The 144179-nt window shown below is 37.4% G+C and overlaps 1 protein-coding gene across 4 annotated transcripts; it reads left to right on the forward strand.

The window, feature by feature from the left end:
- Positions 1–3153: 3153 nt before the first annotated feature.
- TRIQK (triple QxxK/R motif containing) lies at positions 3154–108234 on the forward strand. 4 transcript variants are annotated; one of them, XM_043879814.1, is made up of 5 exons: positions 3154–3270; positions 26432–26586; positions 65673–65754; positions 99755–99840; positions 105112–108234. In XM_043879814.1, exons 3-5 carry the CDS (start codon positions 65694–65696, stop codon positions 105223–105225), a joined length of 261 nt encoding a protein of 86 aa, XP_043735749.1. In that variant the 5' UTR covers positions 3154–3270; positions 26432–26586; positions 65673–65693; the 3' UTR covers positions 105226–108234. The 4 variants fall into 4 exon arrangements, with proteins under 4 accessions (XP_043735749.1, XP_043735750.1, XP_043735751.1 ...); XM_043879815.1 differs by having other exon boundaries at positions 65676–65754; XM_043879816.1 differs by lacking the exon at positions 26432–26586 and having other exon boundaries at positions 3186–3270.
- The last annotated feature ends 35945 nt before the right edge of the window (positions 108235–144179 follow it).

A 144179-nucleotide genomic window follows, 5' to 3' on the forward strand; every position in this document is an offset into this window, starting at 1 on the left:
TTCAAGAGGAAGTAGAACAACTGAATTAAACCTTTAACCCTAAAATAAATTGAAGTTCTATCAGTACCAGATTTTTCCCTAGATAGAGTTGTGGTAAGACTTTACAAAGTAAACAACATCCTAACTTTCTGTAGTTTCCCAAAACAAAGAAAATAAGGTGAAGCTTCCCAAGTTGTTTTATTAACTTAATATACTGAACAGTTCCCAAAACTGAGCAATGATAGCAAACACACACATGTCCCACAATATGCTAATTATACTTCCAAAATAGATACAGAAAACATAAAAAGTATTAACCAGTAAAATTAGGCAGCGTATTTTTAAAGAAGCATGACCAATAGTGTTTCTCTAGGATAAAATACATTCCCACATGAGAATAGCTACTAATGTACCAACTGTAAAATGCTGTTGCTCATTTCAATGGGCAATAATAAACATTAAATAGAAACAAATATTCACTCATGATAAAAATATTTAACAAATCTAGATTAGATCCCCCTTAACTTAGTAAAGTACCAGAGATTTAAGTGATTATCATATCATAATGCTGAAACTTCAGAAATATTTCAAATTAGAAGTGATGCCAAGATGAAGATTCTCTTTATTGTTGCTATTTTTCAACATCATATCAACGGTCCAAGCTAAGGGAATAGTAAAAATAGAGCAGTATATACATTGGAAAGGGAGAAACAACTCTATCAGTTATATATAATTCTAAATTCCAAGACAGTTCATAATTATTTTTACATGAGTCTAAATTTCAAATCAATCAACAGACAAACATTTATAGCAGCTGAGAAATTAAACCAAGTTGAATGGCTAAAAACATAATCAGTTTGCAAAAAGCAATAGCTTCCCCACAAGCTAATAGTAAGCAATTAGAAAATATAATGCATATAGTAAATGCAATCCACAAAACAAAAAAACTAGAGTATTCCAAAAAGCAAACCTAAAAATAAATATGGATAAAATATGCATGACCTAAACATAAAAATTATGCAACTTAGGTTAATGAGATATAAAAAAGATGCACTATGTATATTCAAGAATAACACTTAATATTGCAAAGGTATCTAAAAATACACTTGCTCCTCAGAAGAAAAGCTATGACAAACCTAGATAGGATATTAAAAAGCAGAGACATTATTTTGCAGACAAAGGTCCATCTAGTCAAAGCTATGGTTTTTCCAGTAGTCATGTATGGATGTGAGAGTTGGACTATAAAGAAAGCTAAGCACCAAAGATTTGATGCTTTTGACCTGTGGTGTTGGAGGAGTCTTGAGAGTCCCATGGACTGCAAGGAGATCCAACCAGTCTATCCTAAAGGAGATCAGTCCTGGGTGTTCATTGGAAGGACTGATGCTGAAGCTGAAACTTCAATACTTTGGCCACCTGATGGAAAGAAATGACTCATTAAAAACGACTGTGATGCTGGGGAAAATGGAAGGCAGGAGGAGAAGGAGACAGCAGAGGATGAGATGATTGGAAGGCATCACTGACTCAATGGACATGAGCTTGAGCAAGTTCCAGGAGTCAGTGCTGGACCGGGAGGCCTGTTGTGCTCAGTCCACAGTCACAGAGTGGGACATGACTGAGCGATTTAACTGACAGAATCTCTTAAACATGTACGAATATTCAAATATTCATTTGCTGAGCTTTGAATATGCAATTGAAAAAGGATTCAAATAAATAATTCACCATTTTTATTTAAATCTTACAGTATTTATTTACACAACATACTTTCTAATTTAGAACCAGAACACATTTTAGTGTAAAACGAAATATTTTTAAAATATTAAAGTAACATAATAAAGATTATGAGTTATACAAAGGAAAACACTTTTCGTACAGAGGTATTCATAACTAGCAAGCTTTCAGAAGAATTTGGAAATTTCAATAGGACAAGAGGATAAAATCATTTGTATCTGAAATGTGTTTTCTCTACTCCCAACGGTTTTATCATAGTATGGTGGCCATTTTAATTGAATCTCAACACACTTATCCAGAGGCATTGATTTTGTTTGTTTTTATTTTATTTCTTACTACCATATCTGACAAGATTAAACAGTTCTGCGTATTGGTGTAATATAGGTATATATGATACTATGGTATAATATAGAAAAAGGATTTTACTGTTTTAAAACTGCACACATGCAAATCTGATTAAGAGTATTAAGATAATCTCATTTAACTCTATGGCTGTTTCTGGAAGAGGAACTGGAGACCAACAAAGGATTTAGAAGGACAGAAAATAAAATTACATTTTAGACTCAATTCCTGACCCCGATATCTTGGGACATCTCACAGAATTTTCTAGTTCGTCTGTTTATATTTGTCTCTTTTGTATGCTAATTCCTTTCTCAAGGTTTTCATGTGCTTGTTTGCTTTGAAAGATTTGATGAACTGGCCTAGAGGAAAGTGACTTGTACTTCAGTGAGAGAAAAATTAAAATGGAAGTCATGTAATGTTTTTAAAAAAGAAATTTAAGCTCATTTTTACCACAGCATAAAAAATAATGACTAAAGGCACTTTTACATTTGAATGAATGTTACTCTCCGACTTGGTTTCCTTGTCCATAGGTTGTGGATAAAACTTTCTTCGGATGTTGTGAGGATTGTATCAGGTATAAATCATTCAACTGTCAGATGCTGTGCAAAAAGCAGCTAGTAACAGTATTTCATTCCCATTTTGTATGGGTGAAAGGTGAAAACTGGGAATCTGGACATATCGTCAAACCTTAAATGTTAGGTTTCAGGAACCACTTTTCCTAAACTGATCAGTCTGTTAAAAGCTTGCATCTGCAAACATTTCTTTCCTAGACAGTTCATCCTTCCCTCCAGAGATGTCCCCCAAACAGTTTGGATGGGGATGTGTGTGTGTGAGAGAGAGGTGAGAAAAGTTCAACAATCAAAATAAAGTATTTCTGTGTTTTATATTTAAAAACAAGTGGCAGTCCTTATTTTCAATTTCTAGAGTCAGTTTGGAGATAGGGATGAGGGCTTGAGAATCGCATTAGACGTTGAGGAAAGGCCACATCGCCCGCGCATTTCCGTCGGGGGACCCTCGCGGAGGATAGACAGAGAGCCTGGCCAATCGGAGCGCAGGTTAGGGCTGCTCCCGCCCCCTTTCGTCGAGCCCGCCTCTTCCCCGTGCCGCCCTCTGGGAGTCCGGCAGGCTCGTCCCGCCCCCTCCCCTGAGTGACAGGACCGTGGACAGCAACATTTCCAGCCGGACACGTAGTTGGTCGGCCCTTGCGTTGGCTGAACTGAGGTGTGTGTGGTGTGTGTGTGTGTCAGGCAGGGGTGGCGAGGGGATTGGGGAGGCCCTGCCCGGGAAGCTCGGGGTCTGGGGGTGAAAGCGGTTCCTCAGTGGGCCCCAGTGCGTTTAGGGGACGTTCGGTCCACCCCTGGGAGCCGCACATGGGCGGGCTGGGCGGAGGTGGGCGGGGAGGGGGCTTTGGCAGTGGAGGACCCCAGAGCCCAGGAAACCCCGTAGGAACGGTCGTGGCGTGAGGAACCTTCCGGGCGCGTGGGGCGTGCGCGGTGGGGGTGGGGCGGCGGGCACGGGGCTCGCGGGGTGGGCGTGGCCGCCGCGGTTGCTAAGGAACGGCGGGCCCCGCCCTGCCAGCGTGTCTTGCTCTGGCCGCCCGGCCCTGCGAAGCGGGGCTCCGGCCGCCTCCCTGCGGCCTTCCTCTCGGGCTGGGGCCGGCCCCTCTTGTGGCCTCAGTGAAGTGGCGTCCCCTGATTTCGCTGGCCTGCTCTCCGGTATAGTGGGTGCAGAGCTCCCACTCAGGCCTCCCTCTCCCATGTTACTCCTCTCCACACTTTTCAGCTCCTCTCCTTCCAAAATGAGCAAGGATCTGCAGACCAGAACATGCTCAGAGAAGGGTTTCAGGCAGCCTGAAGTGGCTTTATTTGCTAGGATGGTGGGGCGGGAATGAGCCTTTTCCTGGGATTTGGTGAATGCTTGAAGCCACAAGGTACTGGTGCCCCTGTGGATGACTAGGACAAGGGAGATAGGAGATGTGATTTCTTCCACCTGGAAGTCATTTTGATTTGCTGCTTCTGTTTGAGCTCAAGGAGCTTCTCTGAAGTTGAGGCAAGTCATTTTTGGACAGGTCCTAATCATGTTTGATCCCCTTTGAGACCCGCTTATGGAGAAGGGTGGTTGGTACTAAGTGGCTGAAGCCCTCTTTGGCTCCACTGTCCTATTTAATGATTAACTGTGAGATAGTAACCATAGATATTCATTTCACATCTCTTCTTTGCCCCCATCAGCTGGCCCCAAATGATTCAGCAGAACAAACATTCCACAGAGAAAACGCAAAGGAACCAAAAGGCTGCTTTTACTTCCTTGTGCTAGGTTTACTGTATAAATCCCCAAGAAGGAAGCTTGTACTGCTTGTTCACTGGGAAGAAGATTGACCTAAAAATCAGGAATCTAGCTGTTAGGAAATATTTGCCATTGGGCAGTAACCTTCATAACTGTTCTCTCATCTGGGAAGTGAAGATACTTATGTGCCCTTTGGTTATAAAACGTAAGGAGGGCTAATTGTAAAGTGTTATTGATTACACTTTTAATCTTTTTTTTTTTTTTTTTGTCTATATGATCTCTGTTGTTGATTCAGTATTAGCTCTTTTTAACGTAGTTCCTGAAATGTCCTGCATACATTTTTCCCCATTGATATCACTAGATTTTTTTCAAGTATATGCATAGCCTGAAAAAATTGGGACAGATTACTTTTTGATTCAATGATGAATTACCTTTTTGGTGGTATATACCATTTTGAGAAGCCAAGGGAAACTACTGACTCTCCCCTTAGAAAAAGACACAATTCGAAACATAAGTGGATGTTGGATAAAGAACATCTGTTCTCGATCAACTTCTTGAGAGTTAAGAAAATTACTCTCCAATCTTGCCTCACTCCAAAGAGTGACTTGAGTAATTTATATCCAAAAGTACTGGGAGGAGACTTGGGTCTCTTCCGTGTCTTCCACAATGCATCTTACTGTAGCTAACCTCAGTTTATGGTCTTCAATGAATCCTTTTTCTTCTTCTTTTAAAAAAAATGTTTATTTTTTTAGTATTTAACAAGCATGAACTACCAATGATTAATAAATTAAAGGACTCAAAACCATGTAAATTGAATTTTTTTACAAATGTCATTTGATCATTCTTTCAGAGAATATTATATTTAAGCAAATGAAAAGAGAAATTATTGTCAACTTGTTTGGGGAAATGTTAAATTGTATTTTTTAGACAAACATTAAATACACAAACTTTCTCTTCTATCAAAGTCCATTTTTGACAAATAAAAACATTACTTTTAGTATATGCTACTAGAATTCTTAAATTCAAATGAATAACCTTTATAACATAATTTCCCATGGCTAAAAAATACTGTATTTGACTCCGGGTTGGCTCTTTTCCTGATTTCTGTATTAAAATGGAAGGTTATAAATAGAAATATTTTGGTTGCTAATATACCTTTATCTAACTTTATTAATAAAAGTGGGCATCAGTAGTAGATACTATCACTAGATAGGAAAAATGATGAAAAAGGAAAATATGTATCTTTTGTAATAAACATAAGAGTATTGCTTCTCTAGCACTTATAATTTTATTCAAACTGTTTAGTATTTGACTATTATTTTGTTAACTCACGTCATTTGTAGTAGAAAAACTAGTATAAAGACAAATTGATTACAGAGACAGTTCTAATGGAATTGAGTTTTCGGGGCTTGGTAAATAATAGCTATTGCATTTGTAAACAGACAGGTGGAGTTGGTAATATCCAGTTCATTACAACAGAGCTGACTGGATGCATTGCTTTCAGCGGGAGACCAAAACCGAGAACTAGTACTTCCTTCCCCTTTCTAGCTCCACTCCCTGTCTCAGAACCTAGACTTCAGTCCAGTGAGAGAAAACTTCAGTTTAAAGAACAGATAGATACACTTAGAATTGTTGGTCTCTATGATCTAGGGCAGAGAGGGAAGAAAAAGAAGATAAACTTCTAGTGTTTACAGGTTTGTAATAGGTTATCTCTACCCATTGAAATAATATGGACCACTGGATTTCAGCTTTGGATCAGATAACTTCCCTGTTGAGAAGCTGTGAATACTGAGTGGAATCTGAAATCAGGACTATTAATCTAGTCCTCTGGTTTTTCATCCTGGATAGTACCTCTGAGCCATTTGAAGTATGTAGGGATGTTGTTAAATTATTGTTGTTGTTCAGTCACTAAGTCGTGTCTAATGCTTTGCAACCCCATGGATTGCAGCAAGCCAGGCTCCCCTGTCCTTCACTATCTCCTAGAGTTTGCTCAAACTATTATGAGGATATCCTTAAAAGCGACTGGCTTTTAGGACCTTGAAGTTTAAGGATGTTGAATATTGTATAATGTACAGGTCCACCAGCTCAGTAAAAAGTTTCCTCCTTCTACTCCAATGCCAAAATCACCTCACAGCTATTCCAGTGGAGTTCCTCCATAAATAAACATGGAACTAGAGCAAATTTCCCCCTAGTCTTTGTTCCTATGTACCATATTTTTTCTTTCTTTTTATTTGTTTTCTTTTAAATTTAAGTGTAGTAGTTTTATAATACTGCATCAGTTTTAGAAGCTACTGGCCTTCCCTAGTAGTTCAGCTGGTAAAGAATCTGCCTGCAATGCAGGAGACCCCGGTTCTATTCCTGGGTCGGGAAGATCCCCTGGAGAAGGGATCGGCTACCCACTCTAGTATTCTTGGGCTTCCCTGGTGGCTCAGGCAGTAAAGAATCTGCCTGCAACGTGGGAGACCTGGGTTTGATCCCTTAGTTCAGTTCAGTTCAGTCGCTCAGTCATGTCCGACTCTTTGCGACCCCATGAACCGCAGCATGCCAGGCCTCCCTGTCCATCACCAACTCCCGGAGTTCACCCAAACCCGTCCATCGAGTTGGTGATGCCACTCAGCCATCTCATCCTCTGTCATCCCCTTCTCCTCCTGCCCCCAATCCTTCCCAGCATCAGGGTCTTTTCCAGTGAGTCAGCTCTTTGCATCAGGTGGCCAGAGTATTGGAGTTTCAGCTTCAACATCAGTCCTTCCAATGAACACCCAGGACTGATCTCCTTTAGGATGGACTGGTTGGATCTCCTTGAAGTCCAAGGGACTCTCAAGAGTCTTTTCCAACACCACAGTTCAAAAATATCAATTCCTCGGCACTCAGCTTTCTTCACAGTCCAACTCTCACAACCATACATGACCACTGGAAAAACCATAGCCTTGACTAGACGGACCTTTGTTGGCAAAGTAATGTCTCTGCTTTCTAATATGCTGTCTAGGTTGGTCATAACTTTCCTTCCAAGGAGTAAGCGTCTTTTAATTTCATGGCTGCAATCACTATCTGTAGGATTTTGAAGCCCAGAAAAATAAAGTCAGCCACTGTTTCCACTGTTTCCCCATCTATTTGCCACGAAGTGATGGGACCAGATGCCATGATCTTAGTTTTCTGAATGTTGAGTTTTAAGCCAAATTGTTCACTCTCCTCTTTCACTTTCATCAAGAGGCTCTTTAGTTCTTCTTCACTTTCTGCCATAAGGGTGGTGTTATCTGCATATCTGAGGTTATTGATTTTTCTCCCGGCAATCTTGATTCCAGCTTGTGCTTCCTCCAGCCCAGCATTTCTCATGATGTACTCTGCATATAAGTTAAATAAGCAGGGTGACAATATACAGCCTTGATGTACTCCTTCTCAGGAGGAGGGCATGGCAACCCATTCCAGTATTCTTGCCTGGAGAATTCCGTGGACAGAGGAACCTGGTGGGCTACAGTCCATGGGCTCACAAAGAGTTGGACTCGACTAAGTGACTAAGCACACATGCAACATAGTGATTCAGAATTTTTGTAGATTATACCCCCATTTAAATTTATCATAGAACATTAGGTATATTTCCTATACTCTACAGTATATCCTTGTGGTCTATTTATTTTATACATAGTAGTTTATGCCACTTAGTTCCCTACCCCTATCGTGCCCCTGCTCTCTTCCAGTCTCCCCACTGATAACCAGTAATTTGTTCTATGTGAGTCTGTTTCTGATTTGTTATTTTCATTCATTTTATTTTTTAGATTTCACATATAAGTGATAATATACAGTATTTGTCTTATTTCACTGAGAATAATACCTTCTAGGCCCATTGTATTATTGCAAATGGAAAGATTTTATTCTTTTTACGTCTAAATAGTATTCTGTTTTATATATACATATGTATATATATACTTGCACACAACATCTCTACAGCCCCATGGGCTGTAGTCCGGCAGGCTGCTCTGTCCATGGAATTTTCCAAGTAAGAATACTGGAGCAGGTTGCCATTTCCTACTTCAGGGGATCTTCCGACCCAGGAGTCAAACCAATATCTCTTGCATCTCCTGCATTGGCAGGCAGATTGTTTACCACAGTGCCACCTGGGAAGCTTCTGTGTTTACATATCACACCTTGTTTATCCATTCATCTGTTGAGTATGTACCATGTTTTTGATATCAATAGATTTGACTCTAATTGTGAAGGTTTTAAAAATTCTGCTTAGAATATGGTTACTTTTTGGTATTCTCTCAGAATGACTAAAATTATATTAGTGGAAAATAGCGATATATATTTAATTATATTTGATATTCTTAAGACTAAATATATCCTTATTGAACATAAAAGAATCATAGACTCCTAAGACCTAAGTTTTGGTCACACCTATTATGTACATTTAATCCTTTCTTATATGGTTCAAGTGTTAAGTATCTTTGCAACAATAGAGTGAGTATCTTTTCATGAAAAAGAAAAGGTGGCTTCTTAGCTTACTTCTTACTAATTCCCTTGTAGCTCAGTTGGTAAAGAGTCTGCCTGCAATGCAGGAGACCTGGGTTTGATTCCTGGGTCAGGGAGATCCCCTGAAGAAGGAAATGGCAATCCGCTCCAGTATTCTTGCCTGGAGAATCCCATGGACAGAGGAGCCTGGCAGGTCACAAGAGTGGGACATGACTTAGCCACTAAATCAACATAGCTTACTTTTTATTTTACAGTGTTAAAAAACAATGATAGAAAGGTAAATCCTCTGTACTTAGTGGTTTAACAAATTCTGTTGTGTTGAATCAGAAGGTGGAGACAGTTCCCTAAATGAGAGGATTGTATCAGTTTCATGATTTTTAAGCCATTAAACATGGAGAAAGACGCAGGAATAAAGTAGCTTAGTTTTTGTGTAGTGGTATTACACAGATCAAAGTTGCAAAAGCAGCAGACCAGTTAGACTGAACACCTTAAAATTTTGGCGAAGACGAAGATAGTTTAATCCCAAAGCATTTTTTACATACTTTGAATTTTAAAATATTCAAATATATATCTGAATAAAAAATTATATGGATACCTGTGACAGAATCCTAATTATGGATTGCAGTTTATAACCTCCATCAGGTAGAAAGTGCACTGGATTGAAAGCTTCAGACCTGGCTTCTTGCAGTAGATATATCATTGGTTAGATTTCATAATGTCTTCAGGCATCAAGTTCCTTATTTGAGAATAGAAAGAGTTGAAGATTTTTGTTGGTTTTCTACCATTTTTTTCTGAAGACTATGCTTGAATATTATGAAAATTCTCATTATTCACAGTGATTAACTATAGCACTGAATCTTTCTGGGCAGGGATATATTAGATTTTTTTAAGGTATAATTTAAACAATAATCTCCCAGTTCCTGATTTCATTTTGTCTGTTCATAGAGGTTTATTCTCTTCTCCTTTCTTCAGTGTCTCCCTCAACCTCCACACACGCACACATTTGGAAAACACTGGATTATGTAGAAATGATCTATATAGGCTCTTTCAATGCCAAATTTTTCTGGATAGATATAGCATTTGAAATGAATAAAGTGGAACAACAACAAAAAAATCCCACAAAGCCAAGAAAAAGGAAATTGGCAGAATAGTCATAGGCGTACCTATGAAAAATCTGAGAAGAATTTTAAGGTAAGGAAGAACATTTGATAGAATTCTTTGATATCTAACACATAGAGAGGAGAACTGTATGTAAAAAGAGTCATGATTAAGTGACGGTGGAAAGAAGATTAGGTAGAACAAAAAGAGGATGAAAAAACTGAATAAATGTGAGAATTGTATTAGTTTTATATTCCTGATGTAACAAACTACCACAAATTCAGGATGTTATAATTCTATATTTCAGAAGTCTGATATAGGTTTTACTGAACTACAATCAAAGTATGGGCAGGGATTCTTTCTTTTCAGGGGCCTCTGGGAGAGACGTTTCCTTGCCTTTTCCATCTTCTAGAGGCTGCACACATTCATTGATTTATGAAGATGGTTCCTCCATCTTCAGAGACAGCAACATTACATCTGACTCTTTTTCTGTAGTCAAATACACTTATGACCACAACTAGGAGAACTTAAAACATTTAGAGACTCAGTTAGATAGTCCAGGAGGTTATTCACTGAATCGCATCTGCAAAGTTCCTTTTGCAGTAGAAGGTAACACATTCGCAAGTTCTAAAAATTAGAACTTGGGCATCTTTGAGGGGGAATATTATCCTGCCTACCACAGTAACATACTAAATAAGTCCATATTTGAGGCAGTAAAGAGTAGAACTGATGTTATTATAGAAAATTTAATGTGTGAACAGACTTGAAAAGTTACCCTAGCTAAAATACTGAATGCATGAAAAGAAAACTGTGTTTGGAGAAAAAAGAATGAAGTCCATTATATGAGCGCTTGGAATTTCTGATATTTGTACCTGAAGAAGAGAACAGAACAATTCAGAAAAATGTAATAAGCAAAGAGATTGTTATTGTTTTTTGGTTGCTAAGTCACGTCTGACTCTGTGACCCAATGAACTGCAGCACGCCAGGCTTCCCTGTCCTTCTCTATCTCCTGGAGTTTGCTTAAACTCATGTCCACTTAGTCAGTAGTGCCATCCAATCATCTTATCATCTGTTGCCCTCTTCTTCTCTTACCTTCAATCTTTCCCATCATCAGGGGCTTTTCCAATAATTCAGCTCTTTGCATCAGGTGGCCAAAGTATTGGAACTTCAGCATCGGTCCTTCCAATGAAAATTCAGGGTTGATTTCCTTTTGGATTGACTAGTTTGATCTCCTTGCTGTCCAAGGGATTCACAAGAGCCTTCTCCAGCACCACAGTTTGAAAACATCAATTCTTCAGTGCTCAGCCTCCTTTATGGTCCAACTCTCACATCCATACCTGACTACTAGAAAAACCGTAGCTTTGACTATATGGACCTTTGTTAACAAAGTGATGTCTCTGCTTTTAAATACATTCTCTAGGTTTGTCATAACTAGTCTTCCAAGGAGCAAGTGTCTTTTAGTTTTGTGGCTGCAGTCACCGTCCACATTGATTTTTGAGTCTAAGTAAATAAAACTTGTCACTATTTCTACTTTTCCCCCAACTATTTGCCATGAAGTTGTAGGACTGGATGCCATGATCTTTGTTTTTTAAATGTTGAGTTTTAAGCCATCTTTTTCACTCTCCTCTTTGACTTTCATCGAGAAGCTCTTTAGTTCTTTACTTTCTGCCATTAAAGTGGTATCATCTGCATGTCTGAGGTTGTTGATATTTCTCTCAGCAATCTTGATTCCAGCTTGTGCTTCATCCAGTCCAGCATTCGCATGATGTACTCTGCATATAAGTTAAATAAGTAGGGTGACAGTATGCAGCCTTGATGTACTCTTCCCCAGTTTGGAACGAGTTCATCATTCCATGTTCACTTCTAACTTTTGCTTCTTGTCTTGCATACAGGTTTCTCTGGAGGCAGGTAAGGTAGTCTGGTATTCCCATCTCATTAAGAATATTCCACAGTTTGTTGTAATTCACATAGTCAAAGGTTTTAACATTGTCAATGAAACAGAAGTAGATGTTTTTCTGAAATTTCCTTGTTTTTTCTATGATCCAGCATATGTTGGCAATTTGATCTCTGGTTCTTCTTCCTTTTCTAAATCTAGCTTATACATCTGTAACTTCTCGGTTCATGTACTGCTGAAGCCTAGCTTGAAGGATTTTGAGCATAATCTCGCTGGTATGTGAAATGTGTGCAATTGTATAGTGATGTGAACATTTTTGGCATTGCCTTTTTTGAGATTGGAATGAAAACTGAACTTTTCCAGTCCTGAGGCCACTGCTGAGTTTTCCAAATTTACTGGCATAACGAGTGCAGCATGTTAACAGCATCATCTTTTAGGATTTGAAATAGCTCAGCTGGAATTCCATCACCTCCACTAGCTTTGTTCGTAGTAATACTTCTTAAGGCTCACTTGATTTCACACTCCAGGATGTCTAGCTCTAGGTGAGTGACCACACCATCATGGCTATCTGGTCATTAAGAGTTTTTTTTTGTACAGTTCTATGTATTCTTGCCACCTTTTGTTAATCTCTTCTGCTTCTGTTAGGTCCTTGCCATCTTTGTCCCTTATTGTGCCCATCTTTGCATGAAATGTTCCCTTGGTATCTCCAATTTCCTTAAAGAGATCTCTAGTCTTTCCCATTCTATTGTTTCCTCTATTTCTCTGCATTGTTCACTTAAGAAGACTTTCTTCTCTCTCCTTGCTGTTCTCTGGAACTCTCCATTCAGTTGGGTATATCTTTCCCTTTCCTCTTTTGCCTTTTACTTCTCCTCTTAGCTAGTTGTAAGTCCTCCTCAGAGAACCACTTTGCCTTCTTGCATTTCTTTTTCTTGGGGATGATTTTAGTATCCCCTTCCTGTACAGTGTTACAAGTCTCTGTCCATATTTCTTCAGGCACTCTGTCTACCAGATCTAGTCCCTTGAATCTATTCATAACAGTTTTGGTATATTCATAAGAGTTTTGATTTAGGTCATACCTGAATGATCTACTTTCTTCATTTGGAGCCTGATTTTCAATAAACAGAGATAGCAGGAAATAAAATTTTCTGAGCTAAAAAAGATCAATAGATGCAGAAAGGATATTTCTTATATAAGATATGACAACTCAGAGACACAATGTCAACAGTTTTTCATCTCATAATGATAAAGGAAAAAAATCCTTCCTATATATAGAAGGAGAGAGGAGAAGTTAGTGCATTATTATCAGGAAACCAAACTTAATGTGGTTGCAGACTTTTTTTCTGTAGTTTTAAATACTAGATGACAACAGAGAAATATTTTTAGAGTTAAAAACAAAATTCCATGCTATTTGTTTTGTTCACACACAGCAACAGAAAACCATTCTTAAGTATATAAAACCTCTAAACTACATACTTTTTACTTCTGGAGGAAAAAAGATAATAAGAAGATGATACAATATAAATGCAAAAGCAATGGTATATTAAAAATCAAAGCATGATATATCATAGCTTTCTAGGATATAGAGTGGCTTTAAATAATTAAGTCTAATTAAAACTTTAAATGAAAAAAACTGCATGAGAAGATGTATATTATAAAAATTTATTCAGCAACAATAGTCTAGATTTAAATAAAACATGTAATCTTCTGATTTATTTATACCAGAGATGAAACCTGGTAATTCAAGAGTATGAGTAAATTAAAAAAATACGTCCAGCAAATTGTGATGCAGGCCCACCCACATCTGGCTTGTTTTTATAGAACCCAGGAACCAAAAATATTCTTTTGTGTTTTAAGTGGTTGAGAAAAAATTGAAACAATAATTTTTACAAGGTGCAAGGAATATGAAATTCCAGTCTTATCGATTATAAATAAAGTTTTATTGAAACACAGTCACGCTCATTTGTTTGCGTGTTGTCTGTAGCGGCATTTGCGTTAAAACAGCAGCTGTGAGTCATTGCAGCAGCGATGTGAATGTGGCGCTGTCCTTGCTTTGCACTGCTTCTCAGAGCGCTGCAGATCAAATGGACAAAACTGAGTTATAATTTGATTTTGCCTCTTCACCTAAAGAGCCTAAGGTATTTTTGATCTGACCTTTTACAGAGAAACTTTGCAACTCCTAATCTAAGCTATGTATATGAACTTTGGTGTGTAAGACTGAGACTTTGATTTCAGTCCACAGTACCCAAATCTACTCAGCTATTGCCCTTCAATATGCTACTTACTATAGCATCTCTTTGGTCTTATATGGACTGAGGTTAAAACCAAGTATATTATTCTGTATATTTAATAATTTAGATTTTCTCTTTTTCATCTCCATGCTTTAAATGAAACAAAATTCATGTAAAGATTTAGAATATCACTTCCACAGGCAAAAGTCACTTAATACTGCTGTAAGAAGAAAAAATGAATACTTTACTATGGTATGCCAAAGTCATACGTGCTTTTAGAGATAAGCACATACCACATTTAATAAGTTGGTTGTGTGTCAATCATTTGATCAGCCTATATTTCTGGCAAGTATAGGTGATTATTTCAGAGGAAGTGGCATTGAAATGTAGTTTTGAAGGGTGCCTGTAAATTCAAGGTGAATGAGGCTGGCGCTAAGGTAACATGGAGAATAAGGTTTGTAAAGCCACTAGGCTGTCAGTAGGGTCGTGCGATTGGAAAATGAAAGAAATCCTGTAGCTGGAACAGAATTTGGAAAAATAGTGGCTGGAGTTGAGACAATAAAGACCTGCTAGCTCAGGCCAAGAAGCCTTGTATATGTCATGCAAAACAGTCTTCATCTTGTAGGCAATGAGGATCCATTTCAGATGTTTGAACTGTAGAGAAACATGATCAGATTAGTATTAATAATATTTAGATATTGGTTCTTAAAATTTTCAAATATAACCCTCCCCAAAATTCTCCTTAGAAAGCGTCACTACAAATAAAGCTAGTGGAGGTAATGGAATTCCAGTTGAGCTATTTCAAATCCTGAAAGATGATGCTGTGAAAGTGCTGCACTCAATATGCCAGCAAATTTGGAAAACTCAGCAGCGGCCACAGGACTGGAAAAGGTCAGTTTTCATTCCAATCCCAAAGAAAGGCAATACCAAAGAATGCTCAGACTACCTCACAATTGCACTCATCTCACATGCTAGTAAAGTAATGCTCAAAATTCTCCAAGCCAGGCTTCAGCAGTACGTGAACCGAGAACTTCCAGATATTCAAGCTGGTTTTAGAAAAGGCAGAGGAACCAGAGATCAAATTGCCAACATCTGCTGGATCATTGACAAAGCAAGAGGTTCCAGAAAAACATAGATTTCTGCTTTATTGACTATGCCAAAGCCTTTGATTGTGTGAACCACAATAAACTGTGGAAAATTCTGAAAGAGATGGGAATACCAGACCACCTGACCTGCCTCTTGAGAAACCTATATGCAGGTTAGGAAGCAACAGTTAGAACTGGACATGGAACAACTGACTGGTTCCGAATAGGAAAAGGAGTGCGTCAAGGCTGTATATTGTCACCCTGCTTATTTAACTTACTTATATGCAGAGTACATCATGAGAAACCCTGGGCTGGATGAAGCACAAGCTGGAATGAAGATTGCTGGGAGAAAAATCAATAACCTCAGATATGCAGATGGCACCACCCTTATGGCAGAAAGTGAAGAGGAACTAAAGAGCCTCTTGATGAAAGTGAAAGAGGAGAGTGAACAATTTGGCTTAAAGCTCAACATTCAGAAAACTAAGATCATGGCATCTGGTCCCATCACTTCATGGGAAATAGTTGGGGAGACAGTGGAAACAGTGTCAGACTTTATTTTTCTGGGTTTCAAAATCACTGCAGATGGTGATTGCAGCAATGAAATTAAAAGACGCTTACTCCTTGGAAGGAAAGTTATGACCAACCTAGACAGCGTATTAAAAAGCAGAGACATTCCTTGGCTAACAAAGGTCCGTCTGGTCAAGGCTATGGTTTTTCCAGTGGTCATGTATGGATGTGAGAGTTGGACTGTGAAGAAAGCTGAGTGCCGAAGAATTGATGCTTTTGAACTGTGGTGCTAGAGAAGACTCTTGAGAGTCCCTTGGACTGCAAGGAGATCCAACCAGTCCATCCTAAAGGAGATCAGTCCTGGGTGTTCCTTGGAAGGACTGATGCTGAAGCTGAAACTCCAATACTTTGGCCACCTCATGCGAAGAGTTGACTCATTGGAAAAGACCCTGATGCTGGGAGGAGTTGGGAGCAGGAGGAGAAGGGGATGACAGAAGATGAGATGGCTGGATGGCATCACTGACTCGATGGACATGAGTTTGAGTGAACTCCGGGAGTTGGTGATGGACAGGTAGGCCTGGCATGCTGCAATTCATGGGGTCGCAACGAGTTGGACACGACTGAGCCACTGAACTGAACTGAACTGAAAATTCTCCAATGTTATGACTTGTAATTTCATGCGGCATAAGTTGCCTTGAGATATACCCATTTATATTCTATTTATAACGGTTCTTCCTTGAGGGAGATATACAAACAATCCCCCAATGTCTTTTCTCCATTTTACAGATGTAAAATCTATATCTCAGATAAATGATCTGAACACAGCTGTTCCTTGTAAAGGAAAGTGAGTGAGTTCTTTGATTAGATAGATTTGAGTTCAGTTCTCTACCTTTTCTTTGTTAACTGTGCATGCTTGAAAAACTCACTTAATAATTAGAAACCCTGATTTTCCCAGTTGGGTTTTATTGTATTTATCCCACAGGAATATTCTGAGAATTTCTGATAATGTATGTGACATGATTAACACAATAAATGGAAACTGCTGATATTTTTATTATTATAATGTTCATCATCATCATTATAAGGGTTCAACACCCATTATTCACATTTTCAAAATCCAAAGTTTTGAAAAATTATTTTTCCCAAGATTTTCACAAATTCATTTGATGCAAACCAGCCTTGAAGTGACAGGGGATGACTTATGTAGTACTTATTTTTTTAGTCAGTGTCAGTATTGATAAGATTTTGCTGTGAAGTATTGCTATGCTGCCCCCATGCGTGTTATATAATTATAGTAGCTATGACACATAGTTCCTTTCTGTAGTCTCCAAGACACCTAGCCCAAGCATTTTAGATAAAGACTACAGATCTATATTATTATGATTTCTTTAATAACAGCTTCATTGAGATATAATTCACAGTCATAAAATTTATGATTTTAAGCTCTACCATTCAGTGGTTTTAGCATATTCAGAGTGAGGTGTATCATCATCACTATCTAATTTTAGAATATATTTATCACCTCGAAAAGTACCCTTTATTAGTCATTCCCCATTTCTTCTGCTGTCACCTTCAGCCATGAAAAGTGAAAGTGAAAGTCGCTCAGTTATGTTTGACTCTTTGCGACCTCATGGACTGTATAGTCTATTGAATTTTCCAGGCCAGACTACTGGATTGGGTAGCTGTTCCTTTCTCCAGGGGATCTTCTCAACCCAGAGGTTGAACCAAGGTCTGATGCTTTGCGGGCAGATTCTTTACTGGCTGAGTCACCAGGGAAGTCCAAAATACAGGATTGGGTAGCATATCCCTTCTCCAAAGGATCTTCTCTACCCAGGAATTGAACTGGGGTCTCCTGCATTGCAGGCGGATTCTTTACCAGCTGAGCTGCCAGCCTAAGTAACCATTTATCAATCTATTTTCTGTCCCTGTAGATTTTCTCATTCTGAATATTATATATAAAGAGAACAAACAGGAATGATGCATTAATTGGACTTTTTGTAAATGACTTCTTTCACTTAGCATAAAGTTTTCAAAGTTCATCCATGTTGTACCATGTATCAATATTTCATTACTTCTTTTTATGTTGAATTAATATTGAATTGTATGGTTATACCACATTTTGTTTACCTATTCATCATGGATTGTTTTCACTTTCTGGCTATAGGGATAATGCTTCTATTTACATTTGTGTACACATTTTTATGTGACCATATTTTCATTTCTGTCACATGTATACCTGGAAATGGAATTTCTAGGTCACATGGCCTTTCTGTTTAGGCTTTGAGGAGCTGCCAAACTGCTTTCCCAAATGGCTGCACCATTTTGCTTTCCTACCAGCAATATGTGAAGGTTCTAGTTTCTCCACATCCACATCAATATTCCTTATTGTTTGTCTTTTGGTATAGCCATCTTTCTTCTTGTTCAGTCTGTAAGTCGTGTTTGACTCTTTGCAGTTCTATGAACTGCAGCATGCCAGGCTTCCCTGTTCTTCACTGTCCCCCAGAGTTTGCTCAAATACATCTGTTGAGTCAATGATGCCAGCCCAACCATCTCATCCTCTGTTGCCCCCTTCTTCTCCTACCTTCAGTCTTTCCTGGCATCAGGATCTTTTCTGGTGAGTTGGGTCTTTGCATCAGGTGGCCAAGGTATTGGAGCTTGAGCTTCAGTAGCAGTCCTTCCAGTGAGTACTCAGGACTGATTTCCTTTAGGATTGACTGGTTTGATCTACTTGCTGTCCAAGGGACTCTCAAGAGTCTTCTCCAGCACAATACTGGAAAAACTATAGCCTTGACTACATGAAGCTTTGTCAGCAAAGTAATGTCTCTACTTTATAATATGCTGTCTAGGTTTGTCATTGCTTTCCTTCCAAGGAGCAAGCGTCTTTTAATTACATGGGTGCAGTTACTGTCCACAGTGATTTTGGAGACCCCCAAAATAAAATCTGTCACTATTTCTCCTTTTTTCCCACCTATTTGTCATGAAGTCCTGGGACCAGATGCCATGATCTTCATTTTCTGAATGTTGAGTTCTAAGCCAGCTTTTTCACTCTCCTCTTTCACCCTCGTCAAGAGGCTTTTTTTTTCTTCTTCACTGTCTGCACTTAGAGTGATATCATCTGTATATGTGAGGTTGTTGATATTTCTCCCAGCAATCTTAATTCCAACTTGTGAGTCATCCAGCCTGACATTTTGCATGATGTACACTGCATATAAGTTAAATAAGCAGGGTGACAATATATAGCCTTTACCTACTCTTTCCCAATTTTAAACCAGTTCATTGTTCCATTTCTGGTTCTAACTGTTGCTTCTTGCCCTGCATATAGGCTTCTTAGCAGACAAGTAAGGTGATCTAGAATTCCCATATGTTGAAGAATTTTCCATAGTTTGTTGTGATCCACACAGTCAAAGGCTTAAGCATAGTCAGTAGAAGTAGAAGTCATAGAAGTAGAAGATGTTTTTCTGAACTGTGATCCAATGTCTTTTTGAATTAGTGTTTATACCTTTCAGAAAAATACCAGGAAATAGAATTAATAGATTATATAGTAGTTCTATTTGTAATTCTTTTAGGAACCTCCATTCTGTTTTCATAGTGGCTATACCAACTTACATTCTCAGCAACAGTTCCCTATGTTCCTTTTTCTCTACATTCTTGCCAACCCTTGTTAATTTTTGTCTTTTTGATCATAACCATTCTGACAAGTATGAACTAATATCTCACCTCTCTGATGATTAATGATTTTGAGCATCTTTTAATATGCCTGTTGGCCATCTATATGTCATTGGAAAAATGTCTATTCAAGTCTTCTGTGCATTTTGTATTTGGGTGTTTTTTTGTTTTTTTTTGTTTTTGTAAAAGCTGAGTTGTATGCATCTTTGTTATATTTTGAGTATTGACTCTGTATCAGATCTGTCATTTGCAAATATCTTCTCCCATTCAGTGGGCAGCATTTTCATTTTGCCATAGTTTCTTTAGCTGTGCAAAAGCTTTCTCATTTAGTGTAGTCCTATTTGTTTATTTTTGCTTCTATTTTCCATGCCTGGGGCGGCAGATCCAAAAAAATATTGCTGAGACTAATGTTAAAGAGCATATTATGTTTTCTTCTAGGAGTTTTATGGTTTCATGGCTTACATTTAAGTCTTTAATCCATTTAGTTTATTTTTGTATATTATGTGAAAAAGTAGTGCAACGTGAGTCAGTCACATGTAACCGTCCAGTTTACCCAACACCATTTATTGAAGAGGTTGTCTTTTCCCTATTTCATAGTCTTACTTCCTTTTTTGTAGATTAATTGATCATGAAAGTGTACGTTTCTTTCTGTACTCACTTCTATTCCATTGTTTCCTGTCTTTTTGTGCCACTATCATACTGTTTTGATTACCATAGCTTTGTAGTGTAGTTTGAAGTAAGGGAGGTAGATGTCTCCATCTTTGCTCTTCTTTCTCAATATTGCTTTGACTCTTCAGGGTCTTTTTGTGTTTTCATACAAATTTTATAGTTATTTGTTCTGGTTTGGTAAATAACCCTTTAGGATTTGATGGGAATTGCTTAAGTCTATTGATTTCCTTGAATAATAGGAACATTTTAACGATAATCTTTCAGTCCATGAGTGCAGTATATTTTTCAATTATTTGTGTGGCTTCTGTTTCTTTCATCAGTGTCATAGTTTTCTGAGTACAGGTCTTTTGCATCCTTGGTTAGATTTATTTCTAGGTATTTTATTCTTTTTAATGCAGTTATAGATGGAATTGTTTTCTTAACTTCTCTGATAGTTCATTGCTAGTGTATAGAAATGCAATAATTTCTATATATTACCATTTTACATTCATTGAGGAGTCCTAACCATGGAGTCCTAACAGTTTTGTGGTTATATCTTTAGAATTTTCTATATATTTGTATATGTATATAAATTATATGGGTTTCCCTGGTAGCTCAGCTGGTAAAGAATCCACCTGCAATGCAAGAGACTCCTGTTCAAATCCTGGTTCAGGAAGATCCTTTGGAGAAGGGATACCCAATCCAGTATTCTTGGGCTTTCTTGGTGGTTTGGATGTAAAGAATCTGCCTGCAATGTGGGAGACCAGGGTTTGATCCCTTGGTTGGGAAGATCCACTGGAGGAGGACATGGCAATCCACTCCAGTTTTCTTGCCTGGAGAATCCCCATGGTCAGAGGAGCCTGGAGGGCTGCAGTCCATGGGGTTGCAAAGAGTCGGATGTGACTGAGCAACTAAGCGCAGCACAGCATAAATTATATAGTGTATACATATTTTACATATATATGTGTATATATAGTATGCACACACATGTATATATTCATGTCATCTCTAAATTGTGAATTTTGTCTCCTCTTTTCCAGTTTGGATTTCTCATTTCTTTTTCTTGTTCGATTGCTGTGTATATGACTTCTAATACTATGTTGAATAAAAGTGGCAAGTGTGGGTATCCTTATATTGTTACTGATCTTAGAGGAAATGCTTTCTACTTTTCACCATTGAGTGTAATGTTGTCTATGGGTTTGTTTTACATGGTCTTTATTATGTTGAGGTACATTCCATCTATACCCACTTTGTTGAGAGTTTTTATCATAAACAGATATTGAAATCTATTAAACTCTTTTTCTACATCTGTTGAGATGGGCATGTTTTTGCAATTTGACAATATAGTATATCAAATTGATTTATGAATATTGGATCATTTTATGTCACTGGGATGAATCTCACTTGAAAATGGTGTTTGATTGTATTAAATGTTTGATTTGATTTGTTAATATTTTGTTGAGGATTTTTGCGTATGTGTTTATTAGTGTTATTGGCCTATGATTTTCTTTGTGGTCTCTTTTTTTGGTTTGGTATTCAATGTGCTGTTGGCCTTATAGAATGAGTTTAGAAATGGTCCTTCCTCTTCAATTTTTGGATTAGTTTGAGAAGAATAGATGTTTACTCTTTAAATGTTTGGTAAAATTCTATGATGCCATCTATGCCTGGACTTTGTTGAGAGTATTTATTTTTTAATAACTACTGATTAAATTTTATTACTCTTAATTTTTCCTCTTCATATTTTCTAATGCTTCCTGAGTCAGTCTTGGGAAATGCTATATCTTTAGAAATTGATCCATTTCTTCTAGGTTTTCCATTTTGTTGGCACATAATGGCTTGTGGTAATCTCTTATGAGCCTTTTATTGGCACGTAATAGCTTATAGTAATCTCTTATGGGCCAACTGTGGTATCAGGTGTAATGTCTCATTTTTCATTTTGATTTAATGTTTTGAGCCCTCTCTGTCTTTCTTGATGTGTCTGGCTAGACAGTCATCTGTTTTGTGTGTCTTTTCCAAAAACCAACTCTCAGCTTGATTGAACTTTTCCCTCGCTCTCTCTCACGCCTTTTTTGTCTCTGTTTATTTCTGTTCTGGTATCTTTTATTTCTTTCCTTCTAGTAACTTTGGATTTTGTTAGTTCTTTATTTTCTATTCTTTTAGGTGTAAGATCAGATTGTTTATTTCATATTTTTTGTTTCCTGAAACAAAACAGGCTCTTATCACTGTAAATTTCCATCTTAGAACTAATTTTTCTGCATTTCAAAGATTTTGGGTTGTTGTGCTTTAATTTTCACTTATCTCCAGGTATTTTTTTTACTTCATTTAATTTTGGTCTGTTCCTCTTTTGGTTGTTTAACTAGCATATTGTTTAGCTTCCACGTGTTTGCATTTTCTGTAGTTTTTTTTTTTTTTTTTCTTTTTGTAATTGATTTATGGTCTCATAGCATTTTGGTAAGAAAAAACTGCTTGATATATTTTCAGTCTTCTTAAATTTATTAAGGTGTGTTTTGTGGCCTAGCATGTGATCTATCATGGAGAATGTCCCATGTGCACTTGAAAAAATTATGTATTGTGATATTTTGAGATGGAATATTTCATATGTATCTACTAATTCCATCTGCTCTAATATGCCATTTAAGGCCAGTGTTTGCTCATTAATTTTCTGTCTAGATGATTTGTCCATTGATGTAAATGTGGTGGTAAAATCCTTTACTACTATTGTATTACTGTGTTTCTCCTTTTATATTGGCTAATATTTGCTTCATTTAGGTACTCCCATACTGTATGCATTTATATTTACAGTTATTATATCCTCTTGTTGGATTGATCCCATTATCATTATGTCATGACACTCTTCATCTGTTGTTATAGTTTTTGTTCTAAAAATATTTCATCTGTCCATGCTATGCCAGCCTTTTTTGTTTCAATTTTCATGAGCACTTTTCTTCATTTCCTTACATTGAGTCTGTGTGTGTCTTTAGATATGTAATGAATCTTTTGTAAAAAGCACATATGTGGGTCTTAATTCTTTAATCCATTCAGTGACTGAATGCCTTTTCATTGGAACATTAAGTTCATTTAAGCTTAAAGTAATTATTTGATAGGTATATACTTATTGTCACTTGATTAGTTGCTTTTGGGTTTTTTCTGTAGCTCTTTTTTCTTTTGTTCTTTTCCTTCCACTTTGATTTGATGACTATTTTGGTGTTGTTTAGATTCTCTTTTTTTGCAGTTTTGTGTGTGTATTTTAGGTTTTTGATTTGTGGTTACTGTGTGGTTCATATATAACAACCTATGTATGTATGTATACACATATGTATATGTGTGTGTGTGTGATTATTTTAAGTTTATGATCTATTTAGTTTGAAGGCATTCTGACCACCTTATATTTCTATTCCCCCACTGCTACATTTGATGTTTATATTTTTGTGTTCCTTAACTATTTATTGTGGCTATAGATGATTTTACTACTTTTGTCTTTTAATATTCCTACTAGTTTTATAAGTAGGTGATTTATTACCTTTGCTGTATGTTTACCTTTATCAGTGAGATTTTTTTTTTTGCATTTCATAATTTTCATATTTCTAATGTGGCCTTTTCTTCTTAGAGGAGTCCCTTTAATATATCTTTTAGACTGAGTTTGATGGTGTTGAATTCAGCTTTTGCTTGTCTGTAAAACTTTTGGTTTTGCTAAGAAATCTGAATAAAAGCCGTGTCAGGGAAAGTATTTTTGGTTGTAGGTTTTTCCCTTTCATCATTATATATATTATGCCACTACTTTCTTATCTGCAGAGTTTCTGCTAAAAATCAGCTGATATGGGAGTTTCCTCAAACTTAACTTGCTGCTTTTAATAGCCTTAGCAAAGCTCCTTTGTATAACTTGTTGCTTTTAACTAACTGCTTTTAATATCCTCTTGTTATCTTTAATTTTTGCCATTTTATTTATAAAGTGTTTTGGAATGAACCTTTTTGTGTTCATCTTGTTTTGGAATCTCTGTGCTTCCTGGACTTGGATGTCTGCTTCCTTCCCCTGGTTAGAGACATTTTCAGCTATTATTTCTGTTCCTTCCTGTCTTTCTTCTGAGACTCCTATAATGTGGATGTTAGTTTCCTTGATATTGTCCAAGAGAACTGTTAAACTATCCTAATTTTTTTTAAATTCTTTTTTTTTCTTTTCCATTCAGCTTGGTTAATTTCCACTGGTCTATCTTCCAGATGGCTTATCTGTTCCTCTGTATCTAATTTACTATTGATTTCTGCTAGTAAATTTTTTATTGCAGTTATTGTAATTTTTTCTCCATTTGGGTCTTCTTTATATTTTCTAGTTCTTTGTTGAAATTCACACTGTATTCATCCAATCTCCTGAATTTGGTGAGCATCTTTATGATTATTACCTTGAACTCTTTATTGGGTAGATTGCTTATGTCACCTTTGTTTGGGTCTTTTTCTGCGATATGACCTGTTCCTTCATTTAAGACATATTTCTCTGTCACCTCACTTTGCCCAGTTCTCTGTGTTTATTTGTCTTTATTAGGTCGGTCAGTTACATTTCTTATTCTTGGAGTGGCCTTGTGTAATAGACCTCTTGGGTGGCCCAGTGGCGTCCTTGACTCTGGTCACCAGAACCACATGTTCTGAGAGCGTCCCCTACGTGGACTGCATGTGCTGTCTGTTGTGGCAGGGCCAACTGCCATGTTTGTGCTGGTAGGCGAGGCTGGCCCCAGCCTGGCTGACTGTGAAGTCATGTGTTGTATGTTAGCTGTAGACCTAGGGGTAGAATGAGCTTCCCGTGCAGTTGGTTGTATAGCCTGAGGAAACAGGACTGCTTCCCACCTGTTGTTGGGTGGGGCTGGGTCCTAACATGACTGTCTGCATGGTCCAGGGGGATACTCGGTTGGTACTTATTGCTAGACAGAGGAGCCAAGTCTTTGGGTGGGGAGCCTGGTGGTCTGCCATCTACGGGGTCGCACAGAGTCGGACATGACTGAAGCGACTTAGCAGCAGCAGCAGCAGCTACACATTCCAGGGAGGTATGGGCCTGTTGCTGTCCCACTAATGGCTTGAGGCAAGAATCCAAAATGAGAATTGACAATGCTGACGTTATTGCCATAGAATGAGCTCCCAGAAACGCTTGTTGCCAGATTCTCTGTCCCTTTGGGGAGCCCCAGTTGCTTCCTGCCTCTCTGGGAGGCTCTCTGAGGTCAGCAAGTGGATCTGACCAGGCTCCTCTCAGACTGTTGCCTCTGTGCTGGGAGGCAAAGCTTGTGAGGTTTTGGGCATGCCCTTTGAGAGCAGAGAGTCTATTTCCTGTAGCTCTCTGGTTTTCCCAAACACAAGACTTCCTGGTTTTCAAAGCCAATTGTTCTGAGGGTTTGTCTTCCTGGTGCAGGACCCCCAGGCTAGGGAGCTTAGTGTGGGGCTCAGACCGCTTAGTCCTTGGGGAGGAACTCTAAAGATTTTGATATTATTTTCATTTGTGGTTTGACAACTTGAGGAAGTGGATTCTGACTATATGGCATCTCTCCCTCTCATATTCATCTCCTTGTTTTCCCTTCTTTATGTGTTTAGTTGTAGAAGATTCTATATGCTAGTCTTAATGTTGTTTTCATGGAGAATTGTTCTGTAAGTAGGTGTAATTTTAGTGTATCTGTTTGGGAGGAGGTGTGCTCATGGTCTTCCTACTCCATCATCTTGGCCACCTCTGCAAGATATTTTTAATTATGTGACTATAATTAGTAAAAATTGTATTCTCAAATACTTATAGTTACATTTTGAGCTGCTTATTATTATTATATAGCAGTTTGGAACCACTTAAATTTGACATTCTTATTTATGTGAGAACAATTGGAACATAAAGCTAGATAGAAGTTCAGTTCCTGGAACATAGTAAATATTTAGTAAATATTTTTTTGAACAAAATGAATAAACCATACATTTTTTATTTTCTTCTTACTTTTTAATGAAAATTTGGCTTAGAAAGTAACATGTACGTAACAAATTATGGTTGAATAAATATAATTATATTTATAGATCAACTTTACAAATTGCACTAATGGAAAATAAAATTCAAATCAGTCTCTATATTCATATTTAAGTCTAAAATATAGTGGAAACATCTCTTACTGCTTTACAGACAATCACTATACAATGAATCATTCTTCAAGTGTGATCTGCAGAAGTAATGTTACTGTTGATTACTAGTGAAAGAGGGTGTTTACTTAAATAAGTTTGGGACACCTCGGTTCAAATAAATTTCAATAGGCTTTTCTATTACAGGACTTCTCAGAGCCTTTTAATGAAATTGTATCTTGTGTAAAGGGGGAATAGAATGCAGTGTTTTTCAAGTATATATTGGCATAGAAACTTAATTTGAATGAACATATAATAGAGTTAGCAAACCATGAACCACAACATGGAAAATGCTACTACAGTGATTTTATTTTGCATACACTAAGGACCTGGAGATCATCCATTTAATATTTCCATATACTCTATTTGAATTCCAGTAAGAAAAAGCTATCAGAATATTATTATTGGTGGAATTGAATTTGCCAGGAATGCGAGCACAGCTTCCTCAGTAGAGATCTTGCCTTTGGAAACGTCTCACCTCTTGGCAGCTCTCCAGAGTTCAGACTTGGCAGCCTCAAGGACAAAGCTCAAGGTGTGTTTATTTGATTTAACATTTGGCAAAAGGTGTTTTGACTTGTGGTTTGTTTTCTTTCACTTTGTTTTTCTTGTTTTTGTTTGCTTTTGGCAATGAACTTGAGTTTGGAATTTGTTCTTTCTTATGGGAGGCAGGATTATGATGGGGAAATGTTTTTACTTGAATTTATTTTGTGATTTTGGACAAATCCAAAAAAACAGAGTGAGATCTATAAAACTATAAACCTTTATCTGATTAATTTGTTAAATCATTTAATATTATTAATTGCCTATAAGAATTTGTTGCCACATTAAAATATTTGATCTCTCTTGATATTTGGTACACTATGATATTTTGGTCCATGACTGTAATTTGATAATTATACATTGGTTAAAATCAGTGTACCTGCATAATAAGTGATTAAGTTCATAGAACAAATTAAGATAATAAAATATCTATTATTCAACATTATTTTAAATCTTTCTTGATTAATTGATACGTTGATGTCTCAAATTTTATGGAGAGAAGAAATTTGTCATAAAATGGAAGAAAATGGGCCCCCATTATATATGTGACCTTATCTTCTACTTTCTTCTTCCACCCCTCATTCCAATCAGAACTCTTTAGTAGTTCCCCATATATTTGTGGGGTAAACTCCAGGGCACAAAGGAAGTAGGACACTTTTTATACTTGCAGGAGACGGGACACTTCTTACACTCAGATCAAAGTACTGACATGATCAGTGTTTGTATCTGAATACACGTATGCGGATTTTTGTCTGTTTGGTGTATGTGTAAATGTGTGTTTTGGTGTGTGTGAGAGAGTGAGAGTGAACTTGCACAGTCAGTTGACCTTACCTAAAGATCTATATTTTTGTGATTTGGGAAACAAATCCATGTGCCCAGACTGAGATGAAGATGTGTTTCAGGAGAAACACAACCTAGAGTTGCTACTGAATCAAACAGGAGATGAGATCAATTTGGGACTGAGAGGTTGCTGGGCAGTGTTCTGTACTTGTGCAAAATCAGGTTACACATTTTACTGTAAAAATTGCTTTGAGAAGTTCAATTGCTTTTTTTCTTTAAATTGCTCAGAGTTCAGTGAATTTTGTGTATTTTCATTAAAAGGGCCCATGATATGTAATCTCTTCCCTGCTCCCAAATTTTGGTTAAAATAATAAAGACCCAACAGTAGGGGAAAAATTTCTAAAATTAGTGAGGTAGTTATCAAGTGCTTTTATAAAATCATTTTTATGATGGACCTTGAAATAAATAGTATGTTATAGTGAAGTTAATTTTCAAAAATAACATAGAGAAGTGATTTGAATATTATTATATTTTTCTTAAAGGTTTTTTTTGGAAAACATTGGAATGGACTGTAATTTAAAGGATATCCTAAAATTGTATTTCTTACTCAGCATTATATGTTAGAGCTAGGGTCATTTTTAACATTTGGAATGCTAAATTTGGTACTGCATATTCAAGTTTTGATCATTGATGGAACCAGTTTTATCTAATGTCTGATTACCACTGCTCTAGTTAAAAGAACCATACTGACCTACCTAATGCAAGTGTGAATATAAGAGAAATTGTGACATATAGACTTAGAAATAGCATCAAGGGTTTACAACTCCTGAACTCCTGAGGAAGGAATAAGAGAGAATTAGTGCAAGTGTTGAACTGAGAGGATTCTTTTCTTAGACTGGAGAATAATTTGAGATTTCTGACAAAGATTAAATTGTTAGTTTAAAAAATGGGACCAGTGTTCAAGATTTTTGTTGTTGTTCAGAAGCCTTCCATTTTAGAAAGTATTTTAGAATGCTCCTTATGTACATAAACTGCAAGCATATAAGTGATAATCTATTCATCCAAAGTTTTCAACACATTAAGAAGAAGACCATATATGTAATTTGCTGTTTTGAGTTATCCAAAGATACTTTTGCTGAAGCCAATTAGCTGATGATAGAAGATGGTTAGGAGACCACATGATAGCAGAAAGGGTACTATTTATATGTAATTGAGTTACACATAGATATTATGAGACCATCCTTTTCTTTTTTTTTCTTTATATGTCTGAGTGACTTTTTACATGAATGTAAGGTCTTCAAGTTCAGATTAGTTTTTTCTCTTAAAAGGCTTATTTGGAGTGTATGGTGACTCCACGGTGAGTAAGTGATTAAGTCAGTGTGATGGAACGATGCTGACAACATTTATCCAGCACGTACTGTGTGGGGAGCACCATGTTCAGTACTTTAAATGAACTAGCAGTTTAATTTAACACTTACAGCGGCCACATGAGATAGGAATTCTTACTGTACTGATTTGAAAAATGGTAAACGAGCTTAGCTTAGTAAACAACTAAAAAGTGACAGAACCAGAAAGGAAATAAGTGAAAGCAAGGAAGAGTTAACCCATACTTTATCAGACTTATCTCCTTATAAAAGAGAACTTAGAGTAATATTTTAAAATTCAAAGCTTTTAAATCAAGTTTATAATAATTAAGCATAAAATGTGGATGTTTTAAGTTAACGTAATAGTTCTGGAAAATATCTGTTCAAGAATGTACTGAGTATCCAGTGTTCTAATTTATTTGAGATTTTTTTAGTATACAATCAATTGTACAAACATTCTACTGAAGGGAAATCAGAAAATAAAAAATGGACTAATATGAAAAGAGCTTTTTAACCTTTTAAAAGTAACAATTGATAGGTCTAAGGTAAAATAACTTTCCTGTTGCAACACTGCAACACAATCATCTAATTGTTCATATTTTGTCATGCTTGCGTCAAATCATGAAGAGATGAAATATTGATTGCTATAATATGGTTATTTATTTTAAATATTATTGACCATGACTTTGAAGAAATCTCTTCTCTCCTCACTTCTTATATACTGAAGATGCAGCATTCCAAGAAAGCAATTAAATGTCATTTGTAAAAGAACTTTATTTTCTATAATTACAGACCTAGGTGGTCTGTGGCTTAAACAGAATGACAGTGAGAAGTCTTAGGACATGTTTTTCCTATGAAGGACACATTTAAGTGCATTTTAGCATCAAAATAGCTATAAATGCTCATGATTAAAGATTCAATCTTCTTTTTGTTTGCAGTATATAGGGGCGTGTTTATGTGTGTATAGAAAAAAAGAGGAAGGGAAGAATAAATGTGAAAATGAGAATGAATTATTCCCAGGCTCCCTAGATGTGTTGTTTTTAGTAGCTTTTCAGAATCCTACCGCTGTAATTCAGGGAATTGACTAAACACTGACATTATCATTAAAATACAAGATACCATTTTTTTTCTGTTCTCTTTTTCCTCTATTTTCTCTCAAGTGGTCTCATATTACTGTAGTGGATATTCTTTTATGTAGATGTCTCTACTATACCACTCTGAATGTCCCTGCTTGGTAGATCATCTTGCATCTATTCTTTCTTGTGAATGCTTTAAGGAGTTAAAAAATGGATATGGTTTATGAACTTCATTATTGAAGATATAATAATGTGGTACAGTGAAAAATTGAAGTGTTCAATCACAAGGTCATTAACAAAGAATGAAAAATAATTAAGGGCAAAAGATGAAGGGAGATTTTAAGGTAAATTTGAAATTCAAGCATGAAAACACCACTGTGTTGAGAGAGGCATAGGAGAGATTTTTGCAGAGGATAGAACCTGTATTGAAAGTCTGGTTCTGTAGTAACTAGACTTTTGTACTGAAAGAGATAACATGTAAGTCTTTGGAACAGGCTATAAAAAAATTTTGGAAAAGGGTAGCAAAAGTGACTAATGTATTATAGTTAAAAAATAAACGGCAAGGGAATATGATTCATCAAAGAGAAATTTGGGCCAGAGATTGTGATTATGGTCAATAATGTGAAAAAGTTGAACAATTATTTTTTACTTTGGGCTTCCCTGGTAGCTGCTCAGCTGGTAAAGAATCTGCCTGCAGTGCAGGAGACTCTGGTTCAATTCCTGGGTTGAACAGTTGAAAGATTATATTTTTTCTTTATTAATGGCTTCATGTAGTTTATTAGTGCACTCAGTTGTTTACTTTCATAAAATCCCATTTTCTAAAATGAACCGAAAAGGGCAAGTTTAAAGACAGGGGCCCAGAAGAGTTCACAGCCTTTTTATGACATTTATTTCTAAATGCCTAATTTGAAAGAGAATGTCCTGGTTTACGATTTTCATTTTTTTTTTTTTTTAACTTTTAGAAAGAGGCAGATGGTATGAAAACTGGACTCCCTTATTTAAAGGGAATGTTGATATTTATAACCAAGCTTATCTCCAGCAAGATTTGTTTTTTGCAGCTGTTCCAGGTTGAAAAAAAATATATTAAAGTCCTGGCTTGTTTTTCTTTCCATATTTGGGGTGGGGGGGGAATCTTCAGAATGTGAAAAAGTGATGTTTGATTTTAAACATGAATGCAATGTAAACTGTGATTTTTTTGCTTCTATATGTGAATTTTCTGTTTGTATGCTGTGATGATATTACTCTTTTTGTTTCACTGATCTATTTCCTAGATATATCACACTTGGGAAATAATTTACTCATCATTTTCCTATCATCAAAGTATTCTAGGAAATGTAGTAGATTTTCACTGAGTTAGCCTTTATTATTAAACTATTTTCTGACTTTTCATTTTGATATTAGTCATTTTCTTTCTTCCCAGAGTGAGTATATTTTTCACTGGGAAATAAATGTTTTCTGTCCCTTTTTTATAGTTATGTTATTTTTTATAAGTTGTGATATTCTTTCTTATTCTATTCTTTGCTTCTCTATTTTCAGTTGTAAATGCTGCTATTGCTCTGAACATATATATCTTAGCAATTTCCTTTTATAATTTCATTGTATTAATTGTATACAATTGATACAAAATTAATTGTATTTTATACTCTAAACTTAATACATGGAACTGTCTCTTTGGGAACATGATAACGCTGGAATGAATATCTAAGTTCAGTTCAGTCACTTAGTCGTGTCTGACTCTTTGTGACCTCATGGACTGCAGCACTCCAGGCTTCCCTGTCCATCACCAAATCCTGGAGCTTACACAAACTCATGTCCATCGAGTCGGTGATGCCATCCAACCATCTCATCCTCTGTCAGCCCCTTCTCCTCCTGCCTTCAATCTTTCCCAGCATCAGGGTCTTTTCAAATGAGTCAGTTCTTCACATCAGGTGGCCAAAGAATTGGAGTTTCAGCTTCAGCATCAGTCCTTCCAATGAATATTCAGGACTGATTTCCTTTAGGATAGACTGGTTGGATCTCCTTGCAGTCCATGGGACTCTCAAGACTCTTCTCCAACACCACAGGTCAAAAGCATCAATTCTTTGGTGCTCAGCTTTCTTTTTGTTTTTGTTTTTCCATTTATTTTTATTAGTTGGAGGCTAATTGCTTTACAATATTGTAGTGGTTTTTGCCATACATTGACATGAATCAGGCATGGATTTACATGTGTTCCCCATCCTGAACCCCCCTCCCACCTCCCTCCCCATCCCATCCCTCTGGGTCATCCCAGTGCACCAGCCCATGCTCAGCTTTCTTTATAGTCCAACTCTCACATCCATACATGACTACTGGAAAAACCATAGGTTTGACTAGATGAACCTTTGTTGGCAAAGTAATGTCTCTGCTTTTTAATATGCTGTCTAGGTGAATATCTAAGCTTATACACAAACATAATCTTTGTTAATATGTATTATGATTATGTACCTACATATACAGTTTTCCATAATAAAGGATATTTTATCATTAGATATATTAATTTATTGTGAATAAATGTGATTATTGATATAAGTGAAAATAAATTACATAACTTGCTTGTCAAACTGGAGCAAGCCCCACTGTTTACATACAGATAACTTCCTGAGTATAAAATATTATGTAAATTATGATTATGTCAGGTATATATTTTTCCTTTTCAATAATTAAAACTAAAACATTTATTTAAAAGTTTTTGTCTGTCAACACTTACACTTAATCCATTTGATTTAGTATTATGAAGACCAGCATATTGCTTAAATTTATAAAAGCCCAACCATTACTAGTGGACTTCTCTGAAAGCTTAGTTGGTTAAGAATCCACATGTAATGCAGGAGACCCCGGTTCGATTGTTGGATCAGGAAGATCCTCTGGAGAAGAAATAGGCTACCCACTCCAGTATTCTTGGGCTTCTCTTGTGGCTCAGCTGGAAGGAATCTGTCTGCAATGCGGGAGACCTGGGTTCAATCCCTGGGTTGGGAAGATCCCCTGGAGAAGGGAAAGGCTACCCACTCCATATTCTGGCCTGGAGAATTCCATGGACAGTCCATAGCGTCACAAAGATTTGGACACAACTGAGCGAGTTTCACTTTCAACCATTACTAATAGCAAGCAGTTTATTTCCAGGGAGTCTCTGGCTGTTTTCTGAATAAACCCCTTAAATATCAGTCTTTGATTCATTAAGTAATCACTTTCTGTCTTTAATCGCGTAGAACGTGTGTCAGTTCAGGTTATCCCACACCTCCTTTTGTTCTTCCTTTATTCTTTCTTTTTTACTCTGGATCGGTTCCTTTCCTTTTCTTTCACTGGAGTGTAGTTGCTTTACAGTGCTGTCCTAGTGCCTCTGCACAAGGAATGCATCAGCTGTAACATATGTGTGCCCGCGGCCACGTGGACCTCCCTCCCAGCCCAGCCCCCATTCCACCCGTCTGGGTTGCCACAGTCACCCCGCTGAGATTCCCGTGCTACGATAACCAGAGTTAAATGTGCTAAGTGAAGAATATATGAACTATTTGTTGGCGTATCACCTCTACCTATCTTTTTGTAAGGATTCACTCTAGTTGTTCAGTCACTCAGTCATGTCCGACTCTTTGTGACCCTGACGGGTTGCAGCATGCCAAGCTTCCCTGTCCTTTACTATTTCTCTGAGTGTGCTCAAACTCATGTCCACTGAGTCAGTGATTCCATCCAACCATATCAGCTTCTGTTGCCCCCATCTCATTCTTCCCTTCATCGTTCCCAGCATCAAGGTCTTTTCCAGTGAGTTGGCTCTTTGCATCAGGTGGCCAAAGTATTAGAGCTTCAGCATCAGTCCTTCCAATGAATATTCAGTGTTGATTTCCTTTAGAATTGACTGATTTGATCTCCTTGCCGCCCAAGGGACTCTCAAGAGTCTTCTCCAGCACCACAGTTCAAAAGCATCAAATTTTTGGTGCTCGGCCTTCTTTATGGTCCAACTCTCATATTCATACATGACTACTGGGAAAACTATAGCTTTGACGCTATGGATCTTTGTCTGTAAAGTGATGTCTCTGCTTTTTTTTTTTCCTTTTTTTTTTTTTGCCACTTTGTTTTTTAATTGAAGGATAATGCTGTATGGAATTTTGTGGTTTTCTGTCAAACATCAACAAGAATCAGCCGTAGGTACACACCAGTGTTCCCTCCCTCTTAAACCTCCCTTCCAACTCCCTCCCCATCTCACCCTTCTAGATTGTCACAGAGCCCCTGTTTGAGTTCCCTGAGTCATACAGAAAATTCCATTGGCTATCTAATATTTTCCATATGGTATTGTCAGTTTAATATGCTGCCCAGGTTTGTCATAGCTTTTCTTCTTTGTAGCGAGCGTTTTTCAATTCCATTGATTCAGTCATCATCCATAGTGATTTTAGAGCCCATGAAAATAAAAGTCTGTTAGTATTTCCACCTTTTCTCCATCCGTTTGCCATGAAGTGATGGGACTGGATGCCAGGATCTTAGTTTTTTGAGTGTTGAGTTTTAAGCAAGGTTTTTCACTCTCCTTTTTCACCTTCATCAAGGAGCTTTAGTTCCTCTTTGCTTTCTGCCATTAAAATGGTATCATCCGCCTATCTGAGGTTGTTGATATTTCTCCTGGCAATCTTGATTCCAACTTGTGATTCATCCAGCCCAGCTTTTCACATGATGTACTCTGCATAGAAGTTAAATAAGCAGAATGACAATATACAGACTTGATGTATTCCTTTCCCAATTTTAAACCCATCTATCATTCCATTCACTCTAGTATGTTAGTTCATTTTATAAATGCCATTTTTCCTTGCATGAGTGTTTGCCTAGTGTGGGTTTAGTAAAAATTTAAATGGAATTCTCATAATAAACAAATTGACTTGAAACATTCAGTAAAACTTGCTAGTATTCTATTACTCTGTACTCTCACCATGTAATAAAGCAAGTGATTCTATAAGAGCTGTGAAACTGTGCAAACAAAAGTCTTGCACCTCACTACTCCTGATTTTGTTGTTATTGCTCATGTTCCCAATGGATACCATGTGAGTGAGCACTTAAAGAGCATTGACATGAGGTTGTCTATATTCATTTCTACTTCTTTTACCAGAAGATCCAAAGTGTATGTTTCTCAAATTCTTTGAAAATAATAAAAATAAGAAAGATGAAAGGATGTTTTTTCAATTAGTACTGTAGACATCTGAATAACATTTAGTTCAAATATCAATGGCTAAGACAGAAATAAAATACATTATTTTATTATATGTTATGGCTGAAGGAGATTTGTGCTTAGTCATATTAGGGGTAACAGTGCATAAAGGAAAGTGATATAAATATATATTTATAAACTATATTGAAATAATTGAATTTTTAATTTAAAAGCATTTACGTATTTCCTAGGCTTGCAGCCTTTCATTTTGAACATCAGCAATCATTATTCTATTAGTTCATGGGAAAAATAGCACACTGCTCACAATAATCACCCTCTTTTTTTTTTGAAATATTCTTCTAGAGGACCTGATTCTGAGATAAAATGTTAGCTTATGTGAAGGAGGATTTAATTAACACTGTTGAAAATTGGCCAGTGGGAAAGAGAGAAAACTTGCAAAGTAGTAATGCCAATTTATAAAGAATAAAAACTGATTATAAAATAGAAACCTTTAAAGGATGTGTTAGTAGAGTATAATGACAATTTAATTTCCTAATAAGAATGTAGCTTAGAGAGCATCTGACAAACTTGACACATTTCTTTCTTTGTCTTTAAAAATAATGAGTGAGAATTCCCTGGTCATGGTTAGGATTCAGTGCTTTCACTGTGGGAACCAGATCCAGTTCCTGGTTGGGGAATTAAGAACTTGCAAGCTGTGTGGTGCTGCCATAAAAACAAAACAAAACAAACAAAAAGAAAACAAAAACACACACACAAATAAATAATTACTAATGATAACCAACAGCTATGTTTAACTGATTCAATAAACTAGGTACTAGCTAATTCATTTCCAGATATGTATTAGTTTTCTATAAATGCATAATACATTACTGTAAACTTAGTGGCTTACAACAACAATCTCTTATTAGCTCACAATTTTGTGGGTCAGGAGTCCAACATGGTCTGAATAGGTTTTATGCTTGGGATCTTGCAAACCTGAAATCGAATGCCACCCAGGCCATTCAAGGCTCTGTGAAAGAATCCACTTCTAAGTTCTTATAGGTTGTGGGCAGAATTTAATTTCTTATGGTTGTAGGACTAAAGACCTCCTTTCCTTCTTGGTTGACTGATCTCCTCCATGTCACCCTTATTTCATGCTACATGGACCTTTCCATCAATGGAGAATTTCTCATACATAAAATTGCTTTGAATTTCTCTGACTTCTCTTACTTTGACCTCTAGACTATGATTTAAAATGCTCATATGATTAGGTCAGTACCACTTGGATGACATCCTTATTTTAAAGTCAACTGATGTAGAACATTAACTAAATGTGTGAAACCCTTTCGCTGTTAATGTAACATAATCTTAGGAGTTATATTTTGTCATATTTACAGATTCTACCCACACTCTAGGTGAGGAAGAAATTTGTGAAGAACTGCATATTGGAGGCAATCTTAGAATTCTACCAATCACATTTGATATAGTCATTGCTTATTAGTATAATGTATGGGTAATTTTTAATTTACTGGGTGCTCCAGGGTTGCCTCATTATTTTTGTAGTTAATACCAGCTCTTTCTTTCTCTACTTACATCCATTTTTGTATTTACATCTAACATCCTACTTTCTACATGTCTGTTGCTATTATTATAACTTTCTTCTTATCTGTGTTTAGAACAGATGAGACATAGGAACCCACACATTGAGATTCCTACTTTTAAAAAGCAGCTAATGAATTCCTATGGAGAGGTATTCTTGGTCTCTCTTGGTCATTCAAAACTGTTTTGAGAAAACACAGTTAATTGCAAAAAGCTATATTGTATTTAGGAATTGATAGGGCAGAAATAGAGTAATGAATTATATATTTTACCACAGGCTCCCCAGACAACAGATTCTGAGGTGCAGCTTAAACTTGGATGCAATACTAGGGAGACAAGAATGAGTGAAAAATAGAAGAAAAAAAAACTAGATAAGGAGGAAAAACAAATATAAGGTGGTTACTGAACTGGCCACAGTGTAAGAGAAAATATAGACTTTTATTTAGTCATGTGGGACATCTCCAGGCTGGCTGTAGAGAGCCAATTAGTTGGATTGAGGAAGAGAAAGAAATTTATCTACTAACATCTTCCTGTCACTTATTTTTTATTGGTCAAAGCTCTATTCTTGTACTTTTCAGATTGTGTTTGGGCTATGGGGCTTGGGATTTGGAAGTGGTAGGAGAAGCCAAGCTTCCTATCGATCTAGGTGTAGGTATTGCTGTAGCTGTGGAGGTGGTGTTGGAAATTGTACCTTCACCTTTACCGTCACCCACCCCCAGAGGAAGCCACGTCAGCCAGGACTATTAGATTAGTTGTGGGTAATAGCTGGTGCTATTCATTGGGCAAGTGACTAAGCCTCCAGAAGACAGTGAATATGGGAAAATACCTAAGTTGGGCCTAACATAGAATGTTGTGTGGTGATTGCATCTGGTCAACTTCTTTAAAGAAGTTGAGTCTTTAAAGTCTTTAAATAATTTAATCTTTAATTTAATCTTTGAATATTTAAGAGTCTTTAAATAATCTTTAAGGATTATTTGTAATATGTAAATATGCCTTTGATAGGATGCAGGTCACAGTTAGAACTCCTTAAATGTTTATGAAGTTTAATTTTTGCATAGAATATCCTCCTTTGTTCTCAGATGTGAAGTGAAGTGAAAGTCGTTCAGTCATGTGCAACTCTTTGTGACCCTATGGACTATACAGTCCATAGAATTTTCCAAGCCAGAATATTGAAGCCTTTCCCTTCTCCAGGGGATCTTCCCAACCCAGGGATCGAACCCAGGTCTCCCGTATTGCAGGCGGATTCTTTACCAGCTGGGGTTCTCAGATAGTCCTTTCGAAATTTAGATAGTGTTTTTTTTTTTTTTAAAGTTGGGGAAGTTAATCAAGCATAATTAAAATGATATATCATTCCTTTGGACATTCTTTGTTAGTTGAGTCCTAAAGTTTTGCTGAAAGGCGTTAATCTTGTGGGTGTGTTGCTTTTCAAATATGAGTATTCAACCAGGTCAATATTCTTTACCAATGTAGACAAAAGCCAATTGTCTATTTTCACATGATTACTGTAATAGCAGAATCTGAGATTAGTATTTACATGATCTTCTTAGACAAAGATTTTGTTATTATTTTTTGCTATTAGTAGGATCAGTGTAGGGTTGAATTCAGGTTCTCTGATAAGGCTCGTTGGACTTTCTAAAGTAAACAGGTTAAGAACAAACAGATGTATTTAATCTCTGATGTTTCTTCTGATTCTGTGATTCTGTTGTAATAAATAAACTGATATGCTAGCTAGTTATACTCAGCTCCTGCCTTTAATATATTTAAGGTAGGTTCCATGACTTTAACACTGCCATTCTTATTCACAAGTTGAGGTATATTCACATGTCTTTTCAACAGTGAGGCTGGGGAGCCCTCTGCTTTTTGAGGTTCCTGGGTGGTGAATCAGTCCCAGGATAGCCAGCAGCAACAGGGAGGCCAGGGACCCCACGCCTCCTGGGCATCCTCCAACATCATTCAGCTCCAGTCAAAAAATCCAGCAGGGCCTTTGCTCAGGCCCCCAGGTGGCACGTTGACCAACCCCCAGTAGCCAGTAAAGGTTTGCTTGTTGTTGTTCAGTTGCTCATTCGTGTCCAACGCTCTGCAACCCTATGTGTGGACTGCAGCGCGCCAGGCTTCCTGGTCTTTCACCATCTCCCGAACTCTGCTCAAACTCATGTCCATTGAGTCGGTGATGCCATCCAACCATCTCATCCTCTGTCGACCTCATCTTCTGCCTTCAATCATTCCCAGCATCAAGGTCTTTTCAAATGAGTCAGCTCTTCACATCAGATGGCCAAAGTGTTGGAGCTTCAGCTTCAGCATCAGTCCTCCCAATGAATATTCAGGGTTGATTTCCTTTCTATTGACTTGTTTGATATTCTTGCAGTCCAGGGGATTCTCAAGAGTCTTCTCCAACACCACAGTTCTAAAGCATCAATTCTTCGGTGCTCAGCCTTCTTTATGGTCCAACTCTCACATCCATACATGACTACTAGAAAAACTGTAGCTTTGATTATATAGACTTTTGTTGGCAAAGGTCTCTGCTTTTTGATATGCCATCTATGTTTGTTACAGCTTTTCTTCCAAGGAGTAAGCATCTTTCAATTTCATGACTCCAGTCACCACCCACATTTTAGAGCTCAAGAAAACAAAGTCTGTCACTGTTTCCATTGTTTCCTCATCTGTTTGCCATGAAATGATGGGGCCGGATGCCATGATCTTCGTTTTTGGAATGTTGAGTTTTAAGCCAGCTTGTTCACTTTCTTCATTCACCTTCATCAAGAGGCTCTTTAGTTCCTCTTCACTTTCTGCCATAAGGGTGGTGTCATGCATATCTGAGGTTATTGATATTTTTCCCAGCAATCTTGATTCCAGCTTGTGCTTCATTCATCCAGCCTGCAATTTCACGTGATGCACTCTACATGCAAGTTAAATAAGCAGGTTGACAATATATAGACTTGACATACTCCTTTCCCAATTTTGAACCAGTCCATTGTTCCACGTCCAGTTCTGACTGTTCCTTATTGACCTGCATACAGGTTTCTCAAGAGGCAGGTAAGGTGGTCTGGTGTTCCCATCTCTTTAAGAGTGTTCCATAGTTTGTTGTGATCCACACAGTCAAAGAATTTAGCATAGTCAATGAAGCAGAAGTAGATGTTTTTCTGGAATTTTCTTCCTTTTCTATGATCCAGCAGATGTTGGCAATTTAATATATTTCCTCTGCCATTTCTAAATCCAGCTGGTACATCTGGAAGTTCTTGGTTCATGTACTGTTGAAGTCTAGCTTGAAGGATTTTGAATATTACCTTGTTAGCATGTAAAATGCCTGCAATAATCTGATAGTTTGAACATTCTTTGGCATTGTCCTTCTCTGAGATTGGAATGAAAAAACACATTTTCCATTCCTATGGCCACTGCTGATTTTTCCAAATTTGTTGGCATATTGAGTGCAGCACTTTCACAGCATCATCTTTTAGGACTTGAAATAGCTCGGCTGGAATTCCATCACCTCTGCTAACTTTGTTTGGAGTGATGCTTCTTAAAGCCCACTTAACTTCTCACTCCAATATGTCTGGCTCTAGGTGGCTGATCACACCATTGTGGTTAACCGAATCATTAAGATGTTTTCTGTATAGTTCGTCTGTGTATTCCTGCCACCTCTTCTTAATATCTTCTGCTTCTGTTAGGTCCATAACATTTATGTCCTTTATCATGCCCATCTTTGCATGAATTGTTTCCTTGATATCTCTAATTTCCTTGAAGAGATCTCTGATCTTTCCCATTTTATTGTTTTCCTCTATTTCTTTGCAATGTTCACTTAGGAAGGCTTTCTTACCTCTCCTTGGTATTCTTGGAACTCTGCATTCAGATGTGTGTATCTTTCCTTTCCTAGACCAGTGAATGTTTACACACTCAAGAGGGTCAGCAGTGGGGCAGCCGGTATCTGGGCATGTCCTCCGGCTACCTGGAACAGCTGAAGGGCGTGTCCCTGCTAGTCCGGGCCTGAGAAGACACTGTCCACTGGAGAAGGGAATGGCAAACCACTGTCTTGCCTTGAGAGCCCTATGAAAAGTATGAAAAGGCAAAAAAAAAGATGACAGTAAAAGATGAGCATTCCAGATTGGTAGGTTTCCAGTATGCTACTGGAGAAGAGTGGAGAAATAGCTCCAGAAAGAATGAGGAGGCTAAGCCAAAGCAGAAATGACACCCAGTTGAGCATGTCTGGTGACGAAAGTAAAGTCCGATGCTGTAAAGAACAATATTGCATGGGAACCTGGAATGTTAAGTCCATGAATCAAGGTAAATTGGATGTGGTCAAATAGGAGATGGCAAGAGTGAACATTGACATTTTAGGAAGCAGTGAACTAAAATGGAGGGGAATGGGGAAAATTTAATTCAGATGACCATTATATCTACTACTGTCGGCAAGAATTCCTTAGAAGAAATGGAGTAGCCCTCTCATGGTCAAAACAAGAGTCCAAAATGCAGTTCTTGGGTGCAGTCTCAAAATCAACATAATGATCTTGGTTCAGTATCAAGGAAAACCATTCAACATCACAGTAATACAAGTCTATTCCCCAACCACCAATGCCAAGGAAGCTGAAGTTGAACAACTCTATGAAGAACTCTAGGTGAGTGACCACACCATCATGGTTATCTGAGTCATTAAAACCATTTTTTTATAGTTCTTCTGTGTATTCTTGTCACCTCTTATTTTCTTCTGCTTCTGTTATGTCCTTACTGTTTCTGTCCTTTATTGTGCCCATCCTTGCATGAAATATTCCCTTGATATCATCAGTTTTCTTGAGGAGATCTCTAGTCTTTCCCATTCTACTGTTTTCCTCTATTTCTTTGCATTGATCCCTTAGGTCAGGGTCAGGGATATAGGTCCTTGGGATATATAAATGCATCTTTGAAGGAATGGGGCACCCAAGGAGAGCACGTATGGAATGGTTGTACTATGCTGTGCTTGGTTGCTCAGTCGTGTCCGATTCTTTGCAGCCTCATGGACTGTAGCCCACCAGGCTCCTCTGTCCATGCAGATTCTCCAGGCAAGAATACTGGAGTGGGTTGCCATGCCCTCCTCCAGGGGATCTTCCCGGCCCAGGGATCAAACCCAGCTCTCCCGCATTGCAGGCAGATTCTTTACCGTCTGAGCCTCCACTGAAGCCCAGTTGTACTGTGGGTGGCACCAAAATTTAACAAGCAGACTGAGGAAAAAATGCTTATGATGGTTGTAAGCAAGAAATCAAGGTGATGGAGGTGGAAAATCAGGTGTGTACTGACTTAAAACTGATGCCTAGGAGTTGCAATACTAAGTACAGTTGGCCTTCCATATCCTTGGGTTCTGAGTCCACTGATTCAACCAACAATGGATCAAAATGGTTCAAAAAGAGAAAAAAACTCCAGAAAGTTCCAAAAAGCAAAACTTGACCTTGCCACACACTGGCAACTAGTTTCATAGCATTTGCATTGTATTAGGTATTATAAGGGCTTCCCTGGTGGCTCAGATGGTAAAGCGTCTGTCTACAATGAGGGAGACCTGGGTTCGATCCCTGGGTCGGGAAGATCCCCTGGAGAAGGAAATGGCCCCCCACTCCAGTATTCTTGCCTGGAAAATCCCATGGACTGAGGAGCCTGGTAGGCTATAGTCCATGGGGTCACAAAGAGTCGGACATGACTGAGCGACTTCACTTTCACTTTCAGGTATTATAAATAGTCTAGATGTGATTTAAAGTATATGACTGGATGTATATAGGTTATATTGGAGAAGGAAATGGCAACCCACTCCAGTATTCTTGCCTGGAGAATTCCATGGACAGAGGAGCCTGGTGGGCTGCAGTCCAGGGGGTCACAGAGTCAGACAAGACTGAGTGACTAACACTACTCCTATATAGGTTCTATGCAAGTATTGTATTATCTTATATAAGGGGCTTGAACGTGAAAGATCTTGGCATCCTTGGGGATTCTAGAATTAATCTCTTCATGGGTACTGAGGGACAGCTGTGCTCAGAAGTGCCACATATCACCAAGAGAGAGGTTTCATAACTAAGAACTGTTTGTCCTGTGGCACAACCTGATCTGGTGGTATTCTCATATCTGCGCTTAGGTTGTCTAAAATAGTCATCTGTTTCCTGAAATGTAAATATTCCAGAAGATGTGCCATTCTAACCTCACCCTACTACACCTGTTGAAAGACAAACCAGTTGAGCCACAGTGTGTTGTGAGTTGCTCTTGCGTGCTTCATGGTTGGGGTTGGAGTGATACCGATGGGCCCGGGTTTACAGTTGTTGACCTGGTGTCACAGGGCCTCATTGACATGAGACCTCAAAAGTGCCCTGATTTGGGATGGTAAATTGTGTAGTCACCCTACTTTAGGTTTCTGTTGACAGAATATTTCTTTCACATCTGAAGCTGGTTGATAAGCATGTCTCTTAACCAGTTCTTGGTAACTTTTATTCATTAACCGGATGCTTATTCCCTTCCTTTATAATCCTAAATCAGCTTTCTGATAATCCCTTTATTTCACCAAACTTTACGTGAAACAGAAGTTTTATAGGGTGATAATGTGCAAAATTTGAAAAGTTGGACAAGTAACATTGGAAACGTAGCATTTTCAAATCTCTTAGAGATTGACAAGGCACAAGTGGAGACTCAGTGAAGCTTTTCAGTAAAGCCAAACTTATTAGTATATTGTCCTAAAACATTTTGGTAATGTGATTCATGTTTACTTCAATGTAAAATACATGTAAGTTAAGAAAAAAGATTTTTAACTTTGAAATAAGCCAAACTTGGTTATAAATAGTGATTTTGATAGATTTAGAGTGAATCAGAACATTTCATCTATACAGATATATTATTTAGAAATTCCCAGTCAAATGTGTAACATTTGGGCTAAACATAGCAAGTGTACATTTTGCTCATAAACCTGTGTCTCAGGTAACTTATTGAAAGCTCTGAGAAGAATTTGCTAATATCACTTCACAGCCAAGAAAAGGGAGTTCATATTGAAGAATTATCATAAAAGAAACATATATCTGTTTACTTAGGAATTTCAGAGATAAGAATAGATGCCATCTGAGATGTTTGCATTTAGAGCTTATTGTTTTCCCTCATCATTTAGCCACCAGTTTTTGGTACCATCTGGATAGAATAAAGTTTTTTGTTGTTGGTATAATTGAAACAATCTTGGGTTTCATAAAATTGTCTTAAAATAACCTAGTTTAAAGGGATTATAAGTATTGAAAAATCAGCTTGTGACCTTTATAGCTAGAATCCTATTTTTAATTACTCGTTGTCTCATCAGGAAAAATGGTAGGAAGGTGTTTTGGTCAAAGATGCGAAACTGCCTTTTCTCTACTTCGAGTCACTGAAGCCAAAGATAGCCTTGGTATCTCTCATTCTGAGCTACTGTTAGTAGCTTGTAGCAGGCAGTGTACACACTGCCTAACTTACTGATTTATATTAGAATTGTGGACGTCTTTGCTCTTTTTTACATGGTTGAGTATGTTTCTCTTCTTATATCAGCGTATATATTACTTTGTATTAGTAAAAGCAGGGTCTGCAGTATTATTTGGTACCATATTATGGTAACCTACATAAACTTTTTAAAAGTACAGTTTATACTCAAAATAACCTTTATTTGAAGTGTTAGTCGCTCAGTCATGTCCAACTTTTTGCAACCCCTGGATTGTAGTCCAGGCCAGGCTCCTCTGTCAATGGGATTCTCCAGGCAAGAATACTGGAGGGAGTTGCCATTTCCTTCTCCAGGGGATCTTCCCAACCCAGGGATTGAACCCGGGACTCTTGCATTGCAAGCAGATTCTTTATCATCTGAGCCACCCAGAAAACCCCCTTTATTTGAAAGACAGTGTAATGTATGTCATTGATGATTGTTCTATTAACTATTAAAAGTTATATGATAGGCCAATCTAGCTTAATTAACACATCTCCTTTTGTAAATGTAGTACAGGAAATTAAAATACATTTCCCATTTTGCTGATTTTAAACCTTGTAAATCATAATGATCATTTCTCTGCCTAGGAACATGGTCCAGATAGATAGAAATCCCTCCCAGATTTGAAGTGCCTATTCCTTTGATATTTATGCAATTCAGAATTAAAAAAAATAATGTAACTAATCTCCCTACCCCTAAATGATGAGCGTTGTTGATGGTACATGCAAGGCAGCTTCTTTGTCTATTCTGGGCAGTATAAATTTAATGTGTTGTTTTCAAGTATGTCATGTGTCCAGATGCCACAACAATCTGTGCATTAGAAAGGCATTAAAATAAAAGTAAGTAAAGTATTTGTTGGTATTTTTTTTTATGAAGACCAGTGAATTTGTGGTGCATTATGTTTGGACTAACTAATTCTATTAGGGTTCAGGAAAAACAAGTATATTGTTTTCTTATAACCATTTGAAACATTTTATAATATGAATTTATAATAATATTCTGTACTCATCACCTACCCCATACCTACTTCTTCCACTATATTACCTATTTCTGTTGATGATGGTATCATATCTCTAGCCCAGTATTTTGCCAGGTATGGTCCACATACCAAATGAGTTTGAAAACTCTGACATGGAGTTGGTGCTTGTTTAAAATGCAGCTTCCTTGACCTCTCCCCAACATTACTGACCAGGTATCTCTGAAGAGTGCGACCTGAGACTTTGTATTTTAATTATGACTCTACTTTTAAAGCACAGTTGGCTTCCCCATTTCCTCTGCCTCATGCCCTCATCCAGGGTGTTCCCATAGTCTAAAAGTCGAATACCAAACTGTCACTTTCTACCCACTTGCTGCATTCCTCCCTTAGTGGGTTGCCTTTGAACATAATATGGCTTTTTTAAAGCTTATTAACTATGTTCAAACCTTCTATTCTTTCTAATATCACTAAAAAGTGTCTGATTTACTCACCACATTGCACAATACCCTTTTATAACTTCCTATTGAATTCAGAAAAGCCTGAGGTTTCAGCTTGTCTTGAAAAGCTTCCACAAGGCAGACTGCCTACTTGGCCTCTACTGAAGAGGCCAAAAGGTCTCATGGTCCCGGTGCAGGCTTCACATCTACTTCTAGCAGTGTTTCTCAAATGCTCGCACAGAGGAGAATTACCCAAGAGCTGGTTAAAAAGAACACTGGTGTCTTTCAAACATTAATGGCCTAAACAAACAAACAAAAAACCCCTGGAGATTCCTGGACCTTAGCCCTTGGGGTTCCTGGGGCCAAGGAATCTACATTTTTGCTGGTGATGGAACACATTTTGGGAAATACTGGCCTAGAGCCTCTAGTTGCTCCTGGTAAATTTGTGTGCCTAGTCAGACTCATGAGACCCGAGCCTTTTCTCTGCAACTGAGATCCTCAGGTCTGGGCAGCAGATACTTCCCACTGGTACCGGGATCTCCCATTGTTACCCAGGTCTCAGCTGACTGCTGGGAGGCCTGAGTACTCCGTGCAGTTTTGAGATGAGTTGGTTCAATATACTTCACATTCCTGGTATCTTCATTCACCATTTGGTGTTTTCAGTTACTAAGTTTTGTCCAACTCTGGCAATCCCATGGACTGTAGCCTGCCAGGCTCCTCAGTCCATGGGATTCTCCAGGCAAGAATACTGGAGTGGGTTGCCATTTCCTTCTCCAGGGGATCTTCCCGACCCAGGAATCAAACCCAGGTCTCTTGCATTGCAGGCAGATTCTTTACCAACTGAGCTATGAGGGAAGCCCTCATTCACTGTTTAAGATGACCTATTTGACCATTTGTCCTCCCTTTAACACATATGCATCCCATTATTTTGTGGCTTATTTGTTTTTGTTTTTCTTTTTGGGGACCAGTCTTTCACTATTTCCTTGCCTCTCTGTAGTTTTCTTTGTGTCCCTCTTGAACACCATACTTTCTCAAGCAGTTAATGCTTTTACCTCTCAATGTTAATTGAAACCTTATTCTTGTCATAGACACCATTTTCCTGAAGCTTTTTAAAGCGGAGGCTGTTCTTTCTTTAACCCTCCACATACCCGTGGATTAAGAGTTGGTTGTTACCTTTTTATTTCTTTATTACCACTTCTAGATTGTTTCCTTTTCTGTGGATATAAGAGTGACAAGTAAAACAAAAATCCTGACTCCTTTGTGGTTCATTCCATTAGACTGTAGTGCTGTTTACCACTCTTCTTTGCTGTTATCTGTGGACATTCAAAGCACAGAGTCTCCCTATCTTAGTTTTTCTTTCCATCCTAGCTCAAATTGTACCACCCTCCTGGTGCCTTCATTATTTATATGTATTGAAGTCTGTATTATTTTGGTTTCACCTTTCCTTAGCTAATCAGCCATAATGTTTTTCTATCATTTTAGTCACCCTCTATCATAACCTACTCCAACTCAATGATAACATAAATTGCCTCACCTGTTCTATTAATAACCTTTAGTTCTTCTCAAGTGAAATAAGACTTTGGTAATCTGGCCTCATGCAAATCTTTTAAGTCCAAAAAAGATCTGCTTTCTTTCAATCTGCTTTCTTCATAACTCTTAAATTGTTGCTATCTCCATTTCTTTTTTAAGATGTTTATTTTATTTTTTAAGTTTTTTAAAAAATTTTATTTTGTAGTAAGTATAGCCAATTAGCAATATTGTGATAGTTTCAAGTGGACAGCAAAGGGACACAGCCATACATATACATATGCATCCATTCTCTGAAAACTCCCTTCCCATCTAGGCTGCCACATAACATTGAGCAGAGTTTCCTGTGCTATATGGTAGGAGTTATTTGTTATCCATTTTTAAATATAGCAGTGTTTACGTGTCAGTCACAAACTCCCTAAATATCCCTTCCCCCTTTACTTCTCCTGTAGCGACCGTAAGTTCATTCTCTGTCTGTTGAGTGTATTTTCATTTCTTTTTAGATTCTGTGTATGAGAGATGTCATATATTTCTCCTTCTCTGACTTACTTAACTGAGTATGGCAATCCCTAGGTCCATCCATGCTGCTGAAAATAGCATTGCTTTGTTCATTTTATGACTGAATAATATCCAGCTGTATATGTGTACCACATCTTCTATACCCATTCCTCTGTCAATGGGCATTTAGGTTGTTCTTTGTCTTGGCTATTGTAAACAGTGCTGTGACAAATATTGGGGTGTATGTATCCTTTTGGACTATGTTTTTTTCCTCTGGATCTATGCCCAGCAGTGGGAATGCAGGGTCATATGGTACCTCTGTTTTTAGTTTTTAAGGTACCACCAAATTCTGTATTGGATGTACCAATTTACATTCCTACTTACAGTGTTGGAGGGTTCCCTTCTCTCCACACCCTCTCCAGCATTTATTATTTAATAGATTTTTTTGAGATAGCCATTTTAACTGGTATGAGGTGATAGCTCTTTGTAATTTTGATTTGCAGTTCTCTAATAATTACCAGTGCTGAACATCTTTTCATGTGCTTTCTTGGCCATCTGTGTATATTCTTTGAAGAAATGTTTATGTCTTTTGCCCATTTTTTGATTGGGTTGATAGTTATGATGATGTTAAGCCTCATGAACTGTTCATAGATTTTGGAGATTAATCCCTTCTCAGTCACATCATTTACAAATATTTTATCCCAATCTGTGGCTTGTCTTTTCACATGGTTTATTGTTTCTTTTTCTGTGAAAAACTTTTTGAGTTTAAGTTGGTCCCATTTGTTTATTTTTGTTTTTATTTCCATTATTCTGGGAGATGGATGGAAAAAGATATGCTGCAATTTATGTCAGAGAGTATTCTACCTGTTTTCCTCTAGGAGTTTTATAGTGTCTGGTCTCACATTTAGGTCTTCATATAGCTGTTTTCCCAGCACCAGTTGTTGAACAGACTGTCTTTACAACATTGTGTAGTCTTGCCTTCTTTGCTATATATTAATTGGGTGGGTTTATTTTTAGGCTTTCTCTCTGGTTCCATTGATCTATATTTGTATTTTTGTGCCAATACCATGCTGTTTTGATGACTATGGTTTTGTAGTATAGTCTGAAGCCAGGGATCTTATTCCTCTAACTCTGCTTTTCTTAAGATTGCTTTGTCTGTTAGGCATCTTTTATGTCTCCATGTAAATTTTAAGATTTTTTGTTGTTGTTGTTCTAGTTCTGTGAATAATGCCATTGGTAATTTGATAGGGATTGCATTGAATCTGTAGATTGCCTTGGGCAGTATAGCTATTTTGACCATACTGATTCTTTCAATCCATGAACATGGTATATCTTTCCATTGGTTTCTTCTTTGATTTCTTTCATCAGCATCTTATAGTTTTTTAGAATACAAGTCTTTTGTCTCCTAGGTGAGTTTATTTCTAGGTATTTCATTATTTTTGATATGATAATAAATGGAATTGTTTCTTGAAATTTTCTTTCTGATCTTTTGTTGTTAGTGTATATAAATGCAACAGATTTCTGTGTATTAATTTTGTAAACTACACCATTACCAAATTCATTGATGGGTTCTATAGGCTTGTGGTAGCACATTTAATATCTTCTATGTACAGCAGTATCATGTCACTTGCAAGCACTGACAATTTAACTTCTTCTTTTCCAGTTTGGATTTCCTTTATTTCTTTTTATTCTCTGATTGCTGTAGCTAGGATTTCCAAAGCTGTGTTGAATAAAAGCGGCGAGAGTGGACGTCCTTGTCTTGTTCCTTTTCTTAAGGGAAATTATTTCAGCTTTTCACCACTGAGTATGATGTTAGCTGTAGGTTTTTTGTATGGCCTTTATAATGTTGAGGTGTGTTCCCTCTATGCCCACTTTCTGGAGAGTTTTTATCATAAATGGGTGCTGAATTTTGTTAAAAGCTTTTTCTACACCTATTGAGATGATTATATGGTTTTTATTCTTCAATTTGTTGATGTAGTTTGTCAGAATCATTTTGTAAATATTAAAAAGTGATTGCACTCCTGGGATAAATCACACTTGATCATGGTGTATGATCCTTTTAATGTATTGTTAGATTCAGATTGCTCATATTTTATTGAGGATTTTTGCATCTATGTTCATCAGTAATACTGGCCTGTCATTTTCTGTTTTTGTGGTATCTTTGTCTGGTTTTAGTATCAGGGGGATGGCAGCCTTAGAGAATGAGTTTTGGAGTTTTCTTTTCTCTGTAGTGTTTTGGTACAGTTTGAGAAGAATAGATGTTAGTTGTTTCCTAAATGTTTGATAGAAGTCACTTGTGAAGCCATCAAGTCCTGGACTTTTGTTTTTTGGGATTTTTTAAATCATAGTTTCAATTTCAGTGCTTGTGGTTAAATATGTTTATATTTTGTATTTCTTCCTGATTCTGTGTTGGGAGACTGTATCTTTCTAAGAATTTTTCCACTTTCCTGGGTTGTCCACTTTATTGGCATTAAGTTGTTTGTAGTGATCTCTTATAATCCTACGTATTCCAGTGTTGTCAGTTGTAACTTCTCCTTTTTCATTTCTTACTTTATTGATTTGAATTTTCTCCCCTTTTTTCTTGATGAATCTGGCTAAAAGTTTATCAATTTTGTTTATCTTTTCAAAAAACAGACTTTTACTTTCATTGATCTTTGTTGGTTTTTTTTTTTTTGTATCTGTTTCATTTATTTTTGCTCTCAATCTTTTTGCTTTCTTTCCTTCTACTAACTTTGATTTTTTTTCTTTCTCTAGTATTTTTCAGGTATGAGGTTAGGTTGTATGTCTCAATATGAGACTTTTGCTTCTTGAAATAAGATTATATTTCTATAAACTTTCCTCTTAAATCTTTTTGGTCCATACCATAAGTTTTGAATCATTATGCTTTTATTTTCATTTTTCTCAAAGTGTATTTTTATTTCCTCTTTGATATCTTTAGTGATTCATTGATTGTTTAGTAGATATTTTTATAGTCTTTTTCCTTGTAGTTTATTTCTAATCTCATAGTGTTGTGACTAGAAAAGACACTAGATATGATTTTAATTTTTTAAATTTAGCAAGGCTCACCTTGTGGCCTAGTATGTGATCAATCCTGGAGAATATTCTGTGTGCATTTGAGAAGTAGTCTACTGCTTTTGGATGGAATGCTCTCTAAATATAAATTAACTTCATCTCGTCCAATGTGTCATTTAAGGCCTTTGTTTCCTTTTTAATGTTCTGTCTGGATGATCTGTCCATTGATAAAAGTAGGATGTTAAAGACACTCAGTATTATTGTATTACTGTTGATTTCTCCATTTATGATTGTCAGTATTTGCCTTACATATTGAGATGCTCCTATATTGGGTTCAAATATGTTTACAGTGTTATAGCTTCTTGAATTTATTCCTTGATCATTATATAATGTCCTTTTTTGTTTCTTTTAACAGCCTTTGTTTTAAAGTCTATTTTGTTTGATGTGAGTATTTCTACTCCAGCTTTCTTTTGATATTTGTTTGTGTAGAATACCTTCTTCCATCCCCCAGCTTTCAGTCTGTACGTGTCCCTAGGTTTGAGGTCCATCTCTTGTAGACAGCGTATATAGACAGCGTACCGGTAGGCACATCTTGTTTTTGTATCCACCTATCCAGTGAATATCTTTTGGTTGATGCATTTAATCCATTTACATTTAAGGTGATTTTCAGTATGTATGTTTCTGTTTCCATTTTCTTGTTTTGGGTTTGCTTTTGTAGATGTTTTTCTTCTTCCATATTTCCTGCTTAGAAAAAGTTCCTTCAGTTTGTTGTAGTGTCAGTTGGATGGTGGTGAGATTTCCAAAAGTTAGGAAATCTCCTAACTTTTACTTGTCTGTAAACCTTTTGATTTCTCTTGTCAATTCTGAATGAGAGCCTCACTGGTTAGAGTGTTCTTGGTTTTAAGTTCTTCACTTTCATCACTTTAAATATATCATGCCTTTCCCTTCTGGCTTGCAGAGTTTCTGCTGAGAAGTCAGGTGTTAAACTGGCGTGAATTTCCTATGTTATTTGCCATTTTTCCATTATTGTTTTTAACATTTTGTCTTTGTCTTCTTCTTCTGGGACCCCTGTAATGTGAATGTTGGTGCATTTAATATTGTCCCAGTGATCTCTTAAACTGTCTTCATGTCTTTTCATTCTTTTCCCTCTATTCTGTTCTGAGGCAGCAATTTCCACCATTTTCTCTTCCAGGTCACTGATCCATTCTTTTGCCTCAGTTATTCTCTCAGTGATTCCTTCTAGTGTATTTTTCATTTCAGTTATTGTATTGTTTCATCTCTGTTTGTTCTTTAGTTCTTCTAGATCTTTGTTAAACATTTCTTGTATCTTCTCAGTCTTTGCCCCCATTCATTTTCTGAGATGGTGGATCATCTTCACTTTCATTATTCTGAATTCTTTTCCTGGAACATTGACTACCTTTGCTTCATTTAGTTGTTTTTTCTGGGATCCTATCTTGTTCCCTCATTTTGGACATAATCCTCTGTATTTTCATTTTTTTTTTTTTTAACTTTCTGTGATTGTGGTTTTAGCCTAAAGGCTGCAGGACTGTAGTTCTTGCTTCTGCTGTTTGCCTTCTGGTAGATAAGGCTAAGAGGCTTGTGCAAGCTTCCTGATGGGAGGGACCAACAGTGGATATAACTGGGTTTTGTTCTGGTGGGCAGGGCCATGCTCAGTAAAACTTTAATCTGCTTGTCTGCTCATAGGTGTGGCCATCCCTGTTAGTTGTTTGACCAGAGGCTGCCCAGCCCTAGAGTCTGCAGGCTCTATGGTAGGGTGACTTCCAGGAGGGCTCCTGCCAACAGGTGCTTCTCGGACTTGTGTTGCTGGTGCCCTCATCCCTGTGGCGAGCCACTGCTCCCCATGCTTCTGAAGGAGACCCTCCAACACCAGCAGATAAGTCTTCAGTCTTCTGTGAGATAACTGCTCCTTTGCCTTGGGCCTTAACTTGCACAAGATTTTGTGTGTGCCTTGTAAGAGTAGAGTTTCTATTTCCTCCAGTCCTGTGGAAGACCTGCAGTCAAATCCCACTGGCCTTCAAAGTCAGATTCCGTGGAGTTTCCTAGTCCCTTGTAGGACCCCTGGCTGGGAAGCCTGACATGGACCTCAGAATCCTCACAACAGTAGGAGAACTTCTGTGATCTGTTCTCTAGGTCTAGGATGCACTCAGTGGGTGTGGGATTTAATTTTATCATGATTGTGCCCCTCCTCCCATCTCATTGCAGTTTCTCCTGTCTTTGGACACAGGGTATCATTTGGTGGGTTCCAGTATCTTCCTGTCAATGGTTGTTTAACAGATAGTTGTGATTTCTATGTCCTTGCAGGAGAGTGCACATCCTTCTGCTCTGCTACTCTGAATCAATCTCCACTTCTTTTTCTATCTTTAAACTCCATGGTACATTGTTTCCTCTACTTTATATAGTATCCTAGTCTTTTTTGCTCTATTGCCCTTCTGTTATGCCTGTCAGAGAAAATTGAAACTTTGCTTAATCCAGCTGTCTACCCCTGTCTACCCCTCTACCCCTGTCTAAACCAGCAGTGCACACCTGAGCACTAAGAAATACATTATTTGCAATCATGTAGTTTGCTGCTACCGTGGATTCATGGTTACCAAATTAATGTGGTCTCATAATGTTACTGATTTATCCTATTTTCCCTAGACACCTCTTTCCATTTCTCCACAACAGAAATTTCAGCCTTTGCACTCTTAAATCTCCAAACTTCTCACCTCCCATTTAACTTTTAGCAGATAACCTTGCCTCCTAATTCATAGGAACAGAGAACTACCATTTAGAGCCCCCTCTACTTTTGTCTACCAAACCTCAAAACTTATATATAATTTTACTCACTGTTTTTCCTCTTTCCTGCTGAAGTGAAGTAAGTAAGTAAGTATCTGCTATGATTAGTCCTTCAGTGTACACTGAATTCTGTCCCTTCCTATCTACTTGGCAACCTCCATGATTTTCTAGTTTTTTCCCCTATATCTTCACCTCCTTACTTTATACTGGCACCTTCCAGTTATTGTTTATACCAACTCAAATTTCCATGTATTCTCAAAAACAAACATCCCAGACTTCCATGGTGGTTTAGTGATAAAGAATCCACCTACCAATGCAAGGAACATGGATCTGATCCTTGGTCTGGAAAGATTCCAGATGCTGTTGGGAGACTAAGCCTATGTACCATGATTACTGAGGCGGCATGCTGCAACTACTGAAACCCATGTACCCTAGAGCCTGTTATTTGCAATAAGTGAAGCCTCTGCAATGAGAGCCCCATGCATCGCAACTAGAGAGTAGCGTCCACTCACAACAACTAAAGAAAGCCTGTGTGCAGCAAAGACGACCCAGGATAGCCAAAAATAAGTATGTAAATAAGCATAAAAAAAGAAAACAGAAAGAAACCTAAAGAAAAAACAAACATGCCCTCAAATGTAACAAAACAAGGTATAATAGGAAATCTCCCTACACCTTAGTTCCTCTCTACTCACTATCCTATCTCTTTCCTTCCTTTTACTTATTTTGTAATAGATTTGTCTAGACTTCTGATCTGTGCTTTCTCACCTTGTACATATTTCTTAGCCTGCAGAAATTATACTTAAGTGTATGTGTCTGGGAAGGAGCAGGGATTACAATGGTTAAATCATGTTACAAGGCCACTTATAATGAAATGGTAAATGCTTATTCAATTTAGGTCCAAAAGGGTCATTGCTTCTTTTGCTCACCATACTATATTTGAGATTAATTTCCATTGTTGCATATTATCAGTAGTTTTTTCCTGGGTAGTATCTCTTTATGTGAATAAACCACAGTTTTCCAGTTTTTATATTTATCAACATTGGAGCTGTTTCCATTTTTTGGCTATTATGAATTAAAATGCTATAAATATCCTTTCATGAAGCTTTCTTTGTGAGCATATGTATTTCTCTTATTAGATAAATGCATAAGAGAAGAATTATTAGTAGTTAATGTTATGAGAAGTTGCTTAACAACGTTCTAACATGTTTGTTTGATTTTACAACTCACACACATGAGAGTTTTAGTTGCTCCACACCCTCCCAATGTTCTGCAGAGCAAATCTTTATGTGAATTATTCTAGTGGGTGTGTAGTGATATCGCAATTCTAATTTTAATTTACATTTTGCTGATTACTACTGGTGTTGAGAAATCTTTTGTGTGCTTATTTATCACATGCATACCTTCTTTGGTGAAGTTTCTTTTATTCATTTTTTGTTGGTTTGTATGTTTTACATTATTTAGAGTTCTTTATACAATCTAGATACAAGTTCTGTTTGTCATATACAGGTATAATGAATATTTACTTCCCATATATAACTCACCTATTTATTTTCTTACTTGATTAAGTCCAGTAATTCCTATTTTTTCCCTTCAAGGCGACATACTATCTGTGTTCTCGCTACAGTATTATTTGCCTACCCCAAGGTCATGAAAATAATCTTCATTTTCTCCCTAGCAGCTTCGTTGTTTTATTATTTATATCTTTTGTGAGTTTTGTGTGTGATAAGATAGGGTTCTGTTTTTCTTTTTTTTTCCTGTAAGGATATACGGTCATCCCAGCACCATTTGCTGATACTGTGATCACTTTAGTTCTAAGTGTAGTGGAAGGACAGTCCCAACCACTAAGATTTCTTTCTTAGGATGTGACTTTTTGAAGTCATACGGAGTACTGTCCTATAGTTACTTTTCTTGTTAATTTTTATGTCAATGTTGGCAAGTGATCACCATTTTAGAAATCACCTTTTCACACATTCAAGTTTTTACATGCTCTTTCTGCACCTACAAAGGAAATTAATTTGCAAGTAAAGACGAAATGGTCACTTTGATGCCTGAAAACATTAGGAAGACCACTGTTAAACTCTCCAGCTTTATACAGTAGGAGTGTGTTCTACAACAGACCTGTCTCACTATTACACTTATGTCAAAGTGTAAACAGTCTACTTGAATGCTGTCACACTTCGATAGTCTTTTTTGTTGTTGTTCAGTCACTAGGTCTTGTCTTACTATTTGTGACCCCATGGACTACAAGATGCCAGGCTCCTTAGTCCTCTACTGTTTCCCAGACTTTGCTGAATTTCAAGTCCATTGAGTCAGTGATACTATCTAACCATCTTATCCTCTGTCGCCCGCTTCTTGTTTTGCCTTCAGTCTTCCCCAGTATCAGGATTTTTTCCCAGTGAGTCAGCTTTTTGGATCAGGTGGCCAAAGTATTGGAGCTTTGGCTTTAGCATCAGTCCTTTAAGTGAATACACAGGGTTGATTTTCTGTAAGATTGATTGGTTTGATCTCCTTGTTTTCCAGGGGACTCTCAAGAGTCTTCTCCAGCATCAAAATTTGAAAGCGTCAATTCTTCAGCATGCAGCCTACTTTATGGTCCAGCTCTCACATCTATACATTTCCATTGACTATTGGAAAAACCATAGTTTTGATAGTCTTTTAATTAGCTAATTTTCATTTCCTTAGCATGGCCTTGCCCATCAGAACAAGACCCAGTTTCCCCTTCAGTCAGTCTCTCCCATCAGGAAGCTTCCATAAGCTTCTTATCCTTGTCCATCGGAGGGCAGACAGACTGAAAACCACAGTTACAGAAAACTAACTAATCTGATCACATGGACCACAGCCTTGTCTAACTCAGTGAAACTATGAGCCATGCTGTGTAGGGCCACCCAAGATGGATGGGTAATGGTGGAGAGTTGTGGCAAAATGTGGTCCATGGAGAAGGGAATGGCAAATGACTTCAGTATTCTTGCTTTGAGAACCCAATGAATAGTTTGAAAAGGAAAAAAGATAGGACACTGAAAGATGAACTCCCCAGGTTGTTCCTGTATGGTACCTACCCATATAGGTACCAATATGCTACTGGAGATCAGTGAAGAAATAACTCCAGAAAGAATGAAGAGATGGAGCCAAAGCAAAAACAACACCCAGTTGTGGATGGGACTGGTGATGGAAGTAAAGTATGATGCTCTAAAGAGCATTATTGCATAGGAAACTGGAATGTTAGGTCCATGAATCAAGGCAAATTGGAAGTGGTCAAATAGGAGATGGCAAGAGTGAATGTCAACATTTTAGGAATCAGCAAACTAAAATGGACTAGAATGGGTGAATTTAACTCAGATGACCATTATATCTACTACTGTGGGCAAGATTCCCTTAGAAGAAATGGAATAGCCATAATAGTCAACAAAAGTCTGAAATGCAGTACTAGGAAGCAATATCAAAAATGACAGAATGATCTCTGTTCATTTTCAAGGCAAACCATTCAATATTATGGTAATCCAAGTCTATACCCCAGCCAGTAATGCTGAAGAAGCTGAAGGTGAACAGTTCTATGAAGACCAACAAGATCTTCTAGAACTAACACCCAAAAAAGATGACCTTTTCATGATAGGGGACTGGAATGCAAAAGTAGGAAGTCAAGAAACACCTGGAGTAACAGGCAAATTTGGCCTTGGAGTACGGAATGAAGCAGGGCAAAGGCTAATAGAGTTCTGCCAAGAGAATGCGCTGGTCATAGCAAATACTGTCTTCCAACAACAAAAAGAAGATTCTACACATGGACATCACCAGATGGCCAATACTGAAATCAGATTGATTATATTCTTTGCAGCCAAAGATGGAGAAGCTCTATACAGTCAGCAAAAACAAGACTGGGAGCTGACTGTGGCTCAGATCATGAACTCCTTATTGCCAAATTCAGACTTAAATTGAAGAAAGTAGGGAAAACCACTAGACCATTCAGGTATGACAAATCAAATCCCTTACGATTATACAGTGGAAGTGAGAAATAGATTCAAGGGATTCGATCTGATAGACAGAGTGCCTGATGAACTATGGACTGAGGTTAGTGACACTGTACAGGAGGCAGGGATCAAGACCATCCCCAAGAAAAAGAAATGCAAACAGGCAAAATGGCTGTCTGAGGAGGCCTAACAAATAGCTGTGAAAAGAAGAGAAGTGAAAAGCAAAGGAGAAAAGGAAAGATATACCTGTTTGAATTCAGAGTTCGAAAGAATAGCAAGGAGAGACAAGAAAGCCTTCCTCAGTGATCAGTGCAAAGAAATAGAGGAAAATAATAGAATGGGAAATACTAGAGATCATGAAAATTAGAGATACTAAGGGAACATTTCATGCAAAGATGGGCTCAATAAAGGACAGAAATGGTATGGACCCGACAGAAGCAGAAGATGTTAAGAAGAGGTGGCAAGAATACACAGAAGAACCATACAAAAAAGATCTTCATGACCCAAATAATCATGATGGTGTGATCATTCACCTAGAGCCAGATATCCTGGAATGGGAAGCCAAGTGGGCCTTAGGAAGCATCACTACAGACAAAGCTAGTGGAGGTGATGGAATTCCAGTTGAGCTATTTCAAATCCTGAAAGATGATGCTGTGAAAGTGCTGCACTCAATATGTCAGCAAATTTGGAAAACTCAGCAGTGGCCACAGGACTGGAAAAGGTCAGTTTTCATTCCAATCCCAAAGAAAGGCAATGCCAAAGAATGCTCAAACTGCCACACAATTGCACTTATCTCACACACTAGTAAAGTAATGCTCAAAATTCTCTAAGCCAGGCTTCAACAGTACATGAACTGTGAACTTCCAGATATGCAAGCTGGAATTATAAAAGGGAGAGGAACCAGAGATCAAATTGCCAACATTCGCTGGATCATTGAAAAAGCAAGAGAGTTCCAGAAAAATATCTATTTCTGCTTTATTGACTATGCCAAAGCCTTTGACTGTGTGGATCATCACACATTGTGGAAAATTCTGAAAGAGATGGGAATACCAGACCACCTGACCTGCCTCTTGAGAAATCTGTATGCATGTCAGCAAGCAACAGTTAGAACTGTACATGAAACAACTGACTGATTCCAAATAGGAAAAGGAGTTTGTCAAGGCTGTGAATTGTCACCCTGCTTATTTAACTTACATGCAGAGTACATCATGAGAAACACTGGGCTGGATGAAGCACAAGCTGGAATCAAGATTGCTGGGAGAAACATCAATAACCTCAGATATGCAGATGACACCACCCTTATGGCAGAAAGGGAAGAAGAACTAAAGAGCCTCATGATGAAAGTGAAAGAGAAGAGTGAAAAAGTTGGCTTAAAGCTCAACATTCAGAAAACATATATGGCATCTGGTCCCATCACTTCATGGCAAATAGATGGGAAACAGTGGACACAGTGGCTGACTTTATTTTCTTGGGTTCCAAAATCACTGTAGATGGTGACTGCACCCATGAAATTAAAAGACACTTGCTCCTTGGAAGAAAAGTTATGACCAACCTAGATGGCATATTAAAAAGCAGAGACATTACTTTGCCAGCAAAGATCTTTCTAGTCAAGGCTATGATTTTTCCAGTGGTCATATATGGATGTGAGAGTTGGACTATAAAGAAAGCTGAACACCAAAGAGTTGATACTTTTGAACTGTGGTGTTGGAGAAGACTCTTGCGAGTCCCTTGGACTGCAAGGAGATCCAACCAGTCCATCCTAAAGGATATCAATCCTGGATGTTCATTTGAAGGACTGATGTTGAAGCTGAAGCTCCAATACTTTGGCCACCTGATATGAAGAACTGACTCATTTAAAAAGACCCTGATGCTGGTAAAGCTTGAAGGCAGAGGATGAGATAATTGGATGGCATCACTGACTCAATGGACATGAGTTTGAGTAAACTCCAGGAGCTCATGATGGACAGAGAGGCCTGGAGTGCTTCAGTCCATGGCTTCACAGAGTCAGACACGACTATGTGACTGAACTGAACTGAACTTCATATCCTTAAGTGTGGAGAATTATCTCCAGGGATTTGAATCAGGTACCCTTGTTTGAAATATTAAAATAAAGTTTCCAAAAAAAATAAAATAAAATTTAGTTTCCATGATTTTGGAGATATGGAAATGACATTTAAAGTAAATTGTAGAGTGAATGATCTTGTCAAAATCATGGACCTAAAAGCTGAATTTGATAGTGCAGAGTAACATGAGTAGGGAACAAATGATAACTTGAACCATTAATAGTTCTTTATACTAAGGAGTTTTGCTTTATAGGGAAAAAGGCCATCACCTTGGATGACTTAAGTATGTTAATTACATGATCAGTTTTGAGTTTTTATAATATTACCCTGGAATGTTAGGGATATTTATCCTTCTTCATTCCGGCATCCAGCATAATACTGTATTTTCATAAGTGCTTCTCAATTCTGATCAAGTCACAGCCAAACGTTTTTGGCCTCTTTATAACTTTATCCTTAAGTAAGAGGGTTTTTTGTTTTTGTTTTCAAGTTCTGTCTCACAGCCTTAATAACTGAGCTGGTTATTTTTTCGTGGTCATGTTGAATATTTTTAATAACCTATGTTTTAATCTGTATTTAAATGTCATGGTCTGGATTGAATTTTTTTTCTGGAAGCAGAGACATATGTGAAGGTTTCATGTTTCTTATTTCTTTACATGTACTTTCTACATTTCATAAGAGAGGTATAAATGAGCAATACAATAAGTTCATTGGAATGTGATTGAATATAACACTATCTTTGTTTTAAAGGTCATATGTTATGCTTAAAAATACAGATAGTAAATTGCAGTGCAAAATTTAGGTTAAGAAAAGATATTAAAAACTAAGTATTCTCTTTAATTTTAAAAGTCTTAAAGAACATGCAGTTTTAATCAAGTAAAGTTAATTATGAATTGTTTTAATATGCAATTTAGGCATTAAATAAAATTAGCATTTTTTTCTTCCTTAAAAATGTGTTATCAAGTTTCAAGAATGTTAAAAACTTCTCTGATGATTTAATCTGAAATCATTCCTACAGCAAAATTCATAAATAATAAATATTATCTTATTAATCCATATTTTAGTTTAGCTGGATCTCAGAGCAAGTTAATTCCTCAGGGAATGTAGTCTTCTTTATGAAGGAAGGTGATGAGATGTAATCTCTAAGGAATTAAATTGTGAAAACAATCTTGGTATTGTACATGCTAATATAAATCTGTTATTCCCTTTCCACATCTATCACAACACATTTTAAATTGTGGCTGATCTGATATGCAGATAGCTGTCTTATTAGAAATTGTGGCTGTATGTGCTAATGTCTCCCTGGATTTCTTGGGAGTTTGCTATCTAACCATCAAAGCACTAGAAATGAATGATGATTACTGCGAGGCTTTGAAGAACAAAGAAAGTCAGAGCATTTTAGAGGTTCTAGGTGTGTGAGGCCTTGACAGTTTCAGCATACACATGGGTGGGTTTCCCTATAGGTCTTTTAAAATAGCTCAATGTGTTTATTAGGAAAGTAAAATATTTCCCATCTTCTTGCATTTTTGCAACTAATATTGATAGAAATGTGAGCCATTTGCACATGTGTGTGTCCTCTAGGCATTTTTTGTTTGTTTCAACATTTGTTAAAATGTAACCTTGCTTAAAAAATAGAAGATAATTTCAAAGACAAGAATAAAGTTTAAATTTTTGAAATTTTACATAGGGATTACCAATCACCTAAATAGTTAGGGACATGCATTTAAAACTAGTTCCTCTTTAATGTCTCCCCTAGGTTGAAATTTTCTTAAAGTTTTTATATTCACAGGTTATCATATACCTAAAATGTATCATTCATAGAGTATAGGCCCTTACATTGATAAAACTTTAGGTTATTTAGCTTTTTAACTTTTGGTATAGTTTTTTCTATTTAAAGTACATTTTAAAGTAAATAAAGTTCAATTTACTTTGGTGAAAAGATAGTCTCTATGAGTTCCTGACATTTTTAAAATTTACTCCAGGTAATAAATGAAGAAAATACTGGCCTCTAAAGTGTTATCTTTATTTGACTCTTTGTGACCCCCATGGACTGTATGTAGCCCACCAGGCTCCTCTGTCCATGGAATTCTCCAGGTAAGAATACTGGAGTGGGTTGCCATTTCCTTCTCCAGGGGATCTTCCCGACCCAGGGATCGAACCTGGGTCTCTTGCGTTGCATGCAGACGCTTTACCGTATGAGCTACTAGAGAAGCCCAAAGTGTTCTGTTTGTTTAGATGTTTGTTTAAATGACCAGGAAAGATTTGAGGGAAACATAGTGAGTGACTCTGCTGGTAAGTAGCCTCAGTAACTTGCTTTTTAAACATTCAAGCTGTTCCATGGTGGGGGGGTGTGGAATTAAGGAGGAAATAATATATGGTGCCTCTATTCATTTAAACTAACTTCCTTCCCAAAATGTATTGATATCTTGTCTAATCTTACACAATCAAGATCAAAATAACTTGAGTCCTATCTACAATTAACAAATGCAAAACACTATGCAAATAGATTGTTATACGAATAAACTATAATGAAATTATTGACATTATGTATTATTAGAATTATTTTTAATGTTCTGAATTATACCAAGTGAGAATATAGGATTAGGTGATGTCTTGATTTCAATTCTGAAATTTTAAGGATGTGTTTTCTTAGATGTAATAACTACATGGTTTATGAGATATGAAGACAATTTATTTGACTTTTTGTTTAACTATGTCTACATTCCTAGATATTACCGTAATATTAAATCTGAAGATCATTATGAATGTAAAAGTAATTTTAGGTGAATTTATGATTTTCTTACATATAGGTAGAAATTATTACTTTGGAGATGTATTTTACTGTATAACATGTGATCATTGTTATTATTGCTCTGTGTGACCATGTGTTAGTCACTCAGTCATGTCCAACTCTGCAACCTCATGGACTGTAGCCTGCCAGGCTCTTCTGTCCATGAAATTTTCTAGGCAAGAATACTGGCATGAGTAGCCATTCCCTTCTCCAGGAGATTAACTTATTTATATTCCATTAACTGAAACTCAGTCACATGCCCACAGGAAGCTGAAATATGTAATTGAGTGTGACCAGGAAAGAAAAAAAGGAGAACATGCAATTTAATAAATAGCTTTTCCTAAATTCCACATTTCTGATTATGAGTTAGTCAGGCATATCCTTTTTCCTGCCTGCCCAGTAGGGAAATCCTAACGTTCTCCCATCTCCAAAGTCATGGTTCTCAAGCCAGTACACAGTCAGTGGTTCCTTGAGGTTTATAGATAATGAAATTTACCTACTGTCCCCCAGCCTCACCTGGCTTCTAATAAATAATAGGGAAGCAACAGATAACTGCTTCATATCTCTGATATTTGTTCCCATTTAGAAAGGAAAGATGGGAAACACAGTGGGATCATTGATCCATGTTGTACAGGATACCACTGAGAAGGCCCATTATACTGACAGTAGGCGTTTCTTGCTTAGCCTCTAATTATGGTCTTTTTGGAGAAATTCCCTTCTCTGCCTTCTGGATGACTGCTCTTCCTGGTCACATGTGCAGTGCATTACACATCCACAGTTTGCCTTCTTGGTGGCAACACTCTGTTGGTTTAACTTTAGAGGGCCAAGGATTGGTTTTCCTTCACAGACTTTTTTAAACAAAGTTTCTGGTTTCCCTGTAAATACAGTTCCCTCAGATTTTAGTAACATTCTTACCATTTCCATTTAGTTCCATGTGCCAGTAGTCACACTGCAATTTCTTTCCTAGAAGCGGTTCTCAAGTCTGCTTTCTTTGTAAACATCAGACCTCCTGTGTCTCTCTTTCTATAGAGGCTGCCTCCAGGTGATCTGGATCAATAGATTCAGGTGAGAAAGGAACATTCTTGATCTACTCTTGGTCCCCTCCTCCATTTTAAAACTGAGAGATCTTAATGAGCATTTTTTTCTTCAAGACCTCATTAATTTTTATTTTTTCCTATTTGGTATTTAGAAGTCACCTTTTCCACACTCGTTCCCAAATTACTGGGCCCTCTCATCCCTCATGGTTTTGCTTGTTAACTGGCTAGTTCTTACCCGACTTCATCTTTATCCTGTAGCTCCTTCCTAGAAGCAGTGAGGAACAACTTCCAGGCCCCACTCTGAGGAACACTAACATCTATAATAGACCCCACCAACATCATGATTCGGTCTCAATAGAATTTCATTTCTTTTTCAGTAGAGTACAGTGAGGGTGAGAACTAAAATATTGCCTGCCATGTCAGTGAACAAAGGATATTGCAGCCATCAAGTCATTACGTTACAGCCCCGGATGGTGAGCCCTGAGGGAACTCAGGATGGAGGCAAATGGGCTGCCTACTGCCACGCCCACCTAGCAGTCAGCCTTTGCAGCCGCCCCGATGGTGTACCTGAGGAAGCTCGGGATGAGCAAACACAGGGTGCTGGCCCCAGATAGCTGAAGTGCGTAACAAAGGAATGATTTCAGTGAACTCAGCCTCTTGCATCTTCCCCTACGTAGAAAAGTGCTAAATTTCTTAAACTTGACATATCTGGTTTTCTTTTATTAATAATAATCCTGTTATGTTCCAACTTGGTCTTTTGTCACAAAAAACTTCTATATATCCTGGATTCCTGCCTTGCCTTTGTGGAGGAGTCTCCCAGAGTTATTTGGTATGTTGTCTTAACTCTCAATTTGTAGATTATGCATTTTTTTCAGTCGACAATAGTAGTATGTAAATGAGAGAATACCCTCCTCCATCCCAAGCAGATCAAGATTCTATGTCCTTACAAATATACCCTTAGGGTTTGTTTGGGGATTGTTTCCCTTCTAGCCAATTGGAACGGGAAAAAGAACACGGGGAGATTTTTTAGTGTGCAGGTCTGGAGTAGCACACATCACTTCCATTCATATTCTACTGACAATAATTCAATGAAATGTTTGGCTTGAAGCTAGGAAATATAGTGCCAGGAAGAAAAGGAGAATATGGATTTTGGTTGGTAGGTTGCATTCTGTGCTACAATATTTAAATTCAATAACAAGAATAGGACTTGAAAGATATGTTATGGATTAAATCAAGCAGGGCCTATAATGTAGAGTACAGGAGGAAGAAATTTTCTTCTACCCTTACAGGTTCTTCTTTCTGGTCTAAGAATTAATATGAGACAGATTGACAGGAGACAAACAAAAGTTTAATGGCATGTGTACATGGGAGAGGCCCAGGAAAACCGAGTAATTCACCAAAATGGCTGAAACTCTCAACTTAAATACCATATTCAGCTCTATAACAGTGTGGTTTAATTGAGCATTGATAGTATTTGATAAAATGAATGTTACCAAGAACGAGCATTTGGGAAATTTAATTACCAGCAATTGTATTTGAAATAATTTTGTAATTTTTGTATTTTTTGATAATTTATTTGAAATAATTTTGTATTTTTTTCCCACTATCTAATGAGAATAACATACTTCCCTGGTGGCTCAGATGGTGAAGAATTTGACTGCAATGTGGGAGACCTGGGTTTGATCCCTGGGTTGGGAAGATCCCCTGGAGAAGGGAATGGTTACCCACTTCAGTATTCTGGCCTAGAGAATTCCATGGACAGAGGAGCCTGGCAGGCTACAGTCCATGGGGTTGCAAAGAGTTGGACATGACTGAGCAACTTTCACTCTCTCAATGGGAATAATTTTGGGAACAGTGACAGACATTATTTTCTTGGGCTCCAAAGTCACTGCAGATGGTGACTGCAGCCATGAAATTAAAAGATGCTTGCTTCTTGGAAGGACAGCTATGACAAGCCTAGACAGTGTATTAAAAAGCAGAGACATCACTTCACTGACAAAGGTCCATCTAGTCAAAGCTATGGTTTTTCCAGTAGTCATGTATGGATGTGAATGAGATTGGACCATAAAGAAGGCTGAGTGCTGAAGAATTGATGCTTTCAAACTGTGCTGTTGGAGAAGACTCCTGAGAGTCCTCTGGACTGCAGGGAGATCAAACCAGTCAATCCTAAAAGAAATCAATCCTGAATATTCATTGGAAGGACTGATGCTGAAGCTGAAGCTGAAGCTCCTGTACATGAGAAGAGCTGACTTGTTGGGAAAGACCCTGATGCTGGGAAAGGTTGAAGGCAGGAGGAGAAGGGATGACAGAGGATGAGATGGTTGGATGACATCGCTGACTAAATGGATTTAAGTTGAACAAGTTCCAGGAGATGGTGAAGGACAGGGAAGCCTGGTGTGTGCAGTCCCCGGGGTTGCAAAGATTCAGATACAACTGAGAGACTGAACTGAACTGAATGGGAATACGTCAAATGAATTTTTACCCATTGCTTTAAAAGCGGATTTTATGAAATAAATTATTCTTGAAGCTTTTAAACTGTCTTTTTGATTTTTTTAGGACTTCATCATAATTATTTTCTTTCTTTGCAGCAGGCATCTTGGAGATCAAAGATGGGCAGAAAAGATGCCTCCACTATAAAACTTCCTGTTGATCAGTACAGAAAGCAAATTGGTAAGCAATGAATTCCCTTTGATATATTCTTGTGAATTAAGATGAAGAAATAAAAGCAATTGTGTGTGTGATATTATCAAAATAACTTTTCTCTCATACATATGATGCACAGAATATGAATAACAAGGGAATGCACAGAGGTTTTAAGGAACAAAAACACAGCCTTATTTATCTATAAAGAAATATATTTTTGTACTTAGGATTTTTCAAAGCTCTTACAGTTTTTATCGATTTGGTAAAAGCAAAAAGACTTCTAGTTTTATTCTTAAGGCTGTATGCTTGTATGTAGTCAGTAATTTTAATATTATCATGTTTATTTCTTTTTATCCTTGTGAAATCTTTCAGTTCTGTTGACTCTTAGTGGTAATAATGTGAGAGCCTCAAAATTCTCCATTAAAATTTAACCTTAGTAAAATGGTGAACTAGAGAGAAGTCTAGTCATCAGCATAGAAAGATAAAAGGAATCGTCTCTGATTTAGACTGTGCAGGATTTCCTACCCAATCTTTTCAATAATGCATGGAGTATTTACAAAAAATTACCTACATACTAGGTCATGACCAAGTCTCCTCAATTTTATAGAAGCGATATCCTACAACTGCAACTTTGAACAGTGTGGTAAATTAAAAATCAGTTAAAAGTCAAAAAGTTAACTTTGACGCCCCCCTCCATCACTCTCTCTTCTTACATGTTCCTTCCTGTTCTCACCTGTTCCCACCCCTTTGGAAATTAAAAAGTAATTATAATAATAAATAGTTTAAAAAACTCTTCTAAATAACTAACAGATAAACAAAGAAGTTACAAGTCAAAATAAGTTGAAGTAATTGGTACCAAAAGATTATATACCTGTTTTATAAATATGATACATGAAGTATACTCCTAAAGGAAAAGATATTTCTGCAAAACAAAGGAGATGCAGACAAAGGGAAAATATTTAAAATTTAGAACCAATTAAAATTTTACATGTAGAAAGATTAAACCCTGCATGCATGCACGCTAAGTTGTTTCAATCGTGTCTGACTCTTTGCAACCCTATGGACTGTAGCCTGCCAAGCTCCATGAGATTCTCTAGACAAAAATACTAGAGTGGGTTGCCATGCCCTTCTCCAGAGGATCTTCCTGACTCAGGGATTGAACCCATCTGTCTTATGTTTCCTGCATTGGCATGTGGGTTCTTTACCACTAACACCACCTAGGAAGGCCTAAATCAAGCCCTACTATAAATAAATAAACTAATCTGGAAACCCAATGGTAAAATGGGCAGAAAATATAAGGAGGCAATTCATATAAGTGGAAATCTAAATACATAAATAAAAACAAACAACTATTACATTAAAAGGGCTTCCCAGGCGGCAGTGGTGGTGAAGACCCCACTTGCCAATTCAGAAGATGTAAGAGATGCTGCGTTGATCCCTGGGTCAGAAAGATCCTCTGGAAGAGGGCATAGGAACCCACTCCAGTATTCTTGCCTAGAGAAACCCATGGACAGAGAAGCCTAGTGGACTACAATCCATAGGGTTGCAAAAAGTCCGACATGACTGAAGTGAGTTACTTTGGAGATGCCTTTTACTGTATAATATGTGATCATTGCTATTATTGCTGTGGGTGACCATGGGTTAGTCACCAAGTCATGTCCAAATCTGCAGCCCCACGGACTGTAGCCTGCCAGGCTCCTCTGTCCATGGAATTTTATTTCCTATATTATAATAAAAAATAAAATCAAAAGTCTTATGAAAAGATCTCTTCATCTAATTGATAAATGGAAAATAAAAAATAGTATTTCTGTCTATTTCTTGAGAGAAGTTTTATGATATTTGATTTTATATCTTCCTTTCACTTATGGGATGCTATATCAGTAATAGTGTGGGTTGTTGTATTATTTATGTACTTAGAGAGAAGGACTGACTTACCAGGTTGAAGTTTGATCAAATAGGATGTGAGAAACCACATGAATAAAGAATAGACATATTCAGGAACAATTCACATCCAACTCTTAAGCAATTGTTAGAATTTTGACAAGTGTATATATCCGTGTAACCACATATGCCAATCAAAATACAGAACATTTCCATCCTCTCAAGTAGTTCCTATGTCTCTATCCCACCCTCCCATATGCAACCACTGTTCTGATTTCTGTCATCATTGATAATAGAAAAGATAAAGCATCTGCTAGGATTTTTATTGAAGTTGAATTATATCTAATAATCAGTTTTTAAGAGTAAACATACTAAAAATCTAAAGTATTCTGTTCTATAATCATTGCATACTTTCCCTTTGATTTAGTTCTATTCGTACGTATAAGAGCAAAGAAAAAATAAGACAGACAGTAACATAATTGTAAAGTCTCATTCCTTTTCTTATACTAAATTGTTCTAGGGATTCTATTATGCATTATTGTTGTTCAATCGCTCAGTCTTGTCTGACTCTTTGTGATTCCATGGGCTGCAGCATGCCAGATTTCCCTGTCCTTCACCATCTCCCAGAGTTGGCTCACACTCATGTCCATTTAGTTGGTGATGCCATCCAACCATCTCATCCTCTGTCAGCCCCTTCTCCTCCTGTGTTCAGTCTTACCAAGAATCAGGTCTTCTCTAATGAGTCAGCTCGTTGCATCAGGTGGCCAAAGTATTGGAGCTTCAGCTTGAGCATCAGTCCTTCCAATGCATATTCAGGACTGATTTCCTTTAGGATTGACTGGTTGGGTCTCCTTGCAGTCCAAGGGGCTCTCAAGAGTTTTTTTCCAGCACCATAGTTCAAAAGCATCAATTCTTTAGCACTCAGCATTCTTTATGGTCCAACTCTCACATCCATACATGACTGCTGGAAAAACCGTAGCTTTGACTAGACAGACCTTTGTCAGCAAAGTGATATCTCTGCTTTTTAATATGCTGTCTAGGTTTGTCAAGCTTTTCTTCCAGGGAGCAAAGTATATTTCAATTTCATGGCTTTAGTCACAACTTACAGTGATTTTGGAGCCCAAGAAAATAAAGTCTGTCACTGTCCCTATTGTTTCCCCATTATTTGCCATGAAGTGGTGGGACCGCATGGCATGATCTTTTAGTTTTTAGAATGTTGAGTTTTAAGCCAGCTTGTTCACGCTCCTCTTTCACCTTCATCAAGAGGCTCTTTAGCTCCTCTTTGCTTTCTGCCACAAGGGTGGTGTCATCTGCATATCTGCTGCTGCTGCTGCTGCTAAGTCGCTTCAATCATGTCCGAGTCTGTGCGACCCCATAGACAGCAGCCCACCAGTCTCCCCCATCCCTGGGATTCTCCAGGCAAGAACACTAGAATCTGCATATCTGAGGTTATTGATATTTCTCCCAGGAAATCTTGATTCTTGCTTGTGCTTCATCTACCCTGGTATAGAAGTTAAATAAGCAGGGTGACAATATATAGCCTTGACATACTCCTTCCCTAATTTTGAAACAGTCTGTTGTTCCATGTCTGGTTCTAACTGTTGCTTCTTGACCTGCATACAGGTTTCTCAGGAGGTAGTAAGGTGGTCTGGTAGTCCCATCTCTTTATGAATTTTCCAGGTTGTTATGATCCACATAGTCAGAGGCTTTAGCATAGTCAACGAGTCAGAAGTAGATGTTTTTCTGAAATTCCCTTGCTTTTTCTTTGATTCAACAGATGTTGGCAGTTTGATCTCTGGTTCCTCTGCCTTTTCTAAATCCAACTTGAACATCTTAAAATTCTTGTTTCACATACTGTTGAAGCCTAGCTTGAAGGATTTTAAGCATTACCTTACTAGCATTTGAGATGAGTGCTATTGTGGAGTAGTTTGAACATTCTTTGGCATTGCCCTTCTTTGGGATGGGGATGAAAACTGACCTTTTTGCAGTCCTGTGTCCATTGCTGAGTTTTCCAAATTTGTTGGCATATTGAGTGCAGCACTTTCACAGCATTATCTTTTAGGATTTGAAATAGCTCAGCTGGAATTCCATCACCTCCACTAGCTTTGTTCTTAGAGATGCTTCCTAAGGCCCACTTGACTTTGCATTCCAGGATGTCTGGCTCTGGATGAGTGATCACACATTGTGGTTATCTGGGTCATTAAGATCTTTTTTTGTATAGTTCTGTGTGTTCTTGCCACCTCTTTTTAATATTTTCTGCTTCTGTTAGGACCATACCATTTCTGTCCTTTATTGAGCCCATCTTTGCATGAAATTTTACTTTGGTGTCTTTAATTTTCTTGAAGAGATCTCTAGTCTTTCCCATTCTATTATTTCCCTCTATTTCTGTGCATTGGTCACTTAGGAAAGCTTCCTTACCTGTCCTTGATAATCTTTAGAACTTGGTTTTCAAGATGGCAGAGAAGAAGGACGTGTGCTTGTCTTCTCCTGGGAGAACACCCAGATCGCAACTAGCTGCTGAACAACTGAAATGGAAATTCTGAGTTCTTGTTTGTGGAGCCTCAGAATGGAATCCACAAACATGCAAACACTCATGGTAGCAAGTGAATAGGATTTATTAGAGAGAAGGAAAGTACAAAGCTCTCAGCAAAGACACTGAGAGTGGGTACAGAGTCCCCCCAAAGGCAGGGATTACAGCAGTTTTATATCTTTACCAGTATTAATCTGTACATTTTTGGTTGGCTCCCGTTCTTAAATCATGTTATTTCTGTCCAGTCAGTTTAAAGGTCAAGGTGCTTAGCTTAGCATCTTTATATCTTCTCCTGATCCTCAGATTAAGTCCCACCCACCAACCCTGGCCATTTTATAATGGACCAGATATATGGGCTTAACATTAATGGTCACCAGTTGTTTTTCCCTCAGGCATATGGAAATAAGTTAATTAGTCCCCTTCCCTGGATCTGAGTGCTGATAATTTATCTGACCAAGGACACATTCCAGGAACTCAGGACAAAGGGTATAGTTTTAGGTTAATGGAGGGAGATGTTTACTGAAAACAAGACCTAGGTCTCAGAGTTCTACACTGACTGCCTAGCAATTTCTAACTCACAACCACCCACAGGAAAATGTTGAATCCCACCAAAAAAAAGATACCTTACATGCAAAGGAGAAGCCTCAACAAGATAGTAGGAAGGGTGCAACTGAGTGTAAAATCAAAGTCATACCTGTCAGAGATGCTTGGAGGTCACAAGTGAAACCTTGTGTGCACCAAGACCCAGGGGAAGGAGCGGGGACCTCCACAAGAGACTGAGCCAGACCTGCCCTTGGGTGTCTGAGTGTCTCCTGTGGAGCCGCGGGTCAGCAGTGGCCTGCCGTGGCCACAGGGGCTCTGGCTGCAGCCATCCTGGGAGGTGCAGTGTAGGGCATACGTCTTCTTGAAGGAGGTCACCATTATAGAGTCACTGAGCAGGCGACCCATGACCTGGAGAACAATTATACCGAAAAAAGTTCTTGCACTGTTGTGAAAGTTCTAGGACCCACAGTAGGTTTTCCAACTTGGGAATGCAGCAAAGAGACTGAAACCACCCTCCCCTCCCAGGGAATTTGACTTTGAAGGTCAGTGGGATATGATTATGGAACTTCCACAGGAATGGGGAAACAGACTCGTGGAGGCACAAAGAAAACCTGTGTGCGCCGGGACCTGGGAGAGCAGTGACCCCACCGAGGGCTGAGCCAGGACCCGGGGGAAAGGGGCCGCGACCCCACCGAGGGCTGAGCCAGGACCCGGGGGAAAGGGGCCGCGACCCCACCGAGGGCTGAGCCAGGACCCGGGGGAAAGGGGCCGCGACCCCACCGAGGGCTGAGCCAGGACCCGGGGGAAAGGGGCAGCGACCCCACCGAGGGCTGAGCCAGGACCCGGGGGAAAGGGGCCGCGACCCCACCGAGGGCTGAGCCAGGACCCGGGGGAAAGGGGCCGCGACCCCACCGAGGGCTGAGCCAGGACCCGGGGGAAAGGGGCCGCGACCCCACCGAGGGCTGAGCCAGGACCCGGGGGAAAGGGGCCGCGACCCCACCGAGGGCTGAGCCAGGACCCGGGGGAAAGGGGCCGCGACCCCACCGAGGGCTGAGCCAGGACCCGGGGGAAAGGGGCCGCGACCCCACCGAGGGCTGAGCCAGGACCCGGGGGAAAGGGGCCGCGACCCCACCGAGGGCTGAGCCAGGACCCGGGGGAAAGGGGCAGCGACCCCACCGAGGGCTGAGCCAGGACCCGGGGGAAAGGGGCAGCGACCCCACCGAGGGCTGAGCCAGGAGTCTCCAGCCGAGGTGTGCGTCAGCAGCGGCCCGCAGTGGGGTCAGGGACACTGACGGCAGCGGTCCCCGGAGGCACAGCATCTGGCAGAAGTTCTTTTGGAGGAGGTCGCCATTACCCCTACCATAGTCTGGACTCAGGCCAAACTGCCGGGAGGGAACACAGCCCCCCCGTCAGCAGAAGCTTGGATTAAAGACTTACTGAGCTGGCCTTGCCCACCAGAAAGTGAAAGTGAAAGTGAAGTCGCTCAGTCATGTCCGACTCTTTGTGACCCCATGGACTGTAGCCTACCAGGATCCTCAGTCCATGGGATTTTCCAGGCAAGAATACTGGAGTGGGTTGTCATTTCCTTCTCTGAGCAAGACCTAATTCTCCCCACAGCCAGTCCTTCCCATCAGGAAGCTTTCACTAGCCTCTTATTCTCATCCATCAGAGGACGGACAGAATGAAAACCACAATCACAGAAAACTAACCAAACTGATGACATAGATCACAGCCTTGTCTGACTCAATGAAACTATGAGTCATGCCATGTAGGACCACTCAAGACGGATGGGTCATGGTGGAGAGTTCTGACAAAACGTGGTGCACAGAGATGGGAATAGCAAACCACTTCAGCATTCCTGCCTGAGTGCCCCATGAACAGTAAGAAAAGGCAAAAAGAAATGACACTGAAAGATGAACTTCTCAGGTCCATAGGTGCCCAATATGCTACTGAAGAAGAGCAGAAAAATAGCTCCAGAGAAATGAAAAGGCTGAGTCAGAGCAGAAACAACGCCCAGTTGTGGATGTGTCTGGTAGTGAAAGTAAAGTCTGATGCTGTAGAGAACAGTACTGCAGAGGAGCCTGGAATGTTAGGTCCATGAATCTGGGTAAATTGGAAGTATTCAAATAGGAGATGGCAAGAGTGAACATCAACATCTTAGGAATCAGTGAACTACAATGGACGGGAATGGGCATATTTAATTTGGACGATCATTACATCTACTGCTGTGGGCAAGAATCCCTTAGAAGAAATGGAGTAGCCCTCATAGTCAACAGAAGAGTCTGAAATAGAGTACTTGGATACATTCTCAAAACAACAGAATGCTCTCTGTTCGTTTCCAAGACAAACCATTCTATATTAGAGTAATCCAAGTCTATGCCCTAACCACTAATGCTGAAGAAGCTGAAGTTGAATGGTTCTATGAAGAACCTACTAGATCTACTAAAACTAACACCAACAGAGATGTCCTTTTCAACATAGGGAACTGGAATGAAAAAGTAGGAAGTTAAGAGATACCTGGAGTAACAGGCAAGTTTGGCCTTGAAGTACAAAATGAATCAGGACAAAGGCTAACAGAGTTCTGCCAAGAGAATGCACTGATCATAGCAAACACCCTCTTCCAACAACATGAGAGACAACTCTGCAGATGGTCAATACCAAAATCAGATTGATTATGGAGCCTCTCCACCTTCTGGTGCCTGGCTTCCCTTGTGGCTCAGCTGGTAAAGAGTCCGACTGCGATGTGGGAGACCTGGGTTCGATCCCTGGGTTGGGAAGATCCTCTGGAGAAAGGAAAGATTACTTACTCTAGGACTCTGGCCTGGAGAATTCCATGGACTAGTCCATGGGGTCACAAAGAGTCGGATATGACTGAGAAACTTTCACTTTCACCTTCAGGTGCAACGAATATAGAATCAGCAAAAACAAGACCAGAAGCTGACTGTGTCTCAGATCATGAACTCCTTATTGCAAAATTCAGACTTAAAATGAAGAAAGTAGGGAAAACCATTAGGCCATTCAGGTATGACCTAAATCAAATTCCATACAGTGGAAGTGACAAATAGATTCAAGGGATTATATCGGATAGACAGAGTGCCTGAATAACTATGGATGGAAGTTCATAATGTTGTACATGAGACAGATTAACAGGACAAATATCAAGCAAAACTTTAATAACACATTTACAGGGTAGAGACCTGGGAAAAATTAACTCACCCATATGGCTGAAACCCTCACCTTGAATACCATCTTCAGCTAAAAATAAAGAAGGACTTGGGAGGGGTGGTTTGGGATTTCAAAGGAGAGGAAGGCAATTCACATGAAGATGGAAAGCAAAAGTTTGGTAAACAAATGTTTTCTGGGTCCTGCAGAGATAGTGGGGGCTTCCCTGGCTCAGAAGGCAGAGTCTGCCTGTGATTCAGAAGACCTGGGTTTGATCCCTGGGTCAGGAAGATCCCCTGCAGAAGGGAATGACAACCCTCTCCAGTATTCTTGCCTGGAGAATCCTATGGACGGAGGAGCCTGGTGGGCTACAGTCCATGGGGTCACAGAGAGTCGTACACGACTGAGCGACTAAGCAGGCAGACAGGCAGAGATGATGGAACACAGGAGTTCACTCTGATCTCCAGGCACCACCGAGTTTCTCCCACCACACTGCCCCACGTATTTTGCGGAAATCTCTAGTGCTAGCTCTATTCTTAGAGCGCACCTTCCATCTACATTTTTTAAGTAGGAGAAGGTCCAAGTTTCTTCCTGAGTGTTTTTGGGCCTCTATTGTTTTCAGCTCAAATGATCTGCATGCCAAAAAGACATTTGGGGTGGTAAATTTTGCTCCCCTACACATATAAATTGTTGCTTGGTTAGTATTTTTAATGCATTTTCTGGGAAGTTAATTTATACGTCATAAGCAACTTACTGCATTGTCTTTGTAGGAGTCCAAAGTATAGTGCTTGTTTTTTTTAGTACTAATGCCATTAAATGATGGTATGTCCTTTGCAGTGTAGAATTAACATCCAGTTATTTTGTCCAAAATTTGAAAAATTATCATTGTTTGAGTTGCCTCTGTAATATGATTTCAAAAGTTTGCCTGAGATTTTTGTTTTTGAGGATGAACTCACTCGTTTCCTCTGTATAGCCCAGGTATCCCTCAATAATCTAAAGAAAAATACTTTTCTCAAATATTATTTTTGCAGTTAATACCTCTTTTTGTTTCTTTAGGTAAATATGTGGCATCATTTTGTATGACTAGCTAAGTATAAAGGTATACAGTGCTGATGAGAATCTATTAGATCTGTGTATTATTGTTTCTGGTTTTTGTAATAATTTTCTTTTATCAACTTGACTGATTAAAATTACAATGTTATTTTGCTTGTGATCATGTAATTTGTGATTTTATTAATCTTATAGCTATCAAAATGCAGATGTTTTGTTTACTGACATAGCTATTGGAACTTGCTATAGACTTTCATAAGACTCTTGACCCTTGTTTTTGCAAAGAATTTTCTAGTTATTTGTAATTTATAATATAATAACTAAAAATTGTGTTCCTATAATAGTTGGAAAATGACTCTATGTCAAATTGTAATGTTCTTCTATGTATAATTTTGATAATATGAAAAAAATAAGGTTCCAAATAGCCTTTTGCTTTTTTAAGGAAGGGAGAAGGGATTTGAAGCAGTTGATGAGAAATTACTTTAAAATGTTGAAAGAAATATAAAAGTCTTTATTGTTGATTAGCAAATTTTATTATTTGTCAGTAATTTTGGCATGCTGTAAATAACTCGTCTTTTAATAATTCATTTGAGTAATTAAATTTAGATTGCAAATTTTTCTTTTCAAATATTTTGACTCTTATCTCTTCGCTTTTCTATTGTATCTTAATTGGTGTGGTCTATATAAATGGACAATAAATTATATATCTTTGTTATAGAGATCAGAGAGTGAATAGAACTTGGTATTCATCCCAGACAGAATTATGATTGAATGTATTTGCAAGATTAAAGCACTGAATTTACTTTTTTCTAATTAAAGGCAATTAAAGATTTCCAGACACAAATAAAAGACAATGAATTGAGGAATAAGTGTAGGAGCAAGTCCATTTGCAGGTGAAAAGATGTGCCTTTGAAGCAGAACCAGCTGTATTTTCATTGAAAGAATAACAGTTTAGGAAGCTTTTCTGCATGTGCTTGCTTGATAGCATAATGTACTCATAAGCAGCTTATGCAGTATTCAGAAAATAACAGCGCATTAATTTTTAAAGCAGCAAAGGCAGAGGAAGAGCAGTACTGCCACACGACGATAATGCGTGAGGCTCGTGTAAAGTCTCCTGCTCTAAGAAAGGGAAAAAGCAGTGAGCTTCTGAAAAATGAACAGTTATAAAACAATAACCGGATATTCACATGATAATGAGCTTAGACAGCAGTATCAACAAAGGGCAAAGATGCAGTCTTGTTTCTGGGCAAAACGAAGGAATCAAAAAGCAAAAAGCAGTTAATCTAGTCTTTTATTAAACTGAGGAGACTGTAAAACTGTGGCATAGTTAACACTGACTATTGCTTTAAGTGTAAAATAATTCACGGCATAAATGTAACTTTTTATGTTGAATTAAATAGAACATATTGATTACTCTGTTCTTTCCTAAATTAATGTAATATGAGGAATAGTAAATGATAATGTTGATGTACCAAACTATTTATGATCTTTATTAAATATATGTTCTTATGATTCTTTATAAAAACGGTGCTCATGCTAAAGTTAAATATGTTTTAATTATATGGAATAATAAGAAAGGAACTTTTAACATACATAACACCTACTGATTACAGATTATAAATGGAAATGACTTTTTAAAGTATTCTGTTTAAAAAGCAGATATTACACAGATTGTTTGCAAAGTACACATAAATAAAATTTATGAGAATGTATGGCATCATATTTGCTATCAAAAAATTCAGGCATACATAATTCAAATATCTTTGGTATAAATGTTTTTCTTTTTTAGTTATTATTTTGCTTTTAGTTGATACTTGTGATCCCTATTTAAGACTTGAAGCTGGAAATTCTGGTGATTATATATGATGAGTTTTCAAGTATAAATTTTCAGTTTGTATTTAACAGCAGAAATCAGAGACAGACTAGTTTGCTTTGTTAAAGTTGCTTGAATTGGGAACTGTACACATATTATTAAATGAATCTTAGTTTTCCATCATTGGAAGTAACTTGTGAGACAACCCTTTGGAGAATACAGACGATTAAAATGATCCCAAGGAAAAGTATCCATTCCACTTTGCCCTTAGTTTTGTAAGAATGAGTCAGGGCTAGAGATAGCCATGACTCCAGACTGAAGCAAGGAATAAACTCTTCTTTTCTTATCTCCTGGAAACAACAGTGACCAATTATCCTCTCTCTCTCGCCTCTATTTCTTTCTCTCTCTCATTTTCATGTTATATAAATTTGACTTTCTGTTCTTTATCATGAAATAATCCTAAGAATATCTAAGAAGATTCTCAAAAGCTACCCAGATATTTTCCAACCAAGCCAGGGGCTGTTACTTTCCAAGTCTAGGATCTTGAGTTATATTTAGACTTTTATCTTTCTTGTGAGAAAGAAATATTTAAATGTTTATAATGCTCTTTTTCCCTAGAAATTGGTTGGGTAGAGAGGATAGGCATTACACTCTAGGAGTAAGCAAGGAATTATAGGTTCAGGTTATTATTGTCAGTCTTGTAGCTGGTCATAGTGGTTTTAATTTATGATCTCCATTCTCAAATATTCATTCTAGATCTTCCTATTTTAGCAAACTTCTTAGTTGGATGAGCCCTTTACCTTTAGTGAGAAACATAAATCTTCATTCCTGAAGGTTCTAAGTGATTTTTCTGGTTATAAAGACAGATAGTTGGCTTTGCTATCCATGGGGATTGGTTCTAGAACCCCCATGGATACTCAAGTCCCTTATATAAATAAAATGGCAAAATACAGTTGACCCTTGGACATCATGGGTTTGAACTGCTCAGGTTCACTTAAATGAATTTTTTTTTCCCCCAGTAAATATATAGTAGAGTACTACAGGATCCTGAGTTGGGTGAATCCATGGATGTGGGACCAGAGATACAGAAGGCTGACTACTGACAATAAAGTAGTACTAGATTTTTGACTGTGCAGAGAGTCAGTGTCCCAGCCCCTGCATTGTTCAAGGGTCAGCTGTATTTATGTATAGCCTATGCACATCCTCCTGTATGCTTTAAATCATCTCTAGATTACAGTTGTGCAGGAACAAAAAGCTGAAACTGAAGTTGCTCAGTCATATCCAACTCAATGCAGCCCCATGGACTGTAGCCTGCCAGGCTCCTCTGTCCATGGGATTTCCCAGGCAAGAGTACTGGAGTGGGTTACCACTTCTTTCTCCAGGGGATCTTCCCGACCCAGGGATCGAACCCCCTCAGGTCTCCTGCATTGCGGGCAGACACTTTACTGTCTGAGCCATCAGGAAAGCCCTGGTTAGAATGCATGCTAAGTTGCTTCAGTGTGTTCGACTCTTTGCGACCCTGTGGACTATAGCTCCCTAGGCTCCTCTCTCCATGGGATTCTCCAGGCAAGAATACTGGAGTGGATTGCCATGCCCTCATCCAGAGGATCTTCCCAACCCAGGGATTGATCCTGTGTCTCTTAAGTCTCCTGCACTGGCTGGCGGGTTCTTTACAACTAGTGACGCCTAAAAAGCCCAAGATTACAGTTGACTGTATAGTTATGTCATTACAGTCTACCTTTGGTCATAGCAATACATAGAATTAACCCAGGAGTTCCTTCACAGCTTTCCATATTTCTTTTAGCCCTCACTGTGTATTAACAAATCATTTTTTCCTTGATAGCAAACATTATTATAATAATTAATGTTACCCCACCCAACACTGTGAATCCTCATTTTACTGTTTACTCATAGGCATGAAGAATCCAAACTGATTAGGCAGAAGGCTCAGTTTCCAATTCAGGAAAAAATAATATGTATTTTCTTAGGTTACCTCTCTTTCTAGGTAAACTATACAACAAAATGTAATACTTAAACTTTGGCCACTGGGAGGATTTCCCTTATAGATAGTGTTTTAGTACCACCTCCAAAATAGCAGTTTACTTCCATTGTGCAGCATATTTTAAAGAACCATCCACATACATTTTGTAAACTACTAAAATGGTACACAACTTTATGATTTGTTGAATTAGATGACTCCCAATTCATGACTGGTAGCTCAGGCCAGATGGTCCCTGAGTCTCATAATCTGATAGTCAGTCTTCATCAGAGCTTGGTAGCAATCCAGGAGTTGTTTCATAGCAGTTGTTTCCTGTTGAAGGGTGTATGGAATTGTTTCAAAACCCTAGAGACTGCCACTTCTTTTTTATTGGGACCTACTAAAGGCTTATTTCTATGTCTCAGTTAGCTAGATGCACTTAAGGCTTCACTGACTATGCCATGTCATAAGTTCTAAGAGGTAGAAGAACTTTCACAGCAATCTACCAGAGAACTTTTATTGTACCATGTCTTAGCACCTTTTCAGGTTCTCTCTATGCATAAAATATGCATATAGGTTAAAAAGCTTGACAACTACATAAGCAGCTATGTGTCCATTATCTAGGTTAAATATCAGATATATACTTCTTTATGCACTTACCCAATTGTAACACCCTCAATGCCGCTCTATTTGTGAGAGAGAACCACTTTCTTGATTTTGTGTTATTTTCATTTATGAAACTTCCACCCAGGTACATGTTAAACAATGTATTTTTTGTTTATGAACTTATATAAATGAAATCATGCTGTATATATTGTCATAAAACTTGCTCTTATTGAACATCATATTTTTGAGTTTTATTCTTATTGATAAATGGTGATATGGTTCATTCATTGTCTATGCCTTATAATAATCCATCATGTGACTATAGCAATATTTTCCAACCTATTCTCTTGGTTTTGACAATTGCGTGATTCTCAGTTTTTTCTCTATGAATGATATTATAAAGTTTCTATAAATAATTTCAGACATGTCTGTTCTTTGGTTCACAGGCACAAGAATTTCTCTGCAATATATACACCATAGAAAAACATTGGATCAGATGTATAGATATTTGACATTATCAAGTAATGCCAGTTTTATAAGAAGTTGTGCCTATGTTTCATTCTTAATGATAGATATGGGACAAGTGCAGCAAATTGACTTATTTTTTGCAGACAATCCTGATATGCTCCCAATCAATGCAATTCCATGAATCAAATTTAGTTGACAAGCTTCTGTATTTTCAATAGAATGCTCTGTGTTCTGTGTTCATATATATATATGTTCATATGTTCATATATATATATATATGAACATATATATATATTCATATATATATATGAATGCATGAGTGCATGCTAAGGTATTTCAGTCATGTCCAACTCTTTGTGACCCTACGGACTCTAGCCCACCAGGCTCCTCTGTCCATGGGATTCTCCAGGCAAGAATACTGGAGTGGGTTGCCATGCCCTCCTCCAGGGGATTGTCCCAACTCAGGGATCCAACCCATTTCTCTTAAGTCTCCTGCATTGGCATGTGGCTTCTTTACCACTAGTGCCAACTGGGAAGCCCATATATGAGTTTTATGTATATATATATGAATGATATTTATAAGAATGAATGATATATATCTGAAGAGTTTTCATATCTTTTCCAAGGCTTATGTCTTACCAGTGTCATGATGTCCTGCAGGTTGGTGAGGCAGTTACCCTCAGAATTAGATTATAGCAGTAGATGGAGAGTTTATTTAGTATACAAACAGTATACTACTGTTCCTTCCAGTAAAAGTATATAGTCTCTTATGGTATCTGTGATCAGAATTTAGAAAAACTCATTGGGTAGATTAATTAGCTAGTTGCAACCATACGGAAAGGATATTTATATTCTGCTAGAATAAGAAGGCAAAGTGGTTGTCTGAGGAGGCTTTACAAATATCTGAGGAAAGAAGAGAAGCAAAAAGAAAGGGAAAAAAGGGAAAGATATACCCAAGTGAGCACAGAATTTCAGAGAATAGCAAGGAGAGATAAGGACTTCTTAAATGAACAATGCAAGGAAGCAGAGGAAAGCAATATAATGGAAAAGACTAGAGATCTCTTCAAGAAAATTGGAGATATCAAGGGGACATTTCATGCAAGGATGGGCACATTAAAGGACAGAAAGAGTAAGAACCTAACAGAAGCAGAAGAGAATAAGAAGAGGTGGCAACAATACATAGAACTACAAAAAGATCTTAAAGACCAAAAAAACCAGGATGGTGTGGTCACTCACCTAGAGCCAGACATCCTGAAGTGTGAAGTCAGGTGGGCCTTAGGAAAACATTACTACCAACAAAGCTAATGGAGGTGATAGAATGCCACTGAGTTATTAAAATCCTGAAAGATGATGCTGTGAAAGTGTTGTACTCAATATGTCAGCAAACGTGGAAAACTCAGCAGTGGCCACAGGACTGGAAAAGGTCAGTTTTCATTCCAGACCCGAAGAAGGGCAATGTTAAAAAATGTGCAAACTACCATACAATTGCACTCTTTTCACATGCTAGCAAGGTTATGCTCAAAATCCTTCAAGCTAGGCTTCAGCAGTACGGGAACCAAGAACTTCCAGATGTACAGGCTGGATTTCAAGAGTCAGAGGGACCAGAGATCAAATTGCTGACATTCATTGGACCATAGAGAAAGCAAGGGAGTTCCAGGAAAACATCTATTGCTTCATTGACTGTGCTAAAGTCTTTGACTGTGTGAATCACAAAAACTGGAGAAAATTCTTAAACAGAAGTACCAAACCACCTTACTTGTCTCTTGAGAAACCTGTATGTGAGTCAGGAATCAACAGTTAGAACTGGTCATGGAACAACTGACTGGTTCCAAATTGGGAAAGGAGTACGACAAGGCTGTGCATTTTCACCCTGCTTATTTGACTTATATGCAGAGTACATCATGCAAAATGCTGAGCTGAATGAATCACAAGCTGGAATCAAGATTGTCAGGAGAAATACCAACAGCCTCAGATACACAGATGATATCACTCTAATGTCAAAAAACAAAGAGGAACTAAGAGCCCCTTGATGAGGATGAAAGAGGAAAGTGGAAAAGCTGGCTTAAAATTCAGCATTCAAAAAGCTAAGATATGACATCCAGTTCCATCACTTCATGGCAAATAGAAGAGGAAAAAGTGGAAGCAGTGACAGATTTTATTTTCTTGGGCTCCAAAATCACTGCAGACGGTGACTGCAGGCATGAAATTAAAAGATGCTTGCTCCTTGGAAGGAAAGCTATAATTAACCTAGACTGTGTATCTAGGTTAAAAAGCAGAGACATTACTTTGCTAACAAAAGTCCATATAGTTAAAGCTATGGTTTTTCCAATCGTTTGTACAGATATGAGAGTTGGACCATAAAGAAATCTGACCACTGAAGAATTGATGCTTTCCAACTGGGGTGCTGGAGAAGATTCTTGAGAGTTCCTTCGACTAGAAGGATATCAAATTAGTCAATCCTAAAGGAAATCAAGCCTGAATATTCATTTGAAGGACTGATGCTGAAGCTACAATACTTTGGCCACCTGATGCAAAGAGCCAACTCACTGGAAAAGTTCCTGATGCTGGGAAATATTTAAGGCAAAAGCAGAAGGGAGTGGCAGAGGATGAGATGGTTAGATTGTTAGTCATGTTCATCACCGACTCAGTGAATATGAATCTGAATAAACTCTGGAAGATAACAGAGGACAGAGGAGGCTGGTGTGCTATAGTCCACGGCATCGCACAACTTAGCGACTAAACAAGTGCATTAAAAAAATTCTACCACAGTAGATTTAAGATTACTCAGTTAGTCTCTAAGACCAACTAGACAGTGAGGAAATAAATAGATTTGTGAAAATAATCAGTGTAAGTGCATATTTCGTTTTTCATGATATAGTCAGTTGCTGAAACTTCTCCAGGAATATGCATTCCCTTTGATTTACCACTTTAGTAAGCAAGGGGAATAATATTTCTACTTCACTCTTACTTTCTAAAGCTCTCACATAACATGTCAGGGAACCAAGCTGGAGATTTTGCCTTTTTCCAAGGATATTATTTGGGGCTGTATCTCAGATATTGACACTTGGTATTTAAGCCTGACATCAGACATTGAACTTTTAAATTTTCTTACCTATTAAGTTCTCTTTCTGACTTGAGAAACTTCAGTGACATTTTGACCTCCTCAAAAAGTTCGTGTTTTATGAGTCTTTATAGCTCTATCTGCCAGTATTTGGAATCGCTTCCAACAGGTATCCACATGACTTCCTAAATTCGTTCAAGTATCTGGATAAGTGACATCAACTGATAATGCCAAGTGCTGTATCAAGAAGGCCTTTCCTGACGACTCTACCCGAAACAATACATCTTTTGCTATTGTTTTCTGCCCCTTGCCAACTGGGTTTTTCTCTGTAGTGCTTTTCATTACCTGGCAAATTGAACTATTCTTTTTATGTGCTTATTATCCATCTTTTTACAGGGTTCAAGATAACAGGCATTTGGTCTGTTTTGCCAAACTTTCATTTTCAGTACGTTGAACACTGTTTCTATCTAGTGTAAGTGCTCAATAAATAATTTTTAATGAGTGAATTAAAGCACTGTTTAAGAAAATATGAGTTCTTGGGACCAATTGTGAACATTGTCAGTTATTCTTTGGTATAAGATTAACTAAAAAAATTGTGATATGTTCTGATATTACAGTATTTACAATACTGTTCTCAGAGAATCTAGCAACTCTATCTGCTAACCATAAAAATAATGTTTCCTGTAATTAAGAGCTTGGATACAGGTGAAAAAATTTAAAAAAATATTATAGATATATAGACATACAGATTTAACTTTTATATTTCCTTATAGATGATAATATTTTGTTACTTGCTAGCCAAAATAAGCTATTCAATATATATGTGTACAGTCATAGTGACTTGATAATCAGTTGCTAATATTTGTTCAAAGAGAAGTTTTATAATATAGATTTCCTGTGTGAAAATGAAAATTTTAATGTTACCCATTTGAAATGCCCATTTTTCAGCATTAAATTCAGATTATTGTTTAGTCACTAAATTGTATCCGACTCTTTGCAACCCCATGGACTACAGCACGCCCAGGCTTCCCTGCCCTTCACCATCTCTTGGAGTTTGCTCAAACTCATTTCCATTGCTTCAGTGATGCCTCCAACCATCTCATCCTATGCTGTCCCCTTCTCCTCCTGCCTTCAATCTTTCCCAGCATCAGGGCCTTTTCTAATGTGTCTGCTCTTCAAATCAGGTGGCCAAAGTATTGGAGCTTCAGCTTCAGCATCAGTCCTTCCAATGAATATTCAGAACTGATTTCCTTTAGAATTGGCTGGTTTGACCTCCTTGCAGTCCAAGGAACTCTCAAGAGTCTTCTCCAACACCACAGTTCAAAAGCATCAATTCTTTAGCACTCAGCCTTCTTTATGATCCAGCTCTCATATCCATACATGATTCCTGGAAGACCCATAGCTTTGACTATATGGACCTTGGTTAGCAAAGTGATGTCTCTGCTTTTTAATACACTGTCAAGTTTAGTCATAGCTTTTCTTCCAAGGAACAAAATCTTTTAATTTCATGGCTACAGTCACTGTCCACAGTGATTTTGGAGTCCAAGAAAATAAAACCTGCCCCTCTTTCCATTTGTTTCCCCATCTATTTGCCATGAAGTGATGGGACCAGATGCCATAATCTTGGTTTTATGGATGCTGAGGTTTGTTTTTTTTAATATTTATTTTTAATTGATGATGTTTGCTTTACAATATTGGTTTGATTTCTGTCATACATCAACATAAATTAACCATGCGTGTACATATGTCCCCTCCCTCTTAAATCTCCCCCCACCCCCCACGCATTCCCACCCCTCTAGGTTATTACAGAGCCCCACTTTGAGTTCCCCGAGTCATACGGCAGATTCCCATTGGCTCACTACTTACATATGTCGGCATATACTTTTCCATAGGACTCTCCATCCATCTCACCCTCTCCCTCTTCTCCTCCACATTGTCCATAAGTCTCTTCTCCATGTCTGCGTCTCCTGTACTGCTCTGAGAACAGGCTCATCAGTGCCGTCCTTCTAGATTCCATACACACACACACACACACACACACACACACACACATTAATATACGATATTTGTTTGTTGAGTTTTAAGCCAGCTTTTCACTCTCTTTCACCTTCAAGAGGCTCTTCAGTTCCTCTTTGCTTTCTGACATCAGGGTGATATCATTTGTATATCTGAGGTTGTTGCTATTTCTCCTAGCAATCTTGATTCCATCTTATGCTTCATCCAGCCTGGAATTTTGCATGATGTACTCTACATATAACTTAAATAAGCAGGGTGACAATATACAACCTTGCCATACTCCTTTCCCAATTTTGAGCCAGTTTGTTGTTCCATGTTGGGTTCTAACTGTTACTTCTTGACCTGCATACAGGTTTCTCGGGAGGCAGGTAAGGTGGTCTGGTATTCCCAGATTAATTTTTAAAATGCAGATTATTTTGAATTTTGAAGAAAGTTGCTAAATTCTATTATGCAACATAAATAGCAAAGTTTACATATTCAAGTGTTTTTTTCCCTTATATAAATTACTACAAGTCCAGTGATTGACATGAAAGTTAATGTTTTATTGCCCCAAGTACATTACTTAACTATATCATTAGCATATTTGGGGAAGGCTTCTTTAATTTCTTCCTAATAATTATCTTAGATTTTACATACAAAAGGAGAACCTTTATAATGAGATATTGACAGAAACACACTCTATTTCAGATAGTACTGAAGGAATTTTAACATTCAATGTCAGGATTTCAGAGAAATTTTCTATTTGTATCGGCAATATTAGTAGTATAGTCATCTAAATGTATATTAATATTTATTTTTAAGAATTATATGTAATGGATAATTGAATCCATATTCTTACTAAGGCATAAAAACTGTTTTACATGTCACAGAATTTTTATTAGAATATTGGTTTTGCAATTTTATTTTAAACATACAGAGATGACATTTCATTAGTATGTATGTCTCATAAGTTTAAGTTTTAATATGTAATTACTTTAGAGAAAATCAGACAGAGTGTTATTGCTGTTTTGATGAAGGTAACTGAGATTGAGGATTAGGAGTGGCACTTGTCATCATTTATCAACCTGGACATTACATTTATTCCTGCATTTGTTTCAGTTTTACTATATCAAGAAAATTCCTTTAATATAAATAAATAGTTAAAATAATAATGTAACTTTAGAAAAAATGTTTATTTTTTTTTTAATTTTTTTATTAGTTGGAGGCTAATTACTTCACAACATTTCAGTGGGTTTTGTCATACATTGATATGAATCAGCCATAGATTTACACTTATTCCCCATCCCGATCCCCCCTCCCATCTCCCTCTCCACCCGATTCCTCTGGGTCTTCCCAGTGTACCAGGCCCGAGCACTTGTCTCATGCATCCCACCTGGGCTGGTGATCTGTTTCACCACAGATAGTATACATGCTGTTCTTTTGAAACATCCCACCCTCACCTTCTCCCACAGAGTTCAAAAGTCTGTTCTGTATTTCTGTGTCTCTTTTTCTGTTTTGCATATAGGGTTATCGTTACCATCTTTCTAAATTCCATATATATGTGTTAGTATGCTGTAATGTTCTTTATCTTTCTGGCTTACTTCACTCTGTATAAGGGGCTCCAGTTTCATCCATCTCATTAGGACTGGTTCAAATGAATTCTTTTTGACGGCTGAGTAAAATTCCATGGTGTATATGTACCACAGCTTCCTTATCCATTCATCTGCTGATGGGCATCTAGGTTGCTTCCATGTCCTGGCTATCATAAACAGTGCTGCGATGAACATTGGGGTGCACGTGTCTCTTTCAGATCTGGTTTCCTCAGTGTGTATGCCCAGAAGTGGGATTGCTGGGTCATATGGCAGTTCTATTTCCAGTTTTTTAAGAAATCTCCACACTGTTATCCATAGTGGCTGTACTAGTTTGCATTCTCACCAACAGTGTAAGAGGGTTCCCTTTTCTCCACACCCTCTCCAGCATTTATTGCTTGTAGACTTTTGGATAGCAGCCATCCTGACTGGTGTGTAATGGTACCTCATTGTGGTTTTGATTTGCATTTCTCTAATAATGAGTGATGTTGAGCACCTTTTCATGTGTTTGTTAGCCATCTGTATGTCTTCTTTGGAGAAATGTCTGTTTAGTTCTCTGGCCCATTTTTTGATTGGGTCATTTATTTTTCTGGAATTGAGCTGCAGGAGTTGCTTATATATTTTTGAGATTAATCCTTTGTCTGTTTCTTCATTTGCTATTATTTTCTCCCAATCTGACGGCTGTCTTTTCACCTTACTTATAGTTTCTTTTGTAGTGCAAAAGCTTTTAAGTTTCATTAGATCCCATTTGTTTAGTTTTGCTTTTATTTCCAATATTCTGGGAGGTGGGTCATAGAGGATCTTGCTGTGATTTATGTCGGAGAGTGTTTTGCCTATGTTCTCCTCTAGGAGTTTTATAGTTTCTGGTCTTACATTTAGATCTTTAATCCATTTTGAGTTTATTTTTGTGTATGGTGTTAGAAAGTGTTCTAGTTTCATTCTTTTGCAAGTGGTTGACCAGTTTTCCCAGCACCACTTGTTAAAGAGGTTGTCTTTTTTCCATTGTATATCCTTGCCTCCTTTGTCAAAGATAAGGTGTCCATAGGTTCGTGGATTTATCTCTGGGCTTTCTATTCTGTTCCATTGATCTATATTTCTGTCTTTGTGCCAGTACCACACTGTCTTGATGACTGTGGCTTTGTAGTAGAGTCTGAAGTCAGGCAGGTTGATTCCTCCAGTTCCATTCTTCTTTCTCAAGATTACTTTGGCTATTCGAGGTTTTTTGTATTTCCATACAAATTGTGAAATTCTTTGGTCTAGTTCTGTAAAAAATACCGTTGGTAGCTTGATAGGGATTGCATTGAATCTATAGATTGCTTTGGGTAGAATAGCCATTTTGACAATATTGATTCTTCCAATCCATGAACACGGTATGTTTCTCCATCTGTTTGTGTCCTCTTTGATTTCTTTCATCAGTGTTTTATAGTTTTCTATGTATAGGTCTTTTGTTTCTTTAGGTAGATATACTCCTAAGTATTTTATTCTTTTTGTTGCAATGGTGAATGGTATTGTTTCCTTAATTTCTCTTTCTGTTTTTTCATTGTTAGTATATAGGAATGCAAGGGATTTCTGTGTGTTAATTTTATATCCTGCAACTTTACTATATTCATTGATTAGTTCTAGTAATTTTCTGGTAGAGTCTTTAGGGTTTTCTATGTAGAGGATCATGTCATCTGCAAACAGTGAGAGTTTCACTTCTTCTTTTCCTATCTGGATTCCTTTTACTTCTTTTTCTGCTCTGATTGCTGTGGCCAAAACTTCCAACACTATGTTGAACAGTAGTGGTGAGAGTGGGCACCCTTGTCTTGTTCCTGATTTCAGGGGAAAATGTTTATTTTTAATTGGAGGATAATTGCTTTAAATATTGGGTTGGTTTCTGCCGTACATCCACATGAATCAGTCCTAGGCACACATGTGTCGCCTCCCTCTTGAGCCTCCCTCCACCTCCCACCCAGCCCCACCCGCAAGGTTGTCCCAGAGAATAACGTAACTTTTTAGTAGTACAGATCTAGCTAAAGCTATTCTTCAACTAAGCTGAATACAACACTTGACAGAAGAGTAGTTAGAAATTTTATTCCAGAACTAAAATACAAGTATTATCTGAGGACAACTTGCAGGTTTTATCACGAACATAAAGTTTCAGTAACCAAGTATGATCGTCGTCGTAACTATGCATGTGCCTTTCACTTTTTATTGCAAAACAGTTAAGCTATAATAAGCACATGCATCAAACAGGGACACCAGTCTCTTGCCTAGCATTTTTAAGGAAAATACATCTGTTCTACAATAGTATATTCACTTGTATAATTCTTTGCAGACATTTAAAGGCTTGAATTAATAAAAGTCATTTACATATAATGGAAACAACTTGCCTCACCTATGACATATGTCCAAAACAATAAAATATATGCACAGAAAAGTCAAAAGGGGAAAGAACTAATAAATCTAGTACTAAAAAACAATGTGTTGCTTGTTTACATTTTATTACAATGTGGAATGTATTGGATTGCATGTTAAAATTTTTAATGATATATAATATGTTTAAAATATGAAATTGTATAAAATATTGATTTGAATTATACTCTTAAAATATAAGTGTATATTTTAGAATCTCTTAGGAAGGTATTGAAACATTATTCTAAGAGATATATCAAAATACAATATATGATTTGAATGTAATATTGAAAAATATTCAAATAATTCAAAAAAGGGCATGAGCAGTCCAACAGAGGAAATCAAAAGAAAGAAAAGAAAACAAGAATAAAATGGTAGATCTAAATAAAAATGTGTTAATAGTTTCATTAAATGCTCACGCTCGTGCTCGGTCGCTTCAGTCATGCCCGACTCTTTGCAATCCCATGGACTGCCCTCTGGGCTTCTCTGTCCTTGGGATTTTTCAGGCGAGAATACTGGAGTGGGTTGTCATTCCCTCCTCTGGGGGATCTTCCTGACCAAGGATTGAATATGTATCTCCTGTGTCTCGTGCATTGCAGGCAGATTCTTTACTGCCGAGCCACTGGGGAAGCCCTTCATTAACTGTATCTTCTAAGCATACCAATGAAAGGACAAAGGATTTTCAGATTGAAATTTTATATAGGCCTAAATATAGGCTGGAGATAAGACCTAAATATAGGCTGGAGATAAGAAACTCACTTCCAATATAATGATATTAAAGGTAAAATGATGGAAGAGAAGCATTTCTTGAATGGAAAGTAAGGACCTCAAAAGTGTGTTTTCCTAGACATACGGATGGACAATAAACACATGAATAGATGCTCATCACTAATTATTTGAGAAATGCAAATCAAAAATGCAATGAGGTATCACCTCAGACTGGTTAGAATGACTATCATAAAAGAAATCTACAAACAACAAAATCCTGGAGAGGATGTGGAGAAAACGGAACCCTCCTACAGTTGCTGGAATTGTAAACTGATACATTTATTACCCTACAGTTGGTAGAAATGTAAACTGATACAGTTATTATGGAGAACAGTATGGAGATCCCTTAGAAAACTGGGAATAAATCTACAATATGATCCAGCAACCCCACTACTGGGCGTATACCCTAAAAATCAGTAATCGAAAAAGACACATGTATCCCAGTGTTCGTGGCAGCACTGTTTACAATAGCCAGGACATGGAAGCAACCTAGATGTCCATTGACAAATGAATGGGTGAAGAAGTTGTACTTATATACAATGGAATATTGCTCAGCCATAAAAAAGGAATATATTTGAGTCAGTTTTAGTGAGGTGGATGAACCTAGAGCCTGTTACACAGAGTGAGGTATGTCAGAAAGAGGAAAACAGATATAGTATATTTATATATATATATATGAACCTAATTGCACAGAATGAATGGAGACACATATAGAGAATGGACTTGTAGACAGTGTGGGAGGAAAAGAATGGGACGAATGGAATAAGTAGCATCAACATATATATACTATCAGGCGTAAGATAGCTTTCTCTTAGCTTGCTGTGTAGCACAGGGAGCCCAGCCTGGCCCTTTGTGATGACCTAGAGGGGAGAGTTGTGGGGAAGGGAGGGAGGTTCAAAAGGGAGGTGATTGGTACATATAGATATATAAAATTATGGCTGATTTGTATTGTTGTACAGCAGAAAACAAGGGAACATTTCATGCAAAGATGGGCTCAATAAAGGACAGAAATGGTATGGACCTAACAGAAGAAGAAGATATTAAGAGGAGGTGGTAAGAATACACAGAAGAACTGTACAAAAAAAGATCTTCATGACCCAGATAATCACGGTGGTGTGATCACTCACCTAGAGCCAGACCTCCTGGAATGGGAAGTCAAGTGGGCCTTAGGAAGCATCACTACAGACAAAGCTAGTGGAGGTGATGGAACTCCAGTTGAGCTATTTCAAATCCTGAAAAATGATGCTGTGAAAGTGCTGCACTCAATATGCCAGCAAATTTGGAAAACTCAGCAGTGGCCACAGGACTAGAAAAGGTCAGTTTTCATTCCAATCCCAGAGAAAGACAATCCCAAAGAATGCTCAAACTACCTCACAATTGCACGCATCTCACACACTAGTAAAGTAATGCTCAAAATTCTCCAAGCCAGGTTTCAACAATACGTGAACTGTGAAGTTCCAGATTTCAAGCTGGTTTTAGAAAAGGCGGGAGGACCAGAGATCAAATTGCCAACATCTGCTGGATCATTGAAAAAGCAAGAGAGTTCCAGAAAAATATCTATTTCTGCTTTATTGACTATGCCAAAGCCTTTGTGTGGATCACAATAAACTATGGAAAATTCTGAAAGAGATGGGAATACCAGACCAACTGACCTGCCTCTTGAGAAATATGTTTGCAGGTCAGGAAGCAAGAGTTAGAACTGGACATGGAACAACAGACTGGTTCCAAATAGGAAAAGAAGTACGTCAAGGCTGTATATTGTCACTCTGCTTATTTAACTTATATGCAGAGTACATCATGAGAAATGCTGGGCTGGATGAAGCACAAGCTGGAATCAACGTTGCTGGGAGAAATACCAGTAACCTCAGATATGCAGATGACACCACCCTTATGGCAGAAAGTGAAGAACTAAAGAGCCTCTTGATGAAAGTGAAAGAGGAGAGTGAAAAAGTTGGCTTAAAACTCAACAATTCAAAAAAAAAAAAAAACTCAACGTTCAGAAAACAAATATCGTGGCATCTGGTCCCATCACTTCATGGCAAATAGATAGAGAAACAGTGGAAACAGTGAGAGACTTTATTTTTGGGGGCTCCAAAATCACTGCAGATGGTGACTGCAGCCAGGAAATAAAAAGATGTTTACTCTTTGGAAGAAAAATTATGACCAACCTAGACAGCATATTAAAAATCAGAGACATTACTTTGCCAACAAAGGTCCGTCTGGTCAAGGCTATGGTTTTTCTAATGGTCATGTATGGATGTGAGAGTTGGACTATAAAGAAAGCTGAGCACCGAAGAGTTGATGCTTTTGAACTGTGGTGTTGGATAAGACTCTTGAGAGTCCCTTGGACTCCAAGGAGATCCAACCAGTCCATCCTAAAGGATATCAATCCTGAATGTTCATTGGAGGACTGATGTTGAAGCTGAAACTCCAATACTTTGAACACCTCATGTGAAGAGTTGACTCATTGGAAAAGACCCTGATGCTGGGAGGGATTGGGGGCAAGAGGAGAAGGGGACAATAGAGGATGAGATGGTTGGATGGCATCACCAACTCCATGGACATGAGTTTGAGTAAGCTCTGGGAGTTGGTGATAGACAGGGAGGTCTGCTGTGCTGCAGTCCATGGGATCGCAAGGAGTCAGACATGACTGAGTGGCTGAACAGAACTGAACAGCAGAAACCAACAAAACATTGTAAAAAAGCTTAAAAATTAAATTTAAAAAAGCTTGCTCTTCTATAAAAGCAAGAATAATGGGGAAAATTGTCAAAGTCAACTTTAAAAAAAAAAATCTATAAATTAACAAAAATTTTAAAACAGTGCAAGAATATTTATTTGAGAAAAGCAGCCAACTCTGAGTAAAACATCAAGCTTTGTTTTGTTCAACTCGCCTTAGTCCCATCTTTCTCTCCTCAACCTTACATTGATAATAATAGTCATGAAAAACAGCATCCTGCAGTCACTGTAGAAGGTGGAGTGGGTTTGGGGCTGCCCCAAATCCCATCCTCTGAGAACTGTCACTATTTGACCACAGTGAGTTGTCTGGCAACTCACTGAATATCCCCATTCTCAGAACTCATCTTTATTTGACCTGCCTTATAGCTCATTCTGTGTCCTTTCCTGATGGCATTTGGGAAATACAATCTGTGGCAAGCATTTAATATCACAACTGCCTGGGGCAGCATTATTAGTTGGGACTAGTATGAGGCTGACCTATAAAAAAAAAAATTCTTTTAGACTGGGCAGTGCGATGTTCATAGTGTCTTTGAAAATCCCTGATACAGATTCTTGGGAATCTAGAAAGTCATGAACCTGTGGAGGGCTACGCCATGTCCAGTAAAGACCTGGGAAAGCTATAAACTCTCACTTCTTACTGATCTTGAGGACGCTAGCAGGAAGTGAAGGCTAAGGCAAATTATAATGTCCTGTTAAAGCATGAAACATCTCTTCAACACACCTGGAAGGCTTACTGGTTCAAGACATTTAAGAAAATATCTATCCAGTTTCTAGATGAACGTTCAGCTAAGTGTCTCCATATGACAAAGAATACAGACTATAGAATTAGCCCGTGAAAGTCACTAAACAAACAAACAGACAAACACTAAGACCAATAAAAGAAGAACAAAGACCAGTAACAACACATCCCAGGGGAGATCTGTTTTGAGAGTTGCCATTTTACATTTTTAAACTGTTGCCACATGACATTATTTTGTAAACATCTGTTTTCTACAAAAAGTATGGAACAAAAAAATTTAGCAAATTATGGTCCATACACAGAAAAAGGATAGAAACTGTCCACAATGAAGCTCAAACTTTGGACTTACTAGACGAAGACTTTAAATCAGTCATTTTAAATATGTTCAAAAAATTAAAGAAAACCATGTCTAAAGACTTGATGTATGACAATGATGTCTCAACAAAAAGAGAATAATATTATAGAAATGTAAATTATGTATCTAAGGAAATAGGAATTCTAGAGTTGAAAAAATATAACGATAAACATAAAAATTTCACCTAAAGGGCTTCACAGTAGGTTTAACCTTATAGGAGACACAGGGAACATGAAGAGAGGTTATTGAGATTATGCAGTCTAAAAAACATTACATAAAAGTAATGAATAAGATGTAGTTAAATAGGAATAGAGCTACAGATACCTGCAGGACTCTATCCTGCCTACAAGTCTACATATAATAATAGTTCTAGAATAAGAGGAAGAAGAGAGAGGGTCAAAAATAATATTTGAAAAAATAATGTTCAAAACCTTCTCTGATATGATGAAAAACTTTAATTTGTATATTCAATAACCTCACAAAATTTTGAGTAAGATAAACTGAAAGAGGTCCACATATAATAAAATTGTTGAAAGTCAGACATAAACAGTGAATCAATGTGCTGAAAGCAAAGGAATGCCCATCAAGCATTCTATGTCAAGCAAAACTGTCCTTTAAAAAATGGAGAAATTAATGTGTTCTTGGATAAACAAAACCAGAAAATCCATCAATAGCACACTTACCCTATGAGAAACACTCGAGGAAGTTCTGTAGGCTGAAATCGAAATACATAAGATGGTAATTAGAATCCACAAAGAAAAAATAAGCTAACATCAATAAAGGTGACTTCATAGGTAAATATGTCTACAAGTGTTTTTGTATATATTTTTCCTTCTCCTTTCTGATTTATTAGATACTAATAAAGCAGTATTTAGAGGTAAATTTATAGCTGTTAATGACTATATTAATAAAAAAGATTTCAAATCAATAACCTTCATCTCTATCTAAAAAAAATAGAAAAAGAAGAGCAAACTGAACTCAAAGGAATCTGAAGGAAGGAAATAAGAAAGATTAGAGTGGAAATATAATACCAAAAAGAAAATCAGTAGAAAGAAATCAATAAAACCCAAGCCTTGTTATTTAGAAAGACAGATGAAGTTGAAAAATCTTTAGTTAGACTATTAAGGGGAAAAAAAGGAAAAATATTACTAATACCAATAATAAAATAAACCAGTATATTATCAATCTTAGAACTATACCATGAATTGTAAGGGAATATAGGCTTCCCTGATAGTTCAGTTGGTAAAGAATCCACCTGCAATGCAGGAGACCCCAGTTCAATTCCTGGGTTGGGAAGCTCCCCAACCAGCTTGGAGAGCTGGACAAGGGAACAGCTTACCCACTCCAGTATTGTAGCCTGGAGAATACCATGGCCTGTATAGTCCATGGGGTTGCAAAGAGTCAGACATGACTGAGCAACTTTAACATTCATAAGGGAATACTATGGGCAGTCATACACTGAAAAAAATAGATAACCTAGATACAATAATACCAAGTGCTAATGGTGATGAAAACCTTTCAGAACTCTTATTTGTTGCTGGTGTGAATGCAGCCACACTGGAAGATGATTTGGCAATATTTTTAAAGGTAAACATGATCACTCACCTAGAGCCAGACATCCTGGAATGGGAAGTCAAGTGGGCCTTAGGAAACATCACTATGAACAAAGCTAGTGGAGGTGATGGAATTGCAGTTGAGCTATTTCAAATCCTAAAAGATGGTGCTGTGAAAGCATGTGCTGTGATGTGCTGCACTCAATATGCCAGCAAATTTGGAAAACTCAGCAGTGGCCACAGGACTGGAAAAGGTCCGTGTTCATTCCAATCCCAAAGAATGGCAATGCCAGAGAATGCTCAAACTACCACACAATTGCACTCATCTCACACGCTAGCAAAGTAATGCTCAAAATTCTCTAAGCCAGGCTTCAACAGTACGAGAACCGTGAACTTCCAGATGTTCAAGCTGGTTTTAGAAAAGGGAGAGGAACCAGAGATCAGATTGGCAACAGCCATTGAATCATTGAAAAATCAAGAGAGTTCCAGAAAAACATTTATTTCTGCTTTATTGATTATGGAAAAGCCCTTGACTGTGTGGATCACCACACACTGGGGAAAATTCTTCAAGAGATGGGAATACCAGACCACCTTACCTGCCTCCTGCGAAATCTGTATGCAGGTCAGGAAGCAACAGTTAGAACTGGACATGGAACAACAAACTGGTTCCAAGTCAGGAAAGGAATTTGTCAAGGCTGTATATTGTCACCCTGTTTGTTTAACTTATATGCAGAGTACATCATAAGTACCGGGCTGGATAAAGCACAAGCTGGAATCAAGGTTTCTGGGGAAATATCAATAACCTCAGATATGCAGATGACACCACCCTTAAGGCAGAAAGTGAAGAAGAACTAAAGAACCTCTTGATGAAAGTGAAATAGGAGAGTGAAAAAGCTGGCTTAAAACTCAACATTCAGAAAACTAAGATCATGACATCCGGTCCCATCACTTCATGGCAAATAGATGGGGAAACAATGGAAACAGTGAAAAACTGGATTTTCTTTGGCTCCAGAATCACTGCAGCCATAAAATTAAAAGATGTCTGCTCCTTGGAAGAAAAGCTATGACCAACCTAGAAAGCATATTAAAAAGCAGAGACGAGACTTTGCCGACAAAGGTCTGTCTAGTCAAAGCCATAGCTTTTCCAGTAGTCATGCATGAATGTGCGAGTTGGACTGTAAAGAATGCTGAGTGCTGAAGAATTGATGCTTTTGAACTCTGGTTTTGAGAAGACTCTTGAGAGTACCTTGGACTTCAAGGAGATCAAACCAGTCAATTCTAAAGGAAATCAGCTCTGAATATTCATTGGAAGTACTGATGCTTAAGGTGAAACTCCAATACTTTGTCCATCTGATGGGAAGAACTGACTCATTAGAAAAGACCCTAATGCTGGGAAGGGTGAAGGCAGGAGGAGAAGGGGATGAGAGGATGAGATGGTTGGATGGCATCACCGACTAGGTGGACATGAGTTTGAGTAAGCTCCAGGAGTAAATGATGGACAAAGAAGCCTGGCGTGCTGCAGTCCATGCGGTCACAAAGAATCAGACACGACTGAGGAACTGAACTGAACTGATGCTGAATAAAAAAGCCCTTGTCACATTATTGCCACATTATTGAAAAGACCAAGCTAGAGAAATAGACAATAGAGCAGTTGTTGCCAGGAATTATGGGTCAGAGGGAGGGTGAGTGTAGAAGGATAGTGTCAGAGAGCTTTCTGTAAGATGTTATGGAAAAATACAAATGAAGCTTTTGGCTAACCCAATATAAATTTTCTATATCCAGACTGTAGTAGTAATTACATGAATCTGTATATAAGCATTAAAATTCATATAACTGTACACCAAAAGAAAAAAATGTTGACTTTACTGTATGATAATTTAAAAATGAAATAATAGGATTATATTGGAAAAAGGCATAAATCAGTCCATCAGAAATTATGGAGATGCTTTTGTTGAGGGAGAAAACTTTTGCTACTTAAACTATATCATGGGAAATTCAAATATGGAAATGTGATGATTAGTGAAAATGAGAAGAGAAAAATGAGATGATTGAGACCCTGTATTAGCTTCATGGACTTGAATTTCTCTCATATAAAATATAGTGAGCAATTGCTAAATTGCTACTTTGGTAATTGTGTTATTGATATAATCAGAATCAGATCCAATTGTATTTCATAGTTTGTCTACATATAAAATCTAGATTATATAAAAGTGTTTTTTCCTAGGGGTAAGTAAGTAAAGTCAAGAGCTTCTTTTTTTATATTTTTATGATCATGTGGGCATAGGTATTTTTTGAAGCAATAAAAAATTAAAATGTTAAAATTCTCATTGGGTATAGAGGAAAGATCTGGTTTTAGTTATAAAGAACTTAGCAGATGTCCCTGTAAATGTTTTCCCTTAGTAGAATGAAACCACATTTTGCAATATATACTTTTGGATATCATAGTCGGCAAAGTGAATGCTACATTAATGACAGATGCACTTTTTAAAGTATTAGGTATGCAATAATTTTTAAAACTATTTATTATAAATATAGCTTCAAATGTTTGTATCAACTTTAATATAAATCTATAAATATTATTCTTTAAGAGATTACAGGAGTTGAATTGAAATAGAATGTATTATTTAACCAATGGCAAGTGAAGTAGAATGATAAAATCCCACTTTAACATTGACTCTTTTAGGTATTTTTGTATCAATTTTATGACAGACACATCATCCAAAATATTGTATGTCTATGAAAAGCAAATGGGTTAAGATAATTCTTTTTTGCTTATTTATTTTGTCCCTCTTGCATCCAGAGTTTATTATAGGGCATATATACGATAATATAAGAAATGACTCCTTGGCTTCATATCCATAATAATGAAATTTCTCTTTAGATTCTCATTAGAAACTTGCTTTGTAACCATGAGTGGAAACATTTGATGTGTCACCAGTTTCATTGTTCTGAACTGTTTATATCTCAGCAGGAATAATGACATGAATAGTTTGACTATTGAGATGTGAAATCAGAGTGAATACTTGTCAAGGCTTTTTTTCAGCAAAATTAAATGTTGCTAATTTAAAATGGGTCAGAGTAATATTTTTCTGTATTTTGTTCATTGCATAATTTAAATTTAGATCATTTAATATACATTCTTACAATTGGCTCATTTCTGGATCATTAAGCTCTACCATCAAATAATATTTATTAGACTTCTGGATGCTCATAGATCCAGAATGATTGTTATACCATACAGTTAAGGAAATAGCATACACTCTTCTTTAATAAAAACATAATTCTTCAGCCAAATAAAATTTTTATGTAACAAATACTTTTATCTAACAAACACAAGCATGGCATTTCTTCATTATTCCAATCTATTTGTTTCACTTCTCCCTGCCATTTCTAATTCTAAAAATCTAATAGAATTTTAAAGATACTTTTGAATCATTAGCAAACTGGTTAAGAAATATATTGCACATTACACTTTGATGATATCCTTTATATTAACTGCTTTCAGATTTACTTCAGTGTGGCCAAATAAGAGAATATAAAATACTCAAAGAGATTAAATGGTCAAATGTTAATTCCCACTCAGAATGACATATGCTTATATATGATACACATTTGACTCAATTCTTAGCTAAGAGTTTGGTTAACAAAAAAATGTCTGTTATTCTAGTCAATGCTTTTGTTGTTTTTACTGTTGTTAAATCTGTTTTCCTCACAGACTGTGTAACAGCTCTTTTGTTATTCATTAGTGGGGTCACCAGATGGTTCACAGAATAAAGCAAATTTTGTGACTCTAACTCAATTTTGTTCATTTTTGGTTGTTAAATTTGGAAAAGAAGATTGAAACTAATATTTCAATATAGCTACCGTGCACCATGTATATAGCCATGTTTATTCTGTCCTCCGTTGATAACAAACAGAATTATTTTTTTCTAATGAATTGAAAGTTAATTATTTACAGATCAGTCTTCAATATCTTACCTAGAGAAAGCTTGAGGATATTTCTCAAATTGGTTATTGAATATTTGATATATCCATAATAAAATTTCTAATAAACTGTTAAGAAGATTGAAACTAATATTTCAATATAGCTACCCTACATCATGTATCAAGCCATATTTATTCTGTCCTCCATTGATAACAAACAGAAGTTAAATTTTTCTAATGAATTGAAGGTTAATTATTTACAGATCAGTCTTCAATATCTTACCTAGAGAAAGCTGGAGGATACTTCTCAAATTGGCTATTGAATATTTGATATATCCATAATAAAATTTCTAATAAACTGTTACTCTTCAGTTACCAAGACAAAATTGTTTCCCTGCATGTTAAGTCACTTCGATTGTCTCCAACTCTTTGTGACCCCATGGACTGTAGCCCGCCAGGCTCCTCTGTCCATGGGCATTCTCCAGGCAAGGATACTGGAGTGGGTTGCCATGCCCTTCTCCAGGATGAAGACAGTTAACCTTACCTATTTAATGGGATCGTATGTATATTCATTTATTTCCATATTTGTCTCCACGTGCTCCAGATGCTCTTTGCTTTTATTCTCTAAAGGGATTTTTTTTTTTTTTTAATCTTTGTTGATATTCACTTCACAGGAAACTGAGTATGTCTGTCAAGTCTTCTTCCTGACAAAGTAGGAAAAAGAAAAGTTGACCTTTTAGGGTGAAAAGTTTATGGTTTCTGTAACTGGGAATTACTTTGCAACTTTGTGTTCCAGGTTTACTCTATTTAAAAGTTCTTTGACATTTCAGATGGCTATTAAACTTGAATTATAGCTCATTGTCTGAAATTATTTCTTTTTAGGTAAACAGGATTATAAAAAAACCAAACCTATTTTACGAGCAACTAAATTAAAAGCAGAAGCAAAGAAAACAGCAATTGGCATAAAGGTACCTATATTTGATAACTTTAAAATTTGATATATTGCCTGCCACTTCATTTCTAAAATGGATTGCATAAATGTTGAATTCTAAATGTTTTATGACATTTCAAAATCTAAGTCAAATGCCAGAATTAGAGGCTTTTGAAAAGAATTTACTTAATGAGAAACATCCTTAGATTTTATCAGATCTTAGATTAAGACCCAATATCACTTAAGAGAACCAGTTACACTTAAAGTTGCAACTTACTTTTTCTGTAGCTTCTGTTTCACTTCAGTGCTATATGTGGCCTGGATCAAAAACTTTTCTCATTTGCAGAAAATTTCATTTTATGGTGGTTTATATTTTAATTATAATTGTGTATACTTAGATCACTAAAATACGTAATTTTGCTCATGTGTTAGTTTAGTTGTCAGTACTCTCGATGATGAAATTCTAATGATGTTCCCAGACATGTTCTTTTAAAAAAACCAGTGTTTTAACTGCTTAAGAAGGATAAAAGCTATTGAGAATGATGTTAACAGATAATCCAATGTGCTATCACAATGAAGTTCAACAAAATTACATTTACATTATTACTCATGTCAACTCTGCCAAGTATTTAGAGTAAAATTAAACTATAAATAGAAAAATTATTTTGGTGGCTCCACTGTCAAATGTGTAAAATTAAAGTGGCTAGTACATATATTTTATTTAAATATTAAAATGTTAAAAGGAGATTTTGGTTTTTATCTGGCAGATGAAAAATCAATTTTTCTAAGTTATAGCTTATAGCAAATGCCAAGGTATTACTACCAAGCTGTAACAGCTGTTGAACTGCCAGATGATATATTTGGTTGTCTTCCAGAATTTGCTATTATGATCACAAAACACTGCCTTCTTTTTACTCCTGATTGCTGATTTTGATCAAGCATTGCCGTGTGCTGTGGTATGTTTTCACAATACAATCTCCTCACTTAGTTCTGTGTGTAGGTTTTAACGAAAAAAAAAAAAGGAATCACCTTTTTGTTTAAAAGAGAGATGATTAATCTTTTGAAGTTTTCTCCTAATTTCACATGAAATTTCATTCATCTTTAAACTTATTTCTATGACGTAAACTTTCTAAAACCAGTGCTTATTTCCTTATTTCGCAGTTAGTTACCTGATGATTGTCTTTTGTAGTTAGAGCATTGTCTTGTCATTTTCCAGGAAAGCTGTGTGTCATTTGCTTTTATCTTTCACAATACAGTACTTTGCTTTTGTTTTGTCAGAAAAATATTGAGGTAGCACACTCTCCTTGTGGCACAATATAATGAGAAACTATAAATAAGAATTTGAAAAGCAGTGCAGCCGTGCATTTATTGATGTATACCACTTTCCCATGCACTTCCTTTTTCCTTTGCTCTTATAATTTTTGCTATGGTTTTACTCGGAGGAAATAACCATATTTCTAGTTTAAGTCTAGTTTACAGTGCAGTCATTTAATGTACTTTTTCAAAACAATGTAGGATTTATCTTATATGAGAAAAAAATTGTTCTTAGATTTCATTTATGATTTAAAGCATGTACAGAAAAGTTTTTGACCTCAGAAATGTAGCTCCTTTTTAATAAACTAGCATACCATTTGATTTGTAACCCTGTGAAAAACAAAAACCTTAGCCTTAAACATTGTTTACTTTCCTTGAACATTTATGTGAAATGCCCATTAAAATGGTAGGGAACTTTTTGGAATCAGAACCATGGAGGTGTTTTACATTTCAAATCTAGCATACTAATTAGCTTGCCCTGTCAAACTTTGATTGCCTTGTCATTTTAGCATAGTATTTTAAATAACGAAGTTTCTTTCAGGATTGCCATTTAATGCTATTTAATTTCCCCAGTGAGTGATTTTATCCATACTGATAATGTCAGAGAAGCAACCAAGGACTAACGAACATCAGACATGTTTGACTCTTAACCTAGTTAATACAGGATGACCGTAATGTTATCTTTTATCACTTGACTACTTAGTTTTTAGAGGGAGTCATAGTTATGCTCTTCAAATAATTTAAATCTATAGAAAATATGAACAACTGCATGGAATAGAAAAATAAGAGCAATGATAAAATTGAACACAGAATAAAGAGGCCTAGAATCACTTGCTTCTTTCCTCTACTGTTAATAATGATGCAGAGTCTAAGATAGCACATTTGTAAAATGGATTTTATGCCATTTACCTCACAGAATAGTTGGGAGAGTTAAATAATACAATGATACAATGAAAACACTTAACATAAATATGTGTTTGAAGTAGCCATTACTGGTTTGCATAAATAAGACTTTGCTTGGGTGCTTGTCCTCGGCCTAAAGATCCCCTCCTTCAACTAAGTCTGTCTTGTGTGACTGTACTACATATTACCAAGTGTTCATGGTTTTGTTGTGAAGATATTATTGTGGATGTTATTGCAGTAAAGTTTGCAAAGCAGTCTATAATTTTAATATATACCTTACATATGAATTATATAAATCTGACTCAATCCTTCATTATTTATTTAGAAATTGTGTTACCATATTGTAGAACCTGTTAAGGGAAAGAAAAGACATAATGATTTTGGAGGAATTTTTGCAAGAAACCACTTCCAGATTTCAGTAGCATCTAAAATCAACAGTATTGATTGAGGAATCATGGATATGAGATAGAAAAATTGCAAAATAGGGGACCTTACCCTCAGGGGCTTCCAGTGCTTTTTAATAAATGAATATTTAGCAACAGAAAAATTCAAGGAACAATAATGATTCAGAATAAGACATGAATATGACTGCTTCAAAATGTGGAATTAATTTCTTGAGAAGCTATTTTTGGTTCCTGTCTCTTACCAATGTTAACAAAATAATTTATGACCCAGTAAAGTGTATCACCTAAAAAATATTTGTACAACTAATATTTGCTATTTGGTTGCTGTTCAATGTGAAAACTGTTTTCAAGAATTGCAAATTAGTAAAAAAAAAAAAAATTTAGAATACAAATACCTGTTTCCTAGTATTTATAAGGAAAAAATAGTCTATATTTAGTAGTTTATTAAGTTTATCTGAGGAAATAATTATAATAAAATAATAAGGATCAAAATTTGATTCATTTGTTTTATAAATGACATATTCAAATGTCAACCAGATATTGCTAACATGAGCCACCTGGAATTATTATTTTTGTCCTTTTTTGTTATTTCTGATCTAAAGCTAAAAATGGCCAAGGGCGGGGAGAGTCATAAATGTCTTAGGGATATAAGTTATGATTAGCATAACCAGCATTCTGCAGGCAGTATTTTCCAATTTTACCACGGTTTTAACCTTCCAAACATGCAGTCCCCACAGTAATAATCTCTTTAACAGAAAAGGGACATTTTGACAAAAACTATTTGCTGTACCTCCTCATCCAACACTTCTTTAGCCTCACGTGCATACCATAGTATAGTGAATAGACTGAAATGAATGAAGAGATCCTCTGAAGTTGTGTTCTATAAATGTTCTCTACTTTCTACCCTTAAACCTCTTTTTTATGCCTCTGGATATTCTAAAAATGTACAAGGAAGGTGAAACAGTGTTGCTTGAAAGGATAAGAAGGAGTTGAAAAGCAGCAATTAGAGGTGATCATCGGTGGGAACGAGGACCACGGCCTCCGGTGGAGAGCAGAAACTTGACTCTTGGGTTAGGCTGATGTGGACGGTGACTGCTGTGGGACAGCTTTGTCGTCCACGACACGGAACAGATGGGGTTTGCAGTTGTGTGGCCCTTGCTTATTACATCCTCTTAAAATTAGTAGCTGTGTAACCAGATGGGTCTGCGAGCACAGCTGTGGGTGCAAGAAAGTAAATGGAACCTGTCTGCTGCTGCCCTGCCCTTTTGAGATGCCAAAGTATTCCAACTGCAACAGAGGAAAATTCACTTTGATCTGACATTATATTGATAGGGTAATTTTTGTTTTGTTTCGATTTCATTAAAGTAGATTTAGAAATCAAATCTTACAAAAATAGTTGACACTGAATCTTTCAACCCCGTGATTTTCATTAATATTTATTTTTAAAGTTTTCAGATTAAAAAAAAATGTAATTATAAAGCTAAAAATCTATATAAAATATCCACTTGTAATTTCAAAATTCAGGTAAATTTGACATGTTTATTATAAACCAAATTGATTTTATTGTCTTTAAAATTTTATTAAGTGGCATTTGAAAGCTACATTTGAATTAAGTGCAAATAAATTGTTTCTCCATAAAATAGTGTCAGGAAGGTGTGTGATATGAAAGTGAAAATTAGAAGGGGATATTTAAGCCCTTTAGGGTACTGTACTGGCACTGTTTGGTCTTTTTTCTGTTTAGCCAAGTGATGTGCTAACATTGAGAAAATTCCTTCATGGTGTGTCTATGTATCGATACAGAAAGTTTATAGATTTTCTAAAAACTAATATGATTTTGCTGTGGTGTATGTGGTAAACTTCTTGGCTATTATTTCAACATCATCAATATAATCTGCATCAGATCACTAAACGAAGTACCCAGGACCATCCTTCATAGTTGTGATAATTCTATCATATCATATCACGCTTCATGATCCAAGAGTGTTCAGTTTCGTTCTGCCACCTTGTATGTAAACTCTAGAATTTAGAAGTTAAAAATAAGAGTTTTAACAAAATAATATTTAATAAGGATGTCTGTGGGCTTCCCAGGTGGCACTAGCGCAGAGACATAATCTAGAAACTTGTTCTAGTTGTTTCCTTCCATTAGAGAAAGAGTGATCACTTTAGAGTCTGTGTCCAAATGCTATAATAATAATAATAAATGTGTTGAAGCAAGAAATACAGAGCAAGATAAACTGTGTAGGTACAAACTATACTGCTTGCATCCAACAGTTTGATATCTAAACTATGAAAATATATTAAAATGATAAATGTTAGTGTTACTATTAGAAAGACATATGCTAAATAAAAGTAATAACAGGTATGAATATATTCATATTATGCCCACTGATGTTATTTAGTCACTAAGTCATGTCTGACTCTTTTGCGACCCCATGGACTGCTAGCCCACCAGGCTCCTCTGTCCGTGGGATTTTCCAGGCCACCGGGGAAGCCCACCCACTGATGTCTTGCCATTATTATAGGTATTGTCAACCACAAAATAAGTTTCTTCGCTTAATGACAAAGTGTTAAACAAAAAGAATGTGATCATTCTAAACTTTTTTTTTTAATATCATGAAACTGATAATGTTAACCAATCTTATTTCATGAATTTCAAATTTGCTTTTTTTTTTTTTTTCCTTCCTCAGGAAGTTGGCCTTGTGCTGGCAGCTATATTGGCCCTCCTGCTGGCTTTCTATGCTTTCTTTTATCTCAGACTGTCCTCAGATGTTGACCCTGATCTGGAACCAGATGAAGATTAGTTGAGCAGCAATCAATACATGAAAAGGAAATAATTTTTTAAAAGCACCTCTAGGGACCAATACTTTCTGAAGTACTGAGACAGCAAGATCTTGAATTTTTTTCTGCTGGTATTTTCAGTTTGCAGAAATATCTTTTTAAGTAGTTGCGTAGGATATCAAGAAAAGAACCTTTCCTAGCAATGTAGTATAATATGTGTGCTACTAGATACTCTTATAAATCTTTCTACTTTGACAGGCAACCTATTCATGGTGCATTTTGATAAAATGGGAAACAGATCCTAAATTCTTCGGATGTCTTAGGCAATTTATGTGTATAACTCCATCACTTGCAGATTACCAAATCTGTTTTGTTCCGTATACATCATGAGTAGAAGTATATATCCGCATTTCCAGAAGCATTCTCTAGTCACATTCAGCGCCTAAAAAGGAATGAAAAGTCATGGGAAATATTTCATTTTACAAAGAAGCCCTGCTTTCTTTCCAGACGTATTTTATATCATTAGAGAGACTATCTGCACATACATCTACAGTAATCTTTTTCTTTCTTTGCCAACTGTTCACTGCACATGTGCTCCATCAGAAATGGCACCTGGATGACAGAAGCTCAAAGAGTCACATATGTCTCTAAAATAGAGTTCCTTTCCTCTTGGGCTGTCTGAACTGGTGTAAATAGAAAGTTCAGTTGATCTTGATTTTAATTAACTTATTACTCTACTAATATAAACTTGGAATCCTTTTTTAATTATGTTGTTCTGGCTGCTTGCTGTATCAGTTTGCCCCTCTTGTTAGGGAGTAACAATCTGTCATCTAATTGTGCAGTCTTTTTCACACAACAGTAATAGCAGAAGACCTACCTACTCAGAAACACTTTCTTGGGTTGCTCATGTCTGAACAATGCAAACTTGTTTTACAAAATTGTGCTCTGCCTCTTGGGAATTAAATCAATTAAGACTCTTTTGTGAAAAGTAATAGAAGAAAATATGTGTCTTATATTACTTGCATATCGAGTTTTTTGTTTATATGATTTTTCAAAGTGTTTTACATTTGTTGGGTTATAATGACTAACGTATTCAATATTTTTTACTGGTAATCAATTTTTAAAATATTTTTACAGCACACAAATACATTAAGCTTAGAAAATGGAAAAGTATGTGTCCACACCAGAGTCACTAGTTACTACCTTATACAAATCTGTATAGAAAATGAATAGTTTGCAACATGTTCATAGGGTGATTTATAGTGTATTTATAAAGAGTAAATAAAATGTTAAGATTGTTTCCATACTCACCAAGAGAACAAAGTTTTGATAAATATCTTTGAGACTTTTGCGGATAGTTGAAAGTGGCTGTATAGCATTTTGTTCTATAGAATTTTTTCAAGTAGTATAATTTATTTCATCAGCGTGAAAACAGCCAAAAGATCCAGTATCCTCAGAGATCCTTTATGTCAAACAGCTGAGGGCAGAATTTAGCCAATGCTATTTACTGGATTCTTCCCCTTGAAATCACAAACTTAAGAGACAGACCAAGAGTTCCTATATACTCACCATAGTGGACCAATCCAAGTGGCATTTTTAGGAAAGGTTGCAGCATTTAATGCCATGTGGTATGTCTGTTTGTGAAGTGGGTGGCAAGGGAATATCCAAGCTGGCATTTTGGATATGATGGGTCTTTTACTTTCCTGAGTGACATGCCACATGTCAAGAAATACTGTTTTCCCTTACTCCTATCACATTTACGTGAACAATTTTCATTTAGTTATTTTCCCTCCCATCTGGTGCTAAATGCAGTCATATTAAATAAAGATTATTTCTAATTTCAGTGGTAATTTAAATGCAAGGATATGTAATACTTGTTTATTAGATACCTATCCAAGTGAGATATAACAGAATTTATAGTATTTAAAATACATGATTATACTCTTAGAAATGTTTGAAAATTCATTCCCCTGAAAAAATAATTTATTATCCTGTTCTACCGTTGAGGTATTCCTTGGGAGAAAATGTTGTTTTTGATAGTAATGAATATTAGGCTAAACACAGTATGATTATAGACAAGTTTCATTACATAGTTTTACCAATACTCTGAGTCTATGGCTAGTCTGTTTGTATGACTGACTGACTGATGGTAAGTTCTAAGAGCTAAATTCTGATTTTAATAAATAGCAGGTAAAGTGAGACAGTGTATGTTTACAAAACACTATTTTCGTGAAGTCCACATTTGTCAAACTCACCTTAGTTAGAAAGCAGCAGTTTTTTATAGAGAAATCCCAGGTTGAAGTCTAGTTTGAATCTTTGAAGGCAGAGGTGTTATCCGGCCTACAGCTTCAGGGCACTACACTTTTGAATAGTGAGGGGTATTTGGTGTAAGTCTGAGACTGGCACCAGACAAATTTTAGGAGTGGGTTTTTCCCCTGCAATAATTCATCACTCAGAGTAATTCAGAAGACAAAAACAGAAAAATGTAATTACTTTTCAGAACGTTTGAATCTGTTTAACATGCTGTTTCTGCAGGAAAAAATAATTTCAACTAATGCAGCTGGACTTAATGTACAACCTAGGAAATATTGTGAATGAAGTGAAAATGGTTACTGCATCTTATCTTGCATGCAAAATAAAGAAAATGTAAATTCATCTGAGAGGAGATGTAAAACTATTACCTCATCTAGAATTTCTTTTGAAACAAATGTACTAAAAGCTTATTTTAGTACTAGTATGAGGTTTGTTGTTTTAAGGTGACAAAATACTTGAAGATTTTCTAATCTTTTTCAATTTTTCATAAAATAGAAATATTTCCATCTCAACTGATGATTACAAAGTCCTGAGAATATATTCTTATTCATTTCTGTAATTTCAGTAGTGTAATGATCTGCATATATTTAATAAATGCATGTTAAAATTAATCTCTTTTAGTCTTCTCAGAGCCTGGTGCAGTTTTTGCATGTGATATATGGTTTAAAATTATTTGAATTTAATAAATAAAACTTAAAATCACAATATTTTTCAACTCAGCATTTAGCATTTATGATCTTTGCTTGTATTGGGGCACATATACATTTAATCCTGGTTTTCTTAAAGATCAAGACAACTAGCATTAGATCTGTTGTAAAACAGAAATATTGCTCTTTTCCAGGAATACATTATTCTGATCTTAAGCATCGTTCAAAATCATATTCGTTGTTATAAGTTAACGTAGTCTAAATCTTCACTCTTACTGAAAATAAAACTAAATTTTCATTATAATGCTTATATTTATGTGAAAATGAAGATGCTTTATTTTTCCAGATTCTGAAATTATATAGTCATGATAATTCAGTAGATCAAGTTATACTTTAGATAAGCTTCAGAAATAAACTTCTAGAAATTGAACAGATTTTAAATGTTAATGTATTTCATCTATAAATAAGTTTATTGAGCCAGAGGCTATCTAAGATAAGCTTTTACTTTCTTGTTACCAACAGTTAGGCTTCTTTCCACTTACCTGAGGCTTCTCTGGGGAGATTCACACCTTCTCCCTTAGCAGTACTGCCTTCTTTTATTAGAATTGCTCCAGTGCAGTCTGGTGAGGATGTTTGCTAGATTTTGTTCCACTGACACCGTATCTAAAATCAGTACAACCTACAGAAAATATCGTAGCAGATAAATCCAGTGCCTACAGAAACACTTTGCTATTTTGTATAGGTTTTAGCTACACAGGTAAATATAGAGGGAACACGGAGAGTTGCTTAAGGAACTGTACCAGCGTGGAAATATCTATAGTGGGTCAGTAAATGTATTTAAAACAATTGAACTGCTGTCATATTCAGCATTGTGCCTCCTTGTTAAACAAAAAAATTTTTTTATCCCTAGCAGCAGACATGAGATCCTTATTTCAAGAAAAATAAGATACTTTACATGCCAGAAGATTTTTTGATGACAGTACCCCCTCCTATTCTTCAATTTTTAAAACAACAACCAAATTGGTGGGGAGGCAGCCAAAATTTGAGGTACCAATGCCTCTCGAACAGATGTCGCACCATTATTTTTTAGCTCGTTTAGATGAATAAACATGTTAAACTGTGAAGTATTACATTTTAGATTTTTTCATTAAAAAAAGAGACAATCTGTTTACTGTCCTAATTGAGACAACAATCTTTGTGGTTGCCAGTTTTGGCAGTCATAACAATGAACTATAAATATTTGGACCAACCAAGTAAATGGTGGCTATAAAGGCTATAGCATGTGTAAAGTTCTGTTTTCATGGGCACCCATCTTAGTATGGCATTTTTTTTTTCTGACTTCTTCAAATACAATTGTTTGTGTAAATTTGAAGTTTCATGGTAAGCCTAAAAGAAATTGATTTCAATATCTAATTTTGTTCTAGTTTATCATCCTTTTCAGTGTTCAACTATCCATCTGCTTGTAACAAATTGCTTCTGCAGTTGCTCTATTCAATGTGATAAAGCAAGGTCTTCATTGGCTTGTCTTCTCTGTACATCCTAGGATAATATAAAATTCAGAGGTTTTTTTTTTTTCTTTCCTATTCTCATATTTATAAAGTGAGGATAAAGGCATTTTAAAAACTCTTAAATTGCAGCAGTTTTTTTAAAAGAAAGTTTTATAAATAAAACATGACCAAATATAACTCTTGGTATAATGACCAATGATGGAGGTCATAGTCTTAGCCCATATTAGTATACTGTACATAAAACAACAGGTGGACCAAAGAGAAATAACCCAGAATTTAAAAACTTACTTGTTACACTAGCTCCTACACATCTGTGATCAAGATAGTGAGTGCCCTTCTCAGCATCTTATTTGAGTTCTCTTGTTCACTTACTCTTTACCATCTCCCCATCTGCCTCAGTGCTCAATTTCTTGGCAATCTTGAACATTCCTTCTCTGTTTGTATGAACCTCACTTGTACTTTGTCGTACTTAACTTGGTGTGTACTATATTAACTGCCTCTCATATCTACCATTTTACTTAGAAATATCACTGCTCCTCCCCTTTTTTTTCTATTGTCTTTCTTCTTACCTGCTTTCTTTATCTGTCACTAAACATATGTATTACACAAAACTAGAGAGAAGAGTACAGTGAACCTCAATCTACCCATCACCTAGTTTCAATAACTACCCATGTTTTGCCACTCTTTTTCATATACTCCACCCATTTTTCTGTAACCTGAGGTATTTTAAAGCAAATCTCAAATATGCTGACATTTCCCCTGCAAATATCTAAGTATGCATTCCTGAAAGTACTTTGATATTTTTGTTTGTTTTTGTTTTCTGTTAGGTTTTTTTTTTCTTTAGTTACTAGGAAGCTAATCAAATTAATCAGTTCCTCATATTGCTTAATACCAAGGCAAGAGTCAAATGTCCTTAATTGTCTCTAAGATATCTATTTAAGATAGGTTTTCAACCAAGATCTGTACTACCTTTGTTTGTATGTCTCCTAAATTCTTATAAAGTTGACCCGTGAACAGCATGGGGACTAATCTGCCTATAACTTATAATCAGCCCTCCATATTCCTGGTTCCTCCACATCTGACGATTCAACCAACCTTAGATCATGTAGTAGTATTTATTATTGAAAAATATCCGCATGTAAGTGGGTGCCTGCAGTTCATACCCATGTTATTCAGGAGTCAACTGTATTCAGCAATAAACCCCTCTTTCTTTCATGCCATTGATTGCCGAAAAAAACAAGTTACTGGTCCTTTTGAATATTCAGCTTTCTAGATTTGGCCTTTTTCATTTTATTATTCATTTTTTCCCTCTAGTTTTCCTGTTTTCTGTAAAATAGAAGTTAAGTTTTAAGTTAGATTAGATCCAGACAATTTTGTTGTTGTCATTTGTTTTTTAATGAGACACATGATATCTGCTTGTCTCACTTATGGCAATGCTGAAATTTGTTACTGGATTCATGTGCTAGTAACCTGATTCCCTCCAAAATAAGGTTTTACATCAAGGTTTTACCTGAAGCTTTTTAATCCATTCATAATTGTTGCCTAGGTTATTAATATCACTAAGCATTTCAAACTGGTGATTTTCCATCTTAGCATATGTTAAGTGAAATTATTAAAAACAATTTTTACCAATTATTTGGTTAGCTTAAACAGCTTAAAGAAACCCAAATTTCAGAATAATGACTTAGCACTCTTAACTGTGGCCAATGAAGGTGTGTCGTTGTTGTTCCTGTTGTTTTTGTATTATCATTATAAAGGCATAGATTTTACACATGTGATACGATTCAGTCCATTGCAATCTTTGCTCTTTTCAGTACTGAAATGAGAATTATGTTATCATGCTTCATATTATTAAAATCATGAAAGCTTTATGCTTTTACACTATTTTAAGTTATTCTGAGAGTGACAGCCAGTTAGTCAGATTTTAGAAACAACAGGAATAAGGAGTAAATGTGAGGAAAAGTATAATATTTGCAAATTATATGATTGACTAGAAAACTAAGAAAATAAGTTTTATGTAGCCTGCTCTTTTAGAAAAATATTTGTGAAAATCAATAGTTTTATCTATCTATACAATAACTAGCTAGATATAATAGCATAAAAATACCTTTTACAATTGCAATCAAAACTCTAGAATTATCTAGAAGAAAATCAGCAAAAGTATGAAGAGAATTCATTGGATAAAAGAACATTACAGGGTGACATAATAAAACTTTAAAAAAGGAATTAATAAAAATAGTCTTCTGCTTTGGAAGTAGAAAAGAGAAACTTAACCCATCAGATACTAAAGTGTATTATAAAATTATAATACATAAAATAATGTCATTGTCAAGGAAAAGTAGACAAACCAATAGAAAAAGTGCAATGTCCAGAAATAGATCAAAATATGAATATTCATTTAATGTTTCCTATAAGTCATGAGGATAGATTAGTTAGTTATTAAATGCACTAACTGAATATCCATCTGGAAATTAAAAGATGCCTAAACCATGACTTAAAACAAGATTAAGTTCTGATGGAATTTGATTTCTGTGTGAAAATGAAATGACAAAAAGTATTAGAAGAAATTATAGATATTTTTAGAAGCTCTTAGTAGGGAAATTATTTCTGGGCATTGATTCATGAGTCAGAAGCCATAAAGGAAATACTGTTGGTTTATAACACATTAAATTAAAATCTAACACACAAGCCAGTACCCAGTGTTAATTAAAGATGTGAAGAAACAGTCTCTTTAATATAGTGCTTGGGGGAATAGTAATCTCACACACTTTCTGGAAGGGACTTTTGCAATGTACTTTAAAACTTCTTAAATTTGATGTATACTTTAAGCATTCTTCATAATGTCAAAAAAAAAAACCCAAAGAAACAAAAAATTAAAGCTACCTATATGTCCTTGGTGGCTCAGAGGGTAAAGCGTCTGCCTTCAATGCAGGAGACTCGGGTTCGATCCCTGGGTCAGGAAGATCCCCTGGAGAAGGAAATGGCAGCCCACTCCAGTATTCTTGCCTGGAGAATCCCATGGATGGAGGAGCCTGGTAGGGTACAGTCCATGGGGTCACAAAGAGTTGGACACGACTGAGCGACTTCACTTTCTTTCTTTTCTTTCATATGTCCAATATAGGAGTCTTTTTAAATGTCTTGTTACTTCTATAAAATAAAATGTGATGGATTCACTAAAATAGCATGTATTTATACTTAACTGACAGGGAGAGAGGTCAAAAAAGTTATGAATGATTACAAGTGATTGTGATACAGTTCTCTTTTGTTTGAATGTATATATGTCTTGGGCTTCCCTGGTGGGTCAGTAGTTAAGAATCTGCCTGCAATGCGGGAGACACAGGAGACGCCGGTTGGATCCCTGGGTTGGAAAATCCCCTGGCAGAGCCTGGGGGACTGCGGTTCATGGAGTTGCAAAGAGTCGGACACGACCAAAGCAGCTGAGCACGGAACATGTCTCTGTGTTGTAAATGTGTTTGAGTGTGTTGGAAGAATATTTAGCAAGAATTAAAGAGTATTTCAGAAAAGAACTGATGTTGTAATAGGGAAGAACCTTTTGTATCCTATTACCAGTTAATAACTAAAGATATTGCCTGTAAACTTAAGTTACACTTAATGGCTCATCTCTGGGAATCCTGCCTCCCAGGTAATGAATGTTAAGCTAAATTAACCTTTGTTCCGCTCACGGCTTCCCTGGTGGCTCAGATGGTAAAGAGTCTGCCTGTAATGCAGGAGACCCGGGTTCGATCCCCTGGAGACGGAATTGGCAACCCACTCCAGTATACTTGCCTGGAGAACTCCATGGACAGAAGAGCCTGGTGGGCTACAGTCCATGGGGTCACAGAGAGTCGGACACGACTGAGTGGAAAGATTTTAGCTCAGCAAGAAACATCCTGACCAGACCCACCTGTGAATGACTAGAGAGAAGAAGAAATTAACACATCCCTTCTGGGGGCTGATGAAAAATCAGGAAATATTGCACTTTACTCCTTCCCCTGTTAGTATAAAAGAAGCCTAAATTCTAACTCAGGCAGTGTGGTTCTTTGAGACATGAGCCCACCATCTTCTTGGTTTGCTGGCTTTCTAGATAAAGGTGTTATTCCTTGCCCCAACAACTTGAGTCTCCATTATTGGCCTGTCATGTGGGAAGCGGTATGAGCTTAGACTTGATAACAATTTGGGATTTATTCACATGTTCATTTGAAGAAAATGAATGTTTGCTACATGCCAGAATTGTTTTTGTGCTTGCAACATACCCATAAACATTAAAAGGAAAAACAAACGAACAAAAACAATACTCTTGCTTTCATGACATATGATCTTCAGAGATGGAGTGGTGACGATTTCATCAAAAGAGTGAAAAGTGTATTCTAAAGTGAGAGAAAACCAGTAAAAGAGTATAAAGACATACTAGCATTTGGCCTGTTGCAGCCAAGAGTGGCTGGAGCACAGAGGGCATGAGGTAGATGGAGTGAGAAGGTGATTTATTAATGTCCCTTTGTACTCATTGTCACCTCCTTTCTTTCGTCTGCCTCAAACAATTTCCTTATATTTAATCTTGGAAAACGCCTACCTATCTATCCTTGAAGACCTCTCTGTTCCCCGATTTTTCTGGCCTTTCCCCTTCCAGTCCCCAACCCTTCCAACTCAAGGCTAGGTGAGGTGATGATTCTCTGTCTTTTAGAGAATTTATTCCATGACAGTTATTCATTTATATAATTCTCCAACTAGACTCTGAGGTCTTTCAGTGAAGATTCTGAGTTCTATTGCTATATCTCAAATGCCAAGAATGCCTCTAGACCCATGGTTTTTGCCACAGTAAATATTTTTAAATGAATGAATACTACACCCCATTCCCTAGAACAGGGTTTGTCAGTGTTGGCACCATTGGCAGTGTGGGCCAGATAATTCTGTTGTGGGACCCTGTCCTGAGAAAAGGAGGATGCTCAGCCGTATACTCTACCCTACATGCACGTCTATGCCAGCAGGACCTCCTCCTGCCATAGTTATTATTGGAGGCGGTTATCAAGATGTGACCACTCGTGGATCCATCAGTTAGACTAGGGCAACCTTGTATTTTCTGTTGTTTTTACTTTTTGAGCATGGTTGCTCTGTTATCTGGCGTCTTGTTATTTGGTATATTGATATTCAAAGTTATTAAATCTTGATTATGAATTTTGGCTTTTAGCATTATAGAATGTCTTTGATGTTTTTATGTCTGAGTTCTGCAGTTTTTTTAATAAAAATGTCACAATTCTTGCAGACTTAGTTTTTTTGATATGTTCTTTCTCTAGCTATAATTTCAACCTTCTGAATCACTGTATGTTAGGTGTGCCCTTTACATAGAATTACAATTGTAGAGTTCAGATTTGTTTTATGAGCCTATTTGGATTTTTTTTGGTAATAGCTGAGTGAAACCCATTCACATTTTTTTAATATTATTATCAACTCTGCAAATAATTTTATAATTTTATTTTACAAATAAATCTAATGTATTGACATATATATGTTTCTATATTTGATGTGTCTTCTAAAAAATTTGGTATTTTTGAACATTGGTATTTTTATTTAGAGATTTCACTTATATTCATACATTTTTTAATACACCTGAATACATTTCACAAATAATCTGTTACTCAGTGAACTGTCAAGCTTAATGATATCCTTGACCTTCGTCTATTACCTATAAAGCAGTCAGTAATCTCGGACTGCTTTCTCCTTAATCTTTCCCTTCATCCATTTCTGGTTGTTTTCTTTCTACTTTTCTAGAGCATATTCTTCTACTCATGCCACTACCCTTTTTGATACTTTATGCTTAAATTTAACCCCAGAATTAAAAATATATGAAATACTCATCAGTTCTTTTGCCAAAATTTTCCATGTTATCTCCTGGTTGAATGAAGCTCAGCCAACTAAGGAAGGGCTCATATGTAAAGTATTCCCTGGATGCATGAACCTTTTAAGTTTTTTTTTTTTCCTATTGCTTTTACACTTGGGGCAATATGGTGACTATAAAATACTTGACTTGCAATTTTTTTCCTTCAGTCTCTTCAAAATGTAGCCCCAAATTGCTTTGTTTTTGTTGTTGTTGCTACCCTTGAGAAGCTTAATGGCAGTCTTTCCCAATTTCCTCTCTACGGGCGTAACTTGATCTTATTGCCTGTATACCCTGAATTCTAATTGTTTTTCTAAGATATGTCTCTCCCTCTCTCTCTCTCTCTTTTTTTTTTTTTTAAGTTTTCTAGGCACACAGTGGGCACTTTAAATATGTAACAATAATATTTTCTTTGTTCTGAAAAGTTTTCTTCGATTATACTTTCACATCAGTCATAGAATGTCTTGTTTTCCTTCTTCAGAGACTTCAACTATATGTATTTTTGAATTCTCTTTTCACATCTTCCATTTCACCATATTCTCCTTGATCCTTTTACTTAATACTTTATTTCACTTTTATCTTCCTGGTTTTCCTGCTTTCCTTCAAAGTCTCAGTAAATTTTGCTACAATCTATTATATACCTGGGGTACCTTTCAATTTATTCTTATTTGTGAGTCGGGCTTTTTTTTTTCCAGTTTCTTTGCTGAAATCAATCAGCTCCTACTGCATTTTTCCCCATTTTGTCACTGTGGTCTTAAGCTTTAAATTTTCTATTTCTAGTTTATACCTGTATCTACATTTACATCTGCATCTCTATCTACATATTTACATCTAATTTCCAAATGTTTATTTAAGGATTTTTAGTTCAGTTAAAAATTGTATTAGCGTTCTTCTGATTTTTGGTTTGTTTTTTGTTTGTTTGTTTGTTTTTTGGTATGGGATAATTCTTCAGCTGAAGTGTTTTGATTTAAATTTTCTGTTTTCTTCTTCCATTAGCTTTCTATGTAGTTCGCTTGAGTTTTTCTCTATTTCTAGTCATTTTAGGGGTTGAGTCTATAGTCCAGGATCATCTCTTTACAACAACCTGCTGAAGACAGTTTCTTTAATCAATGCTCTCAGTGGTAGGGGAGACAGGCAGGATTGGCATGCCTTATTTCTTTTTCATTTCTGAAAGATTCTCAGTTTTTCTTTTACCTTCTTTCTCATTTCTGCTACTTCCTCATAATCTTTTCTCTACTTTTATGATTCTTTATAGGAAGCTATGCTCTTTTGACACTGCTAACTTCTTCAGTATTACTCATTTTCAGACCTTTCTCCTATAGCTGGTACTGTGAAGTGCTAAATACCAGAGCTCAAATGTTGGCACTTAGTATTATTTCCTTTCTCTGGGGTCCATGACTTGTTGATGTGCTCCACTTTAAAAAGTTAAAATGGTGTGTCATTAAAATGGTCTGTCTTAAGCAATCCGGAAGGAAATCAGTCCTGAATATTCATTGGAAGGACTGATGCTGAAGCTGAGACTCCAGTACTTTGGCCACCTGATGTGAAGAACTGAGTCACTGGAAAAGACCCTGATGCTGGGAAAGATTGTAAAGAGGAAGAGAAGGGGACGACAGAGGATGGGATGGTTGGATGGCATCACTGACTCAATGGACATGAGTTTGAGCAAGCTCCGGGAGTTGGTGTTGGACAGGGAGGCCTGGCATGCTGCAGTCCATGGGGTCGCAAAGAGTCGGACGTGACTGAGTGACTGAACTGAAGCTTCCTAATTTTGGAACCCACAGACTTAACAGTAGTCTTTTAAAAAATATTTGTTTATTTGACTGCATTGGATCTTAGCTGTAGCATGTGAGATCTTTCATTGTGGTGCACTCTCTAGTCATGGTGTGCAGGCTCAGTAGTTGAGGTTTGCAGTCTTAGTTACTCCACAGTATGTGAAATCTTAGTTCCCTGACCAGGGATCAACCCTCATCCCCTGTATTCCAACGCAGATTCTTAACCGCCGTATCACTAGGGCAATTTCTTACAGTAGTCGTAAGATGCCTGTTGGAATGTGGTATTTATGTTTCTATTTACAGGTAACTTGATTCTGGTATTTTATGCTTCCTTGTAAGGCTCAACACATGAGCCATTTGTGATTGTATTTTCACTCTTATTTTGATATTATCATTGGGTGGAGGACGTGAGAGATTTCAGTTTAGGAGGATATCATCATCTCAATTCCCACGGTTTTTAAATAAATCTTGAAATTGCTCATTTTCTAGGTTAAATGTACAAAGCTACCTTTGATTTGGTTTCTATAGACCTTATTATATTTTGAATTTTAAAATGTTCTGTGTCTTCTAATTGTATACTCCTAAATGGACTCCATAATTTGAGGGGGGAGATCTTGCAATTTTGATATTCATCATAGTACCTGGTATACTTTTCATACACATAATAGTTTCTCTATTAACTGTTTAGTTATTGCAACTATCATTTAATCAATATGAGAAAATCTTTTTATATAGGAAATTCTAAGCAAAATATTTGGGTTTCCTATACATCTTTTTAAAAAGATGTCTTAGATAAATACTGAGAAATATCTCCTAAAGGATACTTCTTAAAATATCTTGAGAGTTTCTTTAAAAGAAACACAAATATGAGAACCTATTCTCACGAAAAAGATGGAAATAATAAGAGTTTCTCCAATTCATATTTTTTCAATAATTTCTCTGTAAAAAATAAATGGAAACCTATAAATTTTGTTCATTTTAACATGTGTAAAAATTAAAGCAGCAGACAATAAGAAAATATACACATTATTGTAATCTCTGCTATTTATTAATTCATTTAATTTAAATGCAAATTATATGTTTTAATAATCATAAATTGCTTGGCATCAGGTTGTTCCTAGTAATGAGCAGTTCAAGAGATGGCACTTTTTTGAAATTCTAATAAAGCATTCCACGGAGCCCTTTTCCTTTGTGAGCATGGTTGCCCCTTGAAACATCCTGCAATATAGAGCTGAAATGATTTAAAACCTCAGAAGAAGGTTTTTAAGGTTGGAATAGGAAGCCACTCTTGGCTTCATGGCCAGATCTGAACACTGAAGTTAAGAAGTAATTTCAAATCAATCTGTAGAAAGATTCTACCTCTGATCATGAGCAAACAGAAGCCTTCTCTCCAGTAGGTGTCAGGAGTCCTGTGATGGACACTAATGATGTCTGCTGCCTTTTATCATCTGTCAGGGACGACTCACATTTATTTCCACACAGGCAGTGAGAACATTTAATGAAACAAAACAGCATTATCGAGCTCCAGGTTTTCCAATCCTCTTTGGTGCTAGAAATGAAGCTCTAGGTTCATTAAATTGTGGCTTGTGGAGGTATACTACAATTATAATCCACCAAACCAAAAATTATAATAAGATCCCAAAGCGAGGCTTTAATATACACAGACCTCCTCTCTCTATTTCAAAAGTTCAAGTTAATTCAGCAAATATCACAGGTTTAGAATATGTGTGTATATATATATATATATATATATATATAAAATAGTTATAGGAAAAATACAAAAATGAATTAAAAAAACCAAAATCATATTGTCCATAAATATACCCTAATAATATCTATACATTAATTAGTTTGTTTTGAGCCTTCTAGACTTTATACTTTCATATTATAAAATATGCAATATGTTTGTTCTCAGATCTCAATAGCCTGTGACTACAGTAATGCCCAAATTTGTGCTGTCTTTAATGAAAAGATACACAAATATAGACATATACAGGCCTAGCATATTGCTGTATTCTTATTTATTCATTCGTTCAACAAATATTTACTACATTTCTACTAGAAGTAAGGCACTTTTTAGCAACTGGAAATATAGCAGTGAACCAAAATAATAAAATCTTGGTCCACATAGAGCTCATATTCTGGAGGAGTAGGTGAGCAGAAATAGAAAGGGAACATGAAAAATATGTGCAAATATATAAACATAATATGGCAGGTGACGAGAAGTGCTGTGGAGAAAAAGAAGGTCAGGGGCTTGGAGAAGGAGCGTCTCTTCACTCAGCTTGCTCTACAGAGCCACAATTCAGGCTCTTCTTGATTTGACCACACACACTTCCACCGGAGGGCCTTCGCACTGACTTAGGTCTAGTTGACTTTTTCCTTCATCTCTAATCTTTGCTCAGATGACACCTTCCAGATGAGGCCGACCGTAACTAGTCTACTTAAAATTGCAACCTGATGCCATATCCTCTCCCCAGCACCTCTAAACCGTCACTGTATTTGGTCACTCCCTAGCCTGCTTTTTCACTTCTCCTGATTCTTTGTAGCCTCCCTTTTCTCTCTCCGCCCTTAAAATGCCAGTGTTCCTCAGAGGGCCATTTATGATCCTCTCAGCACATGTCTGTCTTTAGTCCGAGTCCCTGCTTCCAATCTAATTAAATTGAATGGAATTCATTCATTCCCCAACGCTCGCCTATGTTTTTCTTCTCTGCTCTTCGGTCACACTGTCCTTCCTTTCCGGATTCTTTTTCGGCTTTCACCATCAACCCACTGTCAGATCTGCAGTACCAGTCCTTTCAGAGTCAACTAGAATAGCCTGTCCCTTTCTCCTCAGAGCATCTCAGCTTCAGTAAGGTGCTGACACAGCCCAGCAAACATTAGCATTCATCACATCTTCTATCATCAGCCTGTAGGCTGGCCACATGTCTGATTCATCTTTTCCTGCACTGGCCTTAGGTAGCTGAGATTCAGTAAATGGGCTGATATTATAATGGCACAATAGTAATCACTAGGAAAATGCCATTTAGTTAGCAACTTCCTGAATTCCTAGCATACTCTGAAATTAAGAAGTGAGCACATTAATTCCTGTCCTGTTGAAAACACTGTGCTTGATGAAACCACTCAGTGAGTGATGGGTACGGCACAGCATCCCTGAGAAGTAGGTATCTTTTTCATATTCTGAGTAACCAGACATGGAAATATAGAAACATATATATTTTTTATATAGAAAATATATAAAACAAATTTACAAATATGCAAATTACAGTGGTTATCTTTTCTTCAGTTACTTTCAATGAACTATTTATATGTACATCAATGCTGTTATTTCACATGTTTTTATAATGTTTTACACATTTATTATGTATGACTTCACAGTTATCTGAGCACCTTGGAAGAGCTCACTCTGAAATAAAATTAACATTAATGATTACTAATAGCAATTTAATGAGGCATTATATTAACGTGAGAAGATTAGGGCTTATTACTAATATTCCTCATATGATAATTTTTTTGACGGTTTTAAAATTTGTCATGTTATTGAATTGGCCCCTTTTCCTTAAGCATTGCTTTGGCTTACAACTACCAAAGCTAGAACATTTTATTAGCTAGTTATAATAGTAACAATAAAAGCTACCATTTACTGAACACTGTGCCAGTGAAGTCTACTGGTAGGCACTTCATGTGTATCATTTTCTTTGATCTTTACAGAACCCCAAGAGGTAAACCATATTGTTATCCTCATTTTGCATTGAAACCGGCTTAGAAAAGTGAAGTGATTTTTCAAGGTCGTGATCTGGAAGTAATGAATCTAAGTTTTCAAGATAAAAATGTCTGATTTTAGAGCCAGTCTTTAAACCATGTTTATTCAGCTTCTAAATATCTTTGCTGTCAATAAGACATATTTGTATAAACAATGCCACTTCTATTGAGTTTGCCAGTTTTCATATTTAACATCTGTAAGGTCATGCTGTAGTTTGCTCTAGGAAAAAGCAAGTGTTCCCAGAAAAGGAACTTATTAAATGCATTATGGTATGAGATATGATTACTGCATTTCCATAATCTTTTATTTGAGAAACATTAGCTTAAAAGAAAATAAACCTGATATAGGTTCTTATTGTGCAATGTTGCCTTCACTTTAAGTGCTCACAAAATACATTTTTAAACAGCACATCCTAGACTCTTGACTGGAGCCAGATCCTCTGACCTGCTTTGAAAGAGCACAGCTAAGTTTGTCCACCTCAAGTCTCCCCAAATTTCACATCTTCATGATTCCGTGTGTGTGTGTGTGTGCTCAGTTGCTCTTTGTGACCCCCATGAACTATAGCCTGCCAGGCTCCTCTGTTAATGGAATTGTCCGAGCAAGGATACTGGAGTGGATTGCCATTTCCTACTTCAAGGGATTCTCCCCTCCCAGGGATGGAATGTGCGTCTCTTGTGTCTCCTGCATAGGCAGGTGGATTCTTCACCACTGTGCCATCTGGGAAGTCTTCATGATTCCATTGTGTGTATGTTAGCTACTCAGTCATGTCCAGCTCTTTATGACCCTATGGACTACAGCCCACCAGGCTCCTCAGTCCATGGAATTCTCCAGGCAAGAATACTAGAGTGGGTAGCCATTCCCTTCTCTGGGTAATTTTTCCAGACCCAGGGATCGAACGCAGGTCTCCTACCTTGCAGGCAGATTATTTATCATCAGAGCCACCAGAGAAGCCCCATGATTCCATAAGGACATCCAAACTAGACTGACGAATTCACACTAAATGTCCTTAAAGTTCTAAATAAGTGATACATGAAAGCTAAGAGACGAATGTAGTTGCGACAAAAATTCTTCTTATGGATCGCAGACTTTGATTTCCTCTTGCAAGCATTTGTCCCAGCTTTCCTATCTGAAGATCATCTTCCTTTGACAACCAAGGCAGAAAGAAATCGTCAGCCTTTACCAAGTCTGTTCTCTGCTTGTCATCTGTCAGTACTGATATACTAGGACCTGAGCAGCAGGCAATGTGGAACTTCCTTGCTCTTATTTGGAATATAAGTGAAACTTTTTTGTATTTGTCTTTATCAATTTGCTCTCACTTCAAGTCATTTAGGAACTTAGGAACTTAAACTTCTTGATATCGTTCTTTAAAATCTCTTCTACTTTTTTGATATCTATTCTTTGTTTGTGGTAGCAAATTTTTTCTTTAAATTTTTTGTTGTACTTTTGTTTGCTTTGCTTTTATTGTCAAAACCTGTTTATATTTACAATGTTTTAAGAAGAAAGATGATTGTAGCATTTTTTCAAGTGGAGATGGTTAAACTGTATAGTAAACATCAAAAGGAAAAACCTACGGCTTAACAAATCCAACCAGTGAATGATATAAAATATCTTTAGTTTTTCTGGCAATAATATTTCATGCTGACAATAGTCAATTTAGACAGCCTTCTGGCACATCAGAGAGTAAGGATGGTCCTATTTGCAGGGCAACAGACCTGCAACAATGGAGATGCAGACCTAGAGAAAAGACTTGTGGACACGTTGGTATAGGAGAGGGTGGGAAGAATAGACTGAGCAGCATTGAGGCGTGTTTATTCAACTGGTCCAGAACCATCACTTTAGAAGTTACATATACCTCTAAAGGGAGCTTTCAGGAAGTATTAAAGAAGAACAAATATTACTCTCAATGTGTTCTTCTTTAATGCACCCTTTTGCTTTGAAATCCACCAGAAAGCACCCATTAGAGGTATATGTGACTTCTAAAGTGATGGTTCTAGACCAGTTGAATGAACACGCTTTGGGGACCTGACGAAAGCTCGAGGCACCCCTCCCTTGGATAATGCACCTACAGATTCAAATCTGTAAAGACTTTCTCATTTTTATCTTTATTAGGATTATCATAATTGTATTGAGGCAATGAAAATTTAATATAAATAATTTCACTTTTTCACTTTTTTCCTTCTAATTAATATACAGCACCATGTAAGTTTGCGTACAGCATAATAATTTAACTTACATGCATCATGAAATAATTATCACAATAAGTTTAAACGTCCATCTTCTTATACAGATATGAAATTAAAGAAAAAGTTTTTTCTAGTGATGAAAACTCAGGATTTTCTCTCTAAACTACTTCTATATTTAAAACATATAGCAGTGTTAATTATATCAACCATGTTGTATATTACACCTCTTAGTATGTATTTATCTTATAACTGGAAGTTTGTACTTTATGACCTTCAACATTATATTAATTCCTGGTATATAAATAGTGATTCAATATTTCTATTCTATGCATTATAAATGATAACCATGCTGTCTAGTTACCATGCAAAATATTACATTATTTTGGTTATATTCCCCACATCATGTATTTCATACTCCTGACTTATTTATTTTGTAACTGGAAGTTTGTCTCTCTTAAACTGCCTAACCTATTTCATCTCCTTCAGTCCCTTCCCCTCTGGCAACCACCTGTTTTGTTCTCTGTATTGATGAGTGTTTCTGTTCTGTTTTGTTTGTTCATTTATCTTTCAGATACCATATATCAGTGAAATCATTCAGAATTCATTTTTCTCTGTCTGACTTACATTATTTAGCAGAATACACTCTAGACCCATACATGCTGTCGCAAATGGCAAAATTTCATTATTTTTTATGTCTGAGCAATATTACATTGTGTCTATATATATATACATATCATATCTTCTTTATCCATTTATCTATTGATGGGCACTTTGAAGAAGGAAATGGCAACCCACTCCAGAATTCTTGCCTGGAGAATCCCCACAGACAGAGGAGCCTGGTGGGCTACAGTCCATAGGATGACAGTCAGATATGACTGACCAACTAAGCATAGATGTCCTTTAGGTCTTGCTGTTATTTTCCTTTGCTGTCACAAAGGGTCAGACACGACTGAGTGACTTACGCGTGGTTGTTTCCATATCTTGGCTATTATAAATAGTGCGCTATGAATATAGGCATGCATATATCTTTTTGAAGTAGCGTTTTTCTTTGCTTCAGATAAATGCATAGGAGTAGAATTGCCACATCATATGGTAGTTCTATTTTTAATTTTTTTTAGGAACCTCTATTGTTTTCCGTAGTGGCTGCACCAAATTTGTATACCCATCCAACAGTTCAGTACTGTCGCCTTTGCTTTACATCCCCACTCACGCTTGCTTTTTGACGATAGCCATTTTGATAGGTGTGAGTTGATATCTCATGGTGGCTTTGATTTGCATTTCCCTGATGATTGTGATATTGAGGATCTTTTCATGTACCTGTTGGCCATCTGTATATATTCTTTGGGGAAAAAAAAATGTCTATTCTGTTCCTCTACCCATTTTTTAATCCATTTGTCTGTTTGATATTGAATTGTACACATTCTTTGTACAATTGGATTTTAACCCTGATCAGATATATCATTTGCATATATCCTTTCCCATTCGGTAGATGACCTTCGGGCTTCCTTGGTGGCTTAGTTGGTAAAGAATCCACCTGCATTGCAGGAGACCTGGGTTCAATCCCTGGGTCCGATCCCTGGGTCAGGAAGATCCCCTGGAGGAGGGCATGGCAACCCACTCCAGTATTTTTGCTTGGAGAATCCCCATGGACAGAGCAGCCTAGCGGGCTACAGTCCATAGGATGACAAAGAGTCAGATATGACTGACCAACTAAGCATAGATGTCCTTTAGGTCGTGCTGTTATTTTCCTTTGCTGTTGAAAAGATTTTTTGTTTGATGTAGTCGTATTTATTTTTGTTTTTGTTTCCCTTGCCTGAGGAGACAGAGCCAAAAAGCAAATATTTCTAAGGCCAATGTCAAACAGCATGCTGCTTGTGTTTTTTCTAGGAGTTTTAAGATTTCATGTTTTATGTTTGAGTCTTTAATCCAGTTTAGTTTATTTTTGTATGTGGTGTGAGAAAGTAGTCTAGTTAGATTTTGACAGCATGTAGCTGTCCAGTTTTCTCCAAACCATTTGTTGGGGAGACTATCTTTTTCTCATTGTATATATTTGCCTCCTTTCTTGTAGGTTAATTGGCTACATAATTTTGGATTTAGCCCTGGGCCCTCTATTCTGTTCCATTGATCTATGTGTCTGCTTTTGTCGTAGTATCATATTGTATAGATTATTGTAGCTCGGTAGTATAATTTGAAGTCAGCGTGCATGATACGTCCAGCTTTATCCTTCTTACTCAAGATTGTTTTGGCAGTTGAGGGGCTTTTGTGGTTCCATACAAATTTTACAGTTATTTGTTCAAGTTCTGTGAAAAATGTCATTTGTATTTTGATAGAGATTTCTTTAATCTGCAGATTGCCTTGGAGAGTATGATCATAATAATATTAATTTTTCCATATCACAAGCAGGATGTACTTTATATTGTTTGTGTCATCTTCAGTTCCTTACATCAGTGTCTCATAGTTTTCCAAGTTTCTTCCTCCTCAGATTTATTCCTCTGTATTTTGTTCTTTTTGATGCATCTATAAATAGAATTATCTATAAATTTTCTTAATTTCCCTTTCTAATAGTCTTGCTGTTTGTGTATAGAAATTTAACAGATTTACATATATAAAGTTTGTATTCTACAACTTTTTCTGTATTCATTGATGAGTTCTAATAGTTTTGTAGCCTCATTAAGGTTTTCTATATAAAGTACCATGTCATCTGCAAACAGTGACAGTTTTTCTTCTTCTTTTTCAATTTGGAATTCTTTTGTCAACTGAAAAAACACACAATGTGTTAGTTGTGAGTCAAGTTTTATTTGGGACAAAATCGGGACTATAGCCTGAGAGATAGCATTTCAAATAGCTCTGAGAAACTGCTCCAAAAATGTAAGAGGGTAGCTTAATACTAAGCTACAGTATTTCCATGTGCTAAATATGATTAGTTTCTACTTCATTGATTGATTGTTTTTTGATGGGTGAGAAATAGATGAGGATGTCAGTTCCTCAACAGATAAAGTGTCACTGATTTTGTTAATTGTAGTTCCTCAGCACTGGTTCAGAACAGTACCTGGCACATAATAGATGCTTAATGAATATTTACTTAAAGACTCAATAAAGTATGCAGTATTGGACTTGCCTTGTAATGATTCATTCTGAAATTTAAAAATAAGTACTAAGGACATACCATCTGCTAGGAATATGAGAGAACAAAAGTGAAGAAAAAGAGAAACAAGAATAAAAAATTAATAAGAGAGACAGAAGCTACAAGAGAGACTATGAGAGAGAATAAAAATGAGTCCAGAAATAAGAGAAAGGACTGTGTTCATAAAGTTAGTCACTCAGTTGTGTCCAGCTCTTTGTGACACCATGGACTATAGCCCACCAGGCTCCTCTGTCCATGGAACTGTCCAGGCAAAAATACTGTAGTGGGTTGCCATTCCCTTCTCCAGAGGATCTTCCCAACCCAGGGATCAAACCTAGGTCTCCCGCATTGTAGGCAGATTCTTTACCGACTGAGCCACCGGGGAAGCCAGTGTGTACATAAGGACAAGTTAGCTGAAAAGACCGATCTCTATATTATTTTACGAGTGGATGAATGTTAAAAAATTACTCTCCTTTGGCAGCAAGAAGCTTCCTGCAGCAGCAGTACATCCGAAGCAAATCTTTATACCTGTTGCTTAGCATTGACTGGATATATAATACGTGGATTATAAACGTGGATATATAATACACATTTATTCAATTTCTTAGATTATCTTAAAGTCCCTAAGTATGTCTTCAATTATTTATTGATAGAATTTAAACAACAGCTAGTATCCTAGTGCTTCCATAGCATTTTCTTTGGTTGTTCTCAGCATCTATTTGCATGACATCATTATACATTCCCTATGAAGAATGCAAGGAATGGCCACAGGTGTCTGGCACATTCTGACTATGTCCAGGAGACCCATGTCATTAGGATAATGACCGCGAGTCATCCTGCTTGGCTATGTGTTGGAAATCAAAACAAGAGGCAAAATCAACATAAGTGCAGTTAATTTAAGGTACTTTCTCTCTATTTATTAAAGCTAATTTCAAGTCTGTTTCACATACAACGATTGCCCAAGGGATTAAAATGCCCATGTCATATAACAGAGTTGCTCTCACACTGCCCCCGGCTTTAATACTTCCAGGAATGGATTTCACTGCTTGTGACGTTATTGCTGGAAAGAGTCCTACTGTAAAATAAGTATCAATGATGTCTTGGCAATGCCAAAGCAATTTATGATTTTTATGACCGTCTACACTGGGGTCTAGTATTAAAGCAATGCAGCTGGAGGCTAATTAATGGGTACAGGTAGGATGCTCCATCCTCTAAGAAGGAGGCCGCCTGTTCCCTCACCGGCTGCTGGCTGCAGCTCTCATACTGATAGCATGTTGTTGCCAGTGTTGCCACCTCATTAGAAAATTAGCTTTTAATTAACTTTGGAAGCTGTTGCATGGGTTTCAATAGGAGGCATACATTTGTACACATCTTGTTGCAGAATTAAACCGCCCCTCCATGCTTCTAATGGGCCTCTCCTGCCTCGCAGAAAACCAGCAGTCTAGCCGCTTGCAGGCAGCAGCTCCGTGGGTAGCAGTGGCCACGCAGCTCCAGCTTGCTCCCAATTACAAAGAGATATCCCTAGTGCCCTCGTGAGCAGCCCCTTACGCCAAGGCCACTTGAGACATTAAGCGGCAACAGAGAGGACCGCGATCCCAGATGCTCCCCTTTCATGCTTCTGACCCCCAACCTGGCTTTAATGGCACATAGTCTGGCAAAAATGTGCCTTACCTCATTTTTATATTTAAGCATCTCTGCCTGAGCGCAGTGGTGATAAACCTACAGACAAGATAAATAGCTAGATGATCACTCTTCTCCCCAGGGGAAAGTCATGCTGTCAATTAGGCTAATGGGGGTTCCAGGTTCAGCTTTGGCATGCCCTAACACTAGGGAAGGCTTTTTGCCCTGCATCGCTGCAAAGCCCAAAGATGGATTTGAAGCGTAGCTACAACCCTAGGGTGGCCAGTCAGCAAAGAGAGAAGTCAAGAATCTGATGATTAATCATCTGCCGCAACAATAGCAGAGCAGAGAGGATGAGGCCCACGAGACCAGATCTTTTGAGCTCTATTATAATTATACATCGCCTCTTTCAATTCTATTTGGTGGCTTAAAAGGAGATATGGGTGTTTTCTCTTGGAGAAGAGAGGCTCCATCCTTTACTAAAAGTAAGTGTTCTTTTGTCATACTTTTTCAAAGCACTTACTCTGACATCTCATTTGATCTTATTACCAATCTTGGAAGGACTTAGGGCAAGTGGCATTTTTCTCATTTTCCAGCTAATGGAACTGTGCAACACAGCAGAGTTTAGTGATTTCCCTGTGATCACACAGCCAGCCGGTGATGGCATCAGGATGACAACCCAAATAATCTAGCTCTCCTAAATTTTTATAATGGTTCTCCACGGCATCATACCTCATTCTCCAGTCACAGAAATTAAATTATGAACTGCTGACAAATGATTTTTGCAATTGTATCTGTTACATTATTTGTCATGCATTGAAGTATAACCTAAAAAGTAACACCTCTTGGCAAATACAGTCTGCTAAACAAAGAAATAATTTATTTAATCCAGAATTAGAAAGCATAATGTTAGCACTGATTTATTGAACAATTGGGGGATATGGGGATCATCTTTTTTTTTTAGATACTAGCAGAAAATGACAGACTGTGCAATATTGGGATTTTCCATTCCAAAGACTGCCTTTTTGTAGTATTAATGTTAAATTATAAGCAGGGTGACCATGTAGTCTCCTGATTTACCTGGGTAGATCTCAGTTTTCAGCTGATATCTAGGCATTCAATTGGTTTTAGAATTTGTCCTGGAAAAAATTTGACAACTTGATAGTAAATTCTGTGGCACCCTAATTTGAAGTCGAAGATTTATCTTCTAGTTATATCGTCCCAGTGAGGCACCGATGCTTCTGCAGATTAGCCGCTGGAAGTTTTTTAGGAAATGCTTTATTAGTGTATGCTGCCTGTGCTTTCCCAGGAGCAGATAATAGTTGTGAAGATGGCAACCACTCACTGGTCACTTCCTCTAGACGAGGTGTTATGCTTTACCTACATCATTATTGCCTTTAATCATTCCCCAGCACCCCTGGGCTTTCCAGGTGGCGCTAGTAGTAAAGAACCTGCCTGCCAGTTCAGGAGACATAAGAGACTTGGGTTTGATCCTTGGGTTGGGAAGATCGCCTGGAGGAGGGCATGGCAACGCACTCCCGTGTTCTTGCCTGGAGAATCCCATGGACAGAGGAGCCTGGAGGGCTACAGTCCATGGGGTCGCACAGAGCTGGCCGCGACTGAGCCACACGCACGCAAGCCCTCTGAAATAGTTACCATCATTACACATATTTTACATAGGAAGACACTGAGGCTCACAGTAACCAAGCAACCAGCTCCAGATCTAACAGTAAGTAAGGGGCAAAACCAGGACTTGAGTTTAAGTCTTCCTGGCTTCAAAACCCAGGCTTGAAACAGTGATGATCTTTCAGAGTAGGCAAAGTCTCAATCCAGGTCTGTCCACCGGTGGGTTTGACTCCTAAAAAGGGGAGAGCACTGTCTTAGGTCTCCCAAGTCGTTTTCATTAGTTTAGCCTAAATATTTTCTTCTTATGCTTTGACAGGAACAAGAATCACATGAGGTGCTTTGTTGAAATGCTGAGTCTTGTTTCAGAGATTGACTTGGTAGACTATAGGAATTTCCCTTTTTATTAAACTCTTTGGGTAATTCTGATGCTCAGTGACTTTTTCAACTACACTTTGGGTAACTTTGATGTATATATTTTTAACTATTGGAAAGTTTGAATTTGAAGAGAGATCACCAAATAGGCTGGGAGAAGCAGAGGTAGACCACCTATTTCACTGAAAATCCCTGAAAAGGAGAACAACTATAACGGTGGATATTAGCTACTGGCTTTGCACCAGACACTTTGATGTTTTATTGCATTTAACCTTTATAACAATCTGGTTGTGTGCATGTGTGTGTGTGTACACATTTTACCAATAAGAAAATTAAGACTACTAAAAGTGAAATGTCTATTACTAAATTATGCATCTTGGTGAGGGTAGTGTCAGGATACAAACTTGCATGGTTAATACAACTCTAATACTTTATATTTTTTATATGGGCTAAAGTACATCAAAATTAAAAAAAAATTTTAATAGTATCTCCTACATTTACGTTCTGACAGTTTTTGTCTTCTTTTTGCACCTTATATTTTCTAAGTTACTTTCAGTGGGCAAGTGTGATTTTTATCATCAGAAAACAGCAACAACATAAAAATATTGTTATTTTTCACTGGTTGGCTCTCCCAGCAGTACACCTTGAAACAAGGATTTGAACACAAGTAGTTTATTTAGGAAGTAACCCCAAGAAGCACTAGCAGGGAGTGTAGAAAGGAGACAGGAGAGAGACTGATGCCCACACAGGGTGTTCATGAACAGATAACCACACGTGGGACTCAGTCCTCCTGGGATAGCTGGAGAACTGCACAGAGTATTACTCAGGGCTGTCCCACCAGGGGGTTGAGAAAGTGAGGCTCTGCACCTTCCAACTGCTGTCCATCATCATTACTCAGCATTTCCAATCTGCCCTGTCCATGGTATGAGAATGCTTCTGTGGTCAGGGAAACTTTTGGGCAAGGAGCTGCAAGTGTTTCCACTAAAAGGTCATTGGGCTCAGGGAAGCTGACTGAGCAGGCTGCATTATGGAAGCAACGCAGATGAAGCTCCAGTAAAAAAAAAAAAAAAAAAAATAACTAGTGCGTCTCCAGAAAGAATTATAGTTTGACTTATTCAGGGTATTTCGGAAGTATACAGCCCTCCTGGTCATTCACCTTTCCTATTTAAAAAGTGCATAGATAAGATAAACTTAAGCTTTGACTTTTATCTATTTTATAGCCTACACATAGGTTTATTTTTCTGTTACTAAGATTTTTATTTTCACTATCTTGTTAAAAATATACACCATCATTTTAAGAAAGGAATCAGCTTCTATTCATTGTGTTGGCTTTTTGCACCACACAAGATAAACTTATGTTTGAATTCCCAGATTTCTGAGGACCATGGAAAAATGAAACAAGGGAGATCCAGAATGTTGCATGTGACATTTCTTCCTCATAGAAAAGGATGGAAGATCTATGCCACACCCACTGTTTTGGACACCCCAAAGGAGAGCTCAATACTATTGATCCAAGGAACTGACAGTTAGAACCTGACAATCCCCATCCGTCATAACCTAAATCAGCTGAAATGCTGCCACTGCTCTTTGGGGAACAGTAGTCCAACAGAGAAAATCACCTTTGCTAATTGAGCCTCTTCTGGGGGAATTGCCAAGTTTGTGCTAAAAGCAGCTGTCCCTGTTATTCACTCCAGAAAAGGACAAAAGAGATGGATCAGAGGACAATACATATTGGGTTACCATCATGTCCCTGTATGTTTTTATTGCCTGCACAAATTCACATCAAAGTAAACTCTGGGCTGTATAATAAGAAGTAAAACTCCATCTCTTCATTCTTCTGTTTTTAGCAATAGAAATTCAAAGATAAGCAAATGTTTAAAACTAGCTCAAACTAACAATATTTTTGAAAATTTGTCTAATATGGAGAAATGAAAATAGGACCAAAAGAATGTGAGGTAGTTCACCTCAAAAAGCTGATATGATTTTCAGCTGTGCAATAGGAAATGTCTATTTCTCTTTCTTCACTCTGTATTCTGGTCAAAGGCATTACTATAAAAGAATATTCTTCTTTGCTCTTGTTCAACATATCCATTGCTTGAGATCTCTGAGACTGTTAACTAAAACATTTTCTTCTTGAGATTCATTCTCTTTTTCTAAAATCTCTCAGATGATCTGCTATAAGGAGGAGGTGTGGGTCCTAAATACCAGATCCTTAAGGCAACATACATATAACCGGTCCTAGACAGAAGATAACATGTAAATGCTTAAAGAATAATAAATAAGTATAAGGGGAAAGTCCAAAGACAAAAGAAGATGGAGATGGAGGTCAGGACTTCACATTTGTCCTTGAAGTCCAGGTTTCTCAGTTGTCTTTTCTGGGCTGGGCTCCTCAACAGCATCACTACTGCTCTTGGTGTGGAGGACCAGAGATTTTTCAGAGAGAAGCCTCCTCTGTTGGTCCCATATTTAACTCTCCCCAAAATGGCTGCAGTCACCATCTGCAATGAAATTAAAGGACGGTTACTCCTTGGAAGGAAAGTTATGACCAACCTAGATAGCATATTAAAAAGCAGAGACTTTACTTTGCCAACAAAGGTCCATCTCGTCAAGGCTATGGTCTTTCCAGTGGTCATGTATGGATGTGAGAGTTGGACTGTGAAGAAAGCTGAGCACCAAAGAATTGATGCTTTTGAAATGTGGTGTTGGAGAAGACTCTTGAGAGTCCCTTGGACTCCAAGGAGATCCAACCAGTCCATCCTAAAGGAGATCAGTCCTGGGTGTTCGTTGGATGGACTGATGCTGAAGCTGAAACTCCAGTACTTTGGCCACCTCATGCAAAGAGCTGACTCATTGGAAAAGACCCTGATGCTGGGAGGGATCGGGGGCAGGAGGAGAAGGGGACGATAGAGAATGAGATGGCTGGATGACATCACTGACTCAATGGACATGAATTTGAGTAAACTCCAGGAGTTGGTGATGGACAGGGAGGCCTGGTGTGCTGCGGTTCATGGGGTCACAAAGAGTCGGACATGACTGGGCAACTGAACCGAACTGATGTGGGTTTTGTCACTGTTTTGGTATGATTTTTCTGGAGGATAGTTGATTGACAATATATCTGGTTCACTTTGTGTACACCTGAAATTTATACATATATAATAAATATAACCACTTTTTAGAGATTCTTTTCTCACATAGATTATAGAATATTGAGTAGAGTTCCCTGTGATATACAGTAGGTCCTTATTGGTTATCTATTTTACGTATAGTAGTGTGTATATGTCAATCCTAATCTTCCAATTTATCTCTCCCCATCTCTTTACCCACTGATAATCATCTTTGTTTTCCACATCTGTAACTCAATTTCTGTTTGTAGATAAGTTCATTTGTACCCTTTTTTAAGAGTCCACTTGTAAATATCATATGTTATTTGTATTTCTGTCTGACTTCATTCAGTGTAACAGTCTCTAAGTCCATTCATGCTGTTGCAAATGGAATTATTTTGTTCCTTTTATGGCTGAGTATTCCATTGAATATATATACCAGATCTTTCATTTATTTTTTATTTAATTATTTTTTTAATTGAAGGATAATAGCTTTACAGAATTTTGTGGGTTTTGTCATAGCTCGACAAGAATCAGCCATAGGTGCACCCATGTCCCCTCCCTCCCAGGCCTCCCTCCCATCTCCCTCCACATCCCACCCTTCAACCTGTCACAGCTTAAAGCTGTTTCAGTTCCCTCAGTCACACAGCAAATTCCCATTGGCTCTCTACTTTACATATTTCTAAGTCACTCTCTCCACACAGCTCCCCTTCTCCCTCCTCACCTCCCCCCACGTCCATAGGTCTGTGCTCTGTCTGTTTCTCCATTGCTACCCTGGAAATAAATTCTGCAGTGCCATCTCTTTAGATTCCATATATATGTGTCAGTATACAATATTTATCTTTCTCTGACTTACTTCACTCTGTTCATCCTCCTCATTAGAACAGACTCAAGTGTGCTCCTTTTTATGGCTGAGTAGTATTCCACCGGGTCTATGTACCACAGCTTCTTCATCCATTCATCTGTCGATGGATGTCTAGGTTGCTTCCATCTTCTAGTTACTGTAAATAGTGCTGCAGTGAACAATGGGGTACATGTGTCTTTCAGTTTTGGTTTCCTCAGGGTATATGCCTAGGAGTGGGATTGCTGGGTCATGTAGTGGTTTTATTCCTAGCTTTTTAAGGAGTCTCCGTATCATCTTCCACAGTGGCTGTATCAGTTTACATTCCCACCAGCAATGCAAGAGTGTTCCCTTTTCTCCACACCCTCTCCAGCATTTATTGTTTGTAGATTTTTTGATGATGGCCATTCTGACTGGTGTGAGGTGGTTTCTCATTGTAGTTTTGGATTTGCATTTCCTTCTTTTTCCATTCCTCTGTTGATGAACACTGAGGTTGCTTCCATGTCCTGCCTATTGTAAATAGTGTTGCAGTGATCATGAGTGAAAATGTCCATTTGAATTTTGGTTTTCTCCAGATTTGTATATTCCCGGGAATGGAATTGCTGAATCATATGGTACTTCTGTTTTTGTTTTTTAATGAATCTCCATACTATTTTCCTTAGTGGCTGTATCAGTTTACATCCCCACTGATATTGTAGAAGAGTTCTCTTTTCTCCACACCCTCTCCAGCATTTTTGCTGGTAGATTTTTTTTCATGATGGCCATTCTGATAGGTGTGAGGTTATACTGCATTGTAGTTTTGATTTGAATTTCTCTGATAATTACTGATACTGAGCATCTTTTCATGTGCGTTATACCCATCTGTGTGTCTTCTTCAGAGAACTGTCTGTTTACATATTATGCCCATATTTGGATTCAGTTGTTTGTTTTTTTGATATTGAGCCACATAAGCTGGATTTGTCTATTTTGTAGATTAAACCCCTGTCACTTGACTAAAGTGACAAGGAAAATGATAACTATAAGATACTGATGATAGAAGTCAAAGATGACACAAATAGATAAAGAGATATACCATGTTCTTGGATTGGAAGAATCAATATTGTCAAAATGACTATACTACCCAAAGCAATCTACAGAGTCAGTGCAATCCCTATCAAATTACCAAAGGAACTTTCTACATAATTAGAACTATATATATATATATATATATATATATATATATATATATATATATAATTTGTATGGAAACACAAAAGAGCCTGAATAGCCAAAGAAATCTTGAGAAAGAAAATGGAGCTGGAATAATCGGGCTCCCTGACTTCAGACTGTGCTACAAAGCAATAATCATCAAAGCAGTGTGACACTGGCACAAAAGCAGAAATATAAATCAATGGGACAGCATAGAAAATCCAGAGATCAACCAATACACTTATGGTCACCGAATCTATGACAAAAGAAGCAAGAATATACAATGGAGAAAAGACAGCCTATGCAACAACAACAAAAAAAGCTGGGCAGCTATATGTAAAATAATGAAAATAGAGCGCTCCCTAACATCATACACAAAAATAAGCTCAAAATAGATTAAAAAGACCCAAATGTAAGGTCAGGTACTGTAAAACACAGGAAAAGGTAAGCAGAACATTCTTTGACATAAATCACAGCCAGATCTTTTTTGGTCCACTTGTTAGAGTAATGAAAATAAAAACAAAAATAAATCAGTCCAGTTCAGTTCAGTTGCTCAGGCATGTCCGACTCTTTGTGACCCCATGGACTGCAGCACACCACGCTTTCCTGTCCATCACCAACTCTCACAGCCTACTCAAACTCATGTCCATCACATCAGTGATGCCATCCAACCATCTCATCCTCTGTCATCCCCTTCTCCTGCCTTCAATCTTTCCCAGCATCAGGGTCTTTTCCAATGAGTCTGTTCTTCCCATCAGGTGGCCAAAGTATTGGAATTTCAGCTTCAGCATCAGTCGTTCCAATGAACACCCAGGGCTGATCTCCTTTAGGATGGACTAATTGGATCTCCTTGCAGTCCAAGGGACTCTCAAGAGTCTTCTCCAACAATCACAGTTCAAAAGTATCAATTCTTTGGCACTCAGCTTTCTTTATAGTCCCACTCTCACACCCATACACTACTGGAAAAACCATAGTTTTGACTAGACAGACCTTTGTTGGCAAAGTAATGTCTCTGCTTTTAATATGCTATCTAGGTTGATCATAGCTTTTCTTCCAAGGGATAAAGGTCTTTTAATTTCATGGCTGCAGTCACTGTCTGCAGTGATTTTGGAGCCCAAAAAAGTAGTCTCTCACTGTTTCCACTGTTTCCCCATCTATTTGCCATGAAGTGATGAGACTGGATACCATGATCTTAGTTTTCTGAATGTTGCGTTTTAGGTAAACTTTTCCCACTCTCCTCTTTCAGTTTCATCAAGATGCTCTTTAGTTCTTCACTTTCTGCCATAAGGGTGGTGTCATCTGCATATCTGAGTTTATTGATATTTCTCCCAGCAATCTTGATTCCAGCTTGTGCTTCATCCAGCCCAGCGTTTCTCATGATGTACTCTGCATATAAGTTTAATAAGCAGGATGACAACATACAGCCTTGATATACTCCTTTTCCTATTTGGAACAAGCCTGTTGTTCCATGTCCAGTTCTTTTGAATAATTACATAAGTGAATAAATCTAGAGTTTCACATCTAATAAGTCAGTAAGTTGGGTGATGCAGTCTCTTCAATGCCTCTATTGCATATTTCACAAACTTTCATCCTTATTTCTTCTTCCTGTCTTCAGACCCTCTTCCTCTCTCATCAGCTTCTTGTCTCCTTGCCTTCAAGTACAACCCTGGTCCATCACTTATTCACATAGTTATGGAATTATCTTTCCAAAGCATAAAAGTAAACATTATATTATCTTGCTTCAAAAACCTTGCCAAAATGAAAGTATAGGAGCATTTTAGTAAAAGGCAAAAAAAAGACATTATGCAACTTCCGTGAACATACCTAAGGGGTCATGGAGCCTGAGGCATGATTACACCAACGGAAGGTGCCGGGTTGGGATGAATAGAACAATAGAAGTTCACAGTTGAACTTAAGACTTGATGTCCAAACACATGTAAGGGGTCATGATGCAGACACCAGTCATCTATGGGGTTCTCAGAGGAAGTGGTGGAGTCCATTCAACTAAATGGAGGTGAGTAAATAATTGGGCTTCACAGGTGGCTCAGTGGTAAAGAATCTGCCTGCCAAACAGGAGACATAGGTTCAATCCCTGGGTTGAGAAGATCGCTTGGAGGACAAAGTGGCAACCCACCCCAGTATTCTTGCCTGTACAGTCCCATGGACAGAGGATCCTGGTGGGCTATAGTCCATGGGATCACAAAGAATCAGACATGCCTGAGTGTGCATGCAGTAACATAACTATCTAGCATCTCTCTCCAGCTACCAATTACTACTAGCTAGTGTCATTGGCTTCCCGGGTGGCTCAGACAATAAATCGTCTGCCTGTAATGCGGGAGACCTGGGTTTGATTCCTGGGTTGGGAAGATCCCCTGGAGAATGGACTGGCAATCCACTCTATTATTCTGGCTTGGAGAATCTCATAGACAGAGGAGCCTGGCAGGGTTTAGTCCATGGTGTCACAAAGTGTCGGACACCACTGAAGCAACTTAGCACACGTCCATGAAATATCAATAAACATCTTTGTAACTAGAAATTTTAAGAGATATTCAAAGATATTAGCTCTAAAATGTCAGAGATAATTAAATGCTCTTAAACACAGTATACATGGAAAGATGGAATAAAAATGTACAAAAGATAAAATAAGTATTGTATTTCCTCCAAATTTGTAATAATAGGGCAAACTAACAGAGACTATAAAAGATGACTTTTTAAAACTTTAAATGCCCACAAAAAATAATTTAAATAATGAGAAAAATTTCATTCAACAGACAAATCTCTTCAATAAAGCACAAACTGCACAAGCAGTAAAATAAGTGCTAGGTACATCATACTTTTATGGGCTTCCCTGATAGCTCAGCTGTAGAGAATCCACCTGCAATGTAGGAGATGCAGGAGACAGGGGTTCGATCCCTAGATTGGGAAGATCCCCTAGGGGAGGGCATGGCAGCCCACTCCAGTATCCTTGCCAAGAAAATTCCATGAACAGAGGAGCCTGGCGGACTGTGGTTCACAGAACTGCACCGTTGGACATGACTGAGCGGCTAGCACACACGTTACACTACATTAAAAAATTTAAGCTTCTGATCAAGCAAGACACTATAAATAGAATGAAAATTCAGCACATAGATTGGGAGAAGATGTTCATAATTCATATAATATGCAAAAGATTAAAATCTAGAATTTTTAAATTATTTCTACAAATGATTAAGGAAGGGAAGGAAGCAGGTAGAGTCAGAGGGAGAAAGGGAGGAAGGAAGGAGGAAAAGAGGAAAAAGGAAGGAAAGAAGGGAAGAAGAGGTAGAGAAAGAATGAGGAAGAGAGAAAAAATAAAAGCTCAATAAAAAAATGATCAATGTACATTAACAGAACAATTCAAAATAGAAACCCAAATGTTTAATGTTATAAAGTGATAAACCTCACTAATAATGAAGAAAATTAATAGTGAAGGAATCAAGTTCCATCATTACTTATCTGGCTAACCAAATTTAATTTTTGACAATTCAATTGCAGAAGAAGGATGGAAAACTAATTTTAAACTATGAAAACTACAAAAATGAAATTATTTTATTCATATAAATCAATAAAACCAGTTCAAAAATTTATTTGGTGGTTGGTGGTGGTTTCAGTTCAGTTCAGTTCAGTTCAGTCGCTCAGTCATGTCCGACTGTTTGTGATCCCATGAACTGCATCATGCTAGGCCTCCCTGTCCCTCACCAACTCCCGGAATTTACCCAAACCCATATCCATTGAGTCAGTGATGCCATCCAACCATCTCATGCTCTGTCGTCCCCTTCTCCTCCTGCCCCCGATCCCTCCCAGCATCAGGGTCTTTTCCAATGAGTCAGCTCTTCACATCAGGTGGCCAAAATATTGGAGTTTCAGCTTCAACATCAGTCCTTCCAATGAACACCCAGGACTGATCTCCTTTAGGATGGACTGGTTGGATCTCCTTGGAGTCCAAGGGACTCTCAAGAGTCTTCTCCAACACCACAGTTTAAAACCATCAATTCTTTGGTGCTCAGCTTTCTTCACAGTCCAACTCTCACATCCATACATGACCACTGGAAAAACCATAGCCTTGATTAGATGGACCTTTGTTGGCAAAGTAAAGTCTCTGCTTTTTAATATGCTGTCTAGGTTGGTCATAACTTTCCTTCCAAGGAGTAAGCGTCTTTTAATTTCATGGCTGCAATCACCATCTGCAGTGATTTTGGAGCCCAGAAAAATAACGTCAGCCATTGTTTCCACTGTTTCCCCATCTATTTGCCATGAAGTGATGAGACCAGCAGAGAAGGCAATGGCACCCCACTCCAGTACTCTTGCCTGGAAAATCCCATGGATAGAGGAGCCCAGTAAGCTTCAGTCCATGGGGTCGAGAAGAGTTGGACATGACTGAGCGGCTTCACTTTCACTTTTCACTTTTATGCATTGGAGAAGGAAATGGAAACCCACTCCAGTGTTCTTGCCTGGAGAATCCCAGGGATGGGGTCGCACAGAGTCGGACACGACTGAAGTGACTTAGCAGCAGCAGTAGCAGATGGGACCAGATGCCATGATCTTAGTTTTCTGAATGTTGAGCTTTAAGCCAACTTTTCCACTCTCCTCTTTCACTTTCATCAAGAGGCTCTTTAGTTCTTCACTTTCTGCCATAAGGGTGGTGTCATCTGCATATCTGAGGTTATTGGTATTTTTCCCAGCAATCTTGATTCCAGCTTGTGCTTCCTCCAGTCCAGCGTTTCTCATGATGTACTCTGCATATAAATTAAATCAGCAGGGTGGCAATACACAGCCTTGATGTACTCCTTTTCCTATTTGGGACCAGTCTGTTGTTCCATGTCCAGTTCTAACTGTTGCTTCCTGACCTGCATACAGGTTTCTCAAGAGGCAGGTCAGGTGGTCTGGTATTCCCATTTCTTTCAGAATTTCCACAGTTTATTGTGATCCACACAGTAAAAGGCTTTGACATTGTCAATAAAGCAGAAATAGTGGTGGTTTAGTCACTAAATTGTGTCCAACTCTTGCGACCTCATGGACTATAGCCTGCCAGGCTCCTCTGTCCATGGGATTCTCTAGGCAAGAATATTGGCGTAGGTTGCCATTTCCTTCTCCAGGAGATCTTCCTGACCCAGGGATCAAACCTGGGTCTCCTGCATGGCAAGCAGATTCTTTACTGACTGAGCTATGAGGGAAGCCTTGTATAATGATGTACATAGGAGTGGTATCTTTTGAACCAGGCATTCTAGACTAACATGTACATCTAGACCCATACTGTACAATACAGTAGCTACTAACCACATGGAGTTATTTAAATTTAAATTAAGTAGAATTAAAATTTAAAATTATCTTCTTGTACTACCTACATTTCAAGGTGCTAGTGGCAAATGTCTATCATATCATGGTGGCTAGTGACTTTCGTGTTGGACAGAGCAGAAATAGAATATTTCCATCACTGTAGTAACTCCTATAAGACAGAGACCCTAAGATTGTCTTTAATAATAATTTCTATAAGGAAATACTTCTTTTCTTTCTGACTCCCCCATTGCACTCCAATCTTGCAGAACTGCCACCACTGTATCTAACAGCCATTGATCTAAGCTGATTTGTCTCAAAGACATTTTCTATCTAATTTAGTTCAGGCACTTTAAAAACATTAGAGAAATAACTTACTCATGTCTGAGTATATAAATAAATGAAAATAAATATTCAGTTTTAGGAAAGAACCTGAAAAATAGCCCATCTGCCTAAAAACAAGTTTACCAAACTGGAGACGTGTGAGCCTGCAGATATATTTTGTTTGGCCCATAGTTTGCTTTTATTTTTGTGTTTTTAATTGCACTAGTGTCCAACATGTAAAAAATAGATCTTGTTAAAAAAAAATGCCTGGATTCTCTTTAAAAAGTAGAAAAATCTAGAAAAGTAAGCTGACCCTTTTGATGGAAAACCCTTGCTTGTGCTGAGTAGTAGGGCCTTCCTTAAGATGGACACTGGTTCCCCAGGAGTTCGACATTGTTCACCACGTCACTCATGTTGGTCATCTGTAGGCTTCTGAGTTTGTAACTCCTGCTCCAAATCTAGAAAAATCAGTTTATATGTTTCTAGCATACCCAGACACTCAAGGGCTCCCAGCAATGTTGTAGTTGCATGTGGTTGACCACATGAACTGACCTCAGTTCAGTTCAGATCAGTCACTCAGTCATGTCCTACTCTTTGCAACCACATGGACCACAGCACGCCAGGCCTCCCTGTCCATCACCAACTCCCGGATATTACTCAAACTCATGTCCATTGAGTCGGTGATGCCATCTAACCATCTCATCCTTTGTCGTCCCCTTTTCCTTTTGCCCTCAATCTTTCCCAGCATCAGGGTCTTTTCCAATGAGTCAGCTCTTCGCATCAGGTGGCCAAACTATTGGAGTTTCAGCTTCAACATCAGTCCTTCCAATGAATATTCAGGACCAGTTTCCTTTAGGATGGACTGGTTGGATCTCTTTGCAGTCCAAGGGACTCTCAAGAGTCTTCTCCATAGTTCAAATGCATCAATTCTTTGGTGCTCACCTTTCTTTATAGTCCAACTCTCACATCCATACATGACTACTGAAAAAATCATAGCTTTGACTAGACAGACCTTTGTCAGCAAATTACTGTCTCTGCTTTTTAATATGCTGTCTAGGTTGGTCATAACTTTCCCTCCAAGGAGTAAGTGTCTTTTAATTTCATGGCTGCAATCACCATCTGCAGTGATTTTGGAGGCCCCCAAAATAAAGTCAGCCACTGTTTCCACTGTTTCCCCATCTATTTGCCATAAAGTGATGGGACCGGATGCCGTGATCTTAGTTTTCTGAATGTTGAACTTTAAGCCATCTTTTTCACTCTCCTCTTTCACTTTCACCAAGAGGCTCTTTAGTTCTTCTTCACTTTCTGCCTAAGGGTGGTGTCATCTGCATATCTGAGGTTATTGACATAAACCTTTGATCATCACTTGAACTTGAAAAGACTAAAGCATCAGTTGATTGAGTGGTATTAAGAAATTTTAGTTTGAGCATATGATTCTCTGCATATGTTTATTTCTGAGGTTTTATTTATATAGTCATGTCTGTATGTATGCATCTGACAACTGTTATTTTGAGGAAGTAAAGTAGAGGTTAAGGTCCAGCCATCCTCAGCTGTTCGAAGCTAATATTTTGTTAACAGATGCACCAGAAAACACTGTATCACTTTGTTTACACCTGAATTCGGGAGGGAGATAAAGAAGCACAATGTAAATAAGCATAATGTTTTCAAGGAGCATAAACATTAAAACCAAGTGGTTAATTGCTTTTAGGGAAGAATACCTGACTATTCTTCACATCTGACCTGAATTCCTTCTCTTAATTAATTAGGCAACAAAAGCATTAACATAACTATTCAGGCAGAGGTTTAATGGCTATTCTTCAGGGATATTGTAAAAAGAATTGCTGCTTTATTGAGTTTGGACACAATTTAGTTTAATAATTTGGTTTCCTGAAATCTTGGGGGTAAGTCAAAGTCAACAAGTTTAAATGGTTGGGTAGTTTGGAGATAGGGCTGGAAAGACAGGCTGATTTTATTGGCAAAACTCCAACTACTAGCACACGATTAAGACTGCCTCTGGGGGCGGCAGGGGGAGTGGAAGGCTAGAAAGGCAGAAATTTGGAAAGAGAAACATCTCCCAAAGACAGTGGAAGAATTGGAACTCCTTGGGACACAATCTCTTTAGACCAGTGTGTTCTAAACTTCAGTTCATAATCCATTTGTAAATCTTGAAACTAACATCAAGAGATAATTTTAAAACAATATTTAATCTTTCTGTGTGATGTGTTATCTAATACTTCTTGATGGCATTTTTCTTCTCTTTATTTTTATTCTGTTTAAAAAACTTTGTCCATGACTTCCCCATTCTCTTCATTAGTCTTTCGCTTTTTAGTTTTTCTTTCACACACATGGCAAAGAGATGAAACAAAGCAAGAAGAAAAATTGCTGCAGATAATCCATGAGCTTCCATCTTATGCTGGGCTGCTGCATCTGTTACTTTGTTTTGTTTTTTTTTTTTTTTTCTCTTTAGTCCTATCTCTTACCAGGTTTTCTGCCTTTAAAGAAAAGTCAAACCCTCTGACCCTCCATTAAACCAACAATATGGTTACACGTTTTCATGAATTGTAGTGCCTAAAGTCTAAAATATTAAGTACTAAGGGTATAAATGATGCTGTCTGATTCACAAATTCTGCTAATCCATTGTATTTGCATGAGTATTTATGAGAATTCTCTAATTGAGCACCAATCCACTTGATTTTCTTCAAGCAGGAAGGGACTTTCTACAGGGAGTAGATGAGTTACAAAGTCATCCTGAGAGCTGAGGAAATGGGCTCTTGGTAGAGCTCTCAAGAATGATTCTGAAAAGCCACACAACAGAGCTAGGTCGTCAAAGAAACTACTATCCATAAGCAAAATCAATGAGAGAAATTTAGTCTTTCTTGACACCCCTATGCCTAGTCCAGAGGCTGGCAAGGTTATGCTTAGGAACACTGCCAGGACTGGACCCTAGGTCTGTCTCATTCCTTCTGTGCCTGTGTTCCCACCATTCTGCATTCAGGAGAGCTGGACTACTGGCCTTCTCTGTGTTCTTTGTCAACCGACATGTTGTCTGTGAGCCTTAAATTCCTCATCCATAAAATAGACCTAATATATCCTCCTATAAAGTTCTTTCAGAATCATGAAAGCAAATTCTTGCACAAGACCTGGCATAATGAATGTTAATTCCATTTTTTTTGTTGTTGTTGTTGTTTAAAAACTTATTATCAGCATGCAACACCTTATATAGGAGTGTTTTATTCTGAGGTAGTCAACTTGATGGATTGGAAAAAATGGAAGAACTGTTGCCCTTTTGAATCACAGAGGTATTTGTAATCATAAACCCATGCATGCCTTTGAGTCAGCGTGATCGAACTGAGATTAGTGTGATCCCTTCCTACAGATAACAGTGCTGTTGGTGGCAGTGGACTAGAATCTAAATAGCTTAGACTTTCTGT

Source organism: Cervus elaphus, chromosome 21 (assembly GCF_910594005.1).
Source record: "Cervus elaphus chromosome 21, mCerEla1.1, whole genome shotgun sequence".
Taxonomy (NCBI): Eukaryota; Metazoa; Chordata; class Mammalia; order Artiodactyla; family Cervidae; genus Cervus; species Cervus elaphus.

What these genes read in the sequence shown, in the direction of transcription:
- TRIQK (XM_043879814.1), top strand. Translation starts at nt 65,694, where the DNA reads ATGGGCAGAAAAGATGCCTCCACTATAAAACTTCCTGTTGATCAGTAC. An exon ending in TCAGTACAGAAAGCAAATTG is followed by an intron (nt 65,755 to 99,754) that starts GTAAGCAATGAA and finishes ATTTCTTTTTAG; the next exon opens with GTAAACAGGATTATAAAAAA. An exon ending in AAACAGCAATTGGCATAAAG is followed by an intron (nt 99,841 to 105,111) that starts GTACCTATATTT and finishes TTCCTTCCTCAG; the next exon opens with GAAGTTGGCCTTGTGCTGGC.